Source organism: Miscanthus floridulus, chromosome 2 (genome assembly GCF_019320115.1).
Source record: "Miscanthus floridulus cultivar M001 chromosome 2, ASM1932011v1, whole genome shotgun sequence".
Lineage (NCBI taxonomy): Eukaryota > Viridiplantae > Streptophyta > Magnoliopsida > Poales > Poaceae > Miscanthus > Miscanthus floridulus.
In genome coordinates this window covers 154,600,244-154,717,738 of record NC_089581.1, presented here as the reverse complement: position 1 = coordinate 154,717,738, position 117,495 = coordinate 154,600,244, and the positions used below count along the sequence as shown (strand labels likewise).

Below are 117,495 nucleotides of genomic sequence, written 5' to 3'. Positions count from 1 at the left end.
GCATCCCATCCATCCATTCGGGGGCGTTCGGCCGGTTTCATTATTGCTCGAGTCCCTGTGCTATAGCTGGTGAATGGTCCTATAAAAAAAATGGTGTGCCTGGGTTCCATGCCTCGTGATCCATGCGGTCTCGTAATCTCGTACTCCCTCCGTCACTGTTGTTTTAAATGAACACAAGCGTTTGTCCAGTTTCATTTCTAAAACAACGGTTTTTTTTAAGACGAAGGGAGTGTCGACGTCTTGTACCGGATTTTTGTTCAGCTCATATTTAGGGCTTTTTTAAATCCAGGACATAAAGTTTTGGGGTGTCACGTGAAGATGTCGTATAGGTGTTCGTATACTAATAGAAAAATAAATTACAGAATCCATAAGTAATCTACGAGACGAATTTATTAAGCCTAATTAATCCATCATTAGCACATGTGTTACTGTAGCACCTTATTGTCAAATTATAGACTAATTAGGTTTAAAAGATTTGTTTCACAAATTAGTCGCAAACTATGCAATTAGTTATTTTTAGTCTATATTTAATACTCCATGCATATATTAAACATTTGATGGGACAAGAAGTAAATTTTAGAGTGGGGAACTAATCAATGCCTTAGATATTTTGGGTTTTCTGATATCCGAACAGCAAGCTCTGTGGTACCTTCTCCTTTCAGAAAGGATATAATTCTCGTTTTTAGAAGTCAAATGATTTAAAATTTGATCTAATTATTATAAATATTAACATTTATAATACAAAATAAATATCATTAAATTAATTATAAAATATATTTTTTAGTAAACATAGTTAGAGACATAAATATTAATATCATTTGTTATAATTTGATTAAAGTTAAACTAATTTAACCGGCACAAATTCAATAGTTGCATGCGGAGAGTAATCGACGAATCGGCAACGATGTGATTGATCTCGATGTGATGTGCTTAATGCTTCGGTGACAACTGAGAACTGTATAATACAGTACCAGCCGGATGTCTGAACTAGTCCTTCGGGTTCTTTCGTGACTACTGACTAGCAAATGTATCCGCGGCGATTACGTATGCTCGCCTCGTCTGATCTAACGATACTCCGTCCGTTCTAAGTTATAAACCGTCTTAACATTTTTAGATACATAGATCTGTTATCTATCTAGATATATACCTATATCTAGATATTCTCTCGTCCTAAAAAGAATGTAAATCTCATTTGACGAGGAGTCAGAAGAATTTTAAGTTTGACTAAGTCCACATAAGATATTATTCGTATTTAGATCTCCAATTATGTTTATTATGAAAATATATTTCATGATTAATCTAATGATACTTATTATGTATCATAAACATCAATAACTTTTCATATATATTCAATTAAAATTAAGAATCTTTGACTTGTCGATACAAGTTTAAATGACTTGTTGTCTAAAATATTTAAGGTTAGTCTCGGTGAAAGTTTTATGTGAGTTTTATCTGTATTTAATATATTGTCACATGAGCATTTTTTATGTCATGACAACGTTTTTAAGAAAAGAGAAAAGTGAGTCTTAACACGGCTATCAACTCTCTACGAGTCAAATTAAATGTTTATGAAACCATAGATTGAAACTTTTAATTGAGAGTAGGTGTTTCATCCATATTTTATTTTATTCTATCTGACATGACAGTCTTGAAACAACGTTATGAAACTTTTCATTGAAACTGGACTTAATAAAATAACAAAGGAGAGTAAATAAAGATAGAATAAACACAAGAGTTTATTAAGGGTCTGTTTGGCATGACTGTGGCTCTGGCTTTGGCAGTAGCCTCTGCTGAATAATCGGATGACCCTATCAAACACTTTAGGAATAGAACTATTGTATGTAAACAGTAGAGAAGCCCGAGTCATTTTCTAGTGATTAATAGTATAGAAGACGAAGTCATTTTTGGCTATGAGCCGAAGCCATAAAAGTGGCTCCTCCTCAAATGTTTCGGCTCATCCGAAGAAGCACTTGAGGTGGAGCTCTCCCAAATAGAACGAACTATAGCAACTGATAAGATCAAAATTTGAAATTCAAAATAAAGATTCATTACTATCTCAATTCCCTTTTATAAGGCACACATATCAAAATCAAATTTTAAAATCTTGGGCATTTAGCTAACAGTTTTTACTATTATAATACATACTTTTTATGAGATAATAGAAACTTGATATAAGTTAGATTCATAAACAATTATACAGCCTGTTCGTTTGGCCGTGGCTTGTCGTAAACGATCGTAAATTTTCAGTCGGAACAGTATTTTTCTCTCACACAAACCAGCCAGCAGTACTTCTTCACGAACCAGCAACGATACGAACCAGCCAACCGAACAGGCTGTATATTGTCAAATAATCATAAGTTATAAGCATGCGAAGTGGGCAGTTGAGAAATTTATGCATTCAAAACAACTGAAGTTAGTATGTTTAATTGCATGCGTTAGCTTCATTGCAGTTGTAGGATAATACTACAGACATGTGATTATTTTGTTGGGGACTACTCCTGCAACAAAAGAAACTAAAAACAAGTTCGCGGGTATCGTGGCTTTGTCGTCCCTGTTTATGGCTGCTACTCCATGTGACTAGTGACGAGACGCTAAAAGAATCTGACAAGTGACTACACGTACTAATCGTGCTTCACGCACAAAGCACAAGCACAAGCACAGCACGTATCGATTCTTTGCTCCCCTTTTGGTCTTTTGCTGAAGTGATTTTGCTTTGCCTTTGTGCATGTACTTTTACCTGTCGATTCGACGACGGGGCCGGCCGTATAATCGTAACATCATTTCTCAATAGCAGCTTGCTTTCTTTCGCTCCTGTGGCAAAGATCTTCATCCTGTTCGCTTGTTGGTTCCAGCCAGCCCAAACCAGTCAGCCAACAGTATTTTTCTCTCACAACAAACCAGCACCAGCCAGCCCAAACCAGTTCAGAAACCAACCAGCGAACATGCCGCTTCCCGGAACGGAGTGGCTTTCGGTGTTGTGTAGCAGCATCCTTTAATTGCTGCCGCCTAGTACAAGCATCTCTGTTGGAAGTATGCCTCTTCTAAGTTTCAAAAAAAAAAAAGTATGCCTCTTCTATGGTTCACATGTGTAGAGCGCGTGTTCTGCCAAATACAAGCTTTCCCGAAATGGAGCACGCACCGCGGACGCCATAATACGATGCTTGCCCGAGACATTATCCACCTTCCAAAGCTACGATACAACGAATCACCCTTTCGGCGCGATCTCTCACTGGTTGCCAAAGCTTGCACAGAGGCAGAGCTTAGCAGTACCGCAGCACACCTTGGTGCGAAAAAGCTGCATCCGTAGAGGAGATGCACAAATTAGGCAGATCTCTTTTGTTGGGACGCGATGCTGCTGGTGCGAGATCGGCACGACACTTGCGTGCGCAGCGTCTGCTCGGCATCGGCTGCCAGCTGCCGCGCCGCGTCATCCATGTGTATTCTGGCGTCCAGCTCCCCCGTAATTTCGCCGGCAGGTTTGACTGCGTATCTGAGCACCATCCTTCGTTCCTTCACATGCCAAATGTCTGGAGAACAGTCCGTGGCCCATGGCGATAACATATGCGCCGACGAATGGTTAATAGGCAGATGAAAAATGAATGAGCTTTGGTTAGCAACGTGCCGGTCGCTAAGCTACAAAAGAACGCGTGACGGGAAGAGATAAGGGTCGCAAAACACGGCCACGAGGGAGGGAAGAAAGGGCGCATCGAAATGATTTGGGGAATCTTGTCCGGCTCCGACGCCAATTAAAGAACCAGCTTTCCGTGCTGTCGCGGAATCTCGTGGACATCGCCGGACGAATTTTTCGGCCTGTTCAAATTCGGCCTGTTCGCTTGTTGGATTCAGCCAGCCTAAACTAGCTAGTCAACAGTGTTTTTCTCTTACAACAAACTAGCACCAGCCAGTCCAAATCAGCCCAGCCAGCCTAAACTAGCTAGTCAACAGTGTTTTTCTCTTACAACAAACTAACACCAACCAGTCCAAATCAACCTAAAAACCAACCGGCGAACATGCCTCTTCTCTCGCCGGCTCTTCTTTTCTTCGTGCCGAGACCATCCTGCTGGCTCTAGAAAGAGGCCTACTGGACGCTGTACAGTACACGGCTCGGAAAAACCGGCGAAAAGGAGAGCAACAAACGCTAGAAATCAGTATAGTACAACACTGTACAAGCCTGGTGATTAAGCCCCACCTGAAACCATCGAGCCGTGAGACCCCACTAATGGGTTAAATTGGGCCGAATGGGCAAGCACTGTAGCGACAGGGTGATGCGAGTACGGTAGTATCGTGGAACACTGTACCTATGGAATAGTCCCACGTTGGAACCGAAGGCAGTGCCGAACTAGGTTAAAAGTCTGGACCTAGAAGACTATTAACTTAAGAGAGTTAATTAGTAGATGTAGTCAATTCACATGTAGAGTGAACCTTAACCATCGTTCCGGTCGGGGCGTTACACAAGCCAACAGGCTGAGTGAAGCCGGCCTGTGCGGAGTCGCTTTGGGCAAAAGACCGGTGGGTGTTCGCCACGATCCCATCAGCGGCTTTGGAAGAATCCAAAGGCGAGCGGCCGGCCCCGGGGGCAAGAATCGGTGCCAAATGGGTACCGGCAAGCAGCAAGGAAACGCGGGGGCACTTGGGCTGACCTTTGATTCTTTGCCGGTTCTCACGACACCCTCGTTCGTGCGGCGCGGAGGGCACGGCAGCGTGGCGCCGTGTCGCGCCGTCGGGCAAGCAAGTGGCCATTTGCCATGCAGGGGTCGTTCTTAAGTGTTGATGTGAATGTGGTATTGTGATCGATTGACTGCGATCTTCGCGTTGTTTTTTCACTGCTCGCCGGTCTTACCGATCCTCGTTTCGTAGTACTAGCACGGTTTCGCTTTCACGCTGGCATCTCGAGATGTCAACCCCATCGGGGTTACTGCCCTGTCCTCCCCGCGGGGGTAAATTTTTCCCGTCCCTGTCCCCAGGAAGGCTCACGGGGATTCCCATCCCCGCATCAACTCACCACCTGAAGTGCTAGCTTCGTTGAAGGCCACTAGCAGCTACATAAACATAGGCTCATATTGACCCATTAGTCCAAAATAAAAACCAATGGTCCAGAGAATACATTTTTGCTTTGTTTTGGCTGGGGTTTCCCTTATTTTATAGCTCCCTCCCTCCGCGCTCCGTAGCCGATGTGGTACTAAAGTTTTGCCTCATTTCCAGTTCTTCACCAAACGCAACGTGTTTTTTTATTGGGCCTCCCGTCGCATCCGGCCCATTGCTCGAACGGGGGAGGAGGCTGTCAGACCGGCCCAGCTAGCTTAAGCAGGAGCCTCCTTAGTGCACATGGAATTGGGCCTTAAATATTTCGGGTCCCCGCGGGGAACGGGGACGGGGGCATGCATAGCATCCCCGTCTCCGTCATACCCGATGAGATGATTTTTTCCCATTTAATTTCTCATGAGAAGAAGATTTGTACCACTCCCGTTTCCTAATGGGTGAATTCCCCGTGGGGAATCGGCGAACGGGCCCGTTGACATCTTTACAGGCATCTAATATCTTGGACAGCTATCAATTGCCACAGGCTCTTCTGCTAGTGGTATCGTACTGAAGCCCCGGCGGGGTTCACAGTTTCACAGACTCGGCCCTCTCAGGATCTCAGCACAGCAGAGTGGGAGCGTAACCTCTCACGGTCCCACACCCACGGAGCACTGCCCAATTCTTGGGTTGCATAGCACAGCGTCAATCGTCACTGTTCAGTGGACGCTGCAGTTGTACGGTGCTAGTACTCCGTACGTCGCAACAGGACAGACGGGCTCCGTATTCCGTGACCACCCTCGGCGTCCACAAACAGCACGGAGCAGCGACCTGCCAGTCTGCCAGATCGGCCGGACGACGACGGCACGGGCCATGACTATTCCAGTAGGCCCAATACAACCTTTGCCTGGTCCACAGAGCACTCGTCCAGATCAGCCCAGGCCCTCCTAAGCTTGCACCAACCCACCAAGTTACTTAGGCCAGACCAAGCCTGCGAATCTCCCCAGGTATCGTCGGCCCGACTCGGTTGGTTTGCCGCGCTGGCCTTCATTCAACCAGCCCAAGAAACCGCGGAACTTTGCAGTTACCCAGGATTTTTTAAATCCCTCAAAAAAAACCCCAGGATTTTTAAATATTTTTTCCTATTTGGTGTTTTGCAAAAATGTAAGTCCAGCAGATTGCAAAACAAGGAATTGGATTAGATTAGATGATCTTCAACCGTGAATAAAACGCGCTTCACTGAGGCCACCCGCGTGGCGTCGGCGAATGCCGTTTTGACATCCGCCAATTTTTACCGTCGACCGGCAGTTACTTTGGTCAATGAGTACCGGCTTATCCGGTTGGGATCCCTATCCGGTTCTACCGCTCCGTGCATACATCTCCCGCACTCAAATCTGTCTGTCGCCTGGCCGCTGGGACCACCAGTCCGCCATAAACAGATCGACCAGTTAGTTTTGAAAAAAAAAGTTAGATTTAAAATTAGTTTAAAAAAGTGTTAAAAAAAATCCCCCGGTCACCTCTTCCTCGCTCCCTCCGCCGCTCTCTCCCATTGGGAACGTCGTCCCCTTCCTTCCTGATGCAGTCGCATGCAGTGACTGACCTTGGCGGCTGCGTGCGGGGATCGAGTATGCAGACGTGGTCATGCCGCCATGGAGTCCTCTTCCCCGGCGGCAGCACCGGCAGATGCGGCGGCCGGATTTGCTGGCGGTTGCGTGCACAGATCCATAATGGAGACGCGGTAATAGTTTTGAGCTGACACGCTGATTGCCTTCCCCTTCATCAGAGTCGTCAGGATCTGGTGCGTTCATCCACTATTTGTTTGAGCCTATGATGCGAACTCAATCAATTTGGTTGTCCTCTCCATCAGTTTCCAATCTCCCAATCCTTGCTGCTGTTCTCTGCGTCTGTGAGAATGAGAGAATGAGCTGTTGCGAGTGAACTGCGCGCAATGCAGTCACTATTTGGAGCGCAGCCCTCTGATCCGATATGGACCCGCTGCTTCTCATGCGTCCCACCGCGCTGGTTGGGTGCGGGTATGGCTACATGATGAAACGTCCAATACTTGCCTGCAACCTGTTCGATGGAATGCACATGAGCATTATACCGCTAGAACACCAGGTCGGGTCATCGTGTGGTATGTTTTGGGGCAAATAGTTTCATTTTTCAGTTCAAAATTGTTGTTCCATCGAGTCTGAGTGGATTCACGTGCTTAGTCCGAAATAAATCTGATCTTAGCTATCACCAAGGGACAAAGGAAAGTGACATTTCAGGTTGTTCTTTTAAACCATCATGCTATTTTGTTGGGGCTCCGCTATACAGATTCATGTCTTATAGTGATCTGCAACATTGGTCTACTCTGAGACATAGAGATTAGGTAGTAAAGGTGAATTAGCAATTTTGTCTGTCTTACACCGCTGCTTCTGCCACCTTTTTATGCAGGTATTGTTTGACACGATTTCTGACGCAGGTTGTCTTCCTTCATCTTACTTATTTATACTTTCAGATTCCAAAAAAATCATCTGACCATGGAGATAAAAATGGAACTCGCCACCGTGCGGGCGGTGGCAAAGGGAACGCCCTGCCTCTATATCGATCAAGAGTGGCTGGTGGCTTACTAGAAAATTCTCACCGCAAAGATTCATTGTTCCTTTCTTTGGTCTTTGGGGATATAATCTTACTCAGATCGTATTGCTTTTGATAGGACATTTCTTTTGTAGTATCAAATATGCTGAACCAAGTTATATTCCCTCCAGAGTTAGGATTTAGTCTACTTTCTATGTACATACGTTCATCACCAAGTGAAGGTTCATATAGGACCTAGATTGGCTGACCATTATTGGAAAACCGCTTCACATGGTGCTCCTTCCCACTTTATGGAATTCAGTTCCTTCGCAGCCAGAATATGGAGACCACCCATTCTGATTTATGTGTGCATATTTGCCTTTGCTTCCTTTGGTCAACCAAAAGGAAGCAATTGTCAATCTAAAAACATTCCCATTCTCAGTTGCCTTGATTTTTCTATATCATAAGAATTTAGGTCAAGGCGTTCATGTTTCGTTAGTATTAGTTATTGTCCTTATTCTGCTTGCCTTTGCTTTTGTATAATCCCCCCTTTCAGGTTTATATGATCAAATACGATTTTATTGCTTTTGCAGCGTGTAACATCAACAACATGTCTATTTCAGTAACCATATGCCTATTATTTACCTGTACTGTATTCACCTTTTTTTGTCTTTTGGAATTTTCCAGCAAGTCAACTACGAGTCGGTGCCTACTTACAGCCTTACAGGATGGACAATGGACATAGAGGAGATTACTGCTAATGGACATGGATAATAGAGAATATACATGAACCGAGTTAACATGTATGTTTAGATGTCTCAATAGGACGTGTATTGTTTACAGACGAATACATTGTTTTTTTAATTCTATTTGCATTTTTTGCATTTCTTTGACATGTATGGGTGGCCACGCCGTGGGTTTCTAGTTTTTTTTTATTGGATTCAACCTTATATTTACTCTGATATGTTGATCTACCACTAAATTCTATCGTGTTTAGTTTCGGCTTGGACTGGAGCGGGCGCAGTGGAACGCGCCTCCCGTCCTATTATGTATGCCGCGGGTGGGTTTGGCGTTTTGCTCCTGCTGGCCGGTGCTTTCGAGGCCGCTGCTCGCGGCCGCCACGGCCAAGGCTCATTGCGCCCCCGTGTTCGACGCCGTGGCCTGGTGCCTTCGACTTCGAGGCCGATGTGCCCTCAAGGCAGACCCGCTGCCGGCGGCCGACGCCTGCAAGACTGACTTCCTCGCGCGCTTGCACTCGACTCATCTCCATCGTCCCATTTCATGCTCTCGTTTTTTTCCCGTTACAAGCTTCTTCTGGCATATTGAGAGAATATTCTCTCTAAAGATGACCTTCTTTGTACGTTTTCTAACCAAACACTAGGGCGAACACCAAGACGAAACGAGGTGTCTCGTCCCTAAACTAAATTCATTCTAAATATTATTAGTGTCTGAATTTTTTATTTTAGAAGAACGCATTTAGTTATGTAGGTCAACAGTATTTTAAGGACTTTCTATTAATTTCTTGTCTGAATTTTGTTCGTGCTCGCCGAAACTTTATATTAATTTGGTGTTAATAATTTTGAAATTACTAAAGCTTCTCTTATGAAAAAACAGAACCAATCACTATGAGTATTTATTTAAGATTTTTGAAAATGAAATAAAGCCAACCACTTAGTAGTAGGGGTATGTATTTAAGATTTTTTGAAAATGAAATGAAGACAAGATGCTGATTCGATGTGAGGAAAGCTTGCTGGAAGCGTCTCTTTCTTTCCAAATCAGTTTCTCATTTTGGCCATGGCTTTTACCCGACCCATCCATGCCGTGTCTTTATTCGCGGCCGCCGACCTCCGGCGCATGAAAAAATAGAAAATTCCCCCAAACCCTAAGCCCTCTCTGCCCATCTGTGCACTCCGAATCTGCTCCCAACTCTGCTAGGGTTTAATGCCCGCGTGCTCCTCACGCATTCGTCCCGCTCGCTGATCTGCGCCTGTTCGCTTCCGCTAGGCTCTAGGGCCCAGGCCCTAGAGGCGGTTGGAGTGGCGGCACGACGAGAGGGGGGAGGCGGATGCAGACTGAGGCGAGGGTGGGGATGGCCGCCGCCACGATGGACGGCAGCGGCGCCGCCGCGGCCGCCGCGCGGAGGTACACGACGCAGCAACAGCAGGCGCAGGCGCAGCTGCAGCACCACCAGCCGCAGCTCGGGACTGTGCCCCTCCTCTTCGCCGGCGGCGTCGCCGGCGCAGTCAGCAAGACCTGCACCGCCCCGCTCGCACGCCTTACCATCCTCTTCCAGGTGCGTCTGGACTCCCAAGGGAGGGCGGTCTTGCTTCTGCAGTTCTGCTCGCTAGGCTGCTCAAATGCTCAGAGTGCGACCTCGTGTGTAAATAGCAGAGTCGGCTAATATTTCCTCGGGTCTTTATAACTAAGCCACGGAGTACGTCGCATCTGTTTTTGAATGAATTGGCTGCAATCCTACTAGAATTCGCGAGAACTAGTAACCATAATGTATTATTGCATTTTGCTTTGGCAACAGACAACTTGGTTAGCTGTTCAAAGGAATGGTGATCACATAGTTGCTTTGCTGATTTTGCCAGAGAAATCCTTTATAGTGTGGATTAGTCTTATTGTTCTACTCTTTCGCAATATGATTGTGTGGCTTTAGTGAAATTTATGAATTGTGCGTGCAGGTACAAGGAATGCACTCAGATGTGGCTACAATGCGCAATACTAGCATATGGCGTGAAGCATCCCGCATTGTCTATGAAGAAGGTTTTCGGGCTTTCTGGAAAGGGAACCTTGTTACCATTGCCCACCGATTGCCTTACTCTTCAATTAGTTTCTATGCCTATGAGAGATACAAGAATGTAAGTGCAGGGCTTTTTGGATAAAATTCTGAATGGTCATCTCTCCCACTGATGGTATGGGAGTAATTTAGCTTTATTATTTCGGATGTGCAGTTGCTTCAGATGCTACCGGGTCTTGAGAAGAATGGTGGATTCGGTGCAGACGTTGGTGTTAGATTGCTAGGTGGTGGTTTATCAGGAATCACTGCAGCTTCGATGACGTATCCACTGGACTTGGTGCGAACACGTCTTGCTGCTCAGGTAAGATACTGTTACCAGTGCTGGATAAAGTTCTGTAAAAACTATTCTAAAATGTTTAGGTGTAAAATAAATTTGATTGGTAAGATTGTCATTCACTTGATATGTCGGTACACGAGTTAATTTCCTTGTAGAAGGTTATAGTCACCGTTTTAACTGGAGTGAAGTTACAGCCTGTGCTTTTTCCTGTAAGTTTTTGCCTACCCCCAAAAAAAAGAATAGTTTGAGTTTTATGATTTAGCCATATACTTATCACTGTTTGGTGTGGGCAAATAGGTGCTTGCAATTCAATCAGGGTGTGTTTGGTTTGGTGCCCATATGTGCCCAAGTTAGCCAAACCAAAATCTGGTTACTTTGAATAATTTTGGCCCCCATTTGTTCGTGCCAAAATTTGGATTGGTAGTCTTCTAATTTGATAACTTAGTTCATTTTGGGTTGGCTAAATCCTGGTCTATGAATTTGGTGGCCAAAATTTGGTAGAAAAATGTCAAACATGGACAGAAGTTGGTTACAACTAGACTGAACAACATATCTGTCCATACCAACCTGCATTCCCGTCAAACCACCTTTTGCATTGCTTAAGCACCTAGAAGACATTGGGGATGTTTTTATTGAGCATGCTTTAAGCATTTGAACTAGACTAAACTAACAATTTAACAAAGTTTCACATTGTTAAGCTAGGTTTTGCAGCACCGATGACTGATATTTTTCCCCACTGAATGGTTGTAGACAAATACTGCCTACTACAGGGGCATATCTCATGCTCTTTATGCAATCTGTAGAGATGAGGGTGTCAGGGGATTGTACAAGGGTCTTGGTGCCACTTTACTAGTATGAGAATTTCCTTTTTTCCTGCTTATTTGCATCATTCATTTTGTTATGTACTTACATTCTCTGATGATTCTATAAATCTCAGGGTGTGGGCCCCAGCATTGCAGTAAGCTTCTCTGTGTATGAAACTTTACGTTCCCATTGGCAAGTAGAGAGGTAATTTTGAATTTCATGTTACATATGGACATATGGTATCAAAGTCTTATCCTTGTGCTTTGTAATAGTTTTACTTGTATTGACATTTGATCTTCCAATCAGGCCATGTGATTCCCCTGTCCTAATCAGTTTGGCTTGCGGAAGTCTTTCAGGAATTGCATCGTCAACTTGTGAGTGATTGAGGACCTGGATTGTTGTTACTGTTCAATAGAAAAGTGTGAACGAGAACCCCCTTCGTTTGACTAGAAAATTCCTCATTACTTTGTAAGGAGTTGTTTAGTAAATGATTTGTGTGCCTATTAAATCTTCCACTTTCACAGCCTTTTCATTTTAATTGGGTTACTTGGTATCTTTTCCCCCTTACATTGAATTTCATGAATGCTGCCTTTTAATCAGTCAGTTTTTTTCTTCACTGTAACACGCTTCTTTTTTGAAGGTTGTAAATTTAGTTAATGCTGCCTTTTAATAAATGCTGCCTTTTCATGAATGCTGCCTTTTAATTACTAATGGCCTGCTAAAGTTTGTAAATTTAGTTAAGCACACAATGATTATTTGGTGTTCATGTTTTTCCAGTTACATTCCCATTGGATCTTGTGAGACGTCGCATGCAGTTGGAAGGAGCAGCCGGGAGGGCTCGTGTCTACCAGACAGGACTTTTTGGAACCTTCGGACATATTGTTCGCACGGAGGGTTTTAGAGGCCTGTATAGAGGAATCTTGCCTGAGTACTGCAAAGTGGTTCCTGGTGTTGGCATCGTATTTATGACATATGAGATGCTTAAGGCCATCCTCACAGGACTGGAATCTGATGATTAGATCTATGCGGTTCTGTCATGCTCCGCAATTTTGATATATGGTGTCAGAATAACATTTGAGGCTGATTAGAGTGGGAGAAATATGAGCATGTAGTGTTAGGGTTTAGGATGTGCTAAGTTTTGCAGTTTGTGTTATATGGTTACAGATCTTTATGTAGTGCACCATGAAAGATGCCATAGATCTTCCAAAAAGAGTTTCTTTTCACCTCACCATCATTTTGTGTATCTTCACAACTTTCACATTGTAATGGTACATGAAGCTGTTGTCAAGCCTGATGATCTTCATACCTGTGAGATATGGTCTCCAATTTCACCAATGTTATAGCAAGGTTGATTAATGGTGGCAAGAGAACTGTGAATAGCCTTGATATATGTTTATCCTGATATTGACCATGGATCTGTTTCTTGTAAATCAGTTTGGGAACTTTGATGTTAACAAGATTTTCGTTGCAAATGTTTGCCCATCATTTTGTGAATGGGAACCCATTGGCTAGTACTGGGCCACTTCGTTTTGTTCACTTTTTTTTTTCTTGCTTTGGAATCCAGATTGATTGTTTTGGTGAGTTCGGGATTGATCCAATGACCCAAAAAGGGCAAAACTTGCATTCCTTTCGTTTCCTTTTTTCTTGCTTTGGAATCCAAATTGTTTATTTTGATGAGTTCAGGATTGATCCAATGACCCAAGAGAAGGCAAAACTTGCATTCCTTTGGTGTATGCGGTATTATTGGTAATGTTAGCTCAGCCCCACTGTTTATTTATTAAGGGAATGATTTGTCTTTACCTCATTTGTTGTTAGGGGTATTCGTATGCTGGGTGCTTCTAGTCAGGTTGTAGTTCTGCTCACGGTATTTTCTTGCTGCTTAGCTCTTGCTTACGTTACATGCAATCAAGAATAAACAATTAAGGTTTCAAAAAAAAAGAATAAACAATTAAACCTGCACACGCATGAGTATACACTTCATCATTATATTAGTGTGAGTAACAGTGCATTACATCAGTGCTTTTGGGCGATCTTATTACACTTGGGCATCGCCAATTCCTATTAATTCGAGCAAATACAGCTCCTTTTCTGATTTACTCCGACAGGACCTCTTTGAAAACTCAAGGTCACCGAAACTGAATCACTATGCTTCCATAGCCAACTTCATCTCAATATGTCTGTAACCTTTGATATCCATATGATCTTTGTGTTGCGTCCGGCATGGACATTGTCTTTTTTCCCCCTCTCTTATTATACAGGGAAGCCTCCTGTTAGGCGTATATGGTTCAGTGTTTGGCGAAGGCCATACTTGTTGACGGCAGCATACGCAGTTCTGAAACCGTCACCATAGGCCGTTGATGTGTCATTGGCAATCTGGTGCATGAAGAACTCGCCCAGCTTCTTCTCAGTATGAGATATTCTCCCTTTCTTGGACGATGTTAGTGGATAAGACGAAGAGGAGGACGAGGCATAAGATGATGAAGGCTGCGCGTGCCTTGAGGATGACGGAAGAATCTCTGATTCCAGCCACAGGTAAGACATGACCTGGCATATACCTTCTTCAACCTCCGCGTTTAGGTTTCGGTAACCTGAAAAGTACGATTCAGAGCTTTTGAAAATATTTTTTCAATCAATTTCATAAAGAAGAAAAAATGAAGCTATGAATGTTCAGTTGAGTAAATTTGTTCATCCATGTACCTTTGAGGCGCAACCACCCGTGCATCAGCTCATGGGCGAGGATGGAGCCTGTTAGTAGCCTGCAATAGCGTTGTGACACAGATGACGTCATGACGCACTAGCCATAGAATGTGAAAGAACCGCAGTATCTGAATCAGGCGTAAATTGCCTCACCTGGGGAGGCCATACAAGACAAGTATTGCAGTAACTTCACATCTCCTAGTCAGCTTTTGTGGCTGAGTTCTCATGTCTAGTAATCGGTTTCCACCAATTCTGGGCCTCCTAAGTATCTGCAGGAATAATGCACAGTCAAAAGGGCAGAATCTGTCGGTTTCTTCGACTGCCATGCTAATCGAAACGAGCAGTCTGAACTTAAGAGCTTCTTTTCAGTTCATCACAATGAGATAACCAGATAAGACTATCTTATTAGGATTATTGTATAGCCACATTGTGGTTAACCATCCTAGCAACCGTCAAAGTTTGAGTTGAACTTACACTGCTCACAGTCTGCTCCTCCGACAGACATAGGCCCCTTGTTTCAGGCATGTGGTGTGGGCCCTGGATAATGCAGATGTGATGAACGTTAGTGTTTCCGAAGGCCGCACATTTTGCAGGAAAAAAGCCAGAAGAAATACTCACTCTACTCTCTCCTTCCATGGCTTCGTTAAGCGCTTGCCGTTCAACCAAGAGCATGGGTATCTGCTGGTCCAGTTTCATGTTCATCCCCTCATAGTAGTCTCTGATAGAATGGTACAGGGGCTGGCATTCACCGGTGTCCATGACTGCAGATCCCAGGCATTCCATGCACAGGCTGCGGCCGTCTCCCAATGACATATACTTTGTGTTCCTTGGCTGCAGAATTACAACCGAAAAAATTATGGTGAAAAATGCCTTTGAATATAATCAGGTAATGGATAGCCTAGTTTGAAAACAAGTAATCAGACTGCGACCACTTTTCTCTAGTATTTGTACCTCCATTTTCTCACAGCTGCAGCAACGTGGCGTCCTGTCATGCTCATGCAAAGGGCAATAGTTTTGGCCCCAGAATGGATGGGCTCGGTACTCTATCAAGCCACTCCTGTTCGTTGGGATCTGCAGAAACACAAAAAGAATAAGTTTCTTGCACTGACAAACTGTAGAAATACTAATGCACATGCAGTTTATCAGTCTGCAGTGCAGATCATTCGGGTTCCAGAGGAAGCCTTACAAACTGAAGGCAGACGTCACATTTTGGATGATGCAGCTCCTTGTAGCACAACTTGTGGTATGGATCTGTACCCAGCAAGGTGAACTGGAAAACAGGAAGAAATAATAATGGATATCATCTCTGATAACCAGGAAGAAACAATAATGGATACGATCATCCCTGATGACACTGAAACACACTTCCACAATGAAAGAAATGCAACATACTCCTTCTATTCCAAATTATAAGACGTTTTGGCTTTTCTAGATACATTTTCTAGGTATTAGCTCAACAACTTTTTTTTTGACGCAAAATACTGTGTGTGGGGGGGGGGGGATCCCCACAGTTATGATTTTATAAATAATTTAAAGGAGTGTTACAACAGTTATTAGCTCAACAACTTTGGGCATATATTTCTGAACTTTTTGATAGAAGGCTTGGTATGGATTTTTTGTCTATTGGTTAGCTGTGGCTTAGTAACAATAAATTCTTGTGTGCAACATGTTCTGTGCTGCAGCCCTATGGGGGCTTTGAAAACTGAGAAATAAGCTTTGTTTTCAGGGAATAGCTTGGAAAGACATGACTCATGAGGTCTATTCTCATGAATCTAGCAATTATGTTACAAGAATGGGGTTTACTTTGTCCACAAATGAAGAAGCTGGAATTTTCTGTGAAGTTGGAGGAGCTAAAATGTTTGGCAACAAGACCAGCAAGACTGACTGGCTAGATCAAGTGGAGGATAGGTGGGATAAGCTGATGTTTCAGGAAGCTCTGAATTGGAAGACCAGAGAAATCCCAAAGGAGTTGAAGAACAGACTGTCCAACAAAGTTGGTGACTGATGCCCATGCTAGCAGAAAGCCTTGGTTTAGTTTGGTGGTTGACGGTTCTTCAGCTGGTTTGGAGCTTTTAGTTGGTAGTTTTGATGTTTTTTGTGTTCGGCGGGCTGTTCGCTTGATCGTATCAGCCATGATACAGTATTTTTATCTCACAACAAAACAGCATCAGCCGGCTTATAAGTCACAGAAACGAGAAGCGAACAGGGTGCGGGTTGTTGAACTGTTTGGAAAGGTGTGTTCAACCTGAACGCCGTAAAGGATGATGTTTGTCTTGGTTAATGCCTAAGACACGGGCTATGCCCTAGAATTCTAAAACTTAGATTATATTATGTCAATGTATCTAGAAAAGTCAAAACGTCTTATAATTTGAAAGGGAGGGAGTAGCTTACCTCGGTCTCACGGATAGGGTGACTGCAGGAGATGCAGCGGAAGCACTGAGGGTGCCAGTAAATTCCCATGCAGCTCAAGTAATGGCCATGTCCTATCTCATGCTTGCAGCCTCCGCATACCCTGCAGCATCGACATTGACGGCATTGAGCTGTTTTGGTGCAATAGAGACGAGGTGTATGATGAAATGGTGATGTGAGAGTGGCTAACCTGTGCCCTCTAGGTTGGGCCTGAGAGGGAGCATAGGGGGTCATGTTGAGACTGTCCTGTATGGCTCTTGCAAGATCTTCGTCGTTGTTGTCACCCTTATGGTTTTTCTCTGCGCAGGAATTTGCAGCAACGGGGTGCCAGGATGAAACAATTTAGAGAAATTTATACCATGCTGACATAAAATGTATAGATTGATTCATCCATGTACCTTTGCGGGGTTTGGCATCCTCTGCAAGAGACTCTGCAATTGCATGGTCCAATTCTTCATTGTCATTTCTAGGTAGATCATTCTGGAAACAACAAAGAAAGATAGTCTTTAGCAACTGCTTGTTCGAAGCTAAAAGCTTAAGATGGTACTGCAAATAAATGCAAGTTGAATTGGATGTAAAAATGTGAAACGGCACTGTGTAGATAGATCAAAGAGCCGTTTGGAGACAGAGATGAATTGTATAAGAAGGGAGGAACTAAGTTACTAGTACAGTGTAGTACCTTTGGTCTAACTGGTCGTTGGTGCCATAGCGCGTCCTCCTCTTCTCCGGCCGTCACCTGGGGCCGCCGGCGGTTCGGTTCGCCGGGCTTCGGCCCCTTAAGGAAATTGCAGAGCCACTTCATGAAACCGGATCTCCTCTCTGTGTGCAGCGACATTAACATTAGATATATTAGATAGGCCAATCCAAATGTATACAGGATCCCACACATGGCTAAACCCGAAAAGCTGAGAGTGAGAGCAACTTGCCACCTAACCTTTCCTATCAGTTGACAGTAGGCAGGAAGGATGAATATCTTATTTATTATTATAAGCAAATTTGTTGTACTCCTATGCTACTCCAAGAGTAAATAAATTTGAACAATTCGTTTTTTTTTGTGGTGAAGGGCATTAGACCATTGCACTTCTACTGCACTCCCTTCGTCAGATAATATGTAGCCCTCTGTTCAAAATTATAAATCGCTTTGACTGACTTTTTGTACATCAATTTTTTTGGTATATTTATTTTGCTATGTATCATATTATTATATTTAGATGCATAGCAAAACAGATATACCAAAAAAATGAAAGCGCCTTATAATTTGTAACGGAGGGAGTAGTGGAAATGGAGTCATTATACAATGTAACAGTCAATAATCTATACAGCAGCTGTGCTTGTACACCATTAGGAATTCATCACCCTCAGCCAAATTAGTTTTTGTTTTCCTTTTTCACTGTTATGTGATGAGTCCCTTAATTGGAGCATGACTGAATGTATCAAATACTAAAATTAGAAGGGCCAGATATGTGTACCTGCACTGGACAAGAGCAACAAACACATGGATACAACACCGTACGAAATTGCTTCGGTTAGCATGTCCGGACCCCCGCTCTACGCTGCGCTAATCAAAGTGATGTCTTCCTTCTATATTCTACTCCAATTGACAGGGCACACAGTCAGGGTCAGTGAAGCTATCTTGTCAGAGCTCAGTTAATCCTGGATTATAAGAGTCAGTTTCAGTCCAATTTTTCCTCCCCTCTGAATAACATTGATGTATGCATGACAGTAACTGTTAGAAATGCTCGTCAGGTGATGCGAGTGGGTGGAGCTAGCCTGCTGTTAGGATCAATCAATGAGCTCAGGTTGATCCGACAGAACCCACTTTTCTAGGACGAGCCCACCATAATAGACGCTTCCATGTTTGACTCGTTGCGTCATCGATTTAATGGTGACGAAGGCAAGTGAGAACTTTCAGAAAAGGGGAAAGATGTATCGGTAGTCTAGTGGATAGCACCGAATTTTTTATATTTTAGTTTTATTTTTCCTGAAAGTTTCTCACAAATATATTTCTAACGGAAAGAATTCAGAAAATAGACCCTTAGCTCGGCGCCATTAGTGCTGGCGCCGAGCTAACACGTCTCGGCGCCAGCGTCTCTGGCGCCGAGCTCCTGGGCACGGTATATGACATGGCAGTGAGCTCGGCGCCGTAGATCTTGACGCCGAGCTCGGCGCCAGAGTGACTGGCGCCGAGCCTTTAATACCTATGGGCCCTGAGCCTCTCTCGCCCTAGCAGAGCCAAGCTCCGCCGTCGCCCGCGCCCTTGCCTCCACCGGCCGCCCTCGCCCGCGCCGCGCCCGCGCCCGCTCGCGAGCCCCGGGCCACCCTGCGCCGCGCCCCACGGCCGCGCCGCCCCTCCGCGTCGCGCCGTTGCCCGTGGCTGGCCGCCAGCGTCGCGGCCAACGGCCCTCCTCCGCCCTCCACCGCCGTCCTCGCCTTAGCCTCGCCTTGGCCTTCACCGCCGGCCTCGGCCGCGGCCCGCCTTGCCGCCCTCCACCGCCGTCCTCGGCCGCGGCCGTCGTGCCTTCCGCGTCCGTCGAGCCGGACTCGTCGCGCCGAGCCCCGGGCATCCCGCGGCCGCCGCGCGCCACCGCTGTCGTCGGCCGCGCCACCGTCGACCCTGCCACCTACAGCGGGCGGCCGTGCCATGACCCGGATCGTCGGCCTGACCCATGCCCATCGTCCGCTGCGACCCCATCGACGTCCGCGGATCAATCGTTGGAAAGGTAAAAATTATGAATATGCAATGTACCTACTTAGTTGGCATTTGTTATTTACTAGTTAATGTGATGACTCAGATAGTTGATATATATGTCGATCTAGTGAGATATATATGTCGATAGATAGAAACATAGATACATAGGTACATAGATATAATTAGATAGCTACTTAGATACATAGTTACATATTTAGTTAACTACATATGATCTAGCTATTTAGTGAGTACACTGTATATATATAGGTAGTTATTATCTTATTTACTTAGTTTGTAGTTAGAAAGTACTTGTTAGGTACTATCTATCGTCTAATTTGGACTAAATGACATATGTTTCGTTACGTGTTTGAACTAGATGGACAACCTAGTCACCATATATCATGGAGGCACCGTTGAAAGCGATCGCTATGGATATATTAAGTTTGTTGACATACAAAGCGTGCCTGTGCTATTCAATGATAGGCCTTCATTTAGTGAGATGGTTGTAAGGGCTCGGGAGGAGCTGCATTGCCTTGGAGATGATGGCATTGCAGTTGATGGTGGACTGCACCTAGGTTCTCCTTCCAACATATTCAGGCGAATGATCTCAATTGATTGTGCGGATCAGTGGGAGAACTATGTGAGATCGGCTATGAAGAGCCAGCTATAATGTTTGGACGTGGTTGTGCGTCGGGTGTTAGTTGGTCCCATCCCTCATGGGTTTACTCCAGCAATGGATCATCAGGCACACATCGACCCTCCCGTTCCAGAACCTTATCTGCATGCGCAGATTGCACCTACGGTTCCCGATGCTCAATCTGCCTCCAATGCGGTAGTTGGAGATGGTTGTCAGACTCATGTTTCCATGGCAGATCCTCCTTATGAGATCCCTTTGCCACAGAATCATCCGAGTAAGTGTCTTAACCGCATGGTTTTTGGGAGCTTACCCCGTTCCTTACATCTATTTCTTTCATTCTTTCCTCATTTCTCTACTGATGTTGCACGAGACATTCTTGAGAATGTGGATGTGCCTCCTGTTGATGCACAAGTGCACTTTGGAGATGGATTCTGTGGCTCTAATAGTGTTGAAATTATGCATGATTCGAAGCCATATGAGATGGCTAGGGCTCTTGATTCTGATGATGATCGTCCTGTTGGAGAGTTGACGGAGAGTGATGTTGAGATGATGAGGCGTATCTTTCACGGCCGTCGTGATCCTAGAGTTCATGAGTTCAGCGATCTTGCTCATTCCAATCAGGTGTTTGCAGAAGAACGTGATGATGAGCTCCTAGAAGCTCCTGAGACCGGTCCTAACATGGTAATTGAGAATGGGAGTGTGTTCAATGACCTCCCTGCTTTGAAGAGGTGGTTGCAGGCTTTTGCAGTGATACGAAAGAGGCCTTACAGGGTATTGCATTCATATGTGGAGCGCCGTTACACAGTTGTGTGTGACAAAAAACGCTGCCCATGGAGGGTTTGTGCAAGGAAATAATAGATAACCGGAAAATAGAAGATCACAAAAGTTGTCGGGCCACACAATTGTACTGACCATGAGCTAACACTGAGGCATCGACAGTTGACATCTACCCTCATTGCTAAACGGTTGATGGAAATTTTGTAAGGAGAACCCAACATAAAGGTGAGGACAATTATCAGGACCGTTGAGGCGTGGTATGGAGGATATGTGATAACTTATGGTAAAGCATGGAGGGCTAAGCAGCGAGAATGGAAGATGATATATGGGGACTGGGAGGATGGGTATGAGCAGTTGTCAGTTCTTTTCAATGCAATCAAAGCTGTGAATCTAGTCATGCATTATGAGTACATCCCAAAACCTAATGCATGGAAGGATGGGACACAGATATTCTTTCGTGCCTTCTGGTGCTTCCCTCAGTGTGTCGAGGCCTTTAGGCACTGTCGTCCTGTCTTCTCCATTGATGGGACGTTCTTGATTGGCAAATACCAGGGCACACTTCTTATAGTCATATCCTGTGACGCGAACAACAAGTTGGTTCCTTTGGCATTTGCTTTGGTTGAGAAGGAGAACAATGACAGTTGGGGATGATTATTGAGGCTAGTCCGGATACACGTGGTTGGGCCTGGCAGGGAGGTTGGCGTCATATCTGATAGGCACCAGGGCATACTTAATGTCGTGCGAGAGCAGATAGAGGGGTATGCACCTTTGCACCATCGTTGGTGTACTCGGCACCTTGCTGAGAATCTACTCCGGAAGGATGGTGTGAAGGATAACTTTGATTTGTTCTAGGAGGCTGCTCGACAGCTTGAGGACAAGTACTTTCAGGAAAAAATGGAGCAGGTCAGAACCATATCAAATGCAGAAGGTAGATAATGGATCACGGGTTTGATGAGGGATTTGGAGAAATGAACGAGAGCTCACGACGTCGGTGGATGGAAGTACGAGTTTCAGTGCAGCAACATGGTGGAGTCATTCAATAAGTTGCTATTGGGGATACGTGGTATGCCCATGAATGCAATCGTTCAATTCACCTTCTATAAGCTTGTTGCATGTGCAGAAGCAACGCGCCGCTGTGTCTGGATGTTTCGATTGAAAAATATGGGCCAGAAAACCACAGGCATAATTAGGGACAGGGAGGTCAAGAGGGACGGGGGCATCTTTGCTAGACGTGTCGGAGTATAATTCTCGAGGACGACCCCGTTTTCACAAAAACTCCTCCCGAAACATTTCTTGCATCTAATAAAACGGATGTAATTTAATAAACATAAATCAAAACATCACAAATAAATATTAATGAGAACCATAACTACAATACAACCAATTTCGTTATAAGAACCCAAAACAGTTAACATTAAACCATAAACCTAAGGTTTCTCATTTGATGTACAACAATGAACCCATAACATAACTACATGTGCCTATGTTTGCTAGCTTTTCCACGCCTTGGCATCATCCTACGGTTGTATAATACATATATTGATGGATACAATGAAACCCTAAGTGATGACGATTATTACGTTCAAAAATCCGACTAATACATATCGAATCGATGCGAAAAAAACTAGGAGGGGAGCGAGGATACCTTGTTCTCGAAGATCTACAGATCAAATCAAAGTTTCCAAGGTCCAATATGCCGATTCGTGAGGTAGGGTGAAGCGAGGAGAGAAAAACCCCGAGAGGGAGGAGAAAGAAGAGACAGAACGCTCGGGCAAGAAGGTTGGCCGGGGTTCAATGGCAGTGAGCTCGGCGCCAGTCACTCTAGCGCCGAGCTCGGCGCCAAGATCTACTACGCCGAGCTCACTGCCATGTCATCTGCCGTGCCCAGGAGCTCGGCGCCAGAGACGCTGGCGCCGAGACGTGTTAGCTCGGTGCTAGCACCAATGGCGCCGAGCTAAGGGTCTATTTTCTAAATTCTTTCCGCAAGGGGTCTATTTATGAGAAACTTTCAAAAAAAAAACTAAAATATAAAAAAATTCGGTGGATAGCAGTCTCTAATGAAATTGGTTAGTCAGTGATTGGATGTTACACACTAATCAAGTGACAAAATCAATTTCTATCATGAAAAGGATGAATGTCGACACACTAATCAAGCCGCAAATCAATTTCTATCATGAAAAGGATGAACCACGTACTCGGGCCCTTCATTTCAGAAGAAAAAAAAAGAACTGAACACAAAGTAGCCATGTTTCCTTGACATGGCATCCTCTAGTACGCTTTAGAAACCGAGAAAGATAGATGAAAGGTCATTTTGCTTTTTCCTAAGCAGGATACCCATTTAGTCTTAAGTCAACACGGATTAAGCGGCAGGAAACAAGAAGGTAAGAAATCTGTTCAGACAACGACAGAGTGGTAGGCAACTTAATTTTACACATGCCAAAACAAGCAGTATACATAGTAGGATAACAGAGACAGGGTATTGATGGCGACAAGAACATCCGTAAATTAGGAAAGAAACAAAGAGAGTTAGAGATTACCGTGGTTGTTACCGTGGTTGCACCGACCACAAGACCGCGAGGAGTAGGCCATTTATGCAACCGGCGCCAACACAGCATATATATAGGGCAGACACGTACAGGGCGAGCACTGAACAAACTGAACCAAAAAAGAACGGAAGCAAGAGCTTGGCAAGATCAACGACGGCGATCGCGATGTCTACGATGAGCAGAAGGGTGGTGAGGGGAAGAAGAAGAAGAAGAAGAAGCAAGAGCTGCAATGGACGGATGAGAAGAGGGAGGACGGGGTTCTTAGAGAATAAAGCGGCGTGGTGGGAAGGCGCTGGCCGCGACAGAAAGAAAAGAATTGAAGGTGAAGCGAGCCAAGGGCGGGCGGCACGGCATCTCGCCCCCCCTCCTCCAGTCCTCCTCCTGCAACGCGCAAAAGCAACGATGAGCGATCTTTCGTTATAATCAAATTCCCTCGCCGTGGTGTTGCCAGTTGATGGATGACGCATTTGCGGCGAGCGCGCGGGGAGAAGAATATATTTGGAAAGAAAGGGAGATAGGAGAGCGCAGAGATTCCTTGTGTCAACGGGAATGTATGCTCGCATTAGCTCTGTCCCCTTTTCTGATCGTTTTTTTGTATGCCCTGCGGCGGGAAATGGGGGGGTTGATATGGAAATGTTCGCTCCCAGGCGCTTGCGACCGCAGGCAGTATCCGCTTGCCAAAGAAGATTAATCCCGGTGGCGTCTGGGAAGTGGGAAATGAGCGGTGGTGCCGTCGTGGCCGCCAACCCGCCGTTGGCATCGACGCCATGGCAGCAAGACCCGCCGGCCATTCGCCTAGCAACTGAGACCGTACCGGCGAGGAGGAGCCGCGGGATGACAGGGCCGCCACGCGAATCACGGTTCTTCTCGCAGGAGACATTCGCCGTCGGGATTTCCCGTCCTTCGAATTCCATGGAAGCGGAGATCAGGGCCTGTTTGAGGAATGGGAGAAAACAGAGAAACAGGGAAGGAACGAAAAAACAGAGAAATAGGGAAGGAGCGAAGGTGTAAAACAGAGGATTGAAAAATACAAGAATTTTACAGAAATATATGTTTGGAACGTAGGAATATGACTAGCGGAATTTTAGAGTTAGCTGCAAACTCAACGCGTTATATCACCAAAGGATGTTTCAAGATTACTTGGTTGATGATCCGACATACGGCCTAAATTTATTTTGTCTGAGGTTTGTGTGCATTCACTTGTTATATGTACCTAGAACGCTAGGTAATTGTTCTGCAGTGGCGTCAATCGAGGAGCTAGACGGCAAGCGATGGAGAAGCGATCTCTCTGGTATGCGTCGGCGATGAAGGAGACGGCGATGGAGGAGCGTGCGAAGGAGACCGTCACGGTAAAAGAAGGCACACGAAGATTGACACCGCGCGGGAAACTCGTATTCGCGCGATGGAGGAGCAGCGCAAAGTTATGCGCAACGGGGGTGGATTTTCGAAGTGGAGGATTAGGAGTTGTTAGAGAGGAATTTTTTCTCATCTGTCTAAAAACCAAGGATTAGGAAAGGATTTAGAAAACTCTTGGAGATGCTCTAACACATGATCATGTTTGCTAATAATTAATAAGTAATGCTCAATACATTTCAAATTATAAGACTTTTTGACTTTTCTAGACATTGATTTTACTATGTATCAAGATGGAATATATATTTAAATACATAATAAAAATTATATATTAAAAAAGGCAAAACGCCTTATAGCTTAGAATAAAAAGAGTAATAAACAATATTATAAGGAGGGACTGATAGGGATAGAGATCATTTAATAAGAAAAAAAAAGATAAGCCGGCTCCGTTCCAAAAGAAATGTAAATCTTGCTCCACAAGAAGTGAAAAGTCTTATGTTAGATTAGGTTTATAGAAGATATTATTTACATTTAGATCTTTAAATAGGTATATTATAAAAATATATTTTATAATTAATATAATTACTTATTTTATCATCAAAGAGCGAGTGTTTTTTAGAGCTCTCTTCTATAATAACCGTTCGATCTAGACGTCGTGTTATATGAGCCATCCGTCATCTGTGATCGTACATGTAAGATGTAAGACTCCTTCTAAACCCAGATTCCTCTTGGACCCCGAAAAAATAAAATAAAAATCTGAACACACCTGATTTTGTTTGTTACGATAAAAAGATTTTGTTTAATAGAAAATAAGGAAAATAGAAAACTAACATGTGAGGATGATGCCTACCTCTTCCAACGGTGTTTAAGATCTAGGAACAACGGACGGACTTTCCCTGGATTTTGTTTTTCACCGTGTTTCCGTCGTCGCCGAGGACAGGGAGATAACGTTTGGGATAGCTTTTTTAAAAAAAGGTTTGGGATAGCTGCGATGGATGGCCAATGGGATTGGGAATGACTGTTGTGGTGCGGTTACAAGAGTTAGGACATGTGCTGCATTTTTTAATAAAAATTTATAGAAATTCAATCCATTTTGGTTTATTTTATAGAGTTCAGTCCATTTGCGTTCAGCCCTGGTTTAGGGCGCGTTTAGATGCAAATTTTTTTGGGTTTTGACTACTGTAGCACTTTCGTTTGTATTTGTCAATTAGTGTCTAATTATGGACTAATTATGTTTGAAAGTTTCGTCTCGCGATTTCTCACCCAACTATGCAATTAGTTTTTTTTTCGTCTATATTTAGTACTCCATACATGTGCCGCAAGATTCGATGTGAGGAGTACTGTGCAAAAAATTTTGAGAACTAAATAGGGCCTTAACGTGACTACATTATGAGACAGAAAAACAAAATAATAATAAAGAAGTAAATGTCGGAAAAAATAAAATAGGTCAAAATATTCTAATATTAAAAGGAGAAATTTTCTTCCTTCAAAATTTTATCCGTCACTCCAGATTCATGCGTCCCGTCACTCCAGATTCATGCGTCGCTTCACTCCCTCGAGCACAAAAGTTCTAGCCAGTACATGATAAATTAGAGACAAGAGTCTTGATTTGGTTAAAATTTGCATGGGTGTTGTTTGGAAATAACTAAGTAATATAGTTTGATTCCAAGACGTATTGTAATATGTGACACAATTGTTAAATAGATTTATGAACCCTATGTCATCTAGATGATCGCGTTAGAAGTCCCGTTGTTAATATAATTACTTATTTATTTATGTATATCACAGTATAAGCATCAATATTTTTCGGAAAGCGAGATTTATATGCGAGGAAGGAGAGCGTACGTCTCGGCGTGTCCGCCACATCGCAGTTGCAGACACACCAGGGCAGGTCAGCACGAAGCGAACGCGTAGACGGCGCACCACGTTGGCACCTCGCCACACGTCGATAGAAAACGGGGAAAAAAAGACGTTCACTGACCGAAAAATCGAAACAACTCAGGCGACGAGACGCGAGAGTTTATCTAGCTATCCGGTCCGCTTCGCCCACCTCCTCTCTCCTCCGTCCCTCCGCCCCCTTCGCCCTTCCCGACGCGCCGCCCGAAACCCTAGCTCCACCGATCTATCTCTCTCCATTCCAGCTCAGCCAGGGGGAGGGGATGGCGGCGGCGCCAGCGGCGGGAGGGCAGGGCGGCGGGGGCATGGACGCCGCGCTCGTCGACGACATCATCCGCCGCCTGCTCGAGGTGCGGACCGCGCGCCCCGGGAAGCAGGTGCAGCTCTCCGAGTCGGAGATCCGCCAGCTCTGCACCGTCTCCCGCGAAATCTTCCTCAGCCAGCCCAACCTCCTCGAGCTCGAGGCGCCCATCAAGATCTGCGGTGCGTACCTTACCTCCCTCTTTCTCGTCTCCGGGCGGCCGTGGCAGTAGATCTGGTCTGGTCGCGCCGCCAGCTTACGTATTGTGGGATTCTGGCGATCGCTTCTCTGTGAAGCAGTGGGGTAATCGTGGGCGTGTACCTATATGGACGTGACTTATTAGAGCGTTTAGTATTGATTTATTCTCCTGGGTTTTAATTTGAATATGGATTGATGTATATGTCATTACCATGCTGGTGAGATATTTTCAACGAGGAAATTGGGCAGTAATATATGTGCTTGCATGGAAGCAAAAAAAAACAGCTGCAGGCATGGGGGGCATGGTGACAAAGAGTGGTTTTCCCTCTATTTAGTTCATTCTGTTTGCTGATTAACTTGCACTGGTATGCTTGTGCCTCTTTCCTTATGTTCTTTCTGCAAGTTCCTTAGGATGGCTGGGGTGGCTCACCAGTCTTATTATTACACTAATGTTCTGTTTCTATGGTAAGGGTAAGGCTACATAGAAATTCTCTTCCCCAGGCACAAGAGTTTATGCAAGCTTTCTGTGCTGGCTATGCCCTTTTTAATGGCACATACAAAGCTATACTTATCTGTTTACATATACTTCGCATACTCAGACTGTCTCCAACAGAGCATGCAAACCGTGACCCAAACGCAAAATAGGTCATTCACAGTGTTTTGCCTACCAAAAACAACGCTCCAACAGAAGACCCAAACATCTCACCCATTTTGCATACGAGGCTTGCCGAAACCCAAATCTGCGTCGTCGAGAGAGACCGACGCAAATCTCTGGCGTTGTAGTGGTGGGCCCGTAGGAGCGGGGCGCGGCGAGGTCCGCCTTGAGGTGCGGCCGGTGGGTACCGCGTCGAGGCGGGGAGCGGGGCACGGCCGTCGGGGAGCGGGGATCCGGGGTCCTCCTCGCCCGCGACCGCCAGATCCGGGAGGGAGGGGCGCCGTGCTCAACGAGGAAGGGGAGAGAGGGATGGGCGGCGCCGGGGTAGAGAGGGAGAGAGGGACAGGAACGGGCGACGAGGAGCCGGCGCGGCGAGGTCCGCCTCGAGGTGCGGCCGGCGGGTACCGCGGCGAGGAGGGGAGCGGGGATCCGGGGTCCTCCTCGCCCGCGACCGCGGGATCCGGGAGGGAGGGGAGAGAGGGACGGGAATGGGCGGCGCGGGGGAGAGAGATTGAGGAGAGAGGGACGGGCTTTTGGGTAGGCTGTTGGAGAATGCGAGTTTTGGGTGCGTGACCCTTTTGCTGTGCGTGACCCAAACTATGGAATGGGTCTCCGATTTGGGTCTGTGCTGTTGGAGATAGCCTGAGGATGATCCACATGTAATTAGCTTTTATTATCAAGTATCTACACTAGGGTGACGTTGAACATTTGAGTAGCAAGGAACTGTTTTGTGTCTCCTGTTTGCGTGGTTGTAGGCACATAATCTGTGTGGGTGTTTGAAGCAGCAATGTAGCTCCTGCCCCCTTGTTCCATTTGCCATTCAAATTGCTGAACTACCACTTTTTTTCCTGATCTACTGAATTGTTTTTCCTCTATTATTCTCATGTTGTTCCTTGCCTCATAAAATCTGTTGTATGCTTCTATTTTTACTGATGCAAGCTTTCGGCTGTGATTTTGCGTCCTTTGTCTTCACTGATATTCTCATATTGTTGTTCTTTGCCTCATAAAATCTGTTATATGTTCTACTTTTACTGATGCAAGCTTTGGACTATGATTGTGTGTACTTTGTCTTCACTGAATAGCTGAATATTAGTATCTAAATATAATCTCCCCTGTCATTTGGTATTCAGGTGACATCCATGGTCAATACAGTGATCTTCTAAGGCTTTTTGAATATGGAGGCTTTCCTCCTGAAGCCAATTATCTATTCTTAGGTGATTATGTTGATCGAGGCAAACAAAGTTTGGAGACTATATGCCTTCTTCTTGCTTACAAAATCAAGTACCCTGAGAACTTTTTTCTTCTGAGGGGCAATCATGAATGTGCCTCAATAAACAGAATATATGGATTTTATGATGAATGCAAGCGTCGATTTAATGTGCGGCTATGGAAGGTCTTCACAGAATGTTTTAACACTCTACCTGTGGCTGCTCTTATCGATGATAAAATATTATGTATGCACGGCGGACTCTCTCCTGATCTAGCACACTTGGATGAGATAAAGAACTTGCAACGTCCAACCGATGTACCAGATCAAGGTCTACTGTGTGACTTGCTTTGGTCAGATCCAGGAAAAGATGTTCAAGGGTGGGGCATGAATGATAGAGGGGTCTCATATACCTTTGGTGCCGACAAGGTTTCAGAATTCTTGCAAAAGCATGATCTTGATCTTATTTGTCGTGCTCACCAGGTACCACCTTATTATTTAGTGCAGCTTCTGTTCTGATCTTTTTATTTCTCAGTTAACTCGAAATTGAAGGTGTTTATATTGCATGTGATGTGATGTCAGGTTGTCGAGGATGGGTATGAATTCTTTGCTGACAGACAGCTTGTCACCATATTCTCGGCCCCCAATTATTGTGGTGAATTTGATAATGCTGGTGCGATGATGAGTGTCGATGAAACTTTGATGTGTTCGTTCCAAATTCTGAAACCTGCTGAGAGAAAAAACAAATTTATGGGGCCAAACAAAATGTGATAGTGAAAGCCATTTTGCTTCCAGCAGCTCTGAGGTCAGTTAATCTTGTTTCAGTTTTTTTCCTGCTGATTTACTTGCTCCACACAATTGTTGAATCACATTGCTTATGCATTTGTGGATTGTGCTACATATATTTATGAGAGAATTCCCTGTGTGCCATAAAAAAAAATTGCTCTCCCATCTCTACCACAGAAAGTGTGTTACCCTTCTGCTACCACAATTCAAGTTTTTTTACATCTACTACCACTGCTGTCTGTTTTTGCTAACTTGGGCGTTAACTGTGACAGGAAAAGACCAATTTGCCCCTGTGTGCTGTAGCTTCCTGCTAGATTTCGTTTCCCTTCGATGCCACTCATCGTTAAAGCACTGATGCTGCTTTTCTCTGTAGTAAAGACCAACATGATTGAAAGCAACTACTACAAATCAAGACTACTAGAAATTAGCACTCCTACATTAGAGGCTTTTACCTGTGTACCCTTAAAAAAGATGCCACACTCCTGCGTATCCCTCAAAAGTTGGTCGTCACCTACATGCCCTCACTCGAACTTTTCTTTTCCCTCACGCCATTCCGTCGGCATTTGCTCCTAACGGTGGGCAACGGCTCTGGAGAATGACTCAGTTGCCCTTGGGCTTGTATGGGCGTCTGAACTTTTTCGTTTCCCCTGTGCCATTGCCAGGCCAATTGGCTTTGGCGCCAGAGACGCCGCTGTGAATCTCTTTTGGTGGGTGCCCTGAGGACGGCTCGTGTTTCCCTGACTTGAGTGAGCTCCAACCACCGCAGAAAATGAGGCCACTGGAAGCAGACAAACGACGAGCCCCGTCCCCACGGGATGCAACACAGACCAAAACAAAACGCAAAAAATGGCAACGCGGCGTCTCTGGCGCCAAAGCCAATTGGCTTTCGAGGGAGGCTCAGCACTAGCAGCCATGCTGCCGCACCTCACCTTGCTTCTCTTCCTCGGCCTCGGCGGGCTCCTGCTCCTGCCTGCGGCGTCGGCCGCCGACGAGCAGTTCGTCTTCGACGGCTTCAAGGGCGTGAACCTCAGCTTCGACGGGATGGCGACGGTCATGCCGGATGGGCTGCTCATGCTCACCAACGGCACCAGTCAGCTCAAGGCCACGCCTTCTACCCGGCGCCGCTGCGGTTCCGCCGCGCGCCCAACGGCACGGCCACGGCGATGCAGTCCTTCTCCACGGCCTTCGTCATCGGCATCATCGGCGCGTACGAGGACCTCAGCAGCCACGGCATGGCGTTTGTGGTCGCCAAGAGCAGCAACTTCACCTCCGCGCTGCCGGGCCAGTTCACGGGGCTCGTCAGCTCCACCACCAACGGCAACGCCACCAACCACCTGTTCGCCGTCGAGTTCGACACCATCCTCAACTCCGAGTTCAACGACATGAGCGGCAACCACGTCGGGGTCGACGTGAACGGGCTCAACTCCGTCGACGCCGACAACGCCGGCTACTACGACGACGCCACCGGCGCGTTCAGGAACATGAGCCTGGTGAGCCGAAAGGCGATGCAGGTGTGGGTGGACTTCGACGGCCAGACCATGCAGGTCAATGTCACCATGGCTCCCCTGGAGGCGGCTGCCCGGCCCAAGAGGCCCCTGCTCTCCACCACCGTCAACCTCTCCTCCGTCATCGACGACACCGCCTACGTCGGCTTCTCGTCGGCCACTGGCATCCTCTTTTGCCGGCACTACGTGCTGGGCTGGAGCTTCAAGATGAACGGCGCCGCCCCGGCGATGAACGTCTCCGCCCTGCCCACCCTGTCGGTCACGTTCCCGAAGCCGAGGTCCAAGACGCTGGAGATCGTGCTGCCGATAGCGTCCGCGGTGCTCGTCTTCGCGGTGGCTGCCGCCTTCTTCGCGTTCCTGCGGAGGCGGCGCATGTACGCGGAGGTCAAGGAGTGGGAGGCCTCGTTCGTGCCGCACAGGTTCTCCTACAAGGATCTCTTCCACGCCACCGACGGGTTCAGCGACAGGCGGCTGCTGGGCATCGGCGGCTTCGGCAGGGTGTACCGGGGCGTGCTGGCGTCCAAGATGGAGGTCGCGGTGACGAAGGTGGCGCACGGGTCGAGGCAGGGGATGCGGGAGTTCGTGGCCGAGGTCGTCAGCATCGGCCGCCTCCGGCACCGCAACCTCGTGCAGCTGCTCGGCTACTGCCGGCGCAAGGGCGAGCTGCTGCTGGTCTACGACTACATGCCCAACGGCAGCCTCGACAAGTACCTCTACGACCAGAGCAAGATCGCGCTTGGCTGGGGGCAGAGGTTCCGCATCCTCAAGGGCGTCGCGTCCGGCCTGCTGTACCTCCACGAGGACTGGGAGCAGGTGGTGGTGCACCGGGACATCAAGGCCAGCAACGTGCTGCTCGACAGGGAGATGAACGCCGAGGCCGAGGAAGAGAAGCAAGGCGAGGTGCGGCAGCATGGCTGCTAGTGCTGAGCCTCCCTCGAAAGCCAATTGGCTTTGGCGCCAGAGACGCCGCGTTGCCATTTTTTGCGTTTTGTTTTGGTCTGCGTTGCATCCCGTGGGGACGGGGCTCGTCGTCTGTCTGCTTCCAGTGGCCTCATTTTCTGCGTTGGTTGGAGCTCACTCAAGTCAGGGGAACGCGAGCCGTCCTCAGGGCACCCACCAAAAGAGATTCACAGCGGCGTCTCTGGCGCCAAAGCCAATTGGCCTGGCAATGGCACAGGGGAAACGAAAAAGTTCAGACGCCCATACAAGCCCAAGGGCAACTGAGTCATTCTCCAGAGCCGTTACCAACCGTTAGGAGCAAATGCCGACGGAATGGCGTGAGGGAAAAGAAAAGTTCGAGCGAGGGCATGTAGGTGACGACCAACTTTTGAGGAGTATGCAGGAGTGTGGCATCTTTTTTAAGGGTACACAGGTAAAAGCCTCCCTACATTACCAGAAGCTCACAATTCCGCAAAAGCTTCTTGTTGGAACAACATTAGCAGGATAAGCTTATATCTTTCACCCCAACTCCCAAAGACCACCATAATTTATTGATTACAACTCCTTTGTACCAAAACAACAAACAAGATCTTATGAGAAACCCCGCAGTCTGCAGCTAATCTAACAACATCCAAAACCAACCTAACAATAGAGGCAGGAGTGCTTGTTGTAGCACTGATGATCAGAAATCAAGCAGATGCCAGTGCCACCTCGCCGCTGTCGTGCCTGTAGACCACAGGTGAACAGAGAGACCTTGTGGCCCTGTGGGTGCGCCATCATTGGGCAGAGGCAGTCATCTGTAGGGACGGAAGCGTGAGCAGCTCACCCCCCCCCCCCCCCCCCCCCCCCCCCCCCCCCCCCCCCCCCCGCGTCCTCTTTATCACGACCTCCCCTTTGCCAGCCCGTGAAAGCTTCCTCCTGGCTGTGGTTGGCAGAGCGAGCAGCAGGGGCAAGGAGGCGCTGACCAGGATGGGGGATTCATGCGCCGCAGCAGCGGGTGACCACATCCTGGCATGGACGGAGAAGAGATAGCCGACGGGCACTCGCGCTAGCTGGGGCTGCTGCGGTTGGGGGAAACGAAATCTAATAGCAACCTACAGCACATAGGCAAATTGGTCTTTGAATTACATAGGCAAATTGGTCTTTGAATCCGATGGGCACTTCTTTTGTGGTAGAGATGGGAGAGCAACTTTTTTTGATGCCACATGGAATTCTCTCTACATTGTATTGTTTGTGAAATTTGCAGTTTGTAATATCATAGATGTTTGATTTTCTTGCTCTAGTGCAATGCTGTAGCTACAAGTGGATTTAATCAGCAAGGAGTGACAAGTACATATGCACAATTAGCTTTTGCTATTTACATGAAAAGTTGGGTCCGCTGAGGCACAAAGAACTAGTTCTACACAACAGTTCTCATAATTTTACTGAAAGTGCCACATGAAGAAGTCTAGCAGTATGCCATCTGGAACTGGGAAATTTGTTAATTTCTCCATCAAAGATGTTAATCATCTGGAAAAATAAAGACCTATTTTTGCATTGCCTAGTCACTCTGTTAATGATCATTAGTCTTGTTAGGCTGAGGTTCCCAGTCATGAATGTTCTGTTTCTGGATTACAGTTGATTCTATCCAGGGGCAGAGCTTTCTTAGGACTAAAAGGGGCATGGCCACCCTTGATTTGTGTACTTTTTGTATAAACAATATATTAGAAGTCAATTAGTTGATTAGCAACTTGGTTATTGCATTGCTGTGTCCCTTGTAATCTGAGCAAGCTCCGCCACTGATACTATCAATTGTGTATCCTACCTATGAAATGATTTGTGACTTCATTTTAGCTAATGACACTAATGTTGTGTAGGCTCTCCTGTGGATGCATAGTGACAACAGCATGCTGGCGCCAAGCTTGAGGGCAGCATTGGGCTACTACCAGAGACCAAATAATATCATACCTAACTGTTCGTCTGGAAGTTACTCTTCATGGCAAGTGCCTGAATTTTTTCCTCTTTCCTGTTACCGCGTGTCAGAACAATTATGTAGCTGTAGATATATTGATTATGGAAGGATGAAGTTGCCAAATTGACCTGAGGCGATTTCCTTCTCCAGCCAGGAAAAATTCTGACATCAAGGAGTTTCTGTTTGCAAGTTTCACTATTTAAAAGCAGTCGTGTCCCTTGTGCGGAGGTAAGGACTGGGCCGAGGCATCAGTTTCTTGGATATGGACTGTTGTGCTAGTTTCGATAGAGGTGTCAAACATCAATTAGGATGAAGAGGTGAGCAACATTCAAGGAGGTGCTGAGGCTTGCTGACAAACCTATGAAAAGGCGTTCTGTAGCTGACTACTTGGTTTGTCGGTCAGACAATTCTAGACGTGAATTTTGATCTGTTGGCTAGATTAGCTGCCAAATAGTATTTCATATCTCTTGATTTATGGGATTCACATTTACTATTCTTATTGCGATTCACTTGCCTTTGTTATGGTGCTACATTGGTGCCAAACTCGCTCTGCAAGGCAATCGTTTGACTCCGCAAGCCAAATGGTTCAGCTTCGTTCTGCAAGGCAAACTTGTTATGGCGCTACATGCAATTTGCGCACAACCTTCCTGTGCATGGTTTTGCCTGTTGGCTCCTAATCAAGGCTTCCTTGCACCGTTTAGAGGTAACGTTGTGCTGCATCAGGCTCCGGGCTAGACTGCAAATAGCCTCCTGAGTTCGCGTAACAACCAATTCGCACCTCGAACGGCCCATGCGCATCAAGGACTGGTTTTCCCTTGCGCCTAGCTTTGAGCCTGGGCTGTACTGCCTGTACATGCACACGTCGTCCGGACAGCGTGGGCGTGCATGAGCACTCTTCTTTACATACATAGGGGCTGTTTGGATGATGAGCGTGCGGCCTGGGGCCAGGATGCATCTACACAAACCTGTGTTGTCATGCCTCCCTTCAAGCAAACAGCCCATATATGCGGATTCGTCTAGTCTAACGCTCAAACTCCAACAGGCGGACTCGTCTAACGCTCAAACTCCAACAGGCGGACTCGTCTAACGCTCAAACTCGAACATGCGGACTCGTCGAACGCTCAAACTTGAACATGCGGACCCGGATTCGTGCGCTCAAACTCGAACTTGCGGACTCGTCCAACGCACAAACTTAGATTAATTGCTCCCAGTTTACAAGATGAACCAGTGTGGGAATCGGGTATACAAGAGTATGAATGTATGATACAGGCACAACGATCTCGACTGAACTCTACTTATGAATGGTAGCCACCAAAAGAACTGCTTTGCACCAGCATCTTGAAAATGGCATGAGATCAATACATTCACAACGCAAATCAGTAAGGTGGAGCTTGTGCCCATGCCACAGTATAGAGGATTGAGCTTCATAACATGTATCACTGGATCGTCGCATAAGTTTCTTGTTTCATTTTCATCAGATTGCTCTCAACGTCTCTTAATACAGGCCTGTATCTGCACGAGATGGCAATGGTTTAATTTCACCTAGCAGAAACAAAGTGGGCTTAGGGGCAGATAAGCATAGCAGTATATATACTTACAAGCGCGCAAGGTTATTCTGTGCTTGGACTGCTTTCCTCAGCTCAGCTGAAAGTTTCATTATCTCTGCCGACAACCCCTCAGATCTGCTCTGTTCTTTCATAAGCTGATCCTATATGAAGAAAAGTATGTACATTACAAATTATAATAAATTAATGGCATCATTTTAGTTACAATCGACTATAACCAATAATCTAAACAAAAAAAAGCTCCAGTGATTAACCTTTAGAGAAATATTCTCGGTCACCATTTCTGGTGGGTTTGAGATACTGTTTTCAATTTGCCCATCTGATTGGGTAGCAATATTGCTTACTTTCAACAGGCTAGCTTGTTCAAGTCTTAGTTTCTCCAAGTGAGAACGGAGCTCTTCATTTTGCTTCAGACAATCTCTAACCTGAAATTTTCTGTTAAGTCAAGAGGCAGATTTCTTATGCAAAGGGTTGCATAACATAGATGCACGAAGTGACCAAGAAGGCCAATGGCACACCTGGTTTTCCCATTGTACTGTAATAGCCATGGCTTCTTGATAAGAAGTAGATAAGGCTGAGTTCTCCTCAAACAGTTTCTCTATTTCTGACGATTGAGAATCAATCTGGCTAACATGGTAAAAAATAATCAACATTTGGGACTAGTATAATTCAAAAAGAAAGTAAAGCGGCATTAAGCACCTCCATTAGCAGTTTTTGACGACTCCCCTCTAGCCTCTCAATCATCAAAGCCATGTCATGCAACTGGTTTTCAAGTTTTTCCCTATCTTGCTGTCATAATGAAAATTGGGTCAGTAGCTAGGTACAGTTTGCGTGAATAGCTTAGTGAAGCTAGAAAAATACCATGAACAGACAACACTACAGATGCAAGTAACCATTTCAGTCACCCCCTTAAATACTCTGTTAGGTTTTGACAAAACCATGAGGACTGAAGGTGTTTCAACCATCCAGATTGCCAGTTGAAATGCATAGTAAATTATATTGGCTGTCTATACCAGAACATTGGGTTATGCAGCATATGTGCAAAAAAATTATCAACAGAATTAACAATCCTAAAGTTCGTTAGATACATTACCATTGAAAATGCCTTGCGTGCAGCAAACTCAGAAGCATCCTCTGCACGGAAAGAAAAGATTTAATTCAAGGCTCCAATCCATGCAAATATTTTTTTCTGGAACATGCAAGAAAAAATGCATATATCATTTAATTAAGAAAGAAGAGAATGCGGAAGGGATTAGAGAAACCCCCAAAAGATACCCAAGATGACCATAAGCCAAGAGCACTAGCCTAATGGAATGCCCTGGCAATTAACTCCTGGAGGTCTTTTGCTCCAGTACACCGAAGGATGCATTTATTTGTGAAATGTGCCAAAGTCGTTGCAGTTCTCATTGAAGACAAAGTCGTTGCAGTTCTCAGCAAATATTATATCTAGAGTGTTGTCAGCAAGCATGCTTAATTTTGGATGTCACAAGATAAGAACTACCTAGCATGTAGCAGTAATGCTACTATAGTAGGGACAGTGAAGTAATCAAAGACACTACAGAATGATAATTATGGAAGAGAACACATGCTAGTAAGTAGAGTGAAGTTACATGTTTACTAGCATGAACTGTTGTTCTTCCTCACATTATAAAAGACAGAATAAGTATATGTATCCTCCATACCTGTAGCTTTCTTTGTCAACATAGTAATTTGGTCTTCCAACTGTTGCTTTTCAGCCTCCAGAGAAGCAATACGGGTTTGCTCTTTGGCTAGTTTTTCTTGCTCTTGTTGCCTCAGCTGGGACTCTTCAGCTAATTTCTGTTGCTCCTGTTGCCTTAGGAGTGACTCTTGCTGTGTTGTTAGTTTAGATGTAATGATTAGAGAAAGCGTGAAACAAGATAAAACGCGCAGATTTTTTGAATAATCCTTACCTTTAGCTGTGCCTGTAAATCTTGTATCTCCTTTTCCATGGCAACTGATTCCTCATTCGATGTTCCCATTGTATATCCACTGTAAGAGTGGCCCATTACTTGCTGCTGCAGGGTATTTAGCTGTGCTCTCAAGGAGGCTGAGTCTTCTTCTGCCTGTACATTTCAAGATTAGCAAAGTGATCACTCCACTAATACGAAACATCTTTCAATAAATACCCTATACTGTTCTTCTTCTGCTTCCTTGAGTCGTTTCTTCAGGCTCCTGAGTTGAGCTAGAGCATCCTCCTACTCAGCATACCAGGCAAAAGACATAATGAGAAGGCATGCATAATTAGACCATCAGACACATGATAGCACAGATGCAACAAAAAAAAAAAACAAGTGTTTAATACCTTAGCAACTACAGCAGCATCTTTCTCCAAAGAAATGTCATTCAAAGTTTTTTTCAAAGAGGGCACTACATTCCGCTCCTGCAAAGTGCAGAAAACAAATCACGCCAAAAAAATAGTAAAGGACAACAAAAACGCGGAGCTCAGCACCAATAACAATATAGTCTTGACTCACGAGATCATTCAAACGGTTTACGAGGGCATCCTTCTCAACTTCCTTCTCAGCAATCTAGCAGAGACAATCAATGTCAGAACCTCTGAGTAACTACACAATTAAACCAGATTGCATACAAAGTACCTTGGACAAGAGCATTTTGTTTTCCCTCTCCAATTCCGTGTTCCCATTTTCAAGTTCTTGAACTCGAGCAAGAAGCTAGCATTCATACAAAAATGCTTGGTTACTCTCTGGAAAACACCAGGGGCTTATATTTGCAACCAGAAAGCAATTCATCAATGATCGAGGGCTCGTGAAGACGTGAACGATATAGAATGCTAAACTGACCTCAGGTCCGGCTCTTTGGTTCCCTAAAGATCATCAGCATTGGTAGAGACATACGGGGAAGGAAAATACAGCACAAAGTTAGCATCAAAGTAAAAAGTAAAGCAAATTAAGAGAACATCACAACAAATAGTCAGCGAGTGAGGGGTGGAGAGAAGGATGTACCAACCGTGAGAATCGACGTGAGACGCCGCGATCGGGAGGGCATGCTGCATCCTCTCGGCGGCTCTCTTCTGTCGGATCTCCTCCAGCTGCCACAAACACGCGCACAAGATGGCATAATTGGGACCTCGGGTCTCAGATCTCAGAAGCTGGAACTAGCGGGCACACGGATCTGCGCGCCATCTCATCATTTCAAAAAGGGTCAAAATAAGGAGAAACGAGAAGGGGGCATACGGTGCGGCGGCCCCGCGAGGCGTGGGCTTCCATTGCCGTGTCGGCTCAACGACCGATGGATCGATTTATTTGGGAGCTCCGGTTCTAGGCGGCCGGAACCATTGGCGGACCGACCTATAAAGGGCGAGGTACTTCCCCTCCGGTTGGAACCGCCGCCCTGGAGCTCGAGTACCGATCGGCGACCGCTCGTCCGCCTGAGGGATCGCGCCAAGGTTGAAGATTGCTACGGACAGGGGAGGTGGTCGCTGCTTCTGGTTGAGTTGGGGGCGCATGGGCCTTTATGCCGGCCAGGCGTCCAGCCCATCAGTTACAAACTACCGATCAGCACCCCCAGATGCTGATCACTTTTCAGCTTATTTCAGTTATTTTAGTTTATTCTCTATCACATAACACTATTAAATTAGCTAAAATCAGCCACAACTAGATCAGCCGAACTAGCCCCTAATAGATGAGGTGAGAGGTGAGATTTTTTTTATGCTTAAGCTCTCCACCCGTTGTCCTTTTTTTTCACTTAAGGCCCCTCACTCTATCTATTGGATCAACATTCAGTGGTCCTGATTAGTAGTTTCCAAGTTTACATAGGTTGGTTGGTTTACACATAATATGTTGCCGTTTTTAAATGGCCGGTAGCTATTGTTAATTTGTTGTCATTGGCTATTAGTTTTCTTGTCAGTAGTTCAGTTTCAGCAGCAGTTTTTGGCTCGGTTACCGTCTCTGTTTAAAAAGTTCAAAGTAACGTTGGTTCAGTGTAGTTCTGTTTCAGTTCAGCAGCTGAATCATTTTGGGAACAGAGGCAATGTAATTTGTTCATGATTTACATGTCTTTTGTAGCCAAAATTTTGTAGTCTAAATTCCCCTACCTCTGGCTGGGCCCGCCACGCGACACTAGCCAGAACTCCCTGGTTCCCTCCGTTCTCCGATGCCGTGGGGGAGGCGAGATGGGCGAATGGGCGAGGAAGGACGGATGCGAAGTGTCGGAACCTCCCAGGTTCCCCTCTGCTCTCTTCGATGCAGTGTTTGATGAAAATGATTTTAGTGGTAGTTTTATTTTATAATAATTTGTATTAAATTTGAAAAATACATGTGAAGCTCTTTAAAAATATATGTTTGACACAAAGCAACTTGAAACAACTTGTGAAGTTGCTGAAAGAAGCTATGCCAAATAAGACATAAATGGGATCGAAATTTCAAAACCAACTCATGTGTAGCTTAGGGCTTAGCCAAAATTTGAAAAATAGATGCGCGCATATGTTTAGTTGCTTTTTTCTTTTGAGGATCTTACATCGATCCAATGGCTCCCTCTACTTTTGAAAGTCTAGTTTTTTATATCTACTCTAGCATGAGTCATCAAATCCATTCCAATAGATACTAGAATATGAGATGCACTCATTATTCCTATTCTTTCATCTTCCTCGCTCTTATTGAATGAGCTACGAGCACTAATAGGCTAAAGGAGCCACACCGGGGAGCAGAGGAGGCACCGGTGGGTAGGGGAGCCGTGCCGGGAGAGGAGCCAATGGGGGAGGAGGTAGAATAGAGTCATCGTTGGGGGGAGGGTAGCCGCCTGGCGGCGACGCGTCAAAAGCGTTGAGCGGTTGGGAGGGGCGGAGCGTCAGGCAACACATAGTTCCGAACGGGTGAGGATATAAGCAGTCAAAACTAAAAAGTAGGGGTCTGTTGTGGGTTCGTTTCCACGACAGTAATCGGATTGTTCGATGTGAGTCGATGTGCGTGCCTCTGGCGGCTTAAGCACTCAAAACACAAAGGGGTTTATCCTGGTTTAGGCATCTAAGCCCTACGTCCAGCAGTGGTGTTCTTCGTATTAGGAATGCTCAACCATGATCTTACAATGGAGAGAGAGAGGAAGAGATGTAGGGAAGCACTATGCTGCTCTAGGGTTTGATCGGCTAAAATCTGATAGATCTGCCCTGCCTTATATACCAGAGGACGATGTGAGTACAAGTTGTCTGGTCTCTAGGGTTTTCCTAGGGTTTCTCACCCTAGGCTTCCATCTTCTTCTTCACGGCGCCCTGAGTCCTCCTTTGTCTTGTAGTTGGGGCTGACAATGTCCCAACTGCTCCCTGGTGGCTACTGCCGCTGCCTGGCGTTGACCGTCAAGTGTTGTCTGATGTTGTCGTGCATTTCCCGGGTGCGCCTTCTTGTGGCTTCCTTGATACGCCAAGCCTTCGCCCCCACACGGAGGGAAGCTGTCGTGCGGACCTAGGGTCTTTTACGTAGACACGTGGGGATCCTTGTGGTGCGCGCGTTATGCCTCTGCCGTGTTCCTGTTCTAGGAGTGGCTAACACTGTCTCACGCCGGTGGAGAGAAACGAGCGCCTAACGCTCTGCTCCTCCTGCACTCCTATGAGGCTCTGGCCACCTAACAGATTTTAGGGCATATTCCTGGTGTTGCTTGGGGTGGGGGCTCGGCCCGAGGCCCCGAGCCAAGGCCAGGGTGACTGAAGGGATGCTTGCTCGGCCTAGGTTTCCTTGGGTTGAGAACTTCTTGTGCCTTAGTTGAGCCCCTGAGCAAGGATGGATCGAACGGGGACTTGGCCCCTCTATCTCATGCCCCATTCGACGGGGCTGTCTCCGAGACGGGCCTTTAGAGGCCCACAAGCCATTCACTTATGGCCTGGAGTGTACGCGCCAACGTACACGATAGGTGTAGCCTCCGAGCCCCTGGCTGATTGGGAGAATCAGCCAGAGGGTTAATTGAACTATCATGTCATTAATTGGAGGGTTGAACGTACATCTGTGTTTGACTCCCGTTAAGGTCATTTCTAGGGTCTCCAAGAACGAGGGGATTATGACTTGAGAAAAGAATTTGAAGACCTACCTCTAGGGTCTGAATAAGGGCTACGCCGACATGTGTTTTTTACTTGAACTCTTAAATTTTGGTTTACAGGTCTATTTGAGGACCCTGATAGAGTTGGTCTGCAGTGTTATATAATTTATGGTTTTCTAGTGTTAGTTTATTTCAAACCCTAGGTTAAAGGTTTTGAATTAGGTTTTTTCTAATAGTCATTTCTTTTGATCCTAGGTTAAAGATTTTTAAATTAGACAGCCAATTTATCTTCCTCTTGGACGCTAACAAAGACCTCTCGAGATTAAAAAAAAAATACAAAGACCTCACAAAAACTGTCAATGTTTTGCTGTTTGTGATGTTCGGCAAAGAACAGTTCTGAAAAGCTAACTCAAAAAAGAGCTTCTGCATGTACATGAAGGATCTTACATGAAGTATATAGTGATCGGAGACGTCCAGCATAATAAATCTGACAACATATATGAGGACAACATGTATGAGATGATATTAGGTGCATAATTTTTTAGATCAAGCACATTTGCTGATATATAATAAAGAATCTACAAAGTAGCAGCCGATCTGTTTACATTTCCACAAGTGATCATGATTGGTCATTTGGTTTTCAAGCTTCTGCCTGAATTGACACAGAATGAACCTAACACGTACATTCCGCCTAATTCCACATTACAATAGTAGTCTGATCGAGTTACAATAGATTTTCGCTGATATTTACAAATGAAAGAATATTGTACAAGTCCACCGTCCCTCAACCTCAACAAGATTTGAGGGCACACGGCAGCAGTCAATGCCTCTGGCTCTGCATCTGACAGAGCCTGGTGTTGAGAGCTTCAATATATGTGCGCAGTCGATGCCGATCGGATCTTGTCGGAGTCAAAGGGGGGTTGAGGGCAAGTGATGGTGCCTCGATCAAGAGAAACCGCAGCATGGATACCGCCCTCATATACCCAGTCATGGCATCCGCTGCTTTCCCAAACATCTCATCAACCTGTGAATTAGGATGAGAAACAAAACAAAACGGGTGGTCAAGAGGTAAACATGTCAGACTAGTTCTGGAATGGAATACACTGTGCTTTACTTACACCGCCTCGCCTTCCTATAAGTAAAGCCGACTGAAATATTATTTCAATTGCATCTGGCATCTCTGTACCATCTGTGTGCATAAGAACACTATCAGCATCCAAAAGGGTTTACCAAGAGACAGACAGATGGTAATGATCCACAATTGGTGGTGTGTTTAACATACCAGCTATCTGTCCTACAGTGCTGGCTAGTTCGTCGGCATATTCAACTTCAGAGAGAAACTGTTTCTCTATCTGCATGCAGGCATCATCAGCTAGCTTTGAGTTCGCAAGCAAATGGGAAGCATCAGCACTAAGCTCCTTCATAGGGATATCATGTGAGGGACTCTCCCTTGCAGGTGAAGCGACAAAGGTATTGCATAAATGAATTGCTTGCTTCCAGGTTGCAAGAACGATTAGCTGAATAGAGAATGCCTCCAAGTGTCTGCCACCTTTGATCTTCAATCAGGTGGTTGATCAGCAAAACAAAAGCAAGTCAGTGGCAGCTTGTTGCTATTAACAAACATTTTAATGGCTAAATGCTGCCTATATTATAGAAAAATTGGGTCTTGAGTCAATGGGATTCAAGCTTAACGACAGTTCACATAACTCAAAAGCATTGTTTGCTACTCCCTCCATTCCAAATTGTAAGTCATTCTGACTTTTCTAGGTACATAGCTTTTGCTATGCACCTAGGTCCAAATTATAAAAGCTATGTATCTAGAAAAGTCAGAATGACTTACAATTTGGAATGGAGGGAGTATAACACAAAGCTTGGGATAGATGAAAAGTGCACACTAAGTCGTGGTATGGACGAAAGTATTTCAATGAGTTATAACCATCTCCAAAGGTTGAGTCAAAGTAAAATAAAACATAGGGAAAGCAAAGAAACTGGGCACCATCAAGCAGATAAAATTTACCTCATCTCTGACCAACCCTGCTATGGCTGATGCATATTGCTCCAACAATCTAATCCTCGTCAGATAATCTGATGGGGGCTGATCCATGGCATCACTTATATCCGCAGATCCCTGTGAAGTGCAAGATGCTGGAGAACAGTGGCTGTCGAAGCTACCAGTCCCAGCAGATTGTTGTCTATTAATCGGCAAACCATTTATCGGCATTGGTGCACTCAAGAAAGTTAACTTCGGTGGCGAAACAGACGAATTATCATATTTTGCAGGTAAGTTAAGCTGCTGAGAGGCATTTGTTGAAGACGATGATCCCTCCGGGTGTGGTTCAGACACAAAGACATATTCCTGATCTACAAACTCTAATGAATCAATGATAGGGGAATCTACATTTACAAAGTAAAGAAATAATAATTTCAGTAAGAATTGTTCATAATAAAAATGAGGAAGTGCAAGATAGTCACTAATGACTTCCATACCTTCTGGATAAACACCTTTCGGACCTTGTACTTCATGAATCTTGCTTTCCTTGGTCATTTTACCAGTATGGCCATGGTGTTGGCTACTAGGTGCATGATTGTTGCCCAAGACATACCTGGAGAACAGACTGGTATGTTTCGATGGACTCTGGCCTGAAGTTTTATCCAATCTTTTACCCGTGGGAAACCCATAAGATTTCATCGGACTCTTACTGTCAGGAACTGGACCATCGTCCTGTCCACTTGACTCATCATCTAAAGGAAAAGGCATACAATCTTCTTGTGAACTTTGGCTTGAAGGCCTTGTTGGACTGCTATTATTTATTGGAAAGCCATCTCTTATGTCAGATGGTGTCCGGCTGTAAATGCTTACAGAATATTTAAAACATCCCAAGATGCAGTAGGAGAGAATATAGTGGAGACAAATCAGTACCTCAAGGTCCTCTCTGGAGCATGTTCAGAAAGAAATGGGTGGTGCACAAATTCTTCAACTGTAAGCCGCTCCACTGGATCAATTACACAGATTAGCACACATCGTTAATGATAGCCGATAACTGTACATGATAACAGCAATAGTATAACATCACATTTCAGCCTCTCTTTTAAATACTACGGTTGTACAGCAGTATTAGCTTAGGCACTAGTGCTATGCTCAAATGCAAAAGTAAAACCACCCACTCTCGATGTTCTTATTTCCTAAACATACTTTTGCAGAAAAAAAATGCCTTGAAAAAAGTGGTATTCTGAAAACACTTTTATCTAAAACTGGCTAAATCTCTGCTGCAAAATTTCTTAATGCTAAGGAACAGTCTGAGTTGAACAACAACAACAACAACAACAACAACAAAGCCTTTAAGTCCCAAACAAGTTGGGGTAGGCTAGAGTTGAAACCCAACAGAAGCAATCAAGGTTCAGGCACGTGAATAGCTGTCTTCCAAGCACTCCTATCTAAGGCTAAGTCTTTGGGTATATTCCATCCTTTCAAGTCTCCTTTTATTGCCTCTACCCAAGTCAACTTCGGTCTTCCTCTGCCTCTCTTCACGTTACTATCCTGACTTAGGATTCCACTACGCACCGGTGCATCTGGAGGTCTCCGTTGCACATGTCCAAACCATCTCAACCGGTGTTGGACAAGCTTTTCTTCAATTGGCGCTACCCCTAATCTCTCACGTATATCATCGTTCCGAACTCGATCCCTTCTTGTATGACCGCAAATCCAACGCAACATACGCATTTCCGCGACACTTAGCTGTTGAATATGTCGTCTTTTCGTAGGCCAACATTCTGCACCATACAACATAGCAGGTCTAATCGCCGTCCTATAAAACTTGCCTTTTAGCTTCTGTGGTACCCTTTTGTCACATAGGACACCAGACGCTTGCCGCCACTTCATCCACCCTGCTTTGATTCTATGGCTAACATCTTCATCAATATCCCCGTCCCTCTGTAGCATTGATCCTAAATATCGAAAGGTATCCTTCCTAGGCACTACTTGACCTTCCAAACTAACATCTTCCTCCTCCCGAGTAGTAGTGCCGAAGTCACATCTCATATACTCAGTTTTAGTTCTACTAAGTCTAAAACCTTTGGACTCCAAAGTCTCCCGCCATAACTCCAGTTTCTGATTCACTCCTGTCCGGCTTTCATCAACTAGCACTACATCGTCCGCGAAAAGCATACACCAAGGGATGTCCCCTTGTATGTCCCTTGTGACCTCATCCATCACTAAAGCAAACAAATAAGGGCTCAAAGCTGACCCTTGATGTAGTCCTATCCTAATCGGGAAGTCATCCGTGTCTCCATCACTTGTTCGAACTCTAGTCACAACATTGCTGTACATGTCCTTAATGAGCCCAACGTACTTCGTTGGGACTTTATGTTTGTCCAAAGCCCACCACATAACATTCCTTGGTATTTTATCATAAGCCTTCTCCAAGTCAATAAAAACCATGTGTAGGTCCTTCTTCTTCTCCCTATACCGCTCCATAACTTGTCTTATTAAGAAAATGGCTTCCATGGTTGACCTTCCGGGCATAAAACCAAATTGGTTCATAGAGACCCGCGTTATTGCTCTCAAGCGATGCTCGATAACTCTCTCCCATAGCTTCATAGTATGGCTCATCAACTTAATTCCCCGGTAATTTGTACAACTTTGAATATCCCCTTTATTCTTGTAGATCGGTACCAATATACTTCTCCTCCACTCATCAGGCATCTTGTTCGATCGAAAAATATGGTTGAACAGCTTGGTTAACCATACTACAGCTATGTCCCCGAGGCATCTCCACACCTCGATTGGGATACCATCCGGTCCCATCGCCTTACCTCCTTTCATCCTTTTCAACGCCTCTCTGACCTCAGATTCTTGGATTCTCCGCACAAAGCGCCTATTGGTGTCATCAAAAGAGTCATCTAACTGAAAGGTTGTGTCCATATTCTCACCATTGAACAATTTATCAAAATACTCTTGCCATCGATGTCGGATCTCATCCTCCTTTACCAAGAGATGCTCCCTTTCATCCTTAATGCACTTAACTTGGTTGAAGTCCCGTGTCTTTCTCTCACGAACCCTAGCCATCCTATAAATGTCCTTCTCTCCTTCCTTCGTACTCAAATGTTGGTAAAGATCCTCGTACGCTCTACCCTTTGCCACACTTACAGCTCGCTTTGCAGTCTTCTTTGCCACCTTATACTTCTCTATGTTGTCCACACTCCTGTCATGGTACAAGCGTCTATAGCATTCTTTCTTCTCCTTAATAGCCCTTTGGACTTCCTCGTTCCACCACCAAGTATCTTTAGCCTCGCGTCCCCTTCCTTTGGTTACTCCACACACCTCTGAGGCTACCTTCCGAATGTTGGTTGCCATCTTGTCCCACATATTGTTTATGTCGTTTTCTTCCTTCCAAGAGCCCTCTTTGATAACCCTTTCCCTAAATACCTCTGACGTCTCCCCTTTCAGTTTCCACCATTTTGTTCTTTCAATCTTAGCTTGTTTATCCGGGCACGCACCTGAAAACGAAAATCTGCCACCAAAAGCTTATGTTGAGAAACAACACACTCTCCTGGTATCACCTTGCAATCCAAGCATGCTCGTTTGTCCTTTCTTCTTGCGAGGACAAAGTCAATCTGGCTATAGTGTTGTCCGCTACTGAAGGTCACTAGATGAGATTCTCTCTTTCTAAAGAAAGTGTTGGCTATCATCAGGTCAAAAGCTACCGCGAAGTCCAGAACTTTCCTCCCCCTCCTGATTCCTACTACCATACCCAAAACCTCCATGAACTGCCTCGAAACCTGCGCTTGTAGTACCTACATGCCCATTAAGATCTCCTCCTATAAAAAGCTTCTCACTACTAGGTATAGCTCTAACCAGGCCATCTAAGTCTTCCCAGAACTGTCTCTTAGCACTCTCGTCGAGGCCTACTTGGAGGGCATACGCACTAATTACGTTCAAGACCATATCACCAACGACAAGCTTGACTAAGATAATCCTATCTCCTTGCCTTCTCACTCCCACCACACCATTCTTGAGGCTCTTATCAATCAAAACTCCTACTCCATTTCTATTCGCGACTGTCCCTGTGTACCAAAGCTTGAAACCTGTATTGTCCACCTCCTTCGCCTTCTGACCCTTCCATTTAGTCTCTTGAACGCATAATATATTTACACGCCTCCTAGTCGCGGTATCAACTAATTCTCTTAACTTACCTGTAAGTGACCCTACATTCCAACTACCTAAACGGATCCTAGTTGGTTCGACTAGCTTCCTTACCCTTCGCACCCGTCGACTCTGATGCGAAGACCCTTGCTCATTTTTCACTACACCCGGGCGCCGATGTAGCGCGCCACTAAGGAAGCGACGACCCGATCCTTGGTTACTTGACACCATGCCCAGATCACGACACGGCGCGTCACGGGGGTGACGACCCGGCCCTTGCCCATTTAACACCATACCCGGGTTCCGATATGGCGCGTCGCTAAGAGGGTTACGCCCCAACGATTTTCTTTCGGGTTTCATCTCCATTTAAGTGGCTAAGTTTTTACATTGGCTCGCCACGCCTAACACAACCCTCCTCCTTTACCAGGGCTTGGGACCTGCTATGCTGGGACACCAAAGGCGTCCCACCTGAGTTGAACGTCAAATCTAAAAAATAGGTACTAACAGAGTCATAGTAAAAATAAAAGGACAAATGACAGGGCAGTTAAAACTGCTCTTGCATGGTACCATTCATTTTCCAAAGAACAAATGTAATACATTAACATACAACAATACTTGTGAAATTTCTCCATTCCAAGTCGCAACATAAGAATAATAATAACGCGGGGCAAACTTCTTTGAACCATCAATGACAATATCATAAAGCTCTATATGCACAGTGAGGAATTGAGGATATCATAGGAACTTGATGCAACTACAAATTAGTGATTTAACCTGAATTGAGCTGCAGCAACTTTCTGCACAAGTCGATGCAGCCATGGCTCAACTCACAATCAGATGGAAATCGTATTTCACGTGTCCTGAGTATATTTTTAAGCAACTGGGGAACAAATAAATACATTTTTCCATTAGCACTTGTAGTCAAATCTAGATCAGCCGTACTGAAGTTATATCTGAAAAACAGGAGAAAACCTGGATCTGATTATCCCCATTAAAAGGTGGTATTCCAGTAACAAGTTGATATAGAATGACACCAACACTCCACAGATCTGCCTGTTCTGTCACAAATGGCCATTAAACACTGGGTCAAGCACCAGTAGTAAAAGATGCTGAAACTGATATGAAACAGAAAAAAAGCTCAGACCTTTGCATCATACTTCTGAGCTTGCATGACTTCTGGAGCCATGTAAAGTGGTGAACCACAAAGTGTTTCGGCTAGGGCAAAAGGTTGCAAAAATCTGCTCATGGAAAAGGGGAAAGCAAACTATCATATGTCTGATACTCATACTATCAAGCTGTTGAACAGCTCATTCAGGCATCCACCCCTTAAAGTGAACTTGGTCCAACAAAAATCATGTTGCACGGAGAGAAAGCTGTGTGAATGTTACTATGAACTACAGATGCAAGGAGCCAAAGTCTACCCTAAGCCTTGTCTACTGTTGTTCAAAGTAACCTTGAAATATAGTCTTGTATTCTTGTACTTGGTTTCTCCACATACTCATAGGGAGCGTCTAGTACAATAGTTGACACTATGCAGTCAAAGAAATAGACTCGAAAGTATTCCATGCAGGATGTACACTGGGGACATCTGTTAGGAAACGAGCAGATCAGTTTGTCCACTGTACAGGGTGTTTTCATGTCCTTGATCGTTTCAGACTTTCAGACATTAACTAATCACTACCAGAAACAATTTCAAAGAACAATAGAAAACACATTGATATCAGTTGACTCCACCATCAAGAAAGGGAGGAGTGGAAAAGAAGGAAGGCCATTTGTTCAATCTGTCAGCAGCAGTACTGGTATATCAATTGCATCGAAACCCAGTAGAAATAAAATCACAAAAATGGGCATATGCAACTCAGTTGTGGATAAACTCAGAAATTTACGACATTTGTAGAAATAGGTGCTAATATTTCATCTAAAAAATGAAAGAAATGGAACTCACTTTGCAAATCCAAAGTCGGCAATCTTCAACAGAGAATTTTCATTATTTTCAACAAGAAGAATGTTCTGTTTGCAAAACGAGAAAATTCAGAATCCAATAAATTAAATAAATTTAACCACTGTATATTTCTTGAACTCTTGACCATGGAATATTCAGCTATTGTGGAAACAGAAACTAGAAAGCAAGTAAGCAAACCTGAGGTTTTAGGTCCCGGTGAACCACGTTATTATCGCGAAGCATTTGCAGACCAGATGCTGCCGGAAAAATGAGACATTATGAGAAAAGCTAAGGAGAGAGAGGGAAAGGGGCTGACGATTAACGAATCACTTGCCTAACTGACGGATGAAATGCTTAGCAACCTTTTCAGAAACTCTTTTATGGCGTTGAAGGTATGCATGTAAGTCACCACCTCGACAATACTCCAATATGAGATATATCCTCCCATGATCCTAATCATACACAATAGTTATTTATGGTAATTACTAATTAGAAACAGAGTGTTCTACAGTCACTGTGCATGGGGAACTTTATTTGCTGAACAAGAAAAAGATAACAACATTAATACCAGAGAAAAAGCCTATGAGTTTGATATTAAACTGGTAGAATCCCCTCACAACATCGAGATTCAGCATTAAAAGTACTTCTTCTATTTCCTATGTTCCACAAAATCCTAGCTTCCAGAAAACATTAATCTAACAAATTAACCAAGCTAAAACCCACATAGGATTTCACGAAACCATTAGCCCGACAGGACAGAACCTCCTATTTCAAGCATGGCAGCAACAGGTGAGCGAACATCCCTTTGCAAACTAACTAGTTCCATCCAAAGGGACATCAAGTCAGACAGGGAATCCTTTGCTTAGAGTTCCTACCTACCAAAAATGCTCACAGTAAGCTAGAATTCACCGGAGTAACTCCTCAATTTCACACATCCTAGGCCTACAATCAGAACCCAGACCCCACCAGCACCAAGACCTTGCAGATCCACATCGATAGAACGGGAGATCACGAGCGACATCAAATGGGGCGGCCAACCGCAGGCGGGGTACCTTGATGGAGTCGTGAAGTGCGATGACGTTATCGTGTCGGATGCGACGGAGGATGTCGACCTCGGAGAGGAGGCTCTCGCGGAGCTTGTTGCTGAGACGCTCCATGGCGATCTCCTTCACCGCCACCTCCGTGCCCCGCGCCCGGTGCCGCCCCAGCCACACCTGCGAGTACGCCCCCGACCCGATCGGCCGCAGCAGCTCGTACTCCCCCACCCTCCGCCCGGCCCCGCCTCCACCGCCGCGGCCGCTGGCGCCGTCCGCCATCGCTCCCGTGTCCAGTAACTTGCCTAGCGCGCCGTCGCAGCTCTCGCGGGGACGGCGCCGCCGCGCAGGAGATGCCGCCGTGGGGAGAAGCAACCGCGTCGTTGCTGCGCGGAACAGAAAAGAGGGACAGAGAAGGAAACCGGGTCAGGTCGTGTTCACCCCACGGCGGCGGGGCCGGCCCTATGCCTCGTTTGGCTGAATGGGTGACCGAAAGTACCGACAAAAATACCGTTTAATTCGTTGATTATAAGTCATATGTAAGCGAATAAGCTGAAACGAACAGGTGATATATCCGTTTATTTTGGCCACAAAAGCAATATATATAGTGTTAGCATCGTATTAATGTTGTTTTTTATTATGTGAACAGGGAAAACATGCTCTTCATATCATATATATAATAATAATATATTCTCCCTCCGTTTCTAATTATAAGTCATTCCTACTTTCTCGGAGAGTAAATCATCTCCAATTTGATCAAATTTATATAATAAAATAATAACGTATATCTATTTGATGTTATAAATTTTTGTATTTCCCTCTATAATTTTAATCAAGTTTAAGATGCTTTGACTTTCCATGAAAGTTGGTACGACTTGTAATTTGGGATGGAGGAGGTACGTCATAGCCTGTGTTTTCTATGGGGCTAACACGAATTTCTTCATGACAAAATCATCGAGGACGACATTTTTTCCATCTTTTTCTGTGCCATATAAAAGCTTTTAGAACAGCATACTGCTAAAATAATCGCCATAGCTGCAAAATGCAAAACGATTACTCCCTCCGTTCTAAATTATAAGTCATTTTGATTTTTTTTATACATCTATTTTACTATACATCTAGATAGAACAAAAAAAAAAGTCACATCAACTTATAATTTAAAATGGAGAGAGTACTGTATAAATAAAAGCTTTTATTAGAACAGCATACCGTGAAAAATTAATCACCGCAGCTGTGAAATTATGTTAGATTGTCGAATGGGGTTAACTGTAAGAAGGAATGCTGGGGAATCAGCTACACGCCCACAAAAAGCAAGGTAAAAGTTTCATCAACTGGCGCACAGATTCTAGGCGGGGTCATAAAAGTTTCATCAACTGCATCCGCATGCATGACTGCGAAAACAAGGTGCATCTTATACAATACAATCTTCAACACATGTGTCAATCCTGGGAAACACATGATGAAAAACAGTCTACACATATGAGATCGTAATACTAGTGTGCACTTCAGACAGCTTAAGATTTACAATCAGAAGATACAATGCATCCAGGAACTTCAGAACGCCTCTGAAGGAAAAATGCAGTGTGGCCACACCAGAACACCACATAGAATGCCTGTTTGATCAATCTGAGAACCTTTCCGAGTGACAAATCTTTTTGCCGTTGAGTTAGATTGGTTAATTCTATGGTCCATGACAACAACATCGCAAGAAAAGCTAATGTTATCCCTGCAAATTCCACCCAAGTTCCTTGCATTGCTGTTCATCCGGCTGCAGCGTGTTTGGTATTGCACCGAACACACAACGGGCAGTTTCAATCCCAGAGATCGTGTTATGGAAAAATGCTGATGCCTCTTCCATGTTCTTCTGCAGTTCATCTGGGGAGATGCGCATGAAATGCGGAGAAGCTGGTGGTTGTTGCCCCACAGGCATAGTTGGTGCAATATCGGCTACCCTAACGAATCTTTCTGTTGCTGCCTCCCAGGAAAGCTCATGCCTCAAATCATCTGACAGTGGGATAGGCTCTTCTCCCAAAGCTTTCATTGTTAGTCTCACAAACTCTTTCTCAGTACTGTACATGTGACAATTAGGAAATCTTTTGAAAAATTCATTTGAAGGATGGTTTGCACAGATCACAATCTTCCCCATCGCCAAAGCTTCTGCAGTTGTTGTGCATACCACATCAGTTGTGCTTGGGTTTATGAAAACCTTGTAGCTGAGACAAACAATGGAATGGATAATACAGTTCAGTCGAGACTCAAAGAGTATAAAGCGATGGCATAAAGAACTTATCATAAATTATACCTGAACATAAAACAATCTAGCAGCTACTAAGACTGTATAAAAAGGTATTGTTCATCTATTGAATACTCACTCGTGAAATATTGAATCTCCATGATCACGGCCTGGATAGACTCTAATATCTAAGCTCAGTCGCTCAGCTGATGCTTTTACTTCATCAGCATCTTCCCCACTGCCAAACAACTCCATTTTAAGGCCAGACAATTCCATTTGGTGCTTATGAAGAAGATGAAGAAGCTCTGTGTAACCTTTACTCCAAACCATCTTTCCAATATAATATGCACCCTTGAAGAATGCTTGCTCTCTTTGGCATAGCTGCTGACGTTTCAATTTGCCAATTTCAATAAATTTGGGGTTAACTCCATGAACATTACAAATCACAGACCTAGGAACATCCTGAGTTGCTGCAGACAATCTTATAACCTTCAAGAGAAGGGTTATAAGAAGAAAGAGTCAGAAAAACTGCACATAAGAAATCAAAGGTAAATTATGCTTTAAATAAAGTGGAGCACATGATTATTATATATAATTATCAATGGATTTCGAATTACCAATACAGATATAGATTGGTAATCGTTCCAAAGTATATAAAAATATGTTATAACAGCACATGATGTCATTATGGTTTGTGTTTTACTGTTACGTAGTAAGCAGGAAGTCTACAGGCCTACAAGAAAAGGAAAACCATTATAAGCAGGGGCAGCTACTGCCCTAAAAAAGGGAAACAGATATAAGCAGGGCAGCTACTAACTTAACAAACTAACTGTTACAACAACAACAACAACAACAACAAAGCCTTTAAGTCCCAAACAAGTTGGGGTAGGCTAGAGTTGAAACCCATCAGAAGCAATCAAGGTTCAGGCACATGAATAGCTGTCTTCCAAGCACTCCTATCTAAGGCTAAGTCTTTGGGTATATTCCATCCTTTCAAGTCTCCTTTTATTGCCTCTACCCAAGTCAACTTCGGTCTTCCTCTGTGTAACACCCCGGTGTTACGATCGTGTTTAGCGCCACGATTTAGGCCTAAGGAAAATTTCCGAATCAAGTTTTATCGGGTTTTTAATTTAAACGTACTTAATGCGATAAGTGAATCCTGTGTGACTTAGTTTCGTGGACTCAAATAAACGCTCAAGATAAATTACGCAGTACGTAGAAATATTCAGGAATGTCCGACGACGATTCTAGAGAACGTTTTGTTCGGTTAGATTAAGCATGAAAATCAACTTTTATAAATAAAATAAAATCCATTAATAAATAGAACGATACATATATATATAAACTCACGGATTTATTTTGTTAAGCACGAACTAACGAGAAAGAAAGCGCAGCAGCTTCGTTTATTTTTTTCGGCGTGCACCATACGCGCCTAGAAATCAAAACACAGTTCATTGTGCCTGGCACCATCTTGCACGGCGTACTGTAGCGCGAGAAACACGGTAGCGCGCAGAGTCAACATAGAAACACTGTAGCGCGTAGAATCACTGTTCACGCGTGGAAACCACTGTTCACGCGTGGAAAACACTGTAGCTCCGCAGAAAACACTGTTCATCCACAGCACCGTGTCCATCCCGTGGTGCTTTATTATCTTTAAGCAAGCTAGTTTAGCCACTAACCTTATGACGCGTCGCTGTCGCGTCTTTGCTTCTCTATTCCTGCGTCTCCTGTCTTTAAAAGGTTACGCCGATCCGTTCCGCTCCACTGCTCACTTGCTTCTCTCAAATCAAGTTTCTCTATTCTTGTCTGTGAATGTTGCGTCTATCGATTTCTCCCGAGCTGCAATAATCAGCTGAGGTAGCTAATCTGCAATTGATCTTCTCATTCTCTAATGTTTTCTTGACCTGTGGTCTCCTTTCCCATTAATTCCTTGACCTGCATGTATGAATCAGCACCCCACCACCAAGCACGTTTAGCCCAAAGCACACTCTAGTCCTGACGTGCTCGTCAAGTTCAACGACCACTCAAAGTCTATCAATTGAATTAATGCACTCATGACCAAAGACCCACTCCAAGTTCATCACGTGAAATCCAATTCACATGACTAGCTAGCCAAATGCCAGTTCCACCTCCAACCCCGCATCTCCTGCCTATAAAGGACACGCTAAGCCTGCTGAGCCATCCCACTCCACCGCTCACCATCTTACTCTCTAAATCGAGTTTCTCTGTTCTTGCCTGGGAGGGCTACGCTCTGTTGATCTCCTTCCTCAAGCTGTAATTGACCATGGTAGATAGTCCCCATACATCCCCTACCTCCCTTCTACCTTCCCATGCCCTTAGATTTGGGAGTCATGGCCAGAATCGCCATCAGGCGAAAGTCCAGCAGCTATCCATGGTGGACGAGCTGAGGAGCACAAACGCTTGGTGCTCTCTGTGTCTCTCTCAAAGAATCCTTGCCGTATACCCACTCTGCTCTTTATTTAAGTCCACAGCAGCAGCTTGTCCTATGCCATGTGCTAGTAGCAAAGCCGTGAACCAACTCAGCTCCTATACACATAAAGTCAAGAGTCATGAGCCATTAATCCACTCCACCAATTTCTTTATTCCTTTTCCCTTTCTAATAACCAGCGGCAGCTCGTGGCCACTAATCACGTTTCATTTTCTCTCCTTGTGATTAATTAGCGGCCACCTTGCACAATTAATATCTCCACAATGCTAACTCCGATTCCATCACTTCTTCTTCCTAAATTCATCTAAAATCGAACCCCACCTATCCATAAAGTTTTATAATTTTTGGAACGCAGTTGAATTTATGTGAATATTTAATTGTGTCTGTTTGCCGAGTACTGTGAGTTCGACGCCGACGGAGGGACGTCGATGGATTGTGGTGTCATCGGGAGTTGCTGGAGAAATGGTACTTTTGGAAGCGTGATTGGATTTCTAAGAATTTCGGCTATCGTTGATTATTTACATATATGCATTTGCATCAATACATATCATAATAGGAACGACGGTGGATCGATGATATCAACTGGAGTAGCTAAAAGATGATGCTATGGTGATCATATCACGAAGATGGAATGCTAACTTTTGGTTATATTTTACCCAGGCAAGCCCCGGTGCATAACCCCTACTTTCTGCAGTTTAAATAATATTTGTGCATTAAGTTAAGGAGTTGAATGAAACCCACTTGCATATATATCTTTATTCCTATAAGTCTTACTAGTATGACAGGATCGTGTAGAATGCTATGCTACAGGACTCCGGTAGAAGTCGAGTGATTGCCTGTCACTCGCGAGAGATAGGAAATATATTACTGAATGATTATCACTTGGAAAATATAAATGGTGGAAAGGAAAATGGTGACTGGGCAGGGATATGGTTTGGGTATTGGTGGGTGTAAGAAGTTGTGTCGCCGCGGAGGCGGGTCATAGCTTGGTTACACCGTTTTTCCCTGTCTGGTAAGTTAAGGACCGATCGTTGCATATGACTCTAGGCAGGTCACAGACTTATTATCCCGAGCACATACTTGTGTATGGGTGCTTGGAAGACTTGTTGCTCTCTTGTCGCGGATCCGGCTCTTTCCGGACCGACTGTTAGGGTTTGTTTTGGTGGAGGAGGTCCTTGCACCGCACTGAGTCCGGGACTCAGGGGCGGGGGCTTGGAGTCCCAGTTTGGACGGGGACCTGGACACCCGGGACAGGAGAGTGATGGGTTGGTCCTGTTTGTGCCTGGGGTACAAGCGGGGCGTGTGTTTTCGGGGTACCCAGCTGGAGGCATTGATTCGCGAATCGCCGGGCTATCCGGTACGGCTTGTCTGCGGTTTAGCATCGTAGTAAGAACTGAAGATGAAAGATGAAAGATGGAAAAGGAAATCTGATTGCTTACCACTTGCTTGAAAGTAGCACAGGTGCTTACATAGAATGGTTAGTTAATAAACCAATGCGGCTTTTAATAAAAATCAAATATAAGGACGCACGCTTAGTAATGCTTCCTGCAAATGCAACCCACAAGCCAAATAGCCTTGCATATCCTTGGAGTCTTTTCTTTTCTCCTGTCGGGTAAGTCTTGCTGAGTACAATTGAGTACTCAGGGTTTTATTCCCCCTGTTGCAGGTGACAGGTTGATGCTAGAGCTGACCCTTGTGTGTGGATTCCTCCTAGTGGGCTCAGCGAGGATTCCTTTACGTCGTGATCGTAGTTTTTATTTATAACTCTCTCCCAATGTTTTTATAAATAAAAGTTTCATAATCTGTTGTAGTAGTTTATATATCAATACTTCATCATATCATTAATAGATGTTTATTTCCGCTATAATTCTGATCACATGTTTAAATTCCATTGTACATTAATTTATTTATAACTCTGATAATATGATTACACTCCGCTGTTATACAATCACTATTATACTCTGATGTTGTACTAAAAGGGATGTATGAAATGGTTAAGAATGATGTAAGCTTTGTTCTCTCATTTGTGATCCTGATGGCAAAAATGTGGATTTTCGGGTTCTCCCCTGGGGTGTGCCCGACGGAACCAAGTAATTTAGTGTTCTCCCTCGAGTGCTTAGTGTCTAATGGAAGACAAGCACTCCTGTGAGGCATTAAATTAGGCGGTTCTGCCACAGGTGGTATCAGAGCATAAATGAGGAAATAAAGCTTTCAAAACCTTTTCTAAGCAAAAATTTGACAACCTGTTTTTTTCAAAAAGTTAGGACGTTTACATGCGAAGTTATATAAGTAGCCCTATTACTATGGTTATGTATCCAGGATAGATGGCACTCTGCTGACTTAGATAGGCTTAATCAAGTTTTCTGCAGGTACACTGACTCGACCATAGTCCGATAGTATCGACTAGCTACAAGGAGAGAACGATGTGCCAAAAATCTGAGAACGGTTGCCCTATATGCTGGCAACAGTGGAAGGACGTATAGGACGTGCATTCATGCATATCCTGTTTGTGCATTGTAGCGCTCGTATTGCTTGTAGATACACCCTCCATAGGTGTCACGATTGACTCGTTCCTGTTCCATAGTTAGGTCTGCACTGTGGCTTCATGTTTCGCGTGCGCCCGTGGTTCACGCCGGTCGTGACCCACATCTCCCCATACCTCTTTTCTGCGCTCTTGTCGGACCCTTGCCCTACAGTCGTACTAGTCAGTAATGGCCTCGGATGTCGCTCGTCTCGAACGCGTGGAATTTGGTCGATTCGTCATAGTGATCTTGCGCGGGAACCCTGGTGAACTGTGCCAGGACCACTGAGCGCTCCGCCTTTATAAGCAGAGCCTGACTTAGCTATTGGTATCACCACTCGACGCACTTTAGCTCGCTTAGCTTTTCCTTTGAGCTAGCCTTTCTTTTCGCTCAGCCTTCCTTGCAACCACCGCTAGAAATGGCAGGAGCCTGGGTTAGTAGTTACTGCTTGAACGTTGAGGGTTTTCCCAAAATCCTGCATACCACCCTGCAAAAGCTCGGAGTCAAAGATCATCCTGAGTATGAGGGCCGTGAGTATGAGGAGCATGGCACCGAGCGGTGTGAGGTTACCGTCTACATCGGGAAGAGTGAGGAGTTCCCCGACCTCACTGAAGCCTGGAGTGTGACCACAACCGGGTTTCGCTTCACCGACACCTACCAGGTTGTGGCCCACAAAGCCTTGCGGTACCTCTGTCAGATCTATGAGGAGCCCATTGCCCGTACCCCCATGCGGTTCTTTCCACCTTTGGACAGGAATCGGCGGGCATGGAGGGCTCGCATGGAGGCCTTGCAAGGGCGGGATGCGCAAGAGGACAGTCCAACCGTGGTGCACTTGACCACGTACCTGCTTGCTCTAGATGAGCAGTACGACCGGCAAGCCTTGGAACTGAGGATCTGCCTCCGTCGAGCCGAGGAAGCCGAGATCTTCACCCGAATGCTCGAGGTGCAGCTCGCTGAAGCGCATGCCAGTGCTGCAGCTGCTGAGAGCCGGGAGACTGTCATGTCAGAAGCTCTAAAGGAGGCTGAAGACCGGCATGTCCATCAGCTGCGTGAGGCCTATCTTGTCACTAGGGCCAAGCGGAGGACGCTGGCTGCTGAAAGGCAGGATGCCCCGATCTTGGAAGGGATCCCTATCCACTCGCCAGAAGGAAGGAGAACCGGTGTGGCAGTGCCGCCAGCACCTCCACCCTCAGAAGTGTCAGAAGTAGAGCCCTTAATTCCTCTCACTCAGCCATTGCCACGAGAAGATGTAGATTAGTGGCCTTGGGATGTTGTACCCGTAGTAGTAGTATTTTTTGTTGCTGTCCCCCGTATTGTACTCTTGCCGTTATTGTCGTCCGTAGTTGTTGAGATCGTCCGACCATAGGTGAATGCTATGCCGTGAATGTGAGCCTGAATGCCTGTACGTTGTACCCATATAAGGTCATTGGAACATGCATTTTAATTATTTCGCTGTGTTTATTACGTTCATTTACTTTAAAGTCTCGTTAGACGTGCTCCAAGTTTTCAAGGGCGATGTTAAGTGAGTTACAAGAGAAGTTGTCACTCAGATACCAACAGATCAGCCGTGATTGGATAATATAGGACACTATATCGGCTAATTGTGGATGTCCCAACAGAACACTTGAATCTTAAAAAAAAAATCCGTCGTTGGATTTGAATTCCTTGTCCCTTGTTGTGGAGGGAAACCTTTGTTGTTGAATTTTTCCCTTGCGATACCCCCTTACTCTGTGGTCTATGACCCCACCGCCTTCATGGCGTGTAAGTTGGTAATAGTTGCCTGGTTAAAAGCTTATGGTGCCACGACGAAACTGAGGGCTCCCTGTGGAACAGCTGCCACATGGTGACGCTGCTCGGCACACGCTGGTATCGAGGTTGTTAACCAAGTACCTTTACTAAGTTACACTGCCATACCACTTTTGCTACAAATAATTTCTTGAAAATGTTCAGGTGTTTAAACAGGAAATCCACAACGGGTCGATGAATTAGTGTTCTCTCAAAGTAAGCAAGAGGAGGTGGTTTTGGAGGAAGAAAGTATGGCATGGTATTAGTCTACATGAAAGACGGACGTGGTCGAGTAAAGGAAAGAAAAGAAGAGTAGTAAGAAAGGATAGTCTCGAGTAGTAGGGAGTGCTTGTAAAAGCCTGAGTGGATGTCATGTCCCAAGCCCTGTGTTTAGTTGACCACGCTATGTATGCCGGGTTATTTCGTTGCATGCCTTGGGAACGCCGTCTGTGTCAGGCCCTTTAGCTTCCCTTTCTCGCGTGGCCGCAGCATTGTGCCGCACTCGCCGTCCTTGTGCACTGTGCACTTTTCCTTTTCCTGGCGTCCGGTCGGCTCTCTACCCCGCACCATCGTTTCTCGTACCGGACCCCCCCTCATTTCCCCTTCCCTCTCCTTTCTCTCTTCTTTGGTGACACGACCGCCCGCACGCCTTTCTCCTCAAGCGGACCCCCTCTCCTCTCCTTTACCGCTCGCGCAGGAAGCGCATCATGTCCGATCTTATCTTCACAGCATGAACCGTCTATGTATCCCATCCACTCCGCCTCCACTGCCGGTGATTTGCGCTCCACCTCCGTTCGCCACTGTAAGATACCCTTGGTCCTTGCTCTTCTTCTTCATCCCCATTCTCCTCGCATACGGAGCAGAGCTACGAAATCCAGTTGACCTTGTGAAGCTAGGTTCGTCAGTCTGAGGTGATGGTGTAACCTGAAGAGAAGAAGGGATCTGGTTTTCGGAGAAGTTCAAGTCTACCTTTGGATAGCTCGATCTTAGGGTTCACGATGTTTTACTTCTCAGTCGACTGTTTCTGGATTTGTTGGTGCTACGCCATGTTTTGGATAATCATTATCTTGTTATTTCTCCATTGTCCTCGTCTATCCCGACTTTGGGAGTAGGTCTTGGGTGTATCAAGTTGCTCTTAACCAGGTATTCCTAGATCCCCGTGTGGTTTAGTGTTCGAAGTCGTGTAATCTTTCGTGTAATCCCTGACCTACGGAATGTAATCGTGTTTCCCCTTTTCTGCTTCCAGTTTCAAATCTCGGGACGAGATTCTTTTTAAGGGGGGTTGATTGTAACACCCCGGTGTTACGATCGTGTTTAGCGCCACGATTTAGGCCTAAGGAAAATTTCCGAATCAAGTTTTATCGGGTTTTTAATTTAAACGTACTTAATGCGATAAGTGAATCCTGTGTGACTTAGTTTCGTGGACTCAAATAAACGCTCAAGATAAATTACGCAGTACGTAGAAATATTCAGGAATGTCCGACGACGATTCTAGAGAACGTTTTGTTCGGTTAGATTAAGCATGAAAATCAACTTTTATAAATAAAATAAAATCCATTAATAAATAGAACGATACATATATATATAAACTCACGGATTTATTTTGTTAAGCACGAACTAACGAGAAAGAAAGCGCAGCAGCTTCGTTTATTTTTTTCGGCGTGCACCATACGCGCCTAGAAATCAAAACACAGTTCATTGTGCCTGGCACCATCTTGCACGGCGTACTGTAGCGCGAGAAACACGGCAGCGCGCAGAATCAACATAGAAACACTGTAGCGCGTAGAATCACTGTTCACGCGTGGAAACCACTGTTCACGCGTGGAAAACACTGTAGCTCCGCAGAAAACACTGTTCATCCACAGCACCGTGTCCATCCCGTGGTGCTTTATTATCTTTAAGCAAGCTAGTTTAGCCACTAACCTTATGACGCGTCGCTGTCGCGTCTTTGCTTCTCCATTCCTGCGTCTCCTGTCTTTAAAAGGTTACGCCGATCCGTTCCGCTCCACTGCTCACTTGCTTCTCTCAAATCAAGTTTCTCTATTCTTGTCTGTGAATGTTGCGTCTATCGATTTCTCCCGAGCTGCAATAATCAGCTGAGGTAGCTAATCTGCAATTGATCTTCTCATTCTCTAATGTTTTCTTGACCTGTGGTCTCCTTTCCCATTAATTCCTTGACCTGCATGTATGAATCAGCACCCCACCACCAAGCACGTTTAGCCCAAAGCACACTCTAGTCCTGACGTGCTCGTCAAGTTCAACGACCACTCAAAGTCTATCAATTGAATTAATGCACTCATGACCAAAGACCCACTCCAAGTTCATCACGTGAAATCCAATTCACATGACTAGCTAGCCAAATGCCAGTTCCACCTCCAACCCCGCATCTCCTGCCTATAAAGGACACGCTAAGCCTGCTGAGCCATCCCACTCCACCGCTCACCATCTTACTCTCTAAATCGAGTTTCTCTGTTCTTGCCTGGGAGGGCTACGCTCTGTTGATCTCCTTCCTCAAGCTGTAATTGACCATGGTAGATAGTCCCCATACATCCCCTACCTCCCTTCTACCTTCCCATGCCCTTAGATTTGGGAGTCATGGCCAGAATCGCCATCAGGCGAAAGTCCAGCAGCTATCCATGGTGGACGAGCTGAGGAGCACAAACGCTTGGTGCTCTCTGTGTCTCTCTCAAAGAATCCTTGCCGTATACCCACTCTGCTCTTTATTTAAGTCCACAGCAGCAGCTTGTCCTATGCCATGTGCTAGTAGCAAAGCCGTGAACCAACTCAGCTCCTATACACATAAAGTCAAGAGTCATGAGCCATTAATCCACTCCACCAATTTCTTTATTCCTTTTCCCTTTCTAATAACCAGCGGCAGCTCGTGGCCACTAATCACGTTTCATTTTCTCTCCTTGTGATTAATTAGCGGCCACCTTGCACAATTAATATCTCCACAATGCTAACTCCGATTCCATCACTTCTTCTTCCTAAATTCATCTAAAATCGAACCCCACCTATCCATAAAGTTTTATAATTTTTGGAACGCAGTTGAATTTATGTGAATATTTAATTGTGTCTGTTTGCCGAGTACTGTGAGTTCGACGCCGACGGAGGGACGTCGATGGATTGTGGTGTCATCGGGAGTTGCTGGAGAAATGGTACTTTTGGAAGCGTGATTGGATTTCTAAGAATTTCGGCTATCGTTGATTATTTACATATATGCATTTGCATCAATACATATCATAATAGGAACGACGGTGGATCGATGATATCAACTGGAGTAGCTAAAAGATGATGCTATGGTGATCATATCACGAAGATGGAATGCTAACTTTTGGTTATATTTTACCCAGGCAAGCCCCGGTGCATAACCCCTACTTTCTGCAGTTTAAATAATATTTGTGCATTAAGTTAAGGAGTTGAATGAAACCCACTTGCATATATATCTTTATTCCTATAAGTCTTACTAGTATGACAGGATCGTGTAGAATGCTATGCTACAGGACTCCGGTAGAAGTCGAGTGATTGCCTGTCACTCGCGAGAGATAGGAAATATATTACTGAATGATTATCACTTGGAAAATATAAATGGTGGAAAGGAAAATGGTGACTGGGCAGGGATATGGTTTGGGTATTGGTGGGTGTAAGAAGTTGTGTCGCCGCGGAGGCGGGTCATAGCTTGGTTACACCGTTTTTCCCTGTCTGGTCAGTTAAGGACCGATCGTTGCATATGACTCTAGGCAGGTCACAGACTTATTATCCCGAGCACATACTTGTGTATGGGCGCTTGGAAGACTTGTTGCTCTCTTGTCGCGGATCCGGCTCTTTCCGGACCGACTGTTAGGGTTTGTTTTGGTGGAGGAGGTCCTTGCACCGCACTGAGTCCGGGACTCAGGGGCGGGGGCTTGGAGTCCCAGTTTGGACGGGGACCTGGACACCCGGGACAGGAGAGTGATGGGTTGGTCCTGTTTGTGCCTGGGGTACAAGCGGGGCGTGTGTTTTCGGGGTACCCAGCTGGGGGCATTGATTCGCGAATCGCCGGGCTATCCGGTACGGCTTGTCTGCGGTTTAGCATCGTAGTAAGAACTGAAGATGAAAGATGAAAGATGGAAAAGGAAATCTGATTGCTTACCACTTGCTTGAAAGTAGCACAGGTGCTTACATAGAATGGTTAGTTAATAAACCAATGCGGCTTTTAATAAAAATCAAATATAAGGACGCACGCTTAGTAATGCTTCCTGCAAATGCAACCCACAAGCCAAATAGCCTTGCATATCCTTGGAGTCTTTTCTTTCCTCCTGTCGGGTAAGTCTTGCTGAGTACAATTGAGTACTCAGGGTTTTATTCCCCCTGTTGCAGGTGACAGGTTGATGCTAGAGCTGACCCTTGTGTGTGGATTCCTCCTAGTGGGCTCAGCGAGGATTCCTTTACGTCGCGATCGTAGTTTTTATTTATAACTCTCTCCCAATGTTTTTATAAATAAAAGTTTCATAATCTGTTGTAGTAGTTTATATATCAATACTTCATCATATCATTAATAGATGTTTATTTCCGCTATAATTCTGATCACATGTTTAAATTCCATTGTACATTAATTTATTTATAACTCTGATAATATGATTACACTCCGCTGTTATACAATCACTATTATACTCTGATGTTGTACTAAAAGGGATGTATGAAATGGTTAAGAATGATGTAAGCTTTGTTCTCTCATTTGTGATCCTGATGGCAAAAATGTGGATTTTCGGGTTCTCCCCTGGGGTGTGCCCGACGGAACCAAGTAATTTAGTGTTCTCCCTCGAGTGCTTAGTGTCTAATGGAAGACAAGCACTCCTGTGAGGCATTAAATTAGGCGGTTCTGCCACACTCTGCCTCTCTTCACGTTACTATCCTGACTTAGGATTCCACTACGCACCGGTGCATCTGGAGGTCTCCGTTGCACATGTCCAAACCATCTCAACCGGTGTTGGACAAGCTTTTCTTCAATTGGCGCTACCCCTAATCTCTCACGTATATCGTCGTTCCGAACTCGATCCCTTCTTGTATGACCGCAAATCCAACGCAACATACGCATTTCCGCGACACTTAGCTGTTGAACATGTCGTCTTTTCGTAGGCCAACATTCTGCACCATACAACATAGCAGGTCTAATCGCCGTCCTATAAAACTTGCCTTTTAGCTTCTGTGGTACCCTTTTGTCACATAGGACACCAGACGCTTGCCGCCACTTCATCCACCCTGCTTTGATTCTATGGCTAACATCTTCATCAATATCCCCGTCCCTCTGTAGCATTGATCCTAAATATCGAAAGGTATCCTTCCTAGGCACTACTTGACCTTTCAAACTAACATCTTCCTCCTCCCGAGTAGTAGTGCCGAAGTCACATCTCATATACTCAGTTTTAGTTCTACTGAGTCTAAAACCTTTGGACTCCAAAGTCTCCCGCCATAACTCCAGTTTCTGGTTCACTCCTGTCCGGCTTTCATCAACTAGTACTACATCGTCCGCGAAAAGCATACACCAAGGGATGTCCCCTTGTATGTCCCTTGTGACCTCATCCATCACTAAAGCAAACAAATAAGGGCTCAAAGCTGACCCTTGATGTAGTCCTATCCTAATCGGGAAGTCATCCGTGTCTCCATCACTTGTTCGAACTCTAGTCACAACATTGTTATACATGTCCTTAATGAGCCCGACGTACTTCGTTGGGACTTTATGTTTGTCCAAAGCCCACCACATAACATTCCTTGGTATTTTATCATAAGCCTTCTCCAAGTCAATAAAAACCATGTGTAGATCCTTCTTCTTCTCCCTATATCGCTCCATAACTTGTCTTAGTAAGAAAATGGCTTCCATGGTTGACCTTCCGGGCATGAAACCAAATTGGTTCATAGAGACCCGCGTTATTGCTCTCAAGCGATGCTCGATAACTCTCTCCCATAGCTTCATAGTATGGCTCATCAACTTAATTCCCCGGTAATTCGTACAACTTTGAATATCCCCTTTATTCTTGTAGATCGGTACCAATATACTTCTCCTCCACTCATCAGGCATCTTGTTCGATCGAAAAATATGGTTGAACAGCTTGGTTAGCCATACTATAGCTATGTCCCCGAGGCATCTCCACACCTCGATTGGGATACCATCCGGTCCCATCGCCTTACCTCCTTTCATTCTTTTCAACGCCTCTCTGACCTCAGATTCTTGGATTCTCCGCATAAAGCGCCTATTGGTGTCATCAAAAGAGTCATCCAACTGAAAGGTTATGTCCATATTCTCACTATTGAACAATTTGTCAAAATACTCTTGCCATCGATGTCGGATCTCATCCTCCTTCACCAAGAGATGCTCCCTTTCATCCTTAATGCACTTAACTTGGTTGAAGTCCCGTGTCTTTCTCTCACGAACCCTAGCCATCCTATAAATGTCCTTCTCTCCTTCCTTCGTACTCAAATGTTGGTAAAGATCCTCGTACGCTTTACCCTTTGCCACACTTACAGCTTGCTTTGCAGTCTTCTTTGCCACCTTGTACTTCTCTATGTTGTCCACACTCCTGTCATGGTACAAGCGTCTATAGCATTCTTTCTTCTCCTTAATAGCCCTTTGGACTTCCTCGTTCCACCACCAAGTATCTTTAGCCTCGCGTCCCCTTCCTTTGGTTACTCCACACACCTCTGAGGCTACCTTTCGAATGTTGGTTGCCATCTTGTCCCACATGTTGTTTATGTCGTCTTCTTCCTTCCAAGAGCCCTCTTTGATAACCATTTCCCTAAATACCTCTGACGTCTCCCCTTTCAGTTTCCACCACTTTGTTCTTTCAATCTTAGCTTGTTTATCCCTACGGGCACGCACCTGAAAACGAAAATCTGCCACCAAAAGCTTATGTTGAGAAACAACACACTCTCCTGGTATCACCTTACAATCCAAGCATGCTCGTTTGTCCTTTCTTCTTGCAAGGACAAAGTCAATCTGGCTACAGTGTTGTCCGCTACTGAAGGTCACTAGATGAGATTCTCTCTTTCTAAAGAAAGTGTTGGCTATCATCAGGTCAAAAGCTACCACGAAGTCTAGAACTTCCTCTCCCTCCTGATTCCTACTACCATACCCAAAACCTCCATGAACTGCCTCGAAACCTGCGCTTGTAGTACCTACATGCCCATTAAGATCTCCTCCTATAAAAAGCTTCTCACTACTAGGTATAGCTCTAACCAGGCCATCTAAGTCTTCCCAGAACTGTCTCTTAGCACTCTCATCGAGGCCTACTTGGGGGGCATACGCACTAATTACGTTCAAGACCATATCACCAACGACAAGCTTGACTAAGATAATCCTATCTCCTTGCCTTCTCACTCCCACCACACCATTCTTGAGGCTCTTATCAATCAAAACTCCTACTCCATTTCTATTCGCGACTGTCCCTGTGTACCAAAGCTTGAAACCTGTATTGTCCACCTCCTTCGCCTTCTGACCCTTCCATTTAGTCTCTTGAACGCATAATATATTTACACGCCTCCTAGTCGCGGTATCAACTAACTCTCTTAACTTACCTGTAAGTGACCCTACATTCCAACTACCTCAACGGATCCTAGTTGGTTCGACTAGCTTCCTTACCCTTCGCACCCGTCGACTCAGATGCAAAGACCCTTGCTCATTTTTCACTACACCCGGGCGTCGATGTAGCGCGCCACTAAGGAAGCGACGACCCGATCTTTGGTCACTTGACACCATGCCCAGATCACGACACGGCGCGTCACGGGGGTGACGACCCGGCCCTTGCCCATTTAACACCATACCCGGGTTCCGATATGGCGCGTCGCTAAGAGGGTTACGCCCCAACGATTTTCTTTCGGGTTTCATCTCCATTAAAGTGGCTAAGTTTTTACATTGGCTCGCCACGCCTAACACAACCCTCCTCCTTTACCAGGGCTTGGGACCTGCTATGCTGAGACACCGTAGGCGCCCCACCATAGGCGGAGTTTTAACAAACTAACTGTTATTACCAAAAAAAAGAAGAAGAATGGTGGATGAATTTTATCTGATCCCTATGTAAAATGGTGACACTATCGATGCATAACATGTTTGTTGATTTAATCAAGTTATGTTCTTCAGTACGTCGGTAGCTGATAACAAAGTAGAAGAATTAGCAAGATACACAAATTTGACGAATCCAAGGTTTGAAAAGTACTATTCAGGTTAAGAACAAGTTGGCTCTGACCATGAAGAGTACACAGTGAACAAGAAGGCTAGTAGGTTGACAACTGCTAAGGGTATAAGTGTGATTGTCTAAGATTAGCACCATGTTTATCTTTGGCCAGAAGTCGCTAGTTATGCCTTATGTACTCATTATACTTAGCACCCTGTTGTACCATATTAGAGCAACTCCAAGAGACTCTTATATCCTTCCTAATTGTTAGGAATAGAGATTTTGATGGAAAATACACTCCAACAGCTTCTCTAAGTGGTTATCAAATATAGCCATCCTCTACTATGGATTTCTAGCTAGCCAAAGATAGATAGCGAAAATGGCTCTCTAGAGTGTACACAAGATGTAGAAAAGCTGTTGAAGAGTGAAAACATATAGAAAGCGATTTTTATGCAAATGGCTCTCCAAATGATGATTTAGTGAGTGAAATTTAAAAAGACTCTTGGAGATGCTCTTATACATGCTAATAGCATGCCATCTACTTGCCGCGTTTATAGTGACGTCTGGTATTATCCTTACTTCAGTTCAATCTTGCCAGGTTTCTTGGGGAGTTGCAAAGCAACAGCAGACAGCTCTGGAAGTCATACAATAGTTGTCAACTGATCACAGTTCTCGTTTTTCAATCTCGAGACTGTTGCATATGCTTAAAGAAGGTGTAAGGGTGTAGGGGTTTCAATCTAGGATGACTGCACCAGTGAAATGTTATGTTTGGTTTAAAATTGTGTATCCATGTTGCCTATATATTTTACCATTGGGCCACAGAGGACAACATTGCTATCGTCTATCCAATCTTAACAGAAGCACCGATATTAATCACCATGGAAGAGCCTGGATACAAAACAAAAGAAACAACACTGAATAGAAAAATGGAAGGGCTAACCTTATGACAGTAGATATCTGTAACCCAAGAATTAATGTGTTTTAAGATAAACGCACTGATATATCCATTTTTCTCTCTTTTCACGTATTCCAAATAATTTGTGTGAACAACACCTATAACTTTTTGGAACTTGCTTTTCCACCTCCGTCCATGATGGTACCAAGTAAGATGTTCTGGCTCTTCTAGCACTGCAATATCTGCTTTATCATCAGATATTGTCTGACTGATGTCTCCAACAGGTAGAATACTTCTTTTCTCAGTTGAAAACTGCATATGGACATCATCAGAAGGTTAGTCTATCATATTATCTAAAGGTCAAGAACATCATCTTCAGCATAAATGACTTGTACATTAGTAATTTTAGTTCCCTCCTTTCTCCATATGCTAAAGCCAGTGCCACTAAATCAGAAGTCTAAAGACATGTTTCATAGCATTCTACTATGTGCTCCACTACCACAAATTTTCTAGTCATTCGAGTATTTGATGTACTTGCATATAACTTGCTAAAAATGAACTGTCTCATACCATCTATTTCACTAGTATCGACTATTGAGCACACTGTTGTATGTTTAAATTCCATCGTTAACACAAATTCATGAGATGCTTGTTTGAAGACACGAACGAGCTATCCCAGAGAAAAGAGTGGGGGTCTGCGTCTGGTTTGTACCGAAGGAGTAAACTATGGTAATCCATACCTGTACAACCATCATATTAACATGGCACATAAAACTATATATTCAAGATTTGCTTGACTTTTACCTTCCCAGGATAGAACTTTATGTCAAACTTCGGCAATGGCCCAGTCCGCTCCTCAAGCCACCGCCGCACATAGCTTTCCTGCTCTGCCGGCAAACTGAACTTCATCTTGTTTGGATAAACGAGCTCCTGATCCCCCTTGGACAGCCAAGGCACCACCAGCGTGACCTCCCAGTCTCCAGCCTTGGCAAGGTATGCAGCTCGAAACAGTGGGTTTACCGCAGTCCCAGTCATCCACGGCAAGCTTGCTGTGGTAAATATGGCAACATGCTGCTGCTTCCGCGCCATGGACATAGAACCACCCACAGCACGTCAGCACCCCAGCTGCTGCTGCAACGTCCAAGAGACAGCGATACTAGTATTTCAATCATAGGAGTATTGCCTAAGAATAGCATAATAACTGAAGGAAAGAAGAACATAATGCTGACATCTCAAATTTGTTTGCTCGTGACACCGCCCCCACCAAAAAGGTCGAACCCCCATCAAATCCAGAGAATCAATTGACTCGTTGCCGATACAAAGTTGGATAGTGGAGAGCATCTAGTTCGACGCCCCACAAATGCAAGCGTGACTCACGAACGCTAGGGGCTCCACGAGAGAGAGATCCACCAAGGAGAAGCCTGACTGGGACAACGATCTGAGCTATTCGGCCTCTAATCGTCTGCTTGGTTGCGCTAATTGGCTCATGAACTGCCCAGGGCCATCGCATATTATACAGCTATATACTAAACCAAAACTCTCAAACCTTCCAATTCCTAGACCCAAGCACCCTACTCGAGCCATTCTGTTCCATACAAATCACCCTGTACCATCCCGCATTCGTAGCCCCCAACCAAACACACCCCAAATTCGAGACGGCGTGCGGACGGAGAAGAACCAGGAGGAAGGAAGATGAACTCACCTGTGCGGTTGGCACCTTGGCAGGCGCGGCTGTGGTTGGGGCGGGAGATTGAGGAAACAACAGTTGGAGCCTTGGAGGGGAGGAGAAGGGAAGGAGGGCGGACGACAGGGCAGCCAGGTGCGGACGGCGTTGAGAAGCAGGTGCCCACGCGACACCGCTGTCGGTCCCCGTCGTCCAGCCCCGAACGCACACGGGACCTGGGGGAATCTGCGCTCCGTGGCCCCGGATTCGTCGGCCCAGCGAGGCCGCTCTGGGGGATTTGGGCCGATAGTAAGTCCGGTTAATCCATCTAGTGGGCCGTCGTTTGAGTACTTCTCACGTACGGGCCGGGATGAAAGGGGCCGGCATGTTGTATCAAATCTACGCAGGGAGTTATACAGGGTGCGTTTGTTTGCCTGCACCAGCTGGGCCACTGCGCTCGTGGGCTGCAACCCGGGGTGTTTGTTTGTCTGGCCCCATTTTTCAGCCCGGCCCGCACAATCATTAAAGCAGGCCTCGGCCAGGGGGAACGAAAAAAATGGCTCGATCCAGCGCAACAGCCTTGCATTCCGTCACCTCCAAGCCACTTCGGCGTTTTCACCTCCCGCACACGGCACGCATGAGTCACGGCGGGCCACCGGAAGGCCTCGCCGGCGGAGCCACCTGAGCCACGCGCGGGTCCGGCGAGGCTTCTTCACCGGCGGATCCGGAGCCTCCGTCGTTTGAGCCGCCCTCCCGAGCCTCTAGCGGATTCGCTCCGCCCTCCGCCTTCCGAACCAGCACGAGCACGCGCGGGTCACCGGAGCCTCCATCGACGACGCCGACGAAGTCGACCCGGACCTCAACCTCGTCCATGGCCGCGGCAGCTCGCAACTCCGGGAGAAGATGAACGAGGGCATCGGGGACCGCGTCATCGCCATCGTCAACGATTCCAAGCTCGTGTCGCGCCCCAGCTGCACGGACGCCATTGCCCCAGCTTGCAGCCGCTCTAGCTGGCCGGCCGCCACCATCTGCGGCGCCCAAGAGATGCAGAGCTCACACCTCCGCTGGACATGGCCATGGCGACGCAGCAGCGCGCGCCGGCGCCGGAGAAGGGGCCGGACGCCGCGGTGCCCACAAAGTGCTCGATGGAATGCCGCCAAGGGAAAGGTGGGTGGTATCATCACCACAATCCAGATGCAAGGTCACCGTAGCTGTTTGTACGGGCTACCGATCAGCATCTCAACTGAATCAAACATGTGCAGTTGCACCATCTGAGCCATGCCAACCTGAGCCTGACACTACTTGGCCATACCAGCCACCCTCGAACAGGGAACAAATGCACCCACAGGGTCTGATTGTTGCACAACTCTTTATCGAGGATACCCTAATGCAAGACAGACCTGATTGGTTCCGTGCACAAGGTCTTATGCAGGCTAGCATTCTCCTCGAAGCAGTCTAGCAGGCTGTTTGAACAGTCCTGTCACATTGGATGTGGAGATACTAAATGAGATGACTAAATATGAACTAATTATAAAACTAATTACATAGATGAAGACTAATTTACGAGAGAAATTTATTAAGTCTAACCAATCTATCATTAGCATATGCTTACTGTAGCATCACGTTGTCAAATCATGAACTAATTAGGCTTAATAGATTCGTCTCACAAGTTACTCTCCATATGTGCAATTAGTTTTATAATTAGTCTATGTTTAATATTATTTCTACTATAATGGACCAATCAAAATTATACTATGTCCTCCTGAAAAACGTCCCCCACTGAGTGCTTTCAACTATTATACACTCAAAAAAATACACACAGAAATTCATCTCCATTAAAATCAAAGACTAATAAAACACCTAAACCAGATATGACCACGATTCGATGTGGATGTCAGACTTCTTACACATCCACACCCCGTGCGTTGACGTCATGCCCTCGCTCCTCCCCGCATCCCCCACGCACGAGTTCTATTCCTACTTTACTTCCGCCCATGTATTTTCCCGAAAAAACAAACCCCGCCGCAATTCGTGGGCGGCGCGGTCGCATACCAGATGGCGTGCCTAGGCACGGAGGCCGCCGTTCCCATCCTCTCTCTCGGTCTCTCCCGTGGCGGCGGCGACGGGCCGATGCCCCCCCCCCCCCCCCCCCCCCCCTCTCCCCCTCCCCCTCCGTCCCCCGCATGGGTGAGTCCCGGCAGTCCCTTCTCTTCCCCTCCCTCTCTCTCCCCATCTCTCCCGACGCGGGCAGGGCAGCGGCGCGAGCGGACCTCTGCGGTGGTCGGGACTCGGCGCGGCGGCGGCCGCCCTTCTCCTCCTCCGTGCCCTCCTCGCGTCGCACGGCAACAACGAGCCCCCAGCGCGGCGGCAGCGCCAACCTAGGGTTTCGCCTTGCGTGCCGGCGTCCGCCTCTCCCAGCACTGTGCGGTCGACCCCTCCCTCTGTGCGAGCCCCGGCGCGGGAAAGCCCTAGCGGCGCACCCCGGCCGCCTGGGCGCGCGAGGCCTTCCTCGGGACCACATCCAGGTAGTGGTGACTCTCCTCTTCCTCGGCTCCTCTTCCATGGTGCCACTCAGCTCTCCTCTCCCCTCCTCACCGCTCTTATGGATGGGATTCGTCCCCATTGCGGCCCTCCATTCGTCGGGTTTGCTAACCTGAATTCTGTTTCGGTCAAATGTGGTTCCGCAGGTACTTGATTTAGGTGTGCTGCACCGTAACTACGATCGCGGGCCTCACCGCTTTATCCAATGCTTCGAACCAGTGCTTCATGTGACCTATCGTTCTTCTACGGTGCCCTGTGTAATGTGACTGCTCAGTTTTCCTTCTTCCTTGTAGCACTATGCTCTGTTTTTTCCCCTTATATGCTTTTCCTATGTTACAGGATTTTACTAATTTGTTATACCGCTTCTAGCCTTCTATTCGTTGCTATAACTTTATGCAATGGGATTTGTTGAACTTCCACGTCGCGGGTGCTTCCTACACTGGTGAGCATTTGGTTGGTCTTGTTTTTTATGACATGATTTCGCATTTGGTTGGTCTTCTTGTTTTTTATAACATGATTTCTAGCAGCAGGAAGTTCATGGATCACCCTTGTTCTCGGTTGATGCCCTATGTGTCGTATTACCTTCTAGACATGGCTGCAGATGATACATGAATAGTGCTCAATAATATATTGGGCCTAATTACATGATTTCCATCCTGCTGAACTTTTCCAGACCTCTGTAACATGGTTCCAGACTGATGCTTCTTACCCTATCAAGTGACCCCTTCTCTGCTAAGAATTAACTTACCTTTACCTTCCTAAATTCATTCATGCGTCCTTTTTTTAAGTAGCTGCGACTTGGAAATGTAAATTGATTCTTGGGCTTCTCTCTGCTGACCAACTGATCAAGGTATTTAAATCTCCTTTAGTTATTTACTTCATTTTTGTAGTTGTCGATGCCTATTGCAATGTTGTCCGTGGATATGTACAGTTGTCCTTGTATGCCTGTTCATTCATCTTGGGATAACATATCTAATTCACATTCTAGAGCAAAAACTTCTTGCCACCAAAAATAATATTTACATTGCTGTGAGAGTACATTTATTTATTTGGTCCTACAATACTTGATCAAATTTATTTCTAGTGTATTCCCTCAACATATCAGAACTCGGAAGGAAATGCAGCCTGATTTTGCAAACTTCAGTGTGCAACGATTGTGTAGCCCTTCTACCAAAAAATGTTTGAACAAATTGAGCTGAAGTCCCTACTGAATAATTTACCATTTGGCTCATGTGGGCCACATACTACTTATTGTCAGTTAAATCTACCCTCTATCACCAATATAAATAGAGTTAGCATTTGTTCATATTATTTATCTAATATTTTGTATTTGCATCCCACGTTCTGGTCTTCACAGCATAGGGATAATTAGCTCTATGCTGAGGTTATTCTTTTTCTATAAAACACCGCTGATTAGAACTTCATTGTTTTTTGCACGTGTTTGCTGATGCATTGGTCTAAGACAGCATATGGTAACCGGTTGTATGTCATTCGATATGATGGCAAAGGTCTATTGCCACAGACTGCTCTTTCCTTCCCTATCAACTTCTGTAAGTCCATTCTAGGTTTGTTGTCTAGATTCAGATCGAGCCTGTGTTTGATGTCCAAGGTTTTTGCTGAATTGATCTTGCTGATCATAAATTGATTTGTGTCTGTTCTAATCAATTTCAGTACGTAATACATGCGTTTCAATCAATTGTAGAGATGAATGACATGGTACATTGTGATCCCAACTATTTGATCCTTTTGCTTGATGTCTTTTCAGGACCCGCTCGTGGGGGAGAGCTGCCTCGGGGACGTCTTCTTGAGCGACGAGAAAAATACGTTTGATATTTCGCCATGCCAAATTTTGGTGTTCCAATTAATTTTGAGGCATGTTAGGAAGCGACTACAAAGCTGGATGTGGAGGCGGCTAATGGCCACAGAGTTGATGAGGAGCTTTGGAGTGAGGTACTGACCAATGTTCTCATGTGTTTGTTACTAGCTGTGTAAAATTATATTTGAGTTTGGTCTTTACTGGAGAAAAGCAGTGCCGAAAATTGAATCAAACAATCTCTATACTGTTACTGATTGTTGTCCGATAGGTATTGGATGCTCAATTCAGGTTTATGATGATTTTACAGCATGCTATACATCACCTGCACTAGAATGCATACTACAAGCATTCCCTGCAAGGTGATTATCATGTAGTAGGTTCAAAGAAATGTGTAATGTGTGATTTAGGATTAGCTGCTAGGTGACTACATCTGACCAAAGTTATGACCCCTGTTTCACTCTTGATCGCTGACATTTTTATGTTATTATGAGCTGCACGAAGAAAGCAACTTTTGTCGATAAAAAAGATAATGTTTATGATTTTTTTCTGAAACTGAAATTAGATTCTGCTACAATTAATGATTTTGAAAAAAATTGTTAGCCGGTGGCTATGAATACTTTTAGGGTAACAAGTCAATTTGGTATATTTTTGCTTATTCGTACTGAAAGGCTTTAAATTGATGTGTAGCAAGATCACCATCCTCCGATTTTGTTTCCCAGAATGATTAGAATGCTTAAAAATACGTACAAGCCACAATGATAATTTTTTTGGAAAAAGTCTACTCCACTCCCTCAACTATGGAAGATGGTCTACATAACCCCCTCAACTATGAAACTGTCTATTTTACCCCCTGAACTTTCCAAAACCGTCTAATTTACCCCTTGGGCGGTTTTCAGCGGCGGTTTTGCTACAGTAACGGCGGGTCAGCTACAGTGGCAGCGGGTTTGCTACAATACCGTTGGTTTGCATTTTCTTTTTTTTTTGTTTATTTTGGGTGAATTTTTAAAAAATCATAGTAAATCATAGAAAAATCATAAAATGAAAAATCTAATTTTATTGGACTCCGCATAAGTAGATCTACACAGTGAATATATAATACGGTATGTTTTAGTACAAATTTTTTTGTAGCTTTAGATTAATTGGAAAATCCAATTTTGTCTGTAATTAATTGGAATAATTCATAGCTGCAGCTTCTATGGTCCAATTGTGGTGAAATTTTTATGGTACGCTAATTATTGTATGCTTCAACTATAGTAAAAAATTCGTACTCATTGGACTATGTATAACTTAGTTATAGATAAATTCTAATTAATTATAGACAAAATTGGATTTTTCAATTAATTCAAAGCTACAAAAAAAATTTGTACTAAAACATACCGTATTATATATTCACTGTGTAGATCTACTCATGTGGAGTCCAATAAAATTAGATTTTTCATTTTATGAATTTTCTATGATTTACTATGATTTTTCAAAAATTCACCGAAAATAAACAAAAAAAATGCAAAACAACGACACTGTAGCAAACCCGTCGTTACTGTAGCAAACCGCCGTTGAAAACCACCCAGGGGGTAAATTAGACGGTTTTGGAAAGTTCAGGGGTAAAACAGACGGTTTCATAGTTGAGGGGGCTATGTAGACCATCTTGCATAGTTGAGGGGGTGGAGTAGACTTTTTCCTAATTTTTTTTTGTCTAGACAGCATTGCATGCATCTTAATGTCAGCTTTCAGAAAATGGATCTTGATTTTTTTTTATGGGATATATGGAAAGTAGTATTATAGAATTTAGGCATCGCAAATTACCAATGTTTCTACTGAGCTTAAGCTTTGTTGGGTAATCTCAGTTAGATATGTAACTGTTGCTTACATAATCGTAAAACAGTATAAACTAGATCTCTGGAGTAACTTGATAATTTTGTTCCTTGCTGGCATTCTGGTATAGCTGCATGTGATTGTGTGCGGCCTCCGTTAACTTAACATCCCTTTCACAGAGAATGTGTAGTTCCATTATAGTAGAGATACATTTTATAACATGCTTCTAACAATCACCCTGCTTCAACTAATTTTGATGTGCTGTGTTCTCTGTTTGCGTTATTGCTGTGAATAAGAACATTTGTGAAATAGGCTGTCAAGTTTGTCTCTCACAACCTTTTACCTATTTACATTTTTGCATAGGCCAGTATGTCTGGTGGAGTGGTGGTAGGGGTTTCTATTTGAAGGACGTCCGGCAAAGTGGAGTGGCAGCGTGCCGCGAAGAAAGCCCCGTCCCAGCTATAAACCATTGTTTATAAAATAATATATAGACCGATGGTTTATGAACTTTAAGACCCGTTTTAGTAGTGCTGTAGGGCTTGTCTATTTTTTCTGTGTGTGAAATGACTAATCTCTGCGAGACTCTGGTGAATTCGTGTTTCTTTTATTAGTTGATTTAATTTTTGTTTTATGATTTATTTTAGTTTTATGATTTATTTCTTGTAGACGCCACCATAACATTAGCACGGGCAATATACTATTGTGGAAAAGTTGAACTATGAAAAAAGTTCATTGTTAGGTTGTTTCATGTGCATCCTCAAGATAAAGCTGTGGCATTAGCACGGACATTATACTAGTATAAATTAATGTCAAACATCCCCCACAAAAAAAAAAAAAAAACTGAATCCCACATTCCCACTGTTAGCTCAAGTGCACACTTGAGCCACGGTCTAGTCACTGCATTCGCTCTGCAGTTTTGGCACCCACTGCACGCAACGACTCGACCTTCCAGTTCTTGCCTTCTTCGCCACGACGTCGAGTGCTGCCTGGGCGGGGACCCGGCATGCGAACAGCGCCACCGCGAGGGAGCCTTTGACGCTGGAGCCGTCGACGAAGCCGAATAAGTCCGTGACGCGTGCGACCGGCAGCGAGGTCGAAGAAGTCCGCGACGCGCGTGGCCGGCGGCGAGGTCGAAGAAGTCCATGACGCACGCGGCAGGGTTGCCGGAGAGCTCCTGCAGCCGGAGCTCGAGCGGACCATCACGGCCACGGCGAGCGTGCCACTATCGACGCTCCCATGGAGACCATACGGACGCGGCCCACACGGATCACGCACCCTCCAGCGACGATGCGCCAAACAAGGACGTTGGACTCGAGGGGCACCTGTTGAAAGAACAGCTAGCTTGCTAGCTAATGGGAGGTCTCCGTGGCCAGGATGTAGCCAGGATGTGTAGTTGTTGGCTTGTTGCTCTGCAGTCTCCGTGTCTCTCGTTGGCTAGTGGCGACCAGGGCTCCAGCAGCCAGGGTGTTCGATGAATTGCCAATGTTAATTTGAGATGCATAGTGCAACCAAACACAGATTACTAGATGCAGTGTACATCCAACCAAACACACAACCCGTACAAAAGAGTAATACAGTCTAACCAAACATCAATGAATTATATTCACTTGTGCATGCATAGCATATACTGTTATAACTCTTAACACATCATGTGCCCTTGAACCCGGCTTGATCCGCTTCTTTTTTCATCCGGAATAGTGTTTTCCTCTCACAAATTCCTCTAAACCATCCAAATTCCTCGAGAACCATACCATCCGAACGGGGCCAATGCAAGTTCGGGGCGCGTCCGTCCGTCCCGGACGCTCCATAGATGGACCACGACGCTAGCCCAACTACCCCTTCCTATTTGTACGGGGTTTTAAAAAAATCGGTCTTTTTACCTCACGGCCCTCTTCCTTCCCCAACGCGTCGCACTCCCACGCGCAGCTTGCAGTGTCGTGTCGTCGCCTGCAACCCAGCCGGCCACCGGCGCAGTCGCACGCCTGAAAGGATCTAGAAAGTGGCCTAGAGGGGGGTGAATAGGCTTTTTTCTAAAATTTAATCACTTTATGAAAAACAGTCAGAACGCGGAACCTCTGGGTTTGAACGCGGAGGTTCCGGGACTGAGCGTGGAACCTCCGGGAATCAGAGTATGAAATTGATCTACTACAGAATTTAACGAATAAAAAATAGATCGAATGTAATACCAGCCTTCCTAGGGAGTATGTTGAGCTATCCAAACAGTCGGTTGCACCTAGAAGAGGAATTCGTAGATCTGATGCAAACCCTAAAAATCAATCCAAATCACAAGTAGCAGCAACAACAACGGCAATCACAGTGAACACAAGGACTTATCCCGTGGTTCAACTCGCCATAAAAGCTTGTCTATATCCACGTTGTTGAGGTTAGCCATAAAGGTTATGGAGTCTCTTTCAACTCGCTCCTCTTCTCTAACCTATCACCAAGGCAATGGGTTAGAGGGTTCGACTAAGTCACAAAGAGTAATACAAACTTTCCGATGCTCAACCACAGCGGATTGGAAGCTACCGGACGACCGTTAGCCATCTAGGAGCCAAGCTCCAAGAGTAACGAACACACCAAGCGACTAGGGCTTCACCAAGTGCACAAGAACGGAGAAGGATCTTCTAGAGCTTTCTCACACTCTCTAGAGCCAAATCTCGCAAGGAATCACAAAGATTTGAGTAAGGGAGATGGGAGCACCAAGCTCGAATGAGAGAGAGAGAGAGCTTCAGTTCGATTTTGAGTGAATAAGAAAGAAGATGACCATTGGGGTGAATGGGTATGGTATAAATACCACCCACGCCACCCACAAAACAGTCTGGTCAGCACAGACCCCGGAGCCTCTGCGTTTGAGCGCGGAGGTTCCACGCCTGAGCGTGGACGTTCCGCGTAGGCCAGAGCAGATAAGAATTCAGCTCGGCTGGCCTTCTATGGCTGGGATTATTTGAGATGTAGATGGAGTTTTGAGCACTTGGTTCCACCCAACACACTATTAGTATCCCCCTTGATAGTATGGCTTGTCCTATGACTCAATTTCAAAATATAAAATGAATTAAACTAGCTCTTGGAGTCATGGTAAGCCATCCATTCGAGTTGGGGGGTCTCCTCCTTTGTTTCTTTGCATCCACGATTAAAGATATGTTGTCAAACACTTGTCAAAGCCATTAGTCCTTTAATTATGTAGTCAACATCACTAAAATCCACTTAGAGCTTGATTGCACTTACAATCTCTTCATTTTTGGTAAATGTTGGCAACACAATTAAAGCCTACATTTAATTGAAAGATTGAGCTTTTGATAGCAAGAATACAAGGGCTCCCCCTTAATATATGCAAGATTTGTTTGGAATTATAAAAATGTCCCTTCAAGACATACTTTGCATATATTAAGAGCAAGTGTGAAAGATACATTGTATTCATGCCATCGTGGGGTGCAAAAGAAGTGTGTCAAATAATAATCCATGATGCATATGACAATTTTTGCACAAAAGAAAATATCCTGGGTCTACAGACCGCGGAGCCTCCGGGCCAAAGCGCGAAGCCTTCATGTTCTGCACACTTAGAATCTTCTAATCAGAACAGAAAGCATCACATATATATGAACAGACATCACACAGTTATGGAATGCTAGAAACTTATGAATATGAAGAAGTTTTACCACAATTCTAGCATTTTATTTCATATAAAATTCACATATCCATGTCCATGACCACCAATCGCCACACAGAGGCGAATCAAAGTATTATTACAGACCACTAAGATATAAAGAGAGTTAAAAAAAGACCTCAACTCTTACAACTCACAACATCCACTACTACTACTGCCACCATGACGAAAGATAATGATGACACAAAAGAAATATCTCAATCTTGCCTCTCTCCCCCTTTGTCAACAGATGCCAAAAAGGGAAAGAACAAGAGAGGTAAAGTATGGTCGTCTCACTGCTCCCTGCTCCAGTCACTGCCAATGTCACTATCATCATCATCTGCTGGGTCAGTCTGCTGCCTACTGCCAGAAACAATCCTCTCACTAGACTCCTCATCACTATCACTCACAACAGCCCTGCTGGCCCTATGTGTAGTAGCTGTGAACCTCTATGGCCTAGACTGTCCTCTCTCATGTCTGAGGATGTTCATCCTCTCACCAAGTGTCTCCTGATCATTAGGATACTCCATCTCTTCATCATCCTCACTACTATCCTCATAGGATGGAAACACTGGCAGCGGCGGAATCTCTCTAACCTCAAGTCCTAGCTGCCTCTTCATGTCATTAATGTCCTTCCTTCCCTCATAAGCAGCATCCACAACATATTGACACATGCAAAATATGTTCTTGGACAACTCCTTGAGCTTGCTCCCCCTAGATCTGTGGTGGGAAGAGGAAGGCCTGCTGCTGCTAGGTCTCTCTAAGGGTGCGGCCCCTGCTGTAGCTGACATGCCAGCAGCCCCAACCAATGCCTCCCAGCCTATGTGTTGTCACTGTGTCAACCTGTATGGCCTGTGCTCCACATCCTTCTTAAACTCAATGCCAGACACCCTCTAAATGATATACATGATATAAGGAGTATATGGGAGACCATTCCTAGCATCATCTATTGAGTCACTCAACTCAGCCCAAATAAACCTGCTAACAGAGAAAGCATCACTCCTTAGAGCCATCCTTGCTAGCAAGTTCTTTGCATACTTCCTCAGTGAAGTTGAGTGACCACCTTTTGGGTTGATTGTCTCTCTAAAAAGGTTGTTCATGGCATAGTAGAAAGACTTTAGCCCTACTGTTTTCCCATTAGCTAGACCTCTCCTCTCATATGCAAATACAATATCCTCAGCTTTCATAACATTCTTTGTCTGAATGGTGTCTTCAAATCTATCTCCACTCTCAAACCCTAGAAGACAAGCAAAAGTAGTGAAGTCTACCTTGTAGTGAACTCCTTCCGTCAACCAATGAATGATCTATGATCTCATTTGCCACATCATGGAAGAAAGTGGCGTGAAACTAAACTAGGATCTCTCAATTCCAATCATATTAGAAACCCATGATGTCCTTCAGCCCATGTTGAGTCACTGTATCTATCACTCTCTTGGAATCTAGGGTGTTCATGCTCTCAATGTGATCCCAGTCAATGTACTTCATCTACACTATCTTCTTTTCTTTGGCAAGAATCACAGTCTTGTAGAAGTCAAACTGAAATAGAGACCAAAACCTATAGTCTATCCCTCTATCATTCAGCCACACATAGGGATTTTCTGTCCTAGCTCTCTTGACTTGCACTCTCAAATTGTGATAGTTACTGTGCTATCTTTGGACTCTATGATCATAGATCACTGGCCCTCTCCTCAATGGGGCACCCTGATGCTAAACCATATAGGACTGATCAAACTCTAAGAACCGAGGGGGTGTGTCTGGCGCACCAACTGTAGGTATGATCTTCCCTTCTCTTCCTCCTTCATCGATAGGTCCTTCTCCATGTCCAGTAGCACCAGCACCACGGCCAGCACTGCCACAACCAGCACCATTGCCACTACCTCTTTTAGGTTGAGCTTTTTGGCTGCCTCAACCTCTGCCCTGCTACCCACTGCCTTAACCAACATCTTCACTATAGGGGACCGTGACACCTAAGAGGGAGGGTGAATTAGGAAACTTAAAATTCTAACCCAAAACTATGGTCTCTTCTTCTACCCTTAGCAAAACCTATGCAAAAAGATAAACTATCTAAATGTGCAACTATGGTTTTGCTAGTGTGTTGCTATCTCTACCGCAAAAGGAGTAATGCAAACAATGTAAATGCGAAAGCTAAAGAACAAGGTAGAGGGTAGAGATATGCAAACTCCCATTGATGACTCCAGTATTTTTACCGAGGTATCGAGAAGCGCATAAGCTTCCCTCTAGTCCTCGCTGGAGTCCCTCGCAAGGAATCCCTCGCAAGGGCCAAGCTCCCAGTCGGGTAACTCTGTGGATAGCCTTGGGCCTTTCCTACATGCAAGTGGGTCTTCGATTAAGCCACTCGTGGCAAAGCCTCTCCCGGACCACTCCCCGTCGTCTTCACTATCAAGCTTCTAGCCAAAACGCCGCGGGCCTTGTTCCCTCCGGTACACGATGGCGGCCACACCACAAATGTGGTTGGTGTGATCTCGTAAGACTACAAGCCCCTCCGATGTACAATGATGGTACGCGCAAGCACCGAGTGGTAAGAGGTATGCAAACCTCACTAAACACTAGGCCTAAACCTAGAGCAAGCGCATAAGTGGTGGTCTAATCAACCTAAACACTTTGCAAAGCACCTACGTTAATCACCTAATGAAATACTAAGCACTATACAAGTGGAGATTACTAAAATGGTGTGTCAACACCCTAGATTTGTTTCCTTAGTTCCACCCTTGTGAAATGGCTGGTTGGTGGGTCTATTTATAAGCCCCACTAAGAAAGTAGTCGTTGGGGATGAAATCCCGCTTTTCTACTACTGACCGGACGCTGCTTTTGTCCTGACCGAACACGTCCAGTTATCCTAACTGTTAGAGCACGAAAACTGATCGGACGCTGATGGCATCTGGTCACATGCCACCAGACACGTCTAGTCGTAATTTCACCGCTCTAGAACCTCTCTGTACTCGATCAGACGTTGCAGTTCCTATGTCTGGTTGATTTGCCGCCAGCGTCTGGTCAATGCTGAATGTTTTGCTAGGATGATGAACAGTGTCATCATTGTGTCCTGTCACTTTTAGTACTTAGCATTTGGTTGCTGCTACAGTCGCCTTCGGTTGCCGAGCAACTGATTGGATGCGTCCGGTCCCTTAAGGGCTACGTCCGATCACCCCTGTGAGCTCGTTTCTTCACGATCTTGCATCCAGCTTGGTTCCTATCTTCGTGCTTGGACTTTACTTGGTATCTTGGGTCTTCTCTTGTGCTTCTAGGGTCTTGCTTAAGGTGTTGATCATCGAATAATCACGTCGCCTTTGTCCAAGTCACGTCTTGCACCCTATTGAACTACAAAATAATCACTTGCAAATGCATTAGTCCAATTTGATTATGTTGGTCATCAAACACCAAAATCCAAAGTAAATAGGCCTAGGGTCCATTTTCCTTACAATCTCCCCCTTTTTGGTGATTGATGACAACACGACCAAAGCAAGCAAATAATAAAATTTTTGGCATTTAAAAACTATCTACTTGCTAGGATGTAATGCAAAGGGCAAGGTTATATGATGCTAAAAGATACCACTTATAAGGCTAAAAGGTACCATATGTAAACATCTTTTGAAACTTATCTTGCCCTTGCAAATGTCCCCATATGGCATTATGGATTTAAGCCTCACTTTTTGGTCCTACAAATTCTCCCCATTACATAGACTAATCCATAATCCACTATCCTCCCTTTCTTGGACCATTACCACTTGTAAATTATTATGATCGGGCTTACTTTTGGTCCTACAAATTCTCCCCCTTTGGAATCAAACACCAAAAAGAAAGACATTAGTAGCACAAGGGAGGGTCAAACTTTGTGATCCTTTGTATGTGAAGTGGAATAGGTCTCACATTACATAGACTAAGCTCCACCTAAATATATGCACACATATGATGGAGAATGTAGTTAATGCATAATTGACAAATTAATACTCAAGGGAGTTTAATCTATATAATGCATGGAGAAAGCATATAAATATCAAAGTGAAATCAATATGATGATATTAGTTTAGAAATACCACATGTAGAAACCAATTTGATTTATACCACTTGCAATAGGTGGTGGATATTTGAAGCATGATGCTTAACTCTGGGGACTCCATTTTTCTTGCAATGAGACTACTATACACATGATAAGCTTGAAAAAGTGTTAGTCTCAAAGCATCCAACTTATAGAGTAACCTCCCCCTAAATTTGTGCACACAAGTATGGAATACTTGTAGAAGATATGCACATTGATTTTAGAATAAAAAATACCACTTGAAAGATGGCATCACATGAATGTGAGAATCATTTTCAAAAATGATATTCGGGAGAAATTATCTACAATTTGAACTTTGGCACATATTAGATGAACAATTGAAAGTCAAGCTATGTGCCGTGCTTCTAAACAATTTAAACCATGTAGGTTTGCTCCAAGGGTTAAGAATGAAACCGAGCAAGCCTACCATATGATTTACCTAGTGTATGCATGACAAATGATATAAGCATGCAAATGCAAACCTAGGCATGAAAGGAACTAGATGCTAATTGAGATTACAAGAATTTAAATCTTGATACCACTTGTAGGAAATACCAATTGAAAGAATTTACATCTAGTTACCTAACATGGGAAGGGAAATTTGGGTCCATAGTATTCACTAACCCACTTGGCAATTACCTTGTCCATAATGATGCACCCTATGAAATGCACCCATACTTAGCCAAGTCTCTAAATTCCCTGAAGTCCATCGGACTTGTCACTTCCCTTTTAGGATCCAAATCTTCTTAGTGCTCTTCATGTTAGAAATGATCTCCTTTGGCACCCAAAAGTGTTTGACCCTATTGTTGGCTTGCTTGTTCACCTTGTTGGCCACCACCTTGTTATTTTTCTTCTTCAAGAGATATGGTGTGGAGGCCTTTTGTCCACCTTATTGGTGTAGGTGTTGGAGAGCTTACTTGTTTGCTTTTTCTCTTTCTTCTTTGCTCCTCCCCCATTCTTCACCTTGCACTCATAGGACTTGTGGCCTTCCTTGTGGCACACATAGCAAACCACGATTTGTCGTTCATCAAGCTTCTTCACTCCCTTGATGGTGTTATCTTGATGAAGTTGGGCTTGCTTTGTTTTGCCTTTTACTTTAGTCAAGTCCTTGGTGAGGCAAGCCACTTCTTGCTTGAGTTGCTCATTCTCCTTTGCAACCTCTTGTGTGCATATATCTACAACAACTTTTTCAATACAAACTTGGTTGCACAAGGGTGAGTCTAAACATAAATCATTACAAGAAGTACATGCATCCTTTTTAGGCATGTCAAAGATTGAACCTTTCTTATTAGGTGCCTCGGTGGGGGTTGTACCGATGGCTTTAAGATTATCAACTTTATTAGTTAGCTCATCACAATGTTTGCACATGGTTTCCATTTTAGCAAGCAAACTTTTATAAGCATTTTGTGAGCTAGCTAACTTTTCTTTTAATTTTCCATTTTTCTTTACAAGTTGCTCATCATTGATTGTGCATGCATTTGTTGTTGCACTAGCCTCAAATTGCTCAATTTTATTAGACAGCTCAATATTGAGATTGGCAAAAGTTCTATATTGTTCAAGCAAGGTTTTATATGCTTCTTGTGAACTATCTAGCTTTTCTTTTAATTTTTCAAGCTTTTTTATTGATTAGTGCAAACTTTAGCATAGTTAAGATTTTATTGCATAATTTCATCATAAGAAGGTAGCTCATCATCACTATCACTATCATTGTCACTATCACTAGGGATAGACTTTTTGTTACCTTATGCCATAAGGCACATTCGTGAAGTGCTTGATGATGAGTGCTTGTGCCCTCGCCTCTTGTGATGGTCTTCTTCTTCACTTGAAGAATCATCCCATGACCTTATTGATATGAGGACTTTGTCCTTGCACGCCTTCTTCTTTGTTTTGGGTGTGGGCTTGTTTGGACAAACTTCCACAAAGTGCCCAAACTCGCTACATCCATTGCATCCTCTCTTTCTTTGCTCATTTCTTTGATTGGTAAAGATAAAATCTTGAATTTAGATGGGCACACCCTTGTCATTGAGTATTTAGATCATCTTGTCCACCTTGTTGATAAGCTTGATAGATTCTTCATCAAGGTCAGAGATGGAGGAGGAAGATTGATCATCATCACTTGATTCATCATCATCATCAGCAGCATCATCATCATCATCATCATCATCATCTTCACTTGAGGAGCTTGAGCTTGAGCTTGTCTCAACTTTCTTGTCGTTCATCTTGTTTTTCTCACTACATGCGAGAGCTTTGTCTTTGCTTGATGAAGAGGCTATTTCTTGACCCATCTTGCGTGATATTTCAAATGCCACAATCTTGCCAATGACTATGGCTGGGGTCATGGTGCTCAAGTCCTCCATGTTGTGAAGGATGGTGATGATGCTTGCATATTTCTTTTATGGTAGCATGGAGATGATCTTCCTCATGATGTCTGCATCATCTAGCTTTGTTAATTCTATTGAATGGAGCTCATTAATAATTAGATTCAGACAAGAATACATATCACGAGCAAGCTCATCATCATTCATTTCAAAGGAATCATAATTTTGCTTAGCTAGATAATGTTTTTGCTCACGGACATTAGTTGTGCCGTCATGGAGCTCTTGGAGTTTTAACCAAATTTCATGTGCTATATTTAAAGTGAACACTTAGTTAAACACATCCATGCTAAAAGATTCAAATAAGCAATTTTTAGCTCTAGCATTGAAATGAATTTCTTTTTCTTCACTCTTTGTGGGTTTATTGGGATTCTTAATGGGCTTCATCCCGTCATGAGTGACTCTCCAAACACCCAAATCAACCACCTCAAGATGACAAGCCATTCTAGCTTTATAGTAGGGGAAGTTAGTGCCATAAAAGTGCGGAGGCCTAGAGGTATCCATCCCAATGACTCTAAATAGCGTCGGCTCAATGACGGTTAAGCCAAAGGTTCAAATTGAGCCAATCGGCTCTGATACCACTTGTAAGGGACTGTGATGCCTAAGAGGAGGGGGGGGTGAATTAGGCAACTTAAAATTCTAACTCAAAACTATGGCCTCTTCTTCTACCCTTAGCAAAACCTAAGCAAAAAGATAAACTATCTAAATGTGCAACTATAGTTTTGCTAGTGTGTTGCTATCTCTACCACAAAAGGAGTAATGCAAACAATGTAAATGCGGAAGCTAAAGAGCAAGGTAAAGGGTAGAGATATGCAAACTCCTATCGATGACTCTGGTATTTTTACCGAGGTATCGAGAAGCACGTAAGCTTCCCCCTATTCCTTGTTGGAGCCCCTCGCAAGGAATCCCTTAGAAGGGCCAAGCTCCCGGTCAGGTAACTCCATGGATAGCCTCAAGCCTTCTCCACATACAAGTGGGTCTTCGATTAAGCCACTCATGGCAAAGCCTCTCCTGGACCGCTCCCCGCTGTCTTCACTATCAAGCTTTTCTGCTACTGACCAAACGCTGCTTTTGTCCTGACCAGACGCGTCCAGTCGTCCTGACCGTTAGAGCATGCACAACTGATCAAACATTGATGGCGTCTGGTCACATGCCACCGGACGCGTCTGGTCACAATTTCACCACTCTGGAACCTCTCTGTACTTGATTGGACGCTGCAGTTCCTACATCCGATCGATTTGCCGCCAGCGTTTGGTCAATGCTGAATGTGTTGCCGGGATGATGAACAGTGCCATCGTTGTGTCTGGTCACTTTTAGTGCTTAGTGTTCGGTCACTGCTGCAGCCACCTTCTATTGCTGAGCAACTAATCAGACGCATCTGGTCCCTTAAGGGTTGCGTCCGGTCGCTGCGTCCGGTCACTCCTGTGAGCTCGTTTCTTCATGATCTTGTGTCCGGCTTGATTCCTTTCTTCATGCTTGAACTTTGCTTAGTATCTTGGGTCTTCTCTTGTGCTTCTAGGGTCTTGCTTAAGGTGTTGACTATCGGATCATCACGTCGCCTTCGTCCAAGTCACGTCTTGCACCCTATTAAACTACAACACAATCACTTGCAAATTCATTAGTCCAATTTGGTTGTGTTGGTCATCAAACACCAAAATCCAAAGTAAATGGGCATAGGGTCTATTTTCCTTACATTCACCACCACTAGCAAGTTCTTGTACAACTATCCCTCTGATCTGGTGGTCGACAGGATCATTGGAGCGCTTTGACCTCTTCTCATTTCTCTAACCTGGATCATGTTCCATCTAATGAAAAGAACACATAGATAGGATAAGAAATAGTGCTTAAACATAATAGTGACATCATAGTAGGTTTGAGTTGAGTTTTGAAGCAAATCAAGGCACTAGTCTGTCCAGATCATGAAGCCTCCGTGCTCTGACCCGAAGCCTCTAGGATCCAGAGCCTCCACATAGATGCCTAGAGCCTCTGTGTTCTAGTGGATGAGCCCTTAATTTGATTCAACTATCAACTTGAATCTAGCATAATGTACCATCAAATCCAGCACTAAATAAGTAAAACCACTCTGTCTACGCAAGAAATCGATCAAAAAGATAACCCAAATTCAATCCATGGTGGAATTAGGGTTTCACCTTGGACATGAGAAATCAAAGGGGAGGTGGACAATGATGATCGTAGATGGCCTCAAGGACTGCTCCTCTACTATGGGCGCAGTCGGGGAGCCAAGGATTTTGGCCGATGGTGTGGATTCCTCGGATGGCAATGAAGATGGCTTCTTCTTCCTCCTCCATGGACTCCCCCTGAGTCCTAACCTTTAGCACCACCACCACAAATGCCCATGCAACACAGGGGAGCAGGGCGATGGAGCAGCTACGATGGGAGCGATGACGATGGCGAAGGTGAGCACGCACATGAGAGAGAGTGAGAGCGGATGGTGCAGTGAATGAGAAGCCCAATAACTCAGGATAGTTACTGGGAGGGTTAAAAAGGGAAAGATGAAAATTGTTTTTTATTTTACCCAAACCCTAGTGAAACCGTCAGGGCGTGGAGCCTCCACGCTATGCCATGGAGCCTCCAGGCCATAGAACCTCCACACAGAAATGCGGAGCCTCCACGATCTAACACCGAGCAGAAACTAGGTTTGTATTTGAAGGTAATTTCTTAGTGTTTTGATTATGGTTATGAACTTCTTGTCTCTTGTAGCTAGCCAGCAGATCAACAATTCATAACAATAGCTACTTGAGGCAAGATTGGACATAAGAACCAACATTTTGAAACACTTATGAATATTTTGCAAACCTATCAAGTTTAAATAGAAAATAACAAATAGAGGCATGCAAGATTTCAAACCATGTTATGAGAGTCAAGTATATTTAGTTCACTCCTCAAAGCACAGAACCTTGACTTGTCGAGAGGCTTTATGAAGATATCAGCTAGTTGTTTTTTGGTGCTCACATGGTGAATTGCGATATCTCCTTTGATTTTGTGGTCTCTCAAGAAATGATGATGGATGTCTATGTGCTTAGTTCTTGAGTGGCTCACAGGATTGTTTGCAAGCTTTATGGCACTTTCATTGTCATATAAAAGTAGGATTTTGGTAAAGCGACATTCGTAATCATTGAGAGTTTGCTTCATCCAAAGTAGTTGGGCACAACATGCACCGGCCACCACATACTCGGCTTCAGCGGTGGAAAGGGCTACCGAATTTTGCTTCTTTGAGCTCCAAGACACTAGGGACCATCCAAGGAATTGACATGTCCCCAATGTACTTTTTCTTTCTACTTTACAACTAGCATAATCGGAATCCGAATACCCAAGTAGATTGAAATTTAAGCCCTTAGGATACCACAAGCCAAAGTTAGGAGTGTGTACTAAATATCTCAAGATTCTCTTAACGTCCATAAGATGACACTCTTTTGGGTTAGCTTGAAATCTAGCATACATGCACACACTAAGCATAATATCCAGCCTAGATGCACATAAGTAAAGTAGGGAGCCGATCATGGAACGATATACCTTTTGATCAATAGCTTTCCCATCTTTATCGAAGTCTAAGTGCCCATTTGTTGGCATAGGTGTTTTGATGGGTTTGGCGTTTGCCATGTCAAACTTCTTGAGTATATCCCTTGTGTACTTAGTTTGGCATTTGAATGTCCCTTCCTTCAATTGCTTGACTTGAAACCCGAGGAAGAACATCAATTCACCCATCATAGATATCTCAAACCTCTTTGTCATAACCCTACTAAATTCTTCATAAAAAGTTTGATTAGTACTACCAAATATTATATCATCGACATATATTTGGCACACAAATATATCATTCTTAATCTTTCTGGTGAAGAGAGTAGTGTCAGCTTTGCCTATTTCAAAGCCTTCTTGAGCAAAAACTCCTCAAGGCATTCATACCATGCTCTTGGTGCTCGCTTAAGCCCATAGAGCTCCTTATGGAGTTTGTAGACATGATGAGGATGCTTAGGATCTTCAAATCTCGGTAGTTGCTCCACATAGACTAGCTCATAGAGTGGACCATTGAGAAAGGCACTCTTCACATCCTGTTGGGGACCAATACTAGGGTACCCAAAGAGGAGGAGCTAATGACCATCAACATTGATTCATCCAAGCAGTCAAGAGTGTGACTACAACTCCAACCAACCCCTAGGTACGTGGGCTTCGCCTCGCTTGACCTCTAGGGGTAGGCTTCGCCTCGCCCAACCCTAAGGCCATGGAGGGCGGTCTCTGCCTCGCCCTACCCTGAGGCCATGGGCTCCACCTCGCCCGACCCCAAGGCTGCATGCTTCGCTTTGCCTAACCTCTGGGGAGGGCTCCACCTCACCCGACCCTAAGGCCATGCGCTCTGCCTCACCCGATGGGGTCCCATACCACTACCAATCACTCCAGGTCCAAGCATATAGGCCTAGGTCAAAACTCTGACACCAAAGAAGAGACTGGCACTCTCTGATGTAACATGTGGCCATGACGAGCCATACCTAAGGGTTCACATCAAGAACAGCGTCCATGCCGGTGCTGTTCTGCCTAACCATCGTACGAACGCTGATAGACATATCAATTCATCACGATATCCACTGAGACAGAATGGAATGCCATGACCGATAGATGACGCCTATGTGTGGCGCTAGTGACAAACAGGGCCACAATGCGGAGCTGTCCCTGTTAACATCCATAGGGTCAGCGGGACCCGCATGAAGAAAAAGGACCCGATGATCCTGAAGGACTTCTTCTCCCTCTCACTCTTCTCTTTTCCTTGACTGTAACCCATGCTTTCCCTTGGCCTATAAAAGGGAAAGCATGACGTCCCATGGAGGGGATTGACCTATCAAGGACCGATTGAATCACCCCGAACCAATTGAAACACAAGATAAATACACAAGAACACACAGCTGAGCAGCGATCGACCTGTCAGCACCCATTCACTCTTTCCACTAGAGACTTGGGATCCTTTCTCTCTTTTGCCCATTTGTACACCCTACTACAAACTTGTAGTGCTAGTAACACGAGCAGCAGCAACAAACTAGACGTAGGGGCTTTCTGTCTGAACTAGTATAAACTTTGTGTCCTCTAAGCATACCATCCAAGCTAGATGTACAATATTAGAAATTTACTCGTCGGTGGTAACTCAAAACACCGACAGTTGGAGCGCCATGTAGGGGCCTTTTGCGCGTCTTGACGTCCACTTCAGGTCTCGGATGGCCAGTCACGATGTCAGTTGGGTCTCGGGCGTGCACGTGCGCTTCGAGGACCTAGACTTTATGGTCACAATGGAGGGAGACTTGGTGTAGGCTCCCACTGTCGTCCAACCTCTCCACTCCGATGGCCTCGACGTGATCGCTGAGGTGCTTGAGGTGCTATAGCTACATGCACCGGAGGCCTACGCCCCCGAGAGTGACTAGCTGCTCGGCTTCGACTACGGGAGGTTAGAGCGCCAGCTCAGCACCTTCCTAGGACCCCCGACTGCCCCAGGAGGACCTATGCCACCTCACTATAATACCTCTAGTGTTACGAGCTCGCTTAGCACTAAGATTATGGCCCATGCGAGAGATCTAATAAATATAGCAAGTTACGTAGATGAGCATGCAATTTTAAATTTTGGAGAATAAATATTGTTAGCTAGTATTTTGGGGAGCATAGAAATTGATTTGAAATTAAATCAACTCTTCTTGGTTAAGTCAACAAACAAATAAGCTTATGTTTAAAATGCTATCTTTGGTGAATTATATTATCAAAAATACCTAAAAAGGGTGCTTAAATATTTTGTTCCTATGGGTTAGTATGAAGTATGGACTTCTACGTGATATACTTGTTGGGTAAAGTTAAAGGGGTTTAGACCATTTAAAAATTATGACAAAAGTGTTAATAGTTGTTTAGTTCAAGCGAGACTCTCGTCCTAAGTCTGTAACAATAATCGACAATGCCATTTCGACATTAAATTCCAACAAAAATGATTAAACAATTTTTATATGTTGGAGCACTATTGGTTGCCCCAAGGTGAGCACTCGAGAATGGTGTAGGTTATAGTCGTCTTGAGTGTCACGTGGATCTCGAATTTTTTTGCCTAAGTTCATTAGAACGTGCTGTGAGCTCTGTGTCAACGCTCTATCATGGACCGGAACTTCAAGGATGAACTCATCTTAGCACGCTTGTATCTTCCTCTTGGGTGGCCCTTTTGTTGTGTGGATTGCCCCATTAGATAGCTGATAAGATCAACTTTAGAGTCGTGGAATTAGTTGACCCTCAATCATGATTGTTAGCAATTTTTGTGCCGCTTTAAAATTTGTGCAAACTCATCATTCGACCGTTTGGCTCCGTGGGTGCGGTCACCATTCCTCGGGGGTGCATCACCGCCGCATCAATGTGCTCAGCGTGCGCACGCACATTGCCACACTTGGTCAGCCATGGATGCCCTATCTTGGCCGCCTTGGCTCGACTATGTGGTGCCGTCGTTGCTGCCGCTCGCACGGCGGGGTGGTGCTGCCCTGCTTCTTGCGCTGATGCACCACCACCTCCTTGTGCCACACCATAGTCATTGTCGCTGTAGTCTCATCCATCAAGCTCGTGTCAGTCTATTGTGCCTGCTCCTCGTTGCTGGCCTAGTTTGATGCCGCACGCACATGGCCGTCACTCCTACAAGCTTCGCCGCTACCGTAGCTTCGGCTAGTGTAGGCACTTGGGCTATAGGTGTAGGTCAGCCCGCTAGCTGGGCTGGGGCGGGTCCTAGATGGCCAGCATGGCCGTCCAATGCCATGTCCGCCATGCCGGCGCGCGTAGGGGTGGCCAGAGACCCCCCCAATGCGAAGGTGAATTATTACAGGGTCATTAGTGCATGATTGCTGACCGCATGAATAGCGCGCATAGTGGTCGCGTGATTTCATTTAAGCGCGAGGACTTTTGTGCAATTGTGGCAATGCGCGCGGGCTCCCCCGCGCATGGGCCATGTCCGTGCAGTTCGCACCGTCATGGGCCGCACCTCATTGGGCCACGAGGCCGAATCGTCTTTTCTTTTTCCTAAGAAAATAGAAATAGTCTTATATTTTACATTCTAAGCTGAACTTTGGAAATTAATATCAATTCACTTAGATGTCCAAAAATTATGAAATAAATTTTGTTTAGTTCCTAAAAATATTGTCTATATGTTGGCATAGTTAGTTTATGCATGTCTGAGGTGATACTGAGGCCTATTAAATCAATTGTGAGTGTTTAGTTTTATTTAGATTAATATTTGTAGGAATTTTTGTGGCAAATGGGTAATTGTTTTGTCCATGAAAATTTTACAGTAGCTCCATAGTATTATTATGTGCCATCTATAATTTTTGTAGCTCCATAATAATTAGTTCGCTAAGGTAACTAATGAGCCCTAGTTTATATGTATAGTAAATAAAAAGGAATAAAGAAACACCTAGGGATTTTATAACTAAAACATTGTGGGAAATTAGCGCCTAGTTCGACAACTTGGATATGTGGCCTAGTACATTAATCGTCAGTGCTAGCTTATTAGCTTGAGAGGCGTAATCATATTTTAAGAGTTGTGATTGCTGTCGATTATTTATGTCCCTGCGTTGCATCCACGTATTTCATGATAGGAGCGATGTTGGATCGTGGAGTCATTGGGAGTAACAAAAACAGATGGTGACTTGATGATCAGGCCACCAAGATAAAAGCTAACTTGGTTATATCTTATCTAGGCAAGCCCCAGTGCATAACCCCTATTATTCTACACTTTATTTTATGCTCATGCATTAAGTTTTAAGGAGTTGAATAAAAAACCACTTGCATATATATATATATCCTTACCCTATGAGCCTTACTAGTATGACATGATCGTGTAGATTGCTATGCTATAGGACTTTGCCTGTCACTCGTGAGAGATAGGAAATATATTATTGTTGTTGTTATATTACTATCACAATATATATATATAATGATAATTGGAGACCGGGCGGAATGGTACTTTGGATCTAGATTTGGTTTGGCATTCGAGCGAGGCTCGGATTGCACTTGTTCCGCCTGTGTCGGTTAAGGACCGTCCGTTGCATTGGATTCTAATCAGGTCACAGACTTATTATCCTAAACACATACTTGTTTATGGGAGCAGGGAAGGCTTGTTGCTCTCTTATCATGGGTTTTGGCTCTTTCTAGGCCGACTGATTGGAGGCAGGGATGATGGAGGTCTAAGCACCACACTAAGTCCGGGACTCAGGCGTGGGGGCTTGGAGTCCAAGTTTGGACAGGGACCTAGACCCTTTGATAGGAGAGTGGTGGGTTGGTCCTGCTTGTGCCTGGGGTACAAGCGGGACATGTGTTTCAAGGTACCCAGCTAGACACATTGATTCATGAATCGTCGGGTAATCCAGTACGACTTGTCTATAATCTAGCACCGTAGTAAGAACTGGAAGATGAAAGATGGTAAAATGGTCCTGATTGCTTACCACATGCTTAAAAATAGCACAGGTGCTTACATAGAATGGTTAGTTAATGAACTAATGATGACTACTAAAAAATTGAATATAAGTTCATACATTTTGTAATCTTCGTGCAGATGTAGTAACCCACAAGCCAGATAGCCTTGCATATCCTTAGAGTCTTTTCTTTCCTCCTGACGGGTAAGCCTTATGGAGTACAATTGAGTACTCAGGGTTTGTTCTACCCTGTTGTAGGTGATAGGAACATGTGGAGCTGGCACTTGTGTGTGGAAATCTCCTAGTGGGCTCAGCGAGGATTTCCTTAACGTTGCGGACATAGAGTTTATTTAAAACTTTCACCCAAAATATTTTACAATGGAAAAACTTATAACCTACCATGATGTATATAACAGATCATCATGTTAATGTTTCACTTGTCATTAAATGATTTTATTTCTGCTGAGACTCTGATAACATGGTTATATTCCGCTGTATAAACAATAAATATTATACTTTGATGTTGCATGGAAGGGGATGTAAGAAATGACTTAAGAATATTGTAAGCTTTATTCTCTCATTTGTGATCCTGATGGAAAAATGTGGATTTTTGGGTTCTTCCTTGGGGTGTGCTCGACAGAACTGCCTGATGTAGCTCACCTTCAGGGTGCTTAGTGTCTAGTCGAAGACAAGCGCCTCCGTAAGCATGACCGGACATGTCCGGTCATGATTTCTCGCTTCTAGATGCTTACTAGAAATGATCGGACGCTAAGGTCTAGCGTCCGGTCACTTCACAGCAACGCGTCTGGTCATCACTTGACCGTTGGGATCAGGCGCTTAGTATTTGAAGAGCGAGGACACATGGCGTGCATCGCACGACCAGACGCTAGGGTCCTACGTCTGGTCGATATGACCGAAGCGTCCGGTCACCCCGTGTTGTGCCCAGTGAAGGGGTACAATGGCTCTATTCATGGGGGCTTTCTATTTAAGCCCCATGGCTAGTTCTAGCTCACTCTCTTAGCCATTTGCATTGATATAGCAACCTTGTGAGCTTAGCCAAAGCCCTTCCACTCATCTCCATCATTGATTCATCATCTTTGTGAGATTGGGAGAGAATCCAAGTGCATTGGTTGAGTGTTTGCATCTAGAGGCACTTGATGTTCGTGTTTCACTGTGGGATTCGCTTGTTACTCTTGGTGGTTGCCGCCACCTAGATGGCTTGGAGCAGCGAAGATCATCGAGCGGAGATAGGTGATTGTCTCCGGCTCCGATCGTGGTGATTGTGAGGGGTTCTTGACCTTTCTCCGACAGAGAGCTAAAAGGTACTCTAGTGGATTGATCATGGCTTGTGTGATCCTCATCTTGTGTTGGTTGTGAGGCACCCTATTGAGGGTTTGGCGTGTGATGCCAATTACCGCATGAACCTCCAAGTGAGTGAATCGCCACAATGAGGAGTAGCTTGCCGGCAAGCAAGTGAACCTCGGTAAAAATCATTGTGTCATCATTTGATTCTAAGGTGATTGGTCTTCATTGATATTGATTCTTATGATTGATTGGTTCACTCCTCGACACGGCGGTATAACTATCTTTCTCTCTCTCTTTACCTTACCGCAAACTAGTTGTCAAGCTCTTTAGTGTAGCTAATTGTGAGAGCTTGTTAGTTTGGTTAGTGTGGCTCTTTAGTTAGCTTTTGAGAGCACACTAACTTAGTGTAGTGACATAGCTTTTGTGTGGATAGAAACTATATAAACTAGAATTGTGGTAGGTGGCTTGCATTTTTAGTAGGCTAGCGCAACACTTGCTTCACCTCATAATTTTCTAATCGGTTTGTTAAGTGTTGTTGTAGAAATTTTTAATAGGCTATTCATCCCCCTCTAGCCATTAGGACCTTTCAACAGTGAGTTATAGGGTGCCTTGCCATGGTCAACCACTTTATCTCGCACCTCGATGAATGAGGTCTCCCCATCTATCGACTCTTAAAGAAGGCCAACCATTTTGAATGGATGTCCGAGGCTCAGGAGGCACTTGACACGGTCAAGCAGCTTCTAACAAAGGCCCTGATCCTAGTCCCTCTGACCGATAGAGAACCGCTTCTGCTCTACATCATGGCCACCACGCAAGTGGTCAGCGCCGCCCTGATGATAGAGCAAGAAGAAGAGGGACACACCCTCAAAGTGTAGCGTTCCATATACTACATTAGCAAGGTCTTGTCCGATTCCAAGACCCGCTACCCCCAAATCTAGAAGCCCCTATATGCCATCCTCATCGCCAAAAGGAAGTTGCGTCACTACTTTGAGTCGCATCCAGTGATGGGCATGACGTCCTTCCCTCTCGGTGAGGTCATCCAAAACAAGGATGCCACGGGAAGAATCGTCAAGTGGGCACTTGAGCTGATGGGTCAAGGCATTTCATATGCCCCTCGGATGGCCATCAAGTCCCAAGTGCTTGTTGATTTCATTGCAGAGTGGACCAAGGTCCAAATGCCGCCAGCAGTCGTCGGCCAGGAGTACTGGACGATGTACTTCGATGGATCACTAATGAAGAAAGGTGCCGACATGGGGTTGGTCTTCATTTCGCCCCTCAAGGTACGCATGAGGTACATGGTTCGCATCCATTTCCCTTCCTCTAACAATGTGGCCAAATATGAGGTGCTCATCAATGGCCTATGCATCACCATCGAGTTGGGTATCCGACGGTGTAACACCCCGGTGTTATGCCTGCATTTAGGCACTGCTAATCATACATATCGTGCATCATCAAGCATCCTAATCATACATGCGAAATCTTGCATATAACAACTGAAACATTACTTCGAAACATACGAAACATAGTTGTGAAAAGTAAATGATGCATACACTTATTAGAGTTGTTTTGCTCTGATTCTTGCTTGCTAGTTGAGTAGAAACTGTTGGTTATGCTTGTAAATCATCTAGAATTGTTTAGCACAATTTTTGGAGCAAGGTTTGTATTCAAATTAATTCAAAATTTTGCTTCCAAAGTAATTTCCCAAAATTAGGGTTTTGAGTTAAAATTTAACTTTGATTCTATAATTTAAAATCTAGATAGAATTGGACTTTGGTCATAAAAGCAAAGTTGTAGGGAATTAAATTCTAAGCAACTTTCATTTTTGGTACATTTTCAAAAGAGGTCATTTTCTTGCTCAAAATAATGTTTGAAAGTTGGCATTTAAAAATATCTTGAAAATATAAATTGAAAATCTTCATTTCCTTTTTCCTGGGCCGCCGCCTAGTTTCTCGGCCCATGGCCGAAGCCGGCCCAGTGAAGCCCCGCGCCGCGCCAGCTCGCCTCACCCCAGCCCAGCCCAGCGCGCTGGCCCGTCTCCCGCACGCCGCGTCGTTCCCCTGCTGCTCGCCGCGCCACGCCACGACCGCGGCAGAAAGCGTCCGCTGCGTGGCGACCGCATGCCGGCGTCAACCGCCGCGCGGCAGCCGTGGCCTGACACCGTGCCCATGCGCCCGCCTTCACCTGCTAATGCCCGCGCACTTGCTCACTCGCGCCCACGCTTCCTCTTCTCCCCTCCAGAGCCGAGAGCTCGAGCTCCGCCCTCGCCGCGCCCGCCGCTCCGCCGGTGCCAAGCTCTCGCACCGCCGCATCATTTTCCGATTGCTCGTGCCCATAGCCGTGCCTCGCCTTCCTTCGGCTCACGCTCGCGCTTGCACCGCCTTCCGAGCCCTGGGTGAGCTTCCCCGCGCCTCGCCACCGACGTCCATGGCGCCGCCGTGCTCGGCCGCCGTGGAGCGCCCTCTTCCTCCCCTTCTCAGCCGTGCTTAGCTGCCTGCTCGCTTTCGCCATGGCCTCGCGCACCTCGTGCGCTCGCTTGCTTGCGCTGCCGTGGCCGGAGACGGCCGCCGGCCGCTGGCCGAGCCGCGCCGTCGCGCCAGCGCGCGCCCCGGCGAAGCACCCTGCCTCGGCTGGCCAGGCTGAGCCAGGCCGTGGGCTGACGCCCTGTTGGGCCATCTCCCCTCCCTCGCGCTCGGGCCGCACAGGCCGGTGATGGCCGTGGGCCAGCTGTTCCCCACGGGCCGGCCCAGTAATTCTTAAATGAATTGATTTCCATTTATTATTTGTTATTTGAAATCAAAAATGGTTTGAAATATGTTTGGATGATCAAACTTGCTCCAAATTTGTTGAAACAAAATTTTCTAGGTTCCTTATCACCAGATCTACTTGGGAAAATTATTGCATGTCATGTTTGGGATACTTTTCTGTAGGATTTTATTTAATCATGGATATTGCTGATAACTTGAAAAATATGTAGAAAAATCTATAGTCTGCAGAAAAATATGATTTCAAGTTTGTTAATCTTCTTAGGTCATATACTTCCTAGGAAAAATATGTTTCATGCATGTGCTGTGGAAAACTTTGGAGGTGTAGTTCAAGTGCCTTTAATGGCTGATTTTTGTTATTTTTGCTAGAGAGCGAACTTTGTATAAAACATGCATGTGGTAATTTTTGTACAGTCATTATATGCTATTAAGAACCTAGGAAAAATACTAATTCTATTGTTTGACACTTTTCATAGTACAAAGTAATTTCATGCTCATTTTGATGCTATAGCTTGTCATTTTTGTGTAGGATAGTTTACTTATCCAAATGCTATGAAATTTTTATGGTAGTCTGTTTAGGGTAGTATTATGCTACTGTAATTTTCTCAGATTTTTAGGAGCATCAAAAATATATGTTGCTATTCAAACCTATTATTAATTAGGGTTTAAGCAAGTGTTGCTTTAAGTGTGATTAAGAAATTAGTAAAGCTTTGGTGTATCTTTGAAGCATTTCATAAGATAGGTTAACTTAACATATTAGTAGTAAAAGAGAATGCAGTAGATGACATGTGCTTGTAGTATAGTTCTTAGATGATGTTGACTACCTTGCATTTCAACATATCCATTGCATTCATCTCCTTCGATGCACCGTTTGCATAATCACTTACGCGCATTGCATCATACAGGATCGCAAACCGAGAACCCAGTCGTCATACCCGAGGAGCCCGAGGAGCAGCTCGAGGTGCAGCTGCAGGAAGTGCCAGAAGCCGACGAGGAGGATGTTGAGGAACTTCCGGAGTGCCCCGATCACCGTCCAAACTCCTTCGAGAGAGGCAAGTCCCGGAGCATTTTTCTCCCGGTTTGCAATGATTTAATTAAATGCTTTACTTTAATTGATGCATTACGTTCAGGAGTTGTTTGCAACCGTTGCTGCATTATACCTTGCTTACCTTTGTTATACTATATCCTTGTTACCCTGGTATCCGCAGTCGAGTCAATGCTTAGCTGGCTTAGACCGGTAGAAGTCGGGTGATTTCCTATCACCTGCGAGCTATAGGTGGTTACCTGGATCTGCTTGGATGACTATGAAGTCATGGTATAACTAAGTGTTAAATGAAGTTGAGACCGGACGGAGACTTGCAGAGTTTTGGACTATAGTGTTTCCGTCTGTGTCGATTAAGGACCGACCATTGTTGGGCCTCGAGTCATGTTGAACGCATGCCTTACATTTAGCTGGCCAGATAAAGTACCTTCCGACCGCGAAGCTGGGAGATTTTTCGGGCCGAGCAGATTGCCCGCAACACACTGTGCCGAAGCAGGTGTGGTAGGACACGGGGGCGGGATGATAAGGCCAAAGTGCAGTCGGTCGGCCCCCGGGTACATGTGGTTCCTGGCAAACTCGAGATTCCTGGAAAGTTGACTCGGTGATCAATATCTCACTTTAGCGGGTGAGTGAGGTTTGTGTAAGGAATAAATCACCAGCTGGTTAGGAATCGATTCGAATCGCCATCGCTCCTGGATAGTGAGCACTTGACTTGAGTTACTTCATCGTAGTAAATGTTATGGAACACTTGGACAGTTATAACGAATATGACAGTATGGAAGTTGTTTAATGATCATTGGTTATCATTATCTGCTTAATCACATGTTTACTCTAGTATAGGTGCAAATCTAGTCGGCAGGTTAATAATAATTAACTTGGCAATAATGCTTCTCGAAAAGTTCTTGAAAGGCTAAAAATGCTTCTTTTTGCAAATGAGTCAGCTACCCTACTATAAAGCCCTTCATAATCCTTGGTGTCATTTATTTTCAGTTATGTCGGGTAAGTCTGGCTGAGTACCTTCTCGTAGTCAGGGTTTTATTCCCACTTGTTGCAGATGGGCAGATGTATTACGGCTACTGTATCAACTGCCTGTATCCTACGATGGGTGATGCTTAGGACCATGGGCATGGTCATTCCTTACGTCTCATCTGATGCTTTTGTTGGAAATGATCATTCAATGGCACTATATTTAAACTCCGCGTGAGTGTGTGTGTGGTTTGAACAAATGACTTCCGCTACTTTTATTCGAACTGGTTTTGTAATAACTATGTTGAAACTCTAATGTATCCGTGATGCAAACTTTTATGTAATATGTGACGGTGACCGCTAAACTTATTACGATCATGGCTGGGACACGAGTTGGTTTGAAATCCTTCGTGATTTCACGGACTACCGGGTTATACGGGCTTAAGTTTGCTCAATCGTCTGCTCTGGTGGATGATTTTCTTACTTGATTTCATATAATTGGTCGGTTCTGTTACAGACGGCTTGATGTCCGAGGCGACTACAGCTAGTCATCAACCACATGAAGGAATCAAGCTACCACAGCACCAAGACGGCTATGTATCACTGAGAAATCCACCAGCTGGAGGACAAGTTTGATGGTCTTGAGCTCAATAACATCCCATGGTGTCTCAACAAGGTGGCCGACGCGCTGGCGAAAGTGGCGTCTGGCCGAGAGCCGATGCCGATAGGCGTCTTTACTAGCGATCAGTACAAACCCTTGGTCTGCTATGAGGAGCTAGAACAAGCTAGTGATGGGCCATCTACCCTAGGCTTGGGGGCTAACCAGCCATCAGTTCCATCCAACCCCAAAGTCATGGAGCTTGACGAGGATCCAACGATAGAGCTCGACCCTCTGGCCGACTGGAGGGCACCTTACCTCGACTACCTCATCTGTGAGTCAGCCTAGGCGTTCGGTTTTAACCGTTAATTTAGTTATAAAAAACTTTGGTTTGCAGCCTACATCACCCGTTCGGTTCTGCAGAAAACTAAAAACCGCAGAATTTGGTTTCGGTTTTTTTAATTTGGTTTTCAGTTTTAACCAAATTAACCGAGACATTCTACCAGCACTGGGATCCCGCCATCGCCGTTTCCTACGCTAGGATCCCACCACCATTACCCATGCTAGGATCCCACTGCCATCACCGGCGTTGGGATCCCGCCGCCATCACCGGCGTTGGGATCCCGCCGCCGCACGATGGCATGACCTTCCTCGAACCACCTCAAACCCAAGAATGGTAGTCGTCATATTTCCCTTCTATATCTAGATCTAGAGAGGAAAGGAGAGGAGATGGGGGTGGCCTCACCGGTAGAGGAGGGGTAGTGGTGTGAGGAGGAGGGAGGGGCAGTACGGTGCCGTTAGAGGAAGATAGGAGGGTGGTGGACTGCCTACACCACCGCAAAGGAAGGAGAAGAGGCAGGTGGACGGCAGATGTGAAGGAGTCAGAGGGAGAGCTGGAGAGGAGAGGAGATGCGGGGGACGTAGGCGATGGAGGAGAGGGCATGAGCCACGCCGACGGAGGAGGGCGCCATGGTGTTGGAGGAAGAAGATCGAGGAGGCGGAGTTGGTGGAGGAGAAGGTGGAGTTGCCGACGCGGATGTGACACCAAGTGCGGACGCCAGACATGAGGAGGGGGTGGATGTGAAGTGCGGATGCCGGACGCGAGGAGGGGGTGGATGCGAACTGAGGAGGGGGCAGACTTAGCGTGATTGAATGATTTTTTGGGTCCGTGAACCACGCTCATGTCTCACAGATGTGTGTTGACACTGGCCAACTTTAGCGCGGGATGGGCCATGGTGGGCTGGGGTCTGGGGAGCGACATAGCATGGGTGTGCGCTCTATTTTTTTGCCATGGAGATGTACTTTGGTTTGTTCGGTTAATCGGTTTGGTTTGAGTATAAAACCGAAGTCGAAGCCGAACACCGAACAATGCAAAACTAGAAACCGAACCGCAAACCGAAAACCAAAAAAACCGACACTTTGGTTTGGTTCGGTGCGGTTCGGTTCGGTTTGCGGTTTGTGGTTAAAAAATGCCTAGGCCGATCTGTGAGGTGCTGCTAATAGACAAAATAGAGGCTTGGCGGCTCGCACATCACGCCAAGTGCTTTGTCATTATTGATGGTGAACTCTATAGGCGAAGCCACATCGGGGTCGTACAGTGCTGCATCTCCATCGAACAATGGAAGCGGTTGCTGAGCGATATCCATGGTGGGGTCTGCGGTCACCATGCCGCACCTAAAACCCTAGTCAGAAATGAGTTCCAACAAGGCTTCTACTGGCCGACCGCGGTAGCCAACGTTGAACATATTGTGCGCACCTACAAAGAGTGTCAATACTACACTCGACAGACCCACCTGTCGGCCCAAGCACTCCAGATGATTCCCATCACATGATCATTTGCAGTCTAGGGGCTCGATCTTGTTGGATCTCTCAAGAGGGCGCCCAGGGGCTATACGCACTTGCTTATCACCATAGACAAGTTTACAAAGTGGGTAGAGGCTTGATCGATCTTTGTGATCAAGTTCGAGCAAGTTAGGCTATTCTTCCTTGACATCGTCCATCGCTTTGGAGTCCTGAACTCTATTATCATAGACAACAGCACACAGTTCACCAAAAAGAAGTTCCTCCAATTCTACGATGAATACCACATCCACATCGATTGGGTTGCTATGGCGCACCCTCGCACGAACAGGCAGGTTGAGCACACGAATAACATGATCCTACAAGGCCTCAAGCCTAGGATCTTTAACCGACTAAACAAGTTTGGTGGACGATGGGTCGTGAAACTTCCTACAGTGCTCTGGAGCCTAAGAACGACCCCTAGCTAGGCCACCGACTACACGCTATTCTTCATGGTCTATGGTTCTAAGGCTATCCTCCTGACCGACCTCGACTATAGAGTGCTAAGGGTCAGAGCGTACGATGAATAGGGAGCTGAGGCATCCCTCGAGGATGCCATGGACTAGATAGATGAAGCGCGTGACATTGCCCTCCTCCACTCAGCTAGGTACCAATAAGCGTTATGTTGGTACCATAGTCGTCGAGTGCAGGGTCAGGCCTTCAACATCAGGGACCTAGTGCTCCACCTCGTCCAAAGCAACAAGAACCACCACAAGCTCTCTCCACCATGGGAGGGACCATACGTCATTGTGGAGGTGCTCTAACTAGGCACCTACAAGCTCAAGATTATCGATGGTGAAGTGTTCATCAATGCCTAGAACATTGAGTAGCTATGTCATTTTTACCCTTAATATATGCACACTTTCTCTTATCAGTTTTGCTATCGACTCCCTGATCTTTAGTGACACCCAACCCCAGCAATGGCAAGGGGTCAGGCCTCACTCAGGGGCTAATAAGTGCATATCTATGCGGTAGAAATTCTCTACTCCCAACCCTTTCTCACATTGATACCTAGAAACAAGGGTTACGGAAATGAACGCTAAGTAAAACTGGTCAGACTACAAGAAACCTACACCCTAGCGGCTACGGCGTTTTTGCTCACCAACGTGATCAGAGTTTTTTCCACACCCTGAGCTTTTTAGCCTTAATTATGGAAAGTGTCGGTACGCATCTAAGAGTATATCCACCTGACAAACATTCTCTATGCCCGACCCTCTCTCATGTTGAGACCTAGAAGCTAGGGTTACGGAATGAACACTGAGTAAAACTGGTCGGACTATAAGAAACCTATGCTCCAATGGCTATGACATTTTTGCTCACCCGCTTAATCAGAGTTTGTTCACCCACACCCTGAGCTTTCTGGCCTCAATGACGAAAAGGGTTAGAACACACTAACCTTGTTATACAAAAAGGGGAGAAGTGCTAAAAAGCTGTTTGGCCATAACAAAATTTAAGAACTTGTAAATTTATTGCAAGTTTGTCGCCTGGCTTATCTGTCTAACTAATTTTTTGGGCAGGATGTTCTCATCCTCTATCTCCGTGGGCAAGTCCTATGCCAGCGGGTCACATAAGTCGATCAAATGGCTTGGTCGCTGCCGAGATATGGGTAAGGAGCAATAGGATGCCCCATGCGGGTTATGCTGACTCTGTCACGAACAATGGACCCGGATTCCACTCGGACATGTCTGATAAGAGCTCTCCAAACCCATCACTTGAGCCATCAAGGTAAGTCCTATGCCAGTAGGTCACCTAAGTCGATCGGACGGCTTGGGCCGCTATCGAGTGATGGGTCATCTCTAAGTGACACCCGACCCTAGCAATGGCAAGAGGCTAGGCCTCACTCGGGGGCTAGCAAGAGTGTCTATTCCCTAGTCATTCTCTATGCTCGACCCCTTTCTCATGCTAAAACCTAAAGGCAAGGTGTGCAAAAACAAATGCTAAGTAAAACTGGTCGACTGCAAGAAACCTACGCCCCAGTAGCTACGGTGTTTTTGCTCACCAACGTGATTAGAGTTTTTATCCCCGCACCCCAAGCTTTAGCCTTTGCCTTCCTAGGAAGGGTTTGGAGGGGCCCACCTGCAGAGTCTCCATTGAGGAGAGGCCAGCAGGTCGCCTAAGTTGATTGGATGACTTGGGCCGCTACCAAGAGACGGGTCATCTCTAAGTGACACCCAACCCTAGCAATGGCAAGAGGTCAGGCCTCACTCGAGGGCTAGCATGAGTGTTTATTCGGTAGACATTCTCTATGCCCGACCCCTTTCTCATGCTAAAACCTAAAGGTAAGGTGTGAGGAAACAAACGCTGAGTAAAACTAGTTGGACTGCAAGAAACCTACGCCCTAGTGGCTTTAGCATTTTTGCTCACTAGCATGATCAGAGATTTTGTTCCCACATCCTGAGCTTTAGCCTCCGCCTTCCTAGGAAGGGTTTAGAGAGGCCCACCTATGGAATCTACATAGAGGAGAGGCTAGCAAGTTGCCTAGGTCGATCGGACGGCTTAGTCCACTGCTGAGAGATGGGTAGGGAGCAGTAGGATGCCCCATGCGGGTAATGCCAACTCCATCATGAACGATGGACTCGGATTTCACATGAACATATTTGGTAAGAACTCCTCGAACCCGTCACTTGAGCCATCGAGGTAACTTTACCAACCCCCACTTTACTTCTCTAATGCATGAGCATTCATTCATCCATTCTCGTGCATGCATTCATACATTCATCTCATACATCCAAGCATTGCATATGCAATTATTGTGTCACAACGCTTCACGTTGCGTCATGAAGAGGTAGTCGTCTCATTCGATATGAGCGATGATCGACCGAGGTTTGAAGGCCGGCCCGCGTCAAATAGAGCTAGTGGAGAAAATGAAGATGAGCCCTAGCAGCCTTTGCCTGACCCACTTAGAAGCGGATAGGGTCATCTTGACCTTCTCGTTCAATCCTAACCTTGAGCCAAGCCCATAAAATCTCCATCGAGGGGAGGCCAATGGGCCACCTGAGTCGGTCTTTGGAATGACTTGGGCATCTACCTAGAGGCGGGTTAAGGAGCAGTGGAATGCCACATGAGGGCTATGCCAACCCTATCACGAATGACAAACCCAGATTTTACTCGGACATACCCGTTAGCGAGCTCACCGAGTGCGACACTCGAGCGATCAATGCAAGTGTCGTTAGCTCAACCCCTCCGGTTGCAGAAACCATGGATGGGGCGACGCATAAAACTTATCCGACCCCTACCGAGCCCAACGGGGCTTGGGGGCTCGAGCCGCCCGACCCTGACTCGGGAATTTGACCGACTGAGGTTCGAATGCTGGCCCACAAAAGGTTCGCAGCCGCCTCACGTCAAATAGAGCAAGGGGAGAAAACATAGATGAGCCCCAGCAGCCTTTACCTGACCCGATCAAAAGTGAACAGGGTCATCTTGACCTTCTTGTTCGATCCTAACCTTGAGCTAAGCCCACAAAATCTACATCGAGGGGAGGCCAGCGGGCCAGCTGAGTCAGTCCCTAGAATGACTTGGGCATCTACCGGGAGGCGGGTTAAGGAGCAGTGGAATGCCACATGAGGGCTATGATAGAACCACCTGAAATAGCACACTTATGGAGGCGCTCGTCTTCCACCAACACTAAGCACCCTGAAAGCAAGCTACATCGGTGGTATCCGTCGGGCACACCCCACGGGAGAACCCGAAAGATCCACATTTTTCCCAAGGATCCAATAATGAGAATGAGTTACAATACCAGTCCATTTCATACACTAGAGTTTCTTAAAAGTATATTATTACAATACCAAATACCAGAGTACGGAATGATAAACAATGGAATTTAAAAGTAACATCTAGCGATAAGGGGCGAGGATACGTCTGAGCCCACTAGAAGAATCCTCTACACAAAGGTACTCCTCAAGCATCACCTACAACAAGGGTAAATAAACCCTGAGTACATAATGTACTCGCAAGACTTATCCGACTAGTGGGAATAATTTCCTGACTCCCAGGAATATGATAGGCTTTATGGTTTGCTGGTTTTCTTTAGCAGAAAGCAGCACTAATAGTGAGTCCTTATTCATGTTTTATTATTAGCCATATTAAGTTATCATCTAACCAGTCTATATAAGCACATATTCTATTTTCAAGCAAGGGTTGAGCAATCAGTTCCATTTCTTCTCCTTTCAACTTTCAGTTCTTACTACGGTGCTAAACCGTAGACAAGCCATATCGGATTTCCTGGTGATTCGCAAATCAATGTGCCTAGCTAGGTGCCCCAAAAACACATGCCCCGCTTGTACCCCAGGCACAAGCAGGACTAACCCATCACTCTCCTATCCCAGGTGTCTAGGTCCCCGTCCAAACTTAGACTCCAAGCCCCCACTCCTAAGTCCCAGACTCAGTGTGGTGCAAGGACCTCCACCATCTCTGCCTCCAATCAGTCAGTCCAAAAAGAGCCAGATCCACGACAAGAGAGCAACAAGTCTTCCCTACCCCATACCCAAGTATGCGCTCAGGACAATAAATCTATAACTTGCCTAGAGTCATATACAATGACCAGTCCTTAATCGACATAGAAAAGGAAAAAGTGTAACCAAGCTATGCCCTGTTGGCCATAGGACACAACCCCTTACACCCACTAATACCCAAACCATATCCTTGCCCGGTCACCATTTACCTTTACCATTTTATCATGAGTGATCATGTTTATCACCTACTTGCGAGTAACGGCAGGTTACTCACGCTACCGATATCCTGAGCATAGCAGCTACTCGCCCTGTACTAGTAGGACTCATGGGTGGATATATTTATGCATGTAGTTTCCATAAAATGCCTGGAATGTAAATGCACATCACATATATATATTCAGTGATCATAAAAATAGGGGTTATGCACTAGGGCTTGCCTTGGGCAAGCGACGGGTCAGTAAGGTCAGCACCAACAGGCTCCGGAGCTCCCTCCTACATGAGGACCTCCTCCTCGTACTCCTCAATCACCTCGTTGTACTCGTGTTCGTCGACGGGCACGAATTCTACCAGCTCGCGATCTACATGAAATGATGATGCAATGTTTAATAATATGACAACAGCAACTCTTAAAATAAAAGTACATCGATTTAACTACTAAGCTAGTGCTACCGACCATGGTGCTAAGCTATCTATTGTTACCGATAAGTTTGAAATATGACATTCATTATTACTATAGCAACTACATGTGTTCTTACCCCTAATGCTAATTTACGCTATATACGATAAAGCAAGGGTAATAGCTACTCTATCTAGCAATTCATTCTAAGGCTACAAAATTTACAGCAAGTACATAAAGACCTTGGGAACCTACTGTAAAATTTTTGTGTTGATAACTCTCACCAATTGTCCACAAATATTCCTACCAATATTAATCTCCGTAGTATTAGCTCTCTAGTTTTGAATTTATGACCAATACTTGCCACAACTAACTGCAATCTAACTGTACTAACAAGTAGATGGTATTTTTGTGAACCTAACAAAATTAGTCTCACTATTTTTGGACCACTACACAATTTACTACAAATTCTCAAAGTTCAGCTTGAAAACTAAATCGAATAAGCGTTTCTAATTCACTAGAATTTGAAGAAAACAATTTCTAACCCGTGGCCCATCACACGTGGCTCGGCCCACAATGGCGCGATGCATGCGCGCACAGCGCGGCCCATGCGCGGGCGTGGCCCAGCCGGACGACGGCCCACAGCGGGAATGACCCACGCACATGACACAATATGCAAAAGAGCCCTCGGTTTCCCAACAAATGATAGCACAGTTCATTCCACTATTCCCTCCTCTCACTAACTCTAGCACTTAACCCCTTCATTTACTTCAAATTTACGTCGCGACGCCCCTGGCCAGACTTAATAGAGCCACGACCTCACCGGCCAAATGCCGGTGAGCACTGACCCCACCGGCACACACCAGCATCCCCACGAGCTTCCATGTGCTACACGAAATGGATTGAGGTAACATACACCTAGAATGGTGCACCCTATAGGCGTGGCCACATGCCACGGCGGTGACTGGCCGCGGTAGCCCAATGTTGGTAAAATCACCTATCCGCACGCCTCAATTACTACTTGGTGACCACCAATAGGCTACGTTGAACAAAGTAGCAGTCCTAATTGGTTCGCTACTACCCTCAAACTCGTCAGCCACGAAAACGGCATCTACCGACGTTCGCCGGGGACGACCACACGCATCGATGGATTCCTGCCCTAATTGAGTCAACCAGGTACTCTAGGAGTAAGAGGACCTCACCAGCGGGGTGACAGACGGACTGGGCAAAGGCACAGGGCTTGGCAAGATGGTTGGCCATGGACACAGGGTGACGCTGGTTCCCGACGAGCATAATGACAGTGTCTCCAGTGACCCGCTGCTCTGCCGACGAAACCACTACACGATTGCAATAACCAAGTCAACTATTACTCAAAGCACAACCTAATTGAAACAATGAAACACCCCACGATGCTCTGGCCATGCGCCCACTTAGCTGGCCATGGTGGACCACCACGAGGGAAATGCCCCGTCCTACCTCGCTGAAAGCCAAACGAAATTCGAGACGGCTTCACTCACACACTAACTACTTGGGCTCGCAGCAGGCATGGTTAATTCGAAAATGGTGGAGTGGTTGTCGATGTTTTACCACCGGCAACCCGTCACGGGGTACCCGGGACGGTGATTTGTTCGGAGGGGTATCGGCGTTTGCAGGAATTCGATGGTAAATGCAGGAAGACAACGATTTATACTGGTTCGGTACACCGGAAAATCACGGCGCCCTACGTCCAGTGTGGGGTGGATAGTATATTGCGCCCTACGCTATTTGTTGTGGTTGTGAGTTCTGTCGGTTATGTCTGTCGCCCCCGATCTAGGGACCCCTGCCCTCCTTTATATAGTCTAGGAGAGGCGGGAGTCCTAGTCGGTTACAAAGTAGAGATCCTAGTAGGATTATGTGTAACTAGTTCTAGTAGGATTACATGTAGGGAATCCTAGTTGGACTAGGTCTTCTTCTCTCTTCTCCGTGGAAAACCCCATGGGTCCCGTATCGACAAGCCCCCGAGCATCTCATGGATGAGCTTCGGAAGCCTTCTTGTTCTTCTTGGTCTTCGTTGAGTTGTTGTAAATCCGTTCGAGGTTCTTCTTGAAGTGAAACCTTGAGATGGTCTTCTTTGTCTTTTCTTCGGCTGATGTGCACTTTTGGATAAAAGTGCACTCAGTGAGTGTAGCCCCCGAGCCTCTTGCTTGTTGGGACAAGAAGCCAGAGGGTCCCTTTAGTCTTCTTGGTTGCTCCGAGTTCTTTTTCGGTGGGTGCAATTTTTCGTAAAAATTGCACTCACTGAGTGTAGCCCCCGAGCCTCTTGCTTTTGCTTGCAAAAGTTGGAGGGTCCAGATTCTTGTCTTCAAAAAATTTTTGGGGTTATGTATCCCGCAGCCCCCGAGCCTTCTCCGAGTACTTTTCTTTAGAATAGAAATCAGATGAAGGGTCTTGATGTGTTGTCTTTGTTGTAGTCTTGAGTACTTGTATTCTTGGTCTTTCATCCTTGAATTCGAGCCCCCGAGCGTAGTTGAAGCGAATGCCGAGCCCCCGAGCTTAGTGTTTGACTAAGCCGTGATGCTCTTCCGAGTTGTTTTTATTCATCCAGGTCGTTTCTAGACTTCTCTGGTTCTTGATGTACCTCTTCCAGGTTGTTTGCACTTCGTCTAGGTTCTTTCTGAACTTGTATGTACCTTATCCGGGTTGTTTTCTGATTTGACTAAGTCGTGATGCTCTTCCGAGTTGTTTTTATTCATCCAGGTCGTTTTCTAGACTTCTCTGGTTCTTGATGTACCTCTTCCAGGTTGTTTGCACTTCGTCCAGGTTCTTTCTGAACTTGTATGTACCTTATCTGGGTTGTTTTCTGATCAATCCGGGTTCTTCTTGAATTTGTCTTGGTACTTGCAGCACCTCTTCGGGGTTGTTTTATGATCGATCCGGGTTCTTTCTGGATTTGTCTTGGTACTTGCCGTACCTTGTCGGGGTTCTTTTTTGATCAATCCGGGTTCTTTCTGAGCTTGTCTTGGTTCTTGCCGTACCTCATCGGCGTTCTTTTTTGATCAAACCAGGTTGTTTCTACTTTTGTCTAGCCTGCAGCTTTGGGTTTTCTTGTGTGCCTTCCTCTTTTTGGCTTGGCTTCTGTATCCGAGTTGTTATGTAGATCGCGTGTTCTTCTTGCTTAAATCGTATCCGAGTACTTGGACTTCTCGGCTGAGTAGTCAGTCTTGGCTTGCTTGTTATCTGTCTTGATGCACGGTTGGACATCTTGTGTGTTCGAAGTAGTCGGACATTCGAACGGACAGGTTGCTATCTTTGGTCTCGGACGGCTTGCTGCTCGTGGCTTGGTTCTGATTTGGCTTTGATATTTCGGAGTTGTAGATGTGATGACGCCCTGCATATGACTTGACGTGTGCTTGCACCTTGTTGGATCGTTCGTGTCCCATCATGATTTATGTGTCCAGTAAATTGATGGCTTCCTCATTTGCATGCATGCAGATCCGTATGTGCATGTGTATTCAGTGTATATATGCATATATCTTAATCTTTTGCTCGCTATTGCTTCCCGGACGTCATAAACTTCGGTATCCGAGTGCTTTCTTGAGTGGCGCTTGTGCTTTTCTGAGGAAAAAGTATTCCTATCTGGATGTAGCCCCCGAGCCTCTTGCTTTTCAGAACGAAGAGCTGGAGGGTCTTTTTAAGCTTAATTTCGGTCGACTAGTTTTAGGTGTTAGCTTTTAGCTACCCTCATCGGCGGGCTCAAGCGTCTTTTCAGCTATTTTGCTCTCAGCCGGGATGCTCAGGCATGTTTTCAGCCATTTTGCTTTTTGTTTCGGGTGTTAGCTTTTAGCTACCCTCATCGGCGGGCTCAAGCGGTTTTTCAGCTATTTTGCTCTCGGCCGGGATGCTCAGGCATGTTTTCAGCCATTTTGCTTTTTGTTTCGGGTGTTAGCTTTTAGCTACCCTCATCGGCGGGCTCAAGCGTCTTTTCAGCTATTTTGCTCTCGGCCGGGATGCTCAGGCATGTTTTCAGCCATTTTGCTTTTTGTTTCGGGTGTTAGCTTTTGGCTACCCTCATCGGCAGGCTCAAGCGTCTTTTCAGCTATTTTGCTCTCGACCGGGATGCTCAGGCATGTTTTCAGCCATTTTGCTTTTTGTTTCGGGTGTTAGCTTTTAGCTACCCTCATCGGCGGGCTCAAGCGTCTTTTCAGCTATTTTGCTCTCGGCCGGGATGCTCAGGCATGTTTTCAGCCATTTTGCTTTTTGTTTCGGGTGTTAGCTTTTAGCTACCCTCATGGGTCGACAACTTGCTTGATGTAGTCAAACAGCATGATGAAGTCATCGGACAGCTCGTCCGAGTTGTTTGCTGATGAGTTTAACCAGACGAGTGACTGTCATGTCGAGTACTCGAAACAACTCGGAACATGTTGCCGGGTTCCCAGAATTTGGTTGCTTGCTCGTGACTTGTCGGCTTGCTGTAGGTGGTCTTCTCTTTATTGACCGTGTAGCTTGTATTTCTTAACCTTCTCTCGTATGAGCATGTCGTATGTATAAATCAATGCACAAACACCTTTTGGCTTTGCTTGCTTGCTTCGTTTGTTAGCTTCTTGCATGTCCGTGATGTATTCGTATACGAAGTTGTAGCAGTACAATTTGTTTCTGGATCAGAGTCATCGGACGGATCGCTCGCTTCAGGCTTGGACTACTTCCGCGCTTGATGTAGTCGAGTTCTTTTGGTACAACGTCGTAACCTGATATTCCTCTGTTCTGCACTGATTCGGTACTTGTCTTGGATAGAATTGGCTCTGGACTTGTACGAACTTCTGTTGCTTGTTCGAGTAGGAGTAGGACTTGTTTCTGGGTTGGACTTGAATCCACATGAAGATGAGCTGTATATGTGCATGTCGTATGGATGGTGACGTGTGATGTAATTCCTTTGGTAGAATACTTGCTTGCCGTGTGGTGCTTTCTTGCTTGCATGCTTCCTTCCTTCTCTTGCTCGTGGCTTCAAAGCAATTTGAAACGTATACGTATACGCAGTTGTATACGGTCTTGGACTCTTGGTGGTCGTATCCGAGTGCGGCTCAAAAACTATTTCCATAATTGACGCTTGCTAATCCCTTTTGGTTTGTACGGTGACTTGGTTGACTTTTGCAAGAAATCCTTGTTTCTGCGTGTTGCAAGCTTGCTGTTCATAGCCTTACAGTGCTTGCGTTCCTTGACAGGTTCCCGTGCGGGTGCCACATCTATCTGTGGTCGTTGAGGCCGAGAACCCTGCATCTGGTGTTGATCGAAGTAGGACCGGTCGACTTTTTTCTTCGAACGATGGTGATGATGAGTGTGAACATGGCGAGTTGTTGACAAGATCGACTAGAGCTGCGGCGAGTTGTCGACGGGAGCCGATGAAAGTCGCAGCATGTCTTGATCTTAAGGTCCACCGAGCTCTCGAACACAAAGCGCCGAGAACCCCTACCTGGCGCGCCAGCTGTCGATGTTTTACCACCGATAGCCTGCCACGGGGGTACCCGGGGCAGTATGTTCGGGCTTCGGTGTGTGCCGAACTCGATGGTTAACGCAAGGCACAGTCGATTTATCCTGGTTCAGGCCCTCGATCGTAGATCGAGTAATAACCTTACGTCTAGTCGGCCTTAGCCTTTACGTTGGATTGATTGTCAAGTGTTGTGTTGTATAATGGTCGTCCCTGTCTTAGGAGCCCTGCCCTCCTTTATATAGTCAGGAGGCCAGAGTCCTAGTCGGTTTATAATGAGGTTTCCTAGTAGGATTACTTAATAGTTATACTACTAAGATTACATGTAGGGAATCCTAGTTGGACTAGGTCTTCTTCTCTCTTCTCCGTGGAAAACCCCATGGGTCCCGTATCGACAGTGGTTGAGGCCAATTCAGTGGTGACTCCTAAGGACTTATGGCGGCTGGCGATGATAGAATTCCAAATTTGTGTCATTCCCTTGTACCACCGCCACAGTGGCTAGTTTGTCATGATGTCGTCCTTCCATGCGACCACCATATGTGCACGGTACATAGAAACTGGCAGCGCATCGATTCAGTTGCTTGGTGTGGCTTGGCTGGTCGACGACCTTGTAGGCGAGGTGACCAGTGGCTTTGGCATGGTCTTGAGCGCAATTGTGAGAACATGACAAGCCGGATGAGCCCACGCATGTGCACAATCGACATCAATGGGAGCAGTACCCGGACGGTAGTGCCGAATAGCACGCTAGGCGAGCGACATGACACGACGTGACACGGGCAATAGCTACAGTGGATGCACTGAAGGAGGAGCAGAGACGCTAGGACCTGGGCACAGTGCTCATGCATGAATGCGTGCGAGTGCTAGGCAGAATATGTTCGCCAGCAGCAGCCACGTGGGACCCGATGCACTATCGGCTAGAGCAGAGTAGTGCATGGTCAGCATCTCGGATGTAGCGCGTCAGCCGTGGCAACTGAACCACGCGCCAGCGCATGGCCCTACAGCTGAGGCTGCAGCACTAGGACCACACGTGAGGTGCTAGCGCAGGGTGGCAGTGAGGACATGATCGATGCTACGACACGTGCTGGGTGAGCCAACAATGGCACCAACCTGAGCAGCGGCGGTGACCGCGGCCGACGTGGCTCGGTTTGAAATAGGTGACGTGCATAGTTTTTAAAGCAGTCGCAAAACCCTACCCAAAGATCCAAACACCAAACTACTTCTTCCATACTCCATTGGGCACATAGAGCTATCGACCTAAGCCACAACACCACAACACCACACCACTTCTTAAGCCGATCTCTCTACAAAAATTACCAAAAGTGGCTTCGTCGACCCATTTTTAAACTTACGCGTAATGACGTAATTCTGAACGGTTTCACGACGATTTCTAATTCCGTCCTACTAGAAGTACTAGCTAGCTATCCTTGTCCTTGACCACACATATTTCATCATCACCTACGAAGTACGTACTACAAACTTTATCAAAGTTCGCATAAACGTTCTATAGCATTTTTGTTTGATAAAAATTCGATTAGAATACTAAAAGATATCAAGCGACATGAAACATAACATTTGTTTCTTATTTCAGATAACGTTTCATGTACCATACATTGATGTATACTTTATGTTACACACAATTGCACATAAGTATGATGCTCATGCAATGTTTTAGCAAAAACTGTACAATGTAATACCGAGGGTGTTACAAGGGCTATGCTGACCCCATCATGAATGGCGGACCCAGATTCCACTTGGACATGCCTGTTAGCGAGCTCACCGAGCGCATCACTCGAGCCATCAAGGCAAGTGATGTTAGCTCAACCCCTCTGGTTGCAGAAACCATGGACAGGGTAATGATCACAAAGACGAACCAACCCTTGACCGGACCCCCGCTACACATAGGGGCTCGAGGAAAGTTGGACTCGCAAGGAGACCGAATGCGTGGTTGTAGAATGATGGCTTAGATCCTAGGGAGGGGTTATGTGCAAAAACTAAGAATAATGTTTCTTAAACAAGAGACACTTTCTCCTACTAGTTTCGCTATCCTCTCCTTCATCTTTAATGACACCCGACCCTAGCAACGGCAACGGGTCAGGCCTCACTCGGGGGCTGATAAGGGTATATATATACTTTCTGAAACAATCACCGTGCCCAACCCCTTCCTCATGTTAAAAAACCTAGTGGCAAGGTTTGCAAAAACAAACAACTGAGTAAGGTTGGTCGGACTGTAAGAAACCTATGCTCTAGCGGCTATGGTGTTCTTGCTTACTAGCGTGATCAAAGTTTCCCGCCTACACCTCAAACTCTACAGTCTTAACAAACGGATGGGTCGGAACACATTAACCCCTTTTCACACATAAAAAGGGAGAAAAACAAATTTTTTCACACCAAAATAAAAGAACAGACTTGTTCGAACAAAACACAAAGGTCAAAACTTGTTTGATTATTACAAAAATAATCGCCCGACCTATTTAACTAACTAGGCCCCCTAGGGGAGAACTATGCCTTCTATCCTATCCGACAGGTCCTGCGAAAGGGGAGCCATTGCCGTTTCCATCTCCTCTAGCTCGTGGACTTCATAACCGGGCGTGTAGCCGTGGGTCATCGCCTCCAGATCAATGATGTCCCCATAATGAGAATGAGCAATCATGAAGAACTGATTGACTCCGGTGAGAAGGGCATTCCTCTCGAGCTGGTGCACCTGAGCTAAGATCTCGATGGCATGGGCCGCAAGCGAGCTGGTCTCCTCTGACCGCACCACCTCAAGGTCATCGCAGACAACTCCTAGGGCAACGCTTAGGATACCAAGCTCATCACTCTCCGCCTCAAGATTCCTCCTTACCTCAGCAAGATCCACAGCTAGCCCAGCAAAAATGCTCTCGGCCTCTAGCCTCTGGGTCATCATGCTTTTGGGCTCAGCCTAGAGGGAGCTAACCCTCTGCTACACATCATCACACTCTTGATAGGCCTAGTCATGCTCTCAGAAAGCCTAGTCACGCTCCTCGTGAGCCGCACCGCATTTTGAGTAGAGCCTCTCTACGGTTTGGATCAGTAGGCTCGCCCTCTTCCCTAGGGCCACGAGCTTCTCCTCGCCCCCTAGCTTCAGATCCCTTTTATTCTCAACCTCACCCAAAAGGTTAAGGATCCACTGGCGGGTCTTGGCGTCCTTCTAGAGCAACTCATCCCGCTCCTTCTAGACCGTAGCGGCTTCTTTGTCATCCTTTCACGACCTCGCCGTTAGGGCCTCGAGCACCTTCTCGGCCTCATCTACATCCCAACGGGCCTCGGCCACCCGTGACTAAAGATTGGCTGCCTCCTCATCGAGGGGGGTCAGCTCAGCCACCCTCTGCTAGGCGGAAACAAGCTGAGCTATCACCTCCCCACGTAGCCATGC

At 45.4% G+C, this 117,495-nt stretch overlaps 6 protein-coding genes and 1 pseudogene across 31 annotated transcripts; 4 read left to right on the top strand and 3 right to left on the bottom strand.

The window, feature by feature from the left end:
• The first annotated feature begins 9,359 nt into the window (after positions 1-9,359).
• LOC136540189 (uncharacterized) lies at positions 9,360-12,946 on the top strand. 3 transcript variants are annotated; one of them, XR_010779899.1, is made up of 7 exons: positions 9,360-9,871; positions 10,266-10,442; positions 10,536-10,682; positions 11,409-11,510; positions 11,596-11,666; positions 11,769-11,930; positions 12,240-12,355. XR_010779899.1 is itself a non-coding variant. In XM_066532196.1 (7 exons), the coding sequence occupies exons 1-7, from the start codon at positions 9,644-9,646 to the stop codon at positions 12,479-12,481; spliced, it is 1,035 nt and encodes a 344-aa protein (XP_066388293.1). In that variant the 5' UTR covers positions 9,361-9,643; the 3' UTR covers positions 12,482-12,945. The 3 variants fall into 3 exon arrangements, 2 of the variants coding, with proteins under 2 accessions (XP_066388293.1, XP_066388294.1); XM_066532196.1 differs by having other exon boundaries at positions 9,361-9,871; positions 11,769-11,836; positions 12,240-12,945; XM_066532197.1 differs by lacking the exon at positions 11,409-11,510 and having other exon boundaries at positions 9,361-9,871; positions 11,769-11,836; positions 12,240-12,946.
• A 484-nt stretch (positions 12,947-13,430) lies between these two features.
• LOC136533897 (LIM domain-containing protein HDR3-like) lies at positions 13,431-23,614 on the bottom strand. Of its 3 annotated transcripts, none has more exons than XM_066526425.1 (12): positions 23,209-23,614; positions 17,248-17,387; positions 16,967-17,048; positions 16,759-16,867; positions 16,551-16,671; positions 15,346-15,429; positions 15,111-15,230; positions 14,778-14,990; positions 14,634-14,696; positions 14,313-14,428; positions 14,160-14,218; positions 13,431-14,050 (listed from the first exon to the last, which is right to left on the bottom strand). In XM_066526425.1, exons 1-12 carry the CDS (start codon positions 23,258-23,260, stop codon positions 13,713-13,715), a joined length of 1,497 nt encoding a protein of 498 aa, XP_066382522.1. In that variant the 5' UTR covers positions 23,261-23,614; the 3' UTR covers positions 13,431-13,712. The 3 variants fall into 3 exon arrangements, with proteins under 3 accessions (XP_066382522.1, XP_066382530.1, XP_066382520.1); XM_066526433.1 differs by having other exon boundaries at positions 23,221-23,613; XM_066526423.1 differs by lacking the exon at positions 23,209-23,614 and adding an exon at positions 18,038-18,141.
• A 2,953-nt stretch (positions 23,615-26,567) lies between these two features.
• Positions 26,568-34,197, top strand: LOC136533926 (serine/threonine-protein phosphatase PP1-like). 2 transcript variants are annotated; one of them, XR_010778631.1, is made up of 5 exons: positions 26,568-26,949; positions 28,751-29,310; positions 29,410-29,632; positions 33,914-34,035; positions 34,159-34,197. XR_010778631.1 is itself a non-coding variant. In XM_066526449.1 (4 exons), exons 1-3 carry the CDS (start codon positions 26,730-26,732, stop codon positions 29,596-29,598), a joined length of 969 nt encoding a protein of 322 aa, XP_066382546.1. In that variant the 5' UTR covers positions 26,568-26,729; the 3' UTR covers positions 29,599-29,632; positions 33,914-34,197. The 2 variants fall into 2 exon arrangements, 1 of the variants encoding a protein (XP_066382546.1); XM_066526449.1 differs by having other exon boundaries at positions 33,914-34,197.
• LOC136533939 (L-type lectin-domain containing receptor kinase SIT2-like) lies at positions 30,640-32,065 on the top strand (annotated as a pseudogene).
• Positions 34,198-35,175: 978 nt separating the features above from the next.
• LOC136533918 (uncharacterized) lies at positions 35,176-39,051 on the bottom strand. Its single transcript, XM_066526442.1, has 15 exons — positions 38,789-39,051; positions 38,562-38,643; positions 38,396-38,418; positions 38,192-38,266; positions 38,069-38,122; positions 37,897-37,974; positions 37,721-37,789; positions 37,505-37,657; positions 37,256-37,424; positions 36,667-36,707; positions 36,273-36,362; positions 36,092-36,196; positions 35,828-35,998; positions 35,607-35,716; positions 35,176-35,520 (listed from the first exon to the last, which is right to left on the bottom strand). Exons 1-15 carry the CDS (start codon positions 38,819-38,821, stop codon positions 35,445-35,447), a joined length of 1,329 nt encoding a protein of 442 aa, XP_066382539.1. The 5' UTR covers positions 38,822-39,051; the 3' UTR covers positions 35,176-35,444.
• A 13,035-nt stretch (positions 39,052-52,086) lies between these two features.
• Positions 52,087-70,755, bottom strand: LOC136533868 (digalactosyldiacylglycerol synthase 2, chloroplastic-like). Of its 2 annotated transcripts, none has more exons than XM_066526407.1 (5): positions 70,428-70,755; positions 69,530-69,856; positions 68,771-69,037; positions 53,067-53,416; positions 52,087-52,907 (listed from the first exon to the last, which is right to left on the bottom strand). In XM_066526407.1, the coding sequence occupies exons 2-5, from the start codon at positions 69,818-69,820 to the stop codon at positions 52,415-52,417; spliced, it is 1,401 nt and encodes a 466-aa protein (XP_066382504.1). In that variant the 5' UTR covers positions 69,821-69,856; positions 70,428-70,755; the 3' UTR covers positions 52,087-52,414. The 2 variants fall into 2 exon arrangements, with proteins under 2 accessions (XP_066382504.1, XP_066382507.1); XM_066526410.1 differs by having other exon boundaries at positions 69,530-69,853.
• A 1,571-nt stretch (positions 70,756-72,326) lies between these two features.
• LOC136533809 (uncharacterized) lies at positions 72,327-77,195 on the top strand. 20 transcript variants are annotated; one of them, XM_066526334.1, is made up of 7 exons: positions 72,329-72,913; positions 73,076-73,186; positions 73,299-73,371; positions 73,721-73,779; positions 74,396-74,479; positions 74,695-74,879; positions 76,926-77,195. In XM_066526334.1, the coding sequence occupies exons 1-7, from the start codon at positions 72,383-72,385 to the stop codon at positions 76,960-76,962; spliced, it is 1,080 nt and encodes a 359-aa protein (XP_066382431.1). In that variant the 5' UTR covers positions 72,329-72,382; the 3' UTR covers positions 76,963-77,195. The 20 variants fall into 20 exon arrangements, 3 of the variants coding, with proteins under 3 accessions (XP_066382431.1, XP_066382435.1, XP_066382438.1); XM_066526338.1 differs by having other exon boundaries at positions 72,331-72,913; positions 76,921-77,195; XR_010778568.1 differs by having other exon boundaries at positions 72,327-72,913; positions 74,392-74,879; positions 76,921-77,195.
• Positions 77,196-117,495: the final 40,300 nt, after the last annotated feature.

Excerpts from the sequence above, each read along its gene's own strand:
- LOC136533809 (XM_066526334.1), top strand. The coding sequence starts at position 72,383 with ATGTATTTTCCCGAAAAAACAAACCCCGCCGCAATTCGTGGGCGGCGC. Across the intron at positions 72,914-73,075 it reads TTCCTCGGGACCACATCCAG|GTACTTGATTTAGGTGTGCT; the intron begins GTAGTGGTGACT and ends GTGGTTCCGCAG. Across the intron at positions 73,780-74,395 it reads CTGCTGACCAACTGATCAAG|CATATGGTAACCGGTTGTAT; the intron begins GTATTTAAATCT and ends GGTCTAAGACAG.
- LOC136533868 (XM_066526407.1), bottom strand. The coding sequence starts at position 69,820 with ATGTCCATGGCGCGGAAGCAGCAGCATGTTGCCATATTTACCACAGCA. Across the intron at positions 69,038-69,529 it reads TAAAGTTCTATCCTGGGAAG|TTTTCAACTGAGAAAAGAAG; the intron begins GTAAAAGTCAAG and ends GTCCATATGCAG. Across the intron at positions 52,908-53,066 it reads GGAGATTCAATATTTCACGA|CTACAAGGTTTTCATAAACC; the intron begins GTGAGTATTCAA and ends TGTTTGTCTCAG.
- LOC136540189 (XM_066532196.1), top strand. The coding sequence starts at position 9,644 with ATGCAGACTGAGGCGAGGGTGGGGATGGCCGCCGCCACGATGGACGGC. Across the intron at positions 10,683-11,408 it reads GAACACGTCTTGCTGCTCAG|ACAAATACTGCCTACTACAG; the intron begins GTAAGATACTGT and ends GAATGGTTGTAG. Across the intron at positions 11,837-12,239 it reads AGGAATTGCATCGTCAACTT|TTACATTCCCATTGGATCTT; the intron begins GTGAGTGATTGA and ends ATGTTTTTCCAG.
- LOC136533918 (XM_066526442.1), bottom strand. The coding sequence starts at position 38,821 with ATGGAAGCCCACGCCTCGCGGGGCCGCCGCACC. Across the intron at positions 37,425-37,504 it reads ATTTACAGGCACAGCTAAAG|CAAGAGTCACTCCTAAGGCA; the intron begins GTAAGGATTATT and ends CTAACAACACAG. Across the intron at positions 35,521-35,606 it reads CAGAATAACCTTGCGCGCTT|ATACAGGCCTGTATTAAGAG; the intron begins GTAAGTATATAT and ends CATCTCGTGCAG.
- LOC136533897 (XM_066526423.1), bottom strand. The coding sequence starts at position 18,101 with ATGCTAACCGAAGCAATTTCGTACGGTGTTGTATCCATGTGTTTGTTG. Across the intron at positions 17,049-17,247 it reads AACGACCAGTTAGACCAAAG|AATGATCTACCTAGAAATGA; the intron begins GTACTACACTGT and ends TGTTGTTTCCAG. Across the intron at positions 14,051-14,159 it reads CGGGTGGTTGCGCCTCAAAG|GTTACCGAAACCTAAACGCG; the intron begins GTACATGGATGA and ends CGTACTTTTCAG.
- LOC136533926 (XM_066526449.1), top strand. The coding sequence starts at position 26,730 with ATGGCGGCGGCGCCAGCGGCGGGAGGGCAGGGCGGCGGGGGCATGGAC. Across the intron at positions 26,950-28,750 it reads GGCGCCCATCAAGATCTGCG|GTGACATCCATGGTCAATAC; the intron begins GTGCGTACCTTA and ends TTTGGTATTCAG. Across the intron at positions 29,311-29,409 it reads TTATTTGTCGTGCTCACCAG|GTTGTCGAGGATGGGTATGA; the intron begins GTACCACCTTAT and ends ATGTGATGTCAG.